Source organism: Dendrobates tinctorius, unplaced genomic scaffold (assembly GCF_039654945.1).
Source record: "Dendrobates tinctorius isolate UK_male_01 unplaced genomic scaffold, ASM3965494v1 ptg000090l, whole genome shotgun sequence".
In the NCBI taxonomy this organism is placed as follows: domain Eukaryota; kingdom Metazoa; phylum Chordata; class Amphibia; order Anura; family Dendrobatidae; genus Dendrobates; species Dendrobates tinctorius.
This window is the reverse complement of record NW_027361758.1, coordinates 10,387,535-10,531,713: the sequence shown is the minus strand read 5'-3', so window position 1 is coordinate 10,531,713 and position 144,179 is coordinate 10,387,535. Positions and strand designations below refer to the sequence as shown.

Genomic DNA, 144,179 nt, shown 5'->3' with positions numbered 1-144,179 from the left:
GAGTAAACCAGAAAAAAAGTTAGCTCCTCCCCTGCAGTATACACCCTCTCACTGGCTGAGATTTCTCCAGTTCTTGCTTAGTGTCTATAGGAGGTACTTGGGTCCACCATTTTTATTTTATTTTTGAATTTTATGTAAATTTTTATTTTTTAATTAACGGAGTGAAGGGGGCGACGGTTCCTTTCTACCGCCCGCAGTCCCCCGAACCAACAACAGGCAAGCACGCGGAGTATACCTCCCCGTACACTTTCCTGTAATGAACGTGGCTGATTCCTCTGACGATGGTTCCCTTACGGTCGGTACTCCACGGATACGAGGGCAAGCGCAACAGGACATAGCACAGGAGTGCATGGAGAAGGACTTGAGCAGCGCTTCTTCGGGTGCCCTGAATCAGCCCCAGAGCTCTCCATCCCCCTACCACAGGGTGGATCAATTGAGCAATATCCCTTTAAGACCTCCTCCAGCTCTGCTACATCGCCCGGAGGATGAGACACACATCTGCAGCTGGAAGTCTCTGGACAGCGACGACCTGCCTGAGCACAGAAGTGGAGGTATGGGGTCAGGAGAAGCGCTGACGGTGCACCCCCCCCCCCCCCCCCCTGCTCTCAACGCTCGGCTAGGCCAAAAATTTATACCCCGGCTTCTCCGGCCGGCAAATTGAATGGCGCCGCCCGCTCTAACGTTGCCGCCCCCTACTCTTGGCACCTCTCATTACTTACGGGACGCGCAATTCTAATCTCGGGGGCTATATCTTTTACTCCAGCTGCTGTTAACCCCTTCAGGAGCGCTATGCCGGATACTTGGTGACACCACAGGGCCACCACTTTCCTCCCGGGGGACACAACACAGGACCGTGGGTAAGCTGCATCTGCCCTCAGATTAAAGCTTAACCCCTTCCCGGCACATTCCCTGCATCTGCAGACAGACTTTGCCGTTAACCCTTTCAGGAGCGCTATGTCTTAATATAAGGAGGCTAAATGGGCTGCTAAGAAGCACACTGTGTTTTTTACTGTGTGTACCACTTGCAAGTCTGCCTTACCCAGTGCACAGACTAATCCGTTATGCATGGACTGCAACCCGGCCTGCGCCCCAACCTGCGCTCAAACGCCCCTCGCCACCGCTGCTGATGGGCCTCCTGCATTTAGTACCATTGAGTGGGCAAAAGTCTACTCAGGCTAAATACCCTTTTGATCCAGACCTAATGAAGGATTGGTTACAGTCCCCTCCGGTGGACCCTCCTGTATCGCGTCTTACTTCTAAAACGCTCCTATCCGTTTCTGAGGGTTCCTCAATCAGAAACCCCTCCGATCGTCAAATTGACTACCTTGCTCGTTCAGTTTTTTCCTACGCCTCATTGGGGGACACAGAGACAGTGGGTGTTATGCTGCTGGCCACTAGGAGGACACTAAGTAAACCAGACAAAAAGTGAGCTCCTCCCCTGCAGTATACACCCTCTCGCTGGCTGAGATTTCTCCAGTTCTTTGCTTAGTGTCTGTAGGAGGCACTTGGGTCTGGTTTCAGACCCCACCGTTTTTATTTTATTTTTGAATTTTTTTCCTCCCGGGGGACCCAGCACAGGACCGGGTAAGCTGCATCTGCCCTCAGACTAAAGCTTAACCTCTTCACGGCACATTCCTTGCAGCTGCAGACAGACTCTGCCGTTAACCCTTTCAGGAGCGCTATTCCTCAATCTAAAGAGGCTAAACGGGCTGTTAAAAAGCACACTGCGTTTTTTACCGTGTGTACCACTTGCAAGTCTGCCTTACCCAGTGCACAGACTAATCCGTTATGCACGGACTGCGACCCGCACGGCGCCCTGACCTGCGCTCCAATGTACCTCGCCGCCGCTGCTGACGGGCCTCCTGCGTTTAGTAACCCTGAGTAGCCTGCGTCTCTATCGAAGTCTCTGAACCAGGCAAAAAGCATCCTTACCTCCCAAGGAGTGCTCTGACGTCGGCCGGGAACCGTCCCCCAGCAGGGGCCATACTTGTCCAAGAGACGGTCAGCGCCTCAGCATCGGTGACTCCTGTCTCTCGCTCGCCCTCTCCTGAGGTTCACAGCGAGCACGGCTCTGAATTCGAATCTGACACGTCAGCCCCTAAGAATCCCCCAACTGATCAAGAGTCGCTTGATTCTCTTATAGAATCAGTCAACAGGATTCTGAGGTTGGATGAGGAAAATATTCCCTCTCCAGCACACCCTAGCTCATTTAAGAAAGCCTAGCGTGTGCGCACGTTATTTACCAGACATCCAGAAACATAGGGATCGGCCACATGAGCGGTTCACAGGGCAAAAGTCTACTCAGGCCAAATACCCTTTTCATCCAGACCTAATGTAGGATTGGTTACAGTCCCCTCCGGTGGACCCTCCTGTATCGCGTCTTGCTTCTAAAACTCTTCTATCTGTTTTTGTGGGTTCCTCAGTCAGAAACCTCTCCGATTGTCAAATTGACTCCCTTGCCCGTTCAGTTTTTGAAGCTTCGGGAGCAGCGTTTTTTCCATCTTTCGCTGCAATTTGGGTCACTAAGGCAACGGCCGCTTGGACAGAAGTTCTTATTACTTCCTTCCAAGGCACCAATCTTCCTCCGGAGGCAACCACTGTCGCCAGGCAGATAATTTACGCAACTGACCTTGTATTAGACGCTTCTTTTGATGCCGCCAATTGCGCAGCTCAAACTGCCGCTAATGCGATTTCCATTAGAAGAGCCCTATGGTTCCGCGGCTGGTGGGCGGATGCCACACCTAAAAGATCGTTGTCTTCTCTCCCATTTCAAATGGTTCGTTGTTTTGGAGAGAAACTGTACCAACTCATTTCTGATACTCAATAATAGGGGCTGTTCGGCCGATTCGCAACAGCCGACGAGTTTTCGATCTTCTCGCAACAATTCCGGTTGGTCCTCCTCTACCTTCTCTTCCGGATCAGGTCGGTCCCCGCGCGGAGACAGAGGCTCTCAGGTCTCATACAGACCTATCCGCTCTTGGAAACTCAGGCCTAGGGCTTCTGGATCTAGGGGAGCCAAATCTCATAGATCTACCCAATGACGACAAGTGGGTCAGGGAGCTGGTGTCCTCCAGATACAAGATAGAATTTTCTTCTCCCCCTCCAACTCGGTTTTTCCTTTCCTCTCCCCCCAAGAAAAAGACAAGAGCCTTCCTTCGGGCTGTTCAGGCTCTGCTAAGGGTCGGAGTCATCATTCCGGTCCCTCATCACGAAAGGTTCAGAGGATTATGTTCAAACCTTTTTGTGTTTCCAAAAAAGGACGGAACGATGTGACCCATTCTGGATCTCATACTGTTAAATCAGTTTGTCAGGGTACGGCGATTCCGAATGGAATCTCTCCAATCAGTTGTCTTTTCCATGGAAAAAGGAGAGTTCCTAGCATCCATCGACCTCAAGGACGCCTACCTTCACATTCCGATCTGCCCGTCCCACCAGCAGTTTCTGCGTTTTGCAATTCACAAGGAACACTGCCAGTTCGTTGTCTTGTCCTTCGGACTCGCCACCGCCTCCAGGGTCTTTACCAAGGTCTTGGCGGCTGTCATGGCCATTCTCCACTCTCGGGGATTGATGGTGTTACCGTATCCGGACGACCTGCTCATCAAGGGTCCGTCCCTTCCAGCCTGCGAGGAATCCATGGATAACTGTAAATACACTTTGTCTCCTGGGGTGGAAGATAAACTTTGAAAAGTCTTTCCCAAAACCGACTCAGCAGATTTCCCTTTTAGGGATGATCTTGGACACTTTTCGCGGGTTGGTTATTCTCCCTCCAGGAGAGACCCAAGCCTTACAACAGGCAGCGCGACTGTTTTCTCACTCCATTCGTTTCGGCATGAGAGTTCTAGGAAAGTTGGTGTCAGCGATGGAAGCAGTTCCATTTGCACAGTTCTACCTCTGTCCCTTACAATACGTGTTGCTGTTAGCTTAGGACAGGAACCCGTTCTCCTTGGACCGTCGGATCCCTCTGTCCCTGCGGGTCAGGCAATCCCTCAGGTGGTGGATACTGAGGTCCTCCCTGAATCTAGGGAGGTGTTTTCTCCCAGTAAGATGGTTGGTAGTAACTACCGACGCAAGTCTACTCGGCTGGGAAGCGGTCTTTCGTCGCCACACGGCACAAGGTCATTGGTCAACCCTAGAGTCAGTCTCCCCATCAACATTTTGGAGATGCAAGCGATCAAATTAGCTCTACGTCTCCTCGCAGGTCACATCAGGATCCAATCTGACAACGCCACGGCTGTAGCGTATATCAACCGCCAGGGAGGTACCCGGAGCATGATGGCCGTGCACGAAGCGAGTCACATCCTCCATTGGGCCGAGCGTAGAAAATTGTGCGGCAGATTTTCTCAGTCGCCAAGGCATTGCCTCGGGGAAGTGGTCTCTTCATCCGGAAGTCTTTCAACAGATTTGTCATCGTTGGGGGACTCCGGATGTGGATCTCATGGCCTCAAGACTAAACAACAAGGTTCCTCGGTTCATTGCCCGATTGCGTGATCCATGCGCCATCGGAGCGGGCGCCCTAGTTCTGCCATGGCACCGGGTCCGGCTCCCGTACATCTTCCCTCCTCTTCCCTTGCTTCCGAGGGTCATTAAGAAGATCAGAGCGGAGGGAGTACCAGTGATCCTTGTCGCGCCAGATTGGCCGCGCCGAGCATGGTATGCAGAACTAATACAACTAGTTGCCGACGTCCCCTGGCGACTTCCAAATTGCATGGATCTACACTCGCAGGGCCCGATTCACCACCAGAACGCCGGGGCCCTGTCTTTGACAGCGTGGCCGTTGAATCCTGGTTTTTAGCACAGGCTGGGTTCTCTCACGACGTGATTTCAACCATGAATAGTGCTAGGAAGCCTGTGTCCATGTGCATCTATCAACGCACCTGGACAACCTTCTTTTCTTGGTGCAAGGATCATAGTTTATCACCTCTGGTGTCTTTCCATTCTGGCCATATTTGAATTCCTTCAATCTGGTTTAAAATCAGGCCTCGTGCTTAGCTTGCTCAAGGGCCAAATTTCGGCCTTGTCCGTGCTTTTCCGACACAAAATTGCCACCTGGCTTCAGGTCAAGATGTTCATTCAGGGAGTTTCCCATATGGCGCCTCCTTATAGAAGGCCATTGGAATTATGGGACCTTAACCTGGTTCTCGGGGCCTTACAGGAGGCTCCTTTCGAACCGCCGCAGGACGTTTCACTGTCCGTCCTCTCTTGGAAGGTGGTCTTTCTAGTGGCAATTACGTCAATCAGACGAGTTTTGGAATTGGCAGCTCTTTCCTGCCGTTCTCCGTTCCTGAATTTTTCATCAGGAAAAGGTAGTTCTCAGGACGTCCCCGTCCTTCCTGCCCAATTTTGTCTTCTCTTTCCATCTCAATGAGGAAATTGTTTTGCCTTTCCTTTTGTCTGGCACCAGTCCATCGCATTGAGAAGGCCCTCCACACCCTGGATGTGGTTAGGGCGCTGAGACGGTACATCTCGCGGACGGCTCCCTTCCACAAGTCAGATGCCCTGTTCATGCTTCCAGGGGGGCATAGGAAGAGTCTCGCCGTGTCAAAGCAACGCTAGCCAGGTGGATTCCCCTGGCGATTCAGTAGTCGTACTGTGTCAGGAACGCGCCTGTCCCAGTGGGGATTTAGGCGCACTCTATCTGGTCAGTGGGCGCCTCTTCGGCCATTCGGCACCAGGCCTCGGCAGAACAGGTCTGCAAGGCTGCGACTTGGTCCAGTCTGCATACTTTTTTACAAAATATTACCAATTTCATTCTCCGGCCTGTCCGCAAGGCTGCGACTTGATCCAGCCTGCATACCTTTACAAACATTGCCTAATTCATTCTCAGGCCTCTGCGGATGCAGCCTGCAATCAGCAGTACCTCACTGTTGACTCAGTGGTACATGGAGTATTAGCAGATGTTGCTCCCCAACCAGGGACTGCTTTAGGACGTCCCTCTCTCTCTGTGTCCCCCAATGAGGCGTAGGAGAAATAGGGATTTTTGTGTACTCACCGTAAAATCCTTTTCTCCGAGCCAATCATTGGGGGACACAGCACCCACCCTGTTTAGCCTATTGGCTCACTGTAGCAGTCTTAGGCTTTGAATTAGTTATGGTTATTATTGACTGTTTATGCTCCTACTGCTTTTTTCACCGAACTGGAGAAATCTCAGCCAGCGAGAGGGTGTATACTGCAGGGGAGGAGCTAACTTTTTCCTGGTTTACTTAGTGTCCTCCTATTGGCCAGCAGCATAACACCCACTGTCTCTGTGTCCCCGAATGATTGGCTCGGAGAAAAGGATTTTACTGTGAGTACACAAAAATCCCTATTTTGAAGCTTCAGGAGCAGCGCTTTTTCCATCTTTCGCAGCAATTTGGGTCACTAAGGCCCAATCTTCCTCCGAAGGCAACCACTGTCGCCAGGCAGATAATTCACGCGGCGGACTTTGAAGTGGACGCTTCTTTAGATGCCGCCAATTGCGCTGCTCAAACTGCCGGTAGGATGCGATCTCCATTAGAAGAACCCTATGGCTCCGCGACTGGTGGGCGGATGCCACATCTAAAAGATCGTTGACTTCTCTCCCCTTTCAAACGGGTTGTCTTTTTGGAGAGAAACTGGACCAGCTCATTTCTGATACTACCGGGGGAAAAAGTAAATTCCTTCCTCAACAAAAGACTGTTCGGCCGTTTCGCAACCAACAGCCGACGCGTTTTCCATCTTTTCGCAACAAATCCGGTTGGTCCTTCTCTTCCGGATCATGTCGGTCCCCGCGCGGAGACAGAGGCTCCCAGGTCTCATACAGACCTAACCGCTCTTGGAAACCCAGGCCTAGGGCTTCTGGATCTAGTGGAGCCAGATCTCATAGATCGACCCAATGACTTGTTGCAGTATCCGACGGACACCGACAAAGTAGGCGGTCGCCTACTTTCCTTCAGTCACACCTGGCTCGCGGTCGTCCACGACAAGTGGGTCAGGGAGCTGGTGTCTTCGGGATACAAGATGGAATTTTCTTCTCCCTTCCAACTCGGTTTTTCCCTTCTTCTCCCCCCAAGAAAGAGACAAGAGCCTTCCTTCGGGCTGTTCAGGCTCTACTAAGGGACAGAGTCATCATTCCAGGCTCTCATCACGAAAGGTTCAGAGGATTTTATTCAAACCTTTTTGTGGTTCCAAAGAAGGACGGGACGATGCGACCCATTCTGGATCTCAAGCTGTTAAATCAGTTTGTCAGGGTACGGCAATTCCGAATGGAATCTCTCCGATCAGTTGTCGCTTCCATGGAAAAAGGAGAGTTCCTAGCATCCATCGACATCAAGGACGCTTACCTTCACATTCTGATCTGCCCGTCCCACCAGCAGTTCCTGCGTTTTGCAATTCACGAGGAACACTTCCAGTTTGTTGCCTTGCCCTTCGGACTCGCCACCACCCCCAGGGACTTTACCAAGGTCATGGCGGCTGTCATGGCCATTCTCCACTCTCGGGGAGTAGTGGTGTTACTGTATCTGGACGACCTGCTCATCAAGGGTCCGTCCCTTCCAGCCTGCGAGGAATCCGTGGATATAACAGTAAATACACTTTCTCACCTGGGGTGGAAGATAAACTTCGAAAAGTCTTTCCCGAAACAGAGTCAGCAGATTTCCTTTTTAGGAATTATCTTGGACACTGCCCGCAGGTTGGTCATTCTCTCTCCAGAAAAGACCCAAGCCTTACTACAGTCAGCGTGGGCTTTCCCGACCAGTTTCTCACTCCATTCGTTTCAGCATGAGAGTTCTCGGAAAGATGGTGGCTGCGATGGAAGCTGTTGCATTTGCACAGTTCCATCTCCGTTCCTTAGAACATGCGTTGCTGTTAGCTTGGGACCAGAACCCGTTCTCCCTGGACCGTCCGATCCTTCTGTCCCTGCGGGTCAGGCCAGCCCTCAGGTGGTGGTCTCTGAGGTCCTCCCTGAATCAAGGGAGGTCTTTTCTCCCAGTAAGATGGTTGGTAGTAACCACCGACGCAAGTCTTCTGGGCTGGGGTGCGGTCTTTCGTCACCACACAGCACAGGGTCGTTGGTTGACCCGAGAGTCATGTCTCCCCATCAACATTTTGGAGATACGAGCGATCAGATTAGCTCTACGGAGTTTCCACCATCTGCTCGCAGATCACCCCATCAGGATCCAACCTGACAACGCCACGGCTGTAGCGTATATCAACCTCCAGGGAGGTACCCGGAGCAGGATGGCCATGCACGAAGTGACTCACATCCTCCATTGAGCCGAGACCAACCATTCGCCCATCTCAGCAATCCACATCCCGGGCGTAGAAAATTGGGCGGCAGATTTTCTCAGTCGCCAAAGCATTGCCTCGGGAGAGTGGTCTCTTTATCCAGAAGTCTTTCAGCAGATTTGTCATCGTTGGGGGACTCCGGATGTGGATTTCATGGCCTCAAGACTAAGCAACAAGGTTCCTTGGTTCATTGCCCGATCCATGCGCCATTGGAGCGGACACCTTAGTTCTGCCATGGCACCAGTTCCAGCTCCCGTACATCTTCCCTCCTCTTCCCTTGCTTCCGAGAGTCATCAGAGCAGAGGGAGTACCAGTGATCCTAGTCGCGTCAGCTTGGCCGCGCCGAGCATGGTATGCAGAACTAATACAACTAGTTGCCGACGTCCCCTGGCGACGTCCAGATCGCATGGATCTACACTCTCAGGGCCCGATTTACCCCCAGAACTCCGGGGCCCTGTCTTTGACGGTGTGGCCGTTGAATCCTGGATTTTAGCACAGGCTGGGTTCTCTCACGGCGTGATTTCCACTATGATTAGTGCTAGGAAGCCTGTGTCCATGTGCATCTATCACCGCACCTGGAAAACCTTCTTTTTCGTGGTGCAAGGATCATGGTCGATCACCTCTGGTGTTCTCCATTCCTGCCATATTGGAATTCCTTCATGTTTGATTAAAATCAGGCCTCTCGCTTAGCTCGCTCAAGGGCCAAATTTCGGCCTTGTCAGTGCTTTTCCAACGCAAAATTGCCAACAAACTTCAGGTCAAGACATTCATTCAGGGAGTTTACCATGTGGCCGCCTCCTTATAGAAGGCCATTGGAATCATGGGACCTTAACCTGGTTCTTGGGGCCTTACAGGAAGCTCCTTTCGAACCGCTGCAGGACGTGTCACTGACCGTCCTCTCTTGGAAGTTGATCTTTCTAGTGGCATTTACATCAATCAGATGAGTTTCGGAATTGGCAGCCCTGTCCTGTCGTTCTCCGTTCCTGAATTTTCATCAGGAAAAGGTAGTTCTCAGGACGACCCCGTCCTTCCTGCCCAAGGTCGTCTCCTCTTTCCATCTCATCGAGGAATTTCTTTTGCCTTCCTTTTGTCCGGCGCCAGTCCATCGCATTGAAAAGGCCCTCCACACCCTGGATGTAGTTAGGGTGCTGAGACGGTACATCTCGCGGACGGCTCCCTTCCACAAGTCAGATGCCCTGTTCATGCTTCCAGAGGGGCATAGGAAGGGTCTAGCCGCATCAAAAGCAATGCTAGCCAGCTGGATTCGCTTGGCGATTCAGGAGTCCTACCATGTCAGGAACGTGCTTGTCCCAGCGGGGATTAAGGCGCACTCTACCCGGTCAATGGGCGCCTCTTCGGCCATTCGTCACCAGGCCTCGGCAGAACAGGTCTGCAAGGCTGTGACTTGGTCCAGTCTGCATACTTTTTACAAAACATTACCAAATTCATTCTCAGGCCTGTCCGCAAGGCTGCTACTTGATTCAGCCTGCATACCTTTACAAACCTTGCCTAATTCATTCTCAGGCCTCTGCGGATGCAGCTCTTGGCAGATGCAGCCTGCAATCGGCAGTACCTCAGTGTTGATTCAGTGGTACATGGGGTATTATCAGATGTATGCTCCCCACCCAGGGACTGCTTTAGGACGTCCCACTGTCTCTGTGTTCCCCAATGAGGCGTAGGAGAAATAGGGATTTTTGTGTACTCACCATAAAATCCTTTTCTCCGAGCCAATCATTGGGGGACACAGCACCCACCCTGTTTAGCCTATTTTTTTCTGGTTTACTTAGTGTCTTCGTAGTGGCCAGCAGCATAACACCCACTGCCTGTCCCCCCCCAATGATTGGCTCTGAGAAAAGGATTTTACAGTGAGTACTCAAAAATCCCTATATTCTACCAAGTTAAGGAGTCCATAGCCAACCATTGGTTGGTAAAAGATCCCCCGTCATTGGATGAAATATCCATCTGTTTGAAAAACCACAATACTGATGGAAAAGAAAGTATATATTAAAAGGGGAGCAATGGTGATAAGCAATGTGGCAACTGGATTCGATGCCCCAGGGTGGAATCTAAGAAGTTATCGAGGGATGTAGTTTTCAGTTTACTGATGCTTTAATATTAGCTCAATATGTGTTTTGCTGTGCACCAGATCGGGAAGTGGGGTTTGTTGGGACAGTGGGAGGGGTGGGGGGAGATGGTGAGTGGGTTATACTTGTTTTTGGGAAAATGGAAATGCTTGTGTGCATTAAATATATGCGAAATGTATAATGATCGTATATTCTCCAAATGTTTGTTGTTACTCTTGAATGGATAAGTTAATTAAAAAAAAATATGCATTTGTACGTGCGTTTTTTCCCCACGTTCATTTGAATGGGTGAAAAACACAGCAAAAACGCTGAAAGAAGTGATCTCCTGCGGATTTGAAAAAAATAGTTTGATGGTTGAATTCTGCAAGGTAAAAAAATAAGCACCGTGTGCATGAGATGTCAGATATCATTCACTTTGCTAGTACTGTAGAGTGCAGCGTTTTGATTCTTTTCATGGAAAAATGCAGCGTGTGAACCAGACCTAAAGATACATTAAAACGAAAGACCTGGGACGCAGGATACCTGTTTTGGAAAAGGATGTAGTTGTCCTATGATGTCATAAATATTTTTGATAGGAGTACTTTTTTAATGTTATGTAAGAGATGAAGGGGTCTTAAAGGGGTTCTGCAAGAATGTAATAAAATGTCCCTGTCAAGTAATTCAACTGGCAGTCCATCCTAATCATGTGTCAGGAAAATTTGCAGTTTGAAGAAACACAGCTCCCGGGACCTATCTCTCAACTGACAGAGGAGCTTTATTATATGCACACATACGTTCATGAGCCAAGGACAGGGGCTGTGACTGAGGCTGGAGACAAAACATTGTGCCCAGTCAGCAATGGAGAATTATTTCTTCTCATGTCACGGTCTTCTCAGCTCGTGGAGATATGTGTGCTTATGATACAGCTCCTCTTGTCAGCTAAGACACCGGTCGCTGGAGCATGTCCTGCACAGACTGCAGCCTGTCTTGACTTGTGACTAGGGCAGGTTGCCTTTTGAATTGTTTGAGAGGGGCTAATAAATATAGATCGTTTGTCCCAACTATTTTGCTTTTAATAGGTTTGCAAAACAGATGAAAAATTCAACTACCTTGTGAGTTTCTTACGTCAGCGCAAGCAGGAGAAACATCTTGTGTTTTTCAGGTAAGAACTAATTGTGGGTGAAGTCTTGACCAAGAGTCTGCTTTTTTGTTCTGCTATTACAATGCCATTGTCTGCTTTTATACGCAGTACCTGTGCCTGTGTGGAGTACTATGGGAAAGCATTAGAAACGTTTGTGAAAAATGTGGATGTAATGAGCATTCATGGAAAAATGAAACACAAGCGTAACAGGATTTTCACAGAATTTAGGAAGCTTGAAAGGTGAGAAAACTGTACAGACGGCATCTTGTTGGTTTATAGAGTGTTCACAAATGGAAGAAGGTCTTTATCAAAGACCATGCACTGCAACATCTGACATGACGTTTAAGATTACTCTGTCGCCTTATTGGGGGACACAGAACCGTGGTTGTTACGCTGCTGTCCACTAGGAGGCGACACTATGCATAATCTGAAAAAGATTAACTTTGGCTCCTCCTCTGCAGTATACACCCCTGGACGGCGTCAGCCTTCTCCAGTTTTTGCTTAGTGTCGTAAGGAGGCACACCTAAGATTTTTTTTCAACGGATTACAGATGAAGAAAAGTGGGTCTCCAGTGAGACTCCCGGCATGGCTCCCTCCTCGGTCCCCTATTAAGGGGTACCCGGTTGAGGTCGAGATGGCTCTTCCCCATGTCGCTCCTTCCCCAGTCCCTCGGGTACTGGTTCGAAGTCGAGGCCCCCCCCTCCTTCCCCAGTTCCTTGGGCTCTGGGTTGAGGTCGAGGGTAGGACGAAGCCCCATGACGGTGACAGCAGCACCCTCCCTAATCCCCCTCTGGGGGCATTAGGTCGAGACACCACAGGTAGGGCCTGTACCAGGCACCATTCGGCCACTTACATGTCCAGGGACCCCAGCCCAGCTGCGGGCTCCTGTTTGGACCGGGGGATGTGCAGGCAGGCCTGGCACTTGTCGGAGACAGGGCTCCCGGCACCCCTGTCTCTGCGGCAGCACCATCTGCATAGCGCCTCAAAGGGACCCCCCACAGGGCCCAGGTGGCGCTCATGTCTCCCCACCGCTAGCCTACCGTTCAATCCGGGGGGTCTGGTTGGAATCCGACCCTCCCCCGGACAACCGCGCCGTCCTGGAGCCCTTCTGGGCATGAGCTATCAAATTTAGGCCGCGGCTTCGGCCTAGCCGAAGTCGCCGCCTTATTCCCGCCCCCCGGATGACGAAAAATGACACTACAGTGTCATAGAAGGGGCGGATCGAGACAGGAGGGGTGCGCTTTTACATAGCTCCGCGCGCCCTTTTCAGCTCTCCGCCCCCTCCACCTCAGAATCCGGTGGCCGTCTTGCTGCACCTGAAGAAACTGAAGGCAGCACAGCAGTCTCTGGGGGGCACAAGACGTGGGATTTATCAGCAAAAGGACGTCCGGTATCAGGAACAGGCCGCTTACGACAGTTCGAGACGTAAGCGGACCCACAGGTCACGTTCATCTGCGTCCTCACATAGCACTAGTTCGTCCCCCTCCAGGGAGAGGCACAGTGGCTACAGGTCACCGAGACCGTCCCCTGATAGAGAGAGACAATGTGGATCTCCACAACGATCCCAGACCACAGAACAGCCCTAGTTCGCCCGCTAGGGAGCTCCTTAGCGATGCGCAAGACTCAGAGGGCATATGTGACTCCAACTCAGATAACGAAACAAGGAACGCTCTGCTCCCTTGTCCCCCTAGCAATACTGCGCTAGTTGAGTATATAATCTCTTCCATCCTTCGGGTGCTAGACTTTTCTGATCCAACCCCTGAAGTACCAGAACACAAGATTTCCTTTGAAAGTGTTCAGAAACCATCTGAGGTCTTTCCTGATCACCCGGAATTTCAAAAAATACTTTCTAAGCATTTTTCGCAGGCTGAGAAAAAATTCGCCAATCGCAAATACTTGAAAGCAAAGTACCCCTTCCCACAGAAGGACACTAAGGATTGGATAGATCCGCCTAAAGTGGATCCTCCAGTCTCTAGGCTGGCAGCACAAACGCTTCTCTCGCTGCCGGACAGCTCAACCCTCAAGGACGCAGCAGACAGACAGGTAGAACGCATGGCTCGTTCAATCTTTGAGGCGGCAGGTGCCTCTTTGGCTCCTGCATTTGCTTCAGCTTGGGCAGCCAAGGCCATTATGGCCTGGGCTGATCTAATACAACAGGGCCTCCAAGCTTCAAATCCTCAGCTGGCGGACCAGGCGGTGCAAATTGCAGTAGTGGCAGATTACATGGTCCATGTAGCGTTGGATTCTGCAAGAGGGGTAGCGGAAATAGCATCAAACGCCATCACAATCCGGCGTATTCTCTGGCTAAGAGAATGGAAGGCGGATGCGGCCTTAAAAAAGTCCCTAACAAATCTCCCGTACTTCAGGGGCCGTCCTTTCGGTGAAAAGCTGGATACAATGATATCCAATGCTACCGGGGGTAAAAGTACTTCCCTCCCTCAGCTAAAACCAAAACGCACGTTTAAAAGACGTAATCAATCTCGTTTCCGATCCTTTCGGAATTCTTCAGGCTAGTCCGTCTCGCTCCCGGCACAAAATCATAACAGTTACCCTCGCAGGGACAACACACGGGGGTGGCACAGAGGCCGGACAGAAACTGGCAGTCAAAGGCAAGCCAGGCAAAATCCAAGGGAGGGAAAGCTCAGACTTTTCATTCATCATTACTCATCCCCTCCGGAAAACACTTGTAGGCGGACGACTGCTACTCTTTCAGCAGGTCTGGCTGCCTATTACAGAAGACAGGTGGGTCAAGGAAATAGTGTCTTCAGGATACAAGATCGAGTTACTACCAGCCCACCGCACAGGTTTTTTGTCTCTGTCTCTCCAAAACCTCCACTCAAAGCTCGAGCCTTCCATCAAGCGGTTTCATCCCTCCTGCAAGCAGGAGTCATAATACCGGTTCCAGCAGACGAGCGCTTACGAGGGTTCTACTCCAACCTGTTCGTGGTGCCCAAAAAGGGAGGCAGCGTCCGACCAATACTAGACCTCAAGCAACTCGATAAGTATGTCCGAGTTCGTCACCTTCGCATGGAATCCCTCCGGTCAATCGTTGTGTCCATGGAGGAAGGAGAATATCTCGCCTCCATAGACATACAGGACGCATACCTGCATATACCGATTGCTCCGCCCATCAGAGATTTCTCAAACTTGCAATCAACCAAGACCATTACCAGTTTGTGGCCCTCCCGTTTGGTCTCGCCACGGCTCCCAGAACATTTACAAAGGACATGGCAGCTACCATGGACGTTCTGCACTCCAGAGGCATAGTAGTCGTTCAATACCTGGACGACCTTCTTATCAAGGCCCCCACCTTCAAGGACTGCGAGGTCAACGTCTCAATCACGATCGACACTCTGAGTCACCTTGGATGGTTAGTCAATTTACAGAAGTCCTCGACTACCCCGAGTCAGTCTCTGACCTTCCTGGGGATGCTATTCGACACCTCCAGGGGTCTGGTGATCCTCCCCAGGGACAAGGCACTGACCCTCCGTTTGGGAGTTCACACTCGCCTCCGCAGTTTTTCCCCGATCTCTCCGGTATGCCACGAGCGGACTGGGCAGGATGGCAGCGGCAATGGAAGCGGTACCATTTGCCCAGTTTCACCTCAGACCCCATCCTCAAGTCCTGGGACAGGAATCTGTTCTCCCTCAACAGAGAGTTCCTGTTATCAGCGAAAACCAGGAGGTCCCTGCACTGGTGGCTCCAGCCAACCTCGCTTGCAATGGGAAAATCTTTTCTCTCCGGTCACTGAAAGGTTTTGACCACCGGTGCAAGCCTTACGGGTTGGGGCGCGGTACACCTACATCACAGAGCGCAAGGCAAGTGGTCACCAATGGAAGTGACCATGCCCATCAACATCCTGGAAATTCGGGCCATCTTCCTGGCATTGAAAGCCTTCCATCACTTGCTAGCAGACTCTCATATCAGAGTGCAGTCGGACAATGCCACGGCGGTGGCATACGTGAACCATCAAGGCGGCACCCGCAGCATCCAGGCAATGAACGAAGTAACACGTATCCTACACTGGGCGGAGGATGCGAGGTCGGTACTCTCTGCGGTCCATATTCCGGGTGTGGACAACTGGGAAGCCGACTATCTCAGCCGTCAAGGAATGGACTCCGGGGAGTGGTCTCTCCATCCCGAAGTTTTCCATCAGATCTGCCATCGTTGGGGGATCCCGGACGTGGTTCTGATGGCATTCCATCTCAATGCCAAAGTTCCCAATTTCATGGCCAGGACGCGCGATCCGCAGTCGCTCGGAGCAGATGCCCTGGTTCAGGACTGGACCCAGTTCCAGCTTCTGTACATTTTCCACCCCTTCCCCTGATTTCCAGAGTCCTGAGGAAGATCAAACAAGAGGGTGTTCCCACCATCCTATTCGCTCCAGACTGGCCCAGGCGTACATGGTACGCCGACGTAGTGCAACTCACAGCAGACGCTCCCTGGCGTCTCCCCACACGTCACGACCTTCTGTCACAAGGCCCGTTCTTCCACCAGAAATCAGGGGCTCTCAATTTGACGGCGTGGCCATTGAGACCTGGTTTTTGAACCAAGCAGGTTTTTCATCGGACGTTGTTAAAACCATGATCAGGGCTCGAAAGCCAACTTCAGCCAAGATTTACTATCATACCTGGAAGGCTTTCTTCACATGGTGCGAATCTCGTGGGCACATCCCACTCCCCTATTCTCTTCCAAAGGTCCTCGGTTTCCGTCAGTCAGGCCTGGACGCCGGGCTATCCATGGGCTTGCTTAAGAGCCAAGTGTCAGCGCTTTCAGTGCTCTTTCAGAGGCATATTGCTAACAAGCCGCAAGTGAAGACTTTTCTCCAAGGGGTTTCTCGATTGGTTCCCCCCTACAAACATCCGTCGGAGACGTGGGACCTCAACCTGGTCTTGACAGCACTACAGGCACCTCCTTTTGAACCCCTAAAGGAGGTCTCACTCCGCTTTCTATCACAGAAAGTGTTTTTTTTCCTGGTGGCAATCACCTCGCTACGCAGGGTGTCCGAACTTTCAGCTCTTTCCTGCAGGCAACCCTTCCTGGTTTTTCATCAGGACAAGGTGGTTCTCCGTACAGTGCCATCCTTCCTTCCGAAGGTTGTGTCCACCTTCCACCTCAATGAGAAAATCTCACTACCATCTCTTTGCCTGGTTCCCGTTCATAGAGTGGAGAAGGCTCTGCATACGCTTGACCTTGTCAGGGCATTGCGTATTTACGTGTCTAGGACTGCTCCCTTCCGGAAGTCTGATTCACTTTTCCTTCTTCCAGAAGACGTTCGCAAGGGGCTACCGGCTTCCAAAGCCACCCTTGCTAGGTGGATCAAGTCCACCATTCAAGAAGCTTACCGCCTTAACAATTCTCCTCTTCCAGCCGGTATCACGGCTCACTCTACGCGGGCGGGAGGGGCCTCTTGGGCCATTCAGCATCAAGCCTCGGCACATCAAGTGTGTAAGGCAGCCACTTGGACTAGCCTGCACACATTTACAAAACACTACAGAGTGCATACCCAGTCCTCATCGTATGCGAGCCTGGGTAGACGGGTCCTGCAGACGGCAGTACCCCAAATTTAGGGAACTGTCAGTACAATATTCGTCCACTGCTTCCCACCCAGGGACTGCTTTGGGACGTCCCACGGTTCTGTGTCCCCCAATAAGGCGACAGAGTAAAGGAGATTTTTGTGTACTCACCGTAAAATCTCTTTCTCTTAGCCTTTAATTGGGGGACACAGCTCCCACCCTGTTGCCCTTGCGGGCTGTTGTTATGGTTGGGTTCTCATATTGTTTGAGCTGGGTTCTCATATTGTTTGAGCTCGTTTTTAGTAGCCTTCTTACAAGCATGGTTATGTTTCTGGTATATTCCTCCTAATGCTTTTGCACAAAACTGGAGAAGGCTGACGCCGTCCAGGGGTGTATACTGCAGAGGAGGAGCCAAAGTTAATCTTTTTCAGATTATGCATAGTGTCGCCTCCTAGTGGACAGCAGCATAACACCCACGGTTCTGTGTCCCCCAATTAAAGGCTAAGAGAAAGATTTTACGGTGACTACACAAAAATCTCCTTTTTGCAGCAGTTTGTTTGGCATTACCTAAACATTAAAGGGGTTATCAATCTTGGGGAACAGTTTATTTTTTCTTAAAAGCATTTTTTGGGGGCAAAAAATAATTTTTGCAATTGGGCTTTTTTTTTATCAAATATTTTTTTATTAAGACAGATAACCATACTGTCCAACAGATACAAAATATAGTGTAAAAAGTAGATTAATACATTTTCTTTTTTTAACATAACTAGCCTCTTAGCTCAATAACCCACCCCCTCCCTTCCCACCAATCCCATCCCAATAGCCTTTATACTTCAGCTAATACATCACCTCTTAGTAAACTGAAACATAGCTTTTCAGATGCATAACTTTATAAATATGAATTTCTCTCCCAAACAATCAAACTGGACCCAGCCTAGCCTGCAATAACTCCGCAGACGCCACACCTGGATAGTCCATCCATCTGCCCCAAACATTTTCAAACTTTGTATGTTGCCCTCTCTTAATATATATATATTCCTTTCCATGAGAACAATAAAATTAACTTTATTGACGAATTCTTTTTTGACTGGTGGTCTTTCAGCCAACCAATGCATCGTGATAATCTTCCGGGCAGTATACAACAATCTTGAAATAGCCAATTTCTCACATTCATCCACAGCAATATCATCCACACATCCCAAGAGGCAAGTCAGCGGGCTACGCACAATATTTACCCCCATGACTTCTTGAACAAGTTGAGCACCTTCACGCAAAAGGGCTGCAGGCGAGAACACGACCACATCATGTGCATAAGGTCTGCTCCTTCCTCAGAACACCTCGGACATTTTGTGTCTCTTCTCAGTCCTGCCTTCATCATCCATATCGGTGTCCTGTATACTCTATGCACCATATATGACTGCGCTCAAAGAGACCTTAGGAATATATTGTAATATGGACTCCCATTGAGATTCTGAAAAGGAACCCAAGTCTGCCATCCATTTTTCCTTCAACATTAATGGATGTCTCAGTAAAAAGGTGTCCATCAGGCCCCTATAATTAAAGTAATAAATCCTCTCGTACTTCTTTCAGGACCTATAAGATTCAACAAATAATCTGACTACCGGACCACCCGTGACACTTCATTCTGCTTATTCATGGCATGTCTCAACTGCAGATACTGGAAAAACATGTTTTGGCTTAAAGGAAACTCTTTCCTAAGCATTTCAAATGTCTTAAGAACACCACCATCAAACAGCTGAGACACGAACCAAATGCCGATACACCTCCACTGACCAAACCCCCGCAATCTCATGAGCTCTGCCATTCTAGGGTCCAACCAAATTGACACATAGCGTGTATATTCCGTAACACCCCTCCACTGTTTAAGCTTCTGCCACACTTTTCCCATCATAACTATGGTTGGAAATCTCCTTGGATTTAATCTGAATCTACCCGCTTCCAAGCTAGCTAACAATGGGCCCTTCCCCACTATATATTCAGTGATTATCCCCGCTGATGTACTTTAGCTATATTCTCCCCAGGGTTAGAGACCGCCAACCCCCCCTCATCCTTTGATCTCTGCAATTTTTCTAATTTGATGCGTGTCCAACCACACAATTGGGCTTTTTTGAAACTCATTATTAAAACTTTTTGAGTTTTTCCACGCACAGTCAACTTTGATGTGGTCTGTTGTCATAAATGAACTAAGAGGTGGCCTAAAAAAGACATAAACGATATACAAACTCTCCTGTAAGACTGTCAGAGTGAGCTCACTGATGAATTTTCAGATAACTCATTCTGTAGCCAGCAATGGACATTACAATACAGACTATAGAAGGCAAAGGAAGCAACATTTCTCCTTCGCCTCATTGGGGGACACAGGTAATGTGGGTGTATGCTACTGCCGCCTGAAGGCTGACACTAAGTGGAAAAAAAGAGGTTAGCTCCTCCTCCGCCATATACACCCTCGCCCCGATTGCGGGCAGAAACCAGTTTTTTGCTTAGTGTCTGTTGGAGGCACACATCTGTCTGTCTCAAGACTGATTTTTTTTTTTCTTTCTTTTTCCCCATGAAGATAAGACAGGGGCGACCGACCCTATTGAAAGGGTCTGATCTCCACAAACCAACAACGGGCGAGCACGTGCGAGTGTCCTTCCAAGTATCCTCTCCCACAACGGGGATTTTTTTCCGGATGTTCCTTTTTTACATGAAGATGAGATAGGGGCGATGGATCCTATTGAAAGGTTCCAATCTCCCCAAACCAACAACAGGCGAGCATGTGCAAGTGTCCCTCCACGTATCCTCTCCCGCACCGTAAGACATGATGCCGGACTTAGCCCTGTCCACCCTAGGGTATTGAAACCCTAGGCTGCACAGAGGCACAAGTGTAGTCCGTGCGGCCCCCACTGCCCCACCAATGCTAAGACTGCGGTGGGGCAAGGAGGCGGACGGTCCCTCTCCTCACCCCAGCAAGGGGTTAGATGGAGTTAGGGTGCCTGCACCGTCCTTTTTCCATATGCCCCCCCCTCCCCTCTACCTGAGCTGGACGGAGGAGGATGGCCGGGGAGGGCTCCTGCAGCGGCGCAGGGCTGGAGCCCTTAACTTCTCCCGGGCAACAGCAGAAATGGGCGTCTGGCAGCGGCGGATCTGGTCCTGGCCTTGGTACTGGGGTCCGGCGGTTCCACCCCCCCGCCCCCCCCCCCCGGGCGGATAGTAAAAATCGAGGCCGCGGCCGGGAGTCCCCGCCCCTGGCGTCGCATCACAGCGGCCCTGCCCCCCGTGGCCTGGGCGGATGCCAAAGAAATTTAGGCCCCGGCCGCACACGGAAGTACCGCCCCAGATCCCTTTTTTCTTCTGGGGGCCTGCCTTCAGTTGTGGCGCGCAGAATGAAGCGACGCCTCGCACACTGAGGACACAGGACTGGGGTAAGTGCTGCCCCCTAGCCCCACAGTGAGGCCCCGCTAAGAGAAGTGAAGAGCGCCCTCCCCGGCGGTTTTTTCAGCGCGGATGCCTGACAGGTACAGCATGTCAGGAAAACCTAAGACGCATACGTTTTTATACGCTGCATGCATCTCCTGTCGGTCCACTTTTCCGCAGGCGCAGACCAAGCGAGTATGCAAAGCCTGCGAGTCCGAATGCGCTCAGGAGCAGCCCTCCCCTGTGACTGAGCCCAGTGTACCAAGTCTCCCGGAATGGGCGTTATCACTGTCGCAATCTATGGCGTCACTTACAAGAGCAATCGAGCCCCTTCGGGCTCCAGATAGGGGCAGAGACAATGGCTCGCCTGTTTTAGAGGGGTCCTCTACCTCACAGGAGCCTCCGGCATGCAGGGGCCGCTCTTACTCCAGGCAGACCCGGGGGAAATGAACCCACATGGCGTCTCCCGGTCCATCCGGTGACTCGGCATCCATGAGCTCTACTTCTCGCTCTCCGTCACCAGCAGTTGATAGCGAACAAGGCTCGGACTACGACTCGGACGAACCTCTTGACCTAGATACGTCGGGTGGTCAGGAAACGGTTGACAGTCTCATAGAAGCCGTCAACCAGACTCTGGGGATTGAGGATGATTCCACTCTGGCTTTGGGCCATAAGGTGTAATTTAAGCGAGTCAAGCGTCCCCATAGAGTATTTTGCACTCACCCTGAATTTGAGGACATAGTTCAACGACACAGAGAATGGCCCAACAGGCGTTTCTCGGGCCAGAAGGCACTCGAGGCGAAGTATCCTTTTGCCCCGGATCTCCGTAAAAAGTGGATGGAATCCCCAACGGTGGATCCACCTGTGTCGCGCTTGGCTACAAAATCTCTACTATCTGTACCTAGTGGTTCTTCTATTAAGGATCCCACTGATCGTCTCATAGAGAACTTGGCTCGCTCAGTGTTTGAGGCATTGGGATCAGCACTCTCTCCCTCATTCGCAGCAACGTGGGTAGCCAAGGCCTTGATTTCTTGGTCAGAATCATTGAATAGAGCCTTGCAAGACATAGACCTACCAGCTGAAGTATCAGAAATCACAAATCAGATAGCCATGGCGGGGGACTACTTGATCAATGCATCTTTAGATGCGGCCAACTGCGCTGCACTTGCGGCCGCAAATGCAATCTCCATTAGGAGAGCGCTATGGTTAAGGACATGGCGGGCCGATTCAGCCTCAAAAAAGTCCTTGACAGCGCTACCATACCAGTGTGGCCGTCTGTTCGGAGAGAAGTTAGATTAGCTCATCTCCGACTCCACAGGAGGCAAGAACGGTTTTCTTCCTCAACAAAAGGTCAAACCGCCGTTTCGTCACCAGTTTCAGGCACGTTTTCTGGCCTTTCGCAACCCCGGGTGGACTATGGCGGCTAATTCCGCCGCTTCAGGGCGCCCCAACCAAAATAGGGACCGACAGGTCTCATATAGAGCCAACCCATTGGGGAGGATGCGTACTAACCAGTCCAGGTCGAGGAGATCCAGGTCCCAAAGATCATAAGCCAAATGACTCTGGGCATTTGTCAGGCGGCACCAGCAAGGTAAGTGGCTGCCTACTCCGGTTTCACCACGCCTGGCTCAATGTCGCATACGACACATGGGTGAGAGAGCTGGTGTCCACAGGGTACAAGATAGAATTTGTCAGGTACCCCCCAAGACTATTTTTTCTTTCCCGTCTTCACAAAGTGGATACCCGGGCAAAGGCTCTACTAGGAGCCATCGATTCACTCAGCCACAACGGAGTCATCATTCCAGTACCGGAAAACGAAAAGACTCAGGGCTTCTATTCCAATCTGCAGTCCCCAAAAAGGATGGGACTGTCAGGCCCGTTTTGGATCTAAAGCTCCTGAAAAAATTTATCAGGATCAGACATTTCCGGATGGAGTCTCTCCGTTCAGTCATATCGGCAATGGAGCAGGGAGAGTACTTGGCCTCTATTGATATCCAGGAGGCCTATCTACATATCCCCATTTTCCCTTCGCATCAAAGATTTCTATGCCTCGCCATCAACGGTCTACATTTTCAGTTTGCAGCGCTGCCCTTCGGGCTAGCCACTGCCCCCAGAGTGTTCACAAAGGTCATGGCAGTCCCCATGGCCATCCTGCACTCCCGGTGCATAGTCGTATTCCCCTACTTAGACGACCTCTTGGTCAAGGCCCCATCAATGCGGGCATGCGAGGAAAGTGTCAGCCTCACGCTAGATACTCTTGCCCGCTTAGGGTGGTTGGTCAATGTAAAGAAGTCATCCTTTGTTCTAGCTCAGAGAATTTCCTTTTTAGGGATGACCTTCAACACTTGCCGAGGGTTGGTAATTCTCCCTCGAGACAAGGCCCTAGCCCTCCGGCAGGGAGTGCGGGTACTGCGCCAACCAGTCCCTCACACCATCCGTTTCTGCATGAGGATTCTAGGAAAAATGGTGCAGCGATGGAAGCGATCCTGTTCGCCCAGTTCCATCTTCGCCCCCTGCAGCACGCCCTCTTGTCATCCTGGGACAAGAACCCGTTCACGCTCGATCATCTGTACCGGTTGTCCTCTCAGGTCAGACAGTCACTAGAGTGGTGGACAATCGGTTCCTCCCTTCTTCAGGGGTAACCCTTTCCCCCAGATGAGTGGCTGGTGGTCACAACCGAAGCCAGCCTCCTCGGCTCGGCTGGGGAGCGGTTTTTCCCACCACACGACCCAGGGATGATGGTCACCGGAGGAGGCACGTCTCCCGATCAACTTGTTGGAGATACGGGCGATCTGGCTGACTCTTCAATGGTTTCATCACCTTCTAGCAGGCCACCCCGTCAAGATTCAGTTGGACAACGCCACGGCGGTGGCTTACCTAAATCACTAAGGGGGCACCCGCAGCAGGGCAACCATGCGTGAGGTAGGGCATGTGCTTCGCTGGGCCAAGAGGAACTGCCCGGTGATATCGGCGGTCCACATCCCGGGGGTAGAGAACTGGGCGGCAGACTTCCTCAGCCAGCAGGGGCTTGCGTCCGGGGAATGGTCACTACACCCAGAGGTCTTTCAGCAGATTTGCCAACGGTGGGGAACACCGGATGTGGATCTGATGGCCTCCAGGGTGAACGCCAAGATGTCCGTATTTGTCGCTCGGTCCTGGGACCCGCAGGCAATCGCCGTGGATGCGCTGGTTCTGCCATGGAATCAGTTTCGCCTCCCATACCTATTTCCCCCGCTGCCACTACTTCCGAGGGTCATCAAGAAGATCAAGGCAGAATGGGTGCCAGTGATTCTGCTGGCCCCAGACTGGCCTCGTCGGGCGTGGTACGCAGATCTAGTGCAGCTACTCATCAACGTGCCATGGAGACTGCCAGAGCGCCCAGATCTACTTTCTCAAGGGCCAATCTGCCATCCGAACTCAGGGGCCCTGTGTTTGACGGCTTGGCCGTTGAATCTTGGATTCTGACGCAGGCGGGGTTTGGGCGCAAAGTGGTTGCTACGATGGTTAGCGCCTGGAAGCCTGCCTTAGCACGAATTTACCACCACACCTGGAAGATTTTCTTTGCATGGTGTCGAGCCAACAGTTGTTCTCCACTGAGATTCTCCATCCCTAATATCTTGGCTTTTCTCCAGTCTGGCCTAGACTCAGGCTTGGCCCCCAGTTCTCTCAGGAGACAGATATCGGCTTTATCCATCCTTTTTCAGCGCAAGATTGCTACCAACTTGTATGTAAAGACTTTCATCCAGGGGGTCTCCCACTTGGTACCGCCCTATAAGGCACCTATGGACACCTGGGACCTTAACCTGGTCCTAAGTGTTCTGCAGGAAGCTCCATTTGAGCCGCTACAGGATGTCTCTTTGTCATACATTCCTGGAAGGTGGTGTTCCTGGTAGCTATAACATCAATTAGGCGGGTCTCTGAGCTGGCAGCATTATCTTGCCGAGCCCTGTTTCTGACCTTTCACAAAGACAAGGTGGTTCTTAGACCAGCTCCTCCTTTTTTTGCCAAAAGTAGTTTCCTCGTTTCACATTAATGAGGATATTGTCTTGCCCTCTTTTTGTCCAGCACCGGTACACCGTGTGGAAAAGGCCCTGCATACGTTAGACCTGGTGAGAGCACTCAGGAGGTACGTGTCGCGGATGGCAACCTTTCATCAGTCAGACGCGCTGTTCGTGCTCCCTGAAGGTCGCAGGAAGGGACTCGCTGCCTCAAAATCGCCCATAGCCAGATGGATTCGTTTGGCTATTCAGGAGTCCTACCGCATCAGAGTCGCGCTGATTCCAGCAGGGATCAGAGCACACTTTACTCGGGCAGTGGGCGCCTCTTGGGCGCTTCGGCACAAGGCTTCGACGGAACAGGTTTGCAAGGCAGCAACCTGGTCCAGCCTGCACACGTTTACTAAACATTACAATATCCATACTCAGGCTTCAGCGGATGCGAGCCTGGGTAGAAGGATTCTCCAAGCAGCGGTGGTGCACCTTTAGATAGGAGGTGCATGTAGCTTGGATCGGTGAGTCAACTTCCCACCCGGGGACTGCTTTAGGACGTCCCACAGTACCTGTGTCCTCCAATGAGGTGAAGGAGAAGCATGGATTTTTGTGATAACTCACCGTAAAATCCTCATTGGGGGAGACAGCACCCACCCTGTTAGCCAAGTTGGCTTCTGTTTATTTAATTAATATGCTATCTGTATGAGATTAGGGTGGTTATTTTCTAGACATGTTGTTACCTGCATTAAGGTTGATGTCTGATTTTTGTTTGATCTCATACTGCTTTTGCACCAAACTGGTTTCAGCCCGCAATCGGGGCGAGGGTGTATACGGCGGAGGAGGAGCTATCCTCTTTTTTTTCACTTGGTGTCAGCCTTCAGGCGGCAGTAGCATACACCCACAATACCTGTGTCCCCCAATGAGCGTCTCAGAGAAAAGGATTTTACAGTGAGTTATCACAAAAATCCATGTTTGTAAAGAACTGCGATTGTAAAAATAAATTTCATGTTAAAAAGAAAGCAAACAAAAGAAAACTTTTTAAGAATGTGTCTCATTTGTTGCAGTGGAATTTTGGTGTGTACTGATGTAATGGCGAGAGGTATTGACATCCCAGAAGTAGACTGGGTTTTGCAGTATGACCCCCCCAGCAGTGCCAGGTGAGCAAGGTGTCAGAGTGAGGGCCATTTTTACAGTTGAAGACTTGTCACTTATATTTCTATTTTGAAGTATGAGATTTCTTCTTGTATTTTTTCTTACTGTTGCTGAATGTTTAAGTATAATTTTATGGAACAATATGATTCATCTGCCAGATGAATAAATGTGTTTAAATAGTGATTCATTATAGAAATTATTCCATTATGATATATAATGGACCTTCAATGCTTTGAAATTATATTGCATATTGTGAATTATATTGACATTTTCTATGCTTTTGAAAAGGTATTGGTCATAAGCATTATTTTACTCTTCGAGTTCTCTATTGTATTACCTTCTTTTCCCTCCCTCATCCCTTGTTTTTCCTTTTCTTTCCTGTGTTTGTTAATATTCATAAAAAATTCCCAATAAAGATTATTGGAAAATAAATAGCGATTCATGGGAATTGTTCCATGCATTGAAAGTCTACGACAGGGATGACTCCCAGATGGCCTCTTCTGTCATACTGTAGAACGGTTATCTGCTTTGGGCATCAGTGGGTAACACCCATATTATTTGCCATCCACTTTCCTGGGTGCACTCCTGTGTCTTATGTTATAGGTATTGGCATACTTCTCTGTGACTACATACTTTACAGGGTCTTTTTAGATTGTGTCTCTGATGTACATTTTTCCACTATAGTTCTGGACATTTTTTCTCTCCTTATGTTAGTTTCTTTTCTTTCAGTGCTTTTGTGCATCGATGTGGCCGTACTGCAAGAATTGGTAATCATGGCAATGCACTTGTATTTTTGCTTCCTATGGAAGAATCATATGTCAGTTTTCTCGCAATAAATCAAAAGGTGAATATTTTGGAATTTTTTTTTTTTTCACTCGCAGTAAATATACGTGTGTGTGTGTGTATACTTCCTCTTTTGACAATTATTAGAGTTGTAAAAAAAAAAACACCTAAACAACCCAAGAAAAAATAAAATTAACATGTGTCCTACAGCAGGTAAAGTAGTGGTTCATGTAAATAACACAGGATACTTGGGTAACACTATTTTGATGAAAAAGCATGAAAGCCATCTCACCATGATAAGTTGTACTCATCGGGACAGTCTTAACCTGTTTAGCATTAACACCTTACCATGTGTCATATGCGGTCAATGTGAATAAGGGCAGAGTGGGAGAGGGCCCTGACTTAGACACCCTTCCATGGAAAGCTATGCAGGTTAAATACGTAGCCCAGAAAGAAGGGCCAAGCCTCGTTTGTACAAAAGTACAAGAGTTTACAGCAAAATCAAAAACCCGAGCCGGACTATAAGCTGGTATACATTAGAGCACATTCACACTGTGGCCACTTTGAATGTATACCAGCTTATAGTCCGGCTCAAGTTTTTGATTTTGCTGTAATCTCTAGTACTTTTGTGCAAACAAGGCTTGGCCCCTCTTTCTGGGCTAAGTATTTAATCTGTATAGCTTCTCACGGTTGGGTATCTAAGTTGGGACCCTGTTCCACTCTGCTCTTATCCACATTGACGTCATATAACACATGGTATGGTTTTAAAGGGAATCTGTCACCTCAATTTGGCGCGGTATGTAAGTGAGTTGTGTCCGGTCCGATGGGCGGTGTTGTGGCTTCTTCCCTCCACCCCTCCTTGGCCGCTGTAAGCAATCTTGCTTGTAATTTCTGTAATTGGTGTCCAGATTATGCGCGTGCATTGCAACATCCTATCGCGCGTGTGCAGTATGCTTTGCCTAACTGTGGGCAAAGCCGAAAAGCAGTAGTGCGCATGCTCCGGTGAACTATGTCCAGGAAGTATTTCGCTGCCTTTCTGTGTTCTGGGACATAGTTCACCGGCGCATACGCACTAATGCTTTTTGGCTTTGGACAGGTTTGGACCGTCCCAATGGGTACACCTTGTCGTGGTGGGATAGCTTTTATGTTTTGATCAAAATAGCGTTAACTAAGTCCCCTATGTTGTTTACATGTACCATTTTTATTCATTTAATTGTTGTAAAGTATATGCTTTGCTTTTTTTCTTGGGTTTTGTCTGTGAAGTGACCACAGTGTGAACGTGCTCTTACACTTTGCATGTATAAAAGCTTATAAACCAGCTTGGTTATTTGGTTTAACCACTAGAGTTGTGTGGATCCCAAAACTGTGACTTTACATTTATTGCTAGAACAGAGAACTTTTGTCCCCAGTCCTTCCCTGGTTGCAAGACCATTCTGCACATTTAGGTGTCTTATCTTGTGGCTGTATACTGTCAGTCAGATACTCTTACTTTCAACAGTTACTAATTTTTGTAATTTTCTATTCATTAGTGCCCTTTACAAGAAATGGTTGACTTCAAATGCACAGTGGACCATCTGCCAAAACTGCGAACTATGGCAGAAAGAGATCGGGCGATGTTTGAAAAGGGCATGAAAGCCTTTGTGTCTTATGTACAGGCTTATGCCAAACATGAATGTAATTTAATTTTCAGAGTCAAAGGTAGGTATGCTCAGTATTCATTATCCCTAAGTAGTCATCTCAAGGCTTTTTTTAATCTTTATTGTAAAATGTTCTTGTGTAATATTGCACACTTCTGATAGTAATGAGAAATCAGTGCCCTAATAATCAGAGCAATTTCGACAGATTTCTGGAATAAATTAATAAATTGCTCTGAAAAGTCACAAAACTTTGCCACAACTTGGAGTTGCTCAAAAATGTAGGAACTTTTGGCTTTTTCACTCCATTCTCTCCCAGCTCCTCCAAAATGGTTAGAGCTAGAGCAGGACAGAGTATGAGGCCACAGTTTGGCTATTTCATGACAAGCTGCAGTGTTTTCTACACCAGATATCTTACTCCAGTCAGTGACTAGAGTAAGTTTTGTGACTAGGCACTTTCCACTTATCAGACACTCCTAATTTTTTAACAGATACGTGCCTCTTCGTGAGTCCGGGGAGTCCAACTCCCAGCACGTTCCCTCATCAAGACTCGCAAGGAAACCTTCAGTCTTGATGAATCAGGGCCTTTTTCTTTCTTTTCTTATTCTTTGTTTTATTTCATTAGATTTGGACTTCTCCACTCTTGCTCGTGGTTTTGCTCTGCTTAAAATGCCCCGGATGCCAGAATTGAGAGGAAAGGATTTTTCAGACTTTGTTTCCACTACCATCGATACAGACTCTATTCCTTACAAAGATAAAAACAGAGAAAAGCAAAGACAGAAGATGCTGCAGCAGAAAAAGCAGAAACCCGAGGGCGAATATAGAAAGAACTTTGGAAAAAATAAAGCCTGGTCAAAGCAGAAAGTTAAAAAAGAAAAGAAGAAAAAAAATGCTCTAAAAAGAAAACATGAGGAGGTAAAACTGTTCCAACTGTGAATAATGAAATGGTTTCATATATATGGATAGATGCATTTGCATGATTTTCTTTATACATTAAATGCTAATAATGCTGTAGAAATTGCTGCAGAGAACTGAATAGTAAAGTTGCTTATGTGTCTTTCAGGATTCTGACATAGATGATGAAGATGTGAATGAGCTCCTGCGTGACACCAGGCTGCTGAAAAAACTTAAAAGGGGTAAAATAACAAAGGAACAATTTGACAAACAGCTGACCATTGCTGGAAGATCTGAGGGTGGATCAGATGTATCAGACTGATCGTCATCTGGCTATTCCTTCTAAAAGAAAACCAGATCAATCAGAATGGCCTAAACAAGTACTTTTTATCTTTGGAGGAAAACTGGTTACTTGGGTAACCGATAAAAGTAAGAGGATCAGCTTCCCAGCCATACATGTATAGAGTGTGTCTGATACGCCTGTGAGAAGATCTTGTTTTTTATGCAAGGGGATTAAAGATTAGGCTATGTTCACACTTATTTTCATTCAGTTTCTCATTTAGAAAGAAACAGAATTAATAATAAAATCAGATTTGTTACATAACAAATGCAAACAAACAGAAGCAGAGGGACGCCATTGATTATTATGGGATTCATATCGGTTTTATTTCAGTTTCGCAAACGGTATAAAAATTTCTGCCTTCTAAAAACAGACGCAAAACAGTCCCCCTTGGTAATCAGCGGGGTCTCTGTTTCCATTTGCATCAGTTATGCACCAGATTTGCTTTTGACAATGTTTTGTTTTTAAGAACAGATAATAGAATTGTTGTGAAAAGCAGATCTGTGGCAAAACTGGTGCAGATGAAAGCAAAGACCCCACTGATTGATATGGGATCAGTTTATTATCTGTTTTTAGAACGAATAATGCAGACTTGTTTATTCAGTTTTAAAAACTGAAACAAAACAAAACTGAAGCAGAGGCACCCCCTGAATAATCAATGGGGCACCCCTGCTTCCATTTCCATCAGTTATATCCCACATCTGCTTTTGATACTGATTTTGTTGTTTGTTCCTAAAAACAGTAGAGAGAAACATAACGTTAAAATGTGAATGTAGCCGCAGGAGAAACCCACTAAAAGTGCATATGCTTTTACCTTTGGTGTTTCTGCACCTAATGCAATTCTGTGGGGAAAATCTGCACATAAAACATAGCATGCTCACAAGTGAAATTGACATATCGCAGATTTAAAACAATGCTGGTCAGTTTGCGCAGCTTTAAAAAAAACGAAAAAAAACCCCTCTACTTATATGGAAATATAAAACGTTGCGTTTTTCTCTTCAAAACTCTGCTGCGTTGTTAAACTCCTCATGAGAACTTAAAGGAAGTCTGTCACCAGGATTTCCCAATACAAACTAATGTCACCACTTTTATCTAGTCTATTACCACAGTCCATCAGTCTGCATATCCAAAAAAACTGGATTTTTGGCTACTCACTGTAAAATCTGTTTCTCGGAACCTTCATTGGGGGACACAGGATATCATGGGTGTATGCTGCTGCCACTAGGAGGCTGACCCTATGCACAAAAAAGTTAGCTCCTCCTCTGCAGTGTACATGCCACCGACTGGCACTAGGTTAATCAGTTAGTGAGAAAGAAAACAGACAACTCAAACTGTGACAATATAATACAGTAAACAGAGCTGTTCAACTTGGGAGGGTGCTGTGTCCCCCAATGAAGGCTCCGAGAAGCAGATTTTACAGTGAGTAGCCAAAAAATCCTGTTTTCTCTATCGCTTCATTGGGGGACACAGGAAACCATGGGACGTCCCAAAGCAGTACTCAAGGGGAGGGAAGAGCAGAAAACTCCATTCAGGTCCGAGAACTCACCGCTGCTGCTTGCAAGGTCTTTCTACCCATGCTGTCATTCGCCGAAGCATAGGTATGGACCCTGGAAAAATTTTGTGAACATGTTGAATAAGGACCAATTATCGCTCTGCAGAGCTTTGGGGGGCGGAGGTCCTATGAGTACCGCCAGGAGGCACATAGTGCCCAGGTAGAGTGTGCCTTAAACCCAGGAGAAGGCGCTCTGCTGTGACCCGGTAAGCCTCCGATTGCCGTGCGGATCCAGCGAGCAATTGTTGCCAGAGGTCCTCTATACACACGAGTCCATGTTCCGAAAAGGAAGGGGGGGCCGTCTTAACCGGATAGATGCACGTCACCCTGACCAGGCAACCTAATGCGAGAACGATACGGAGGATGAGTCTGAGTCGCCCGAAAAGGAAGGGAATCAAGAATGATGGGTAGAGCCATGATGAGAATGTTCGTGATGTACGGGAAGAGCACTGAACTTGTGATCTGCAGAATGTGCAAAATGCTTAGTTACTTACTGGTAACAGTGTTTTTCCGAGCCCATGACAGCGCCATGAGAGAGGGGAATCTGCCCTTCAGGGACAGGAAACCTATAGACATAAAAGGGTGGCACCTCTCTCCCGCATCATTTGGATTACAGAGCATGAGAGGACCTCCCAGGTTAGCAGCAATATTTACACATTATTTCGTACGTAACTTTCCACATGTGATTATGCTAAGGCAACAAGAAGTGCTCACCCACACGTGAAGGGAGGGAATATAACATTCCTGTCATGGGCTCCGAAAAGCACTGTTACCGGTAAGTAACTAAGCATTTATTCGGTCTCCCATCACGGCACCACAAGAGAATTGCAGAGAAGTAAGGAAATTAGGGAGGGAACACAGCCTGAAGCACCCTTCTCCCAAGTGTGAGATTGGTGGAGGCACCCATATCCAGTCTATAATGTTTGAAATACGTGGATGGAGAAGACCATGTAGCTTCCTTACATACAGTGCCTTGTGAAAGTATTTGTTCCCCTGGAACTTTTCAACCTTTTCCCACATATCATGCTTCAAACATAGAGATACCAAATGTAAATTTTTGGTGAAGAATCAACAACAAGTGGAACACAAATGTGAAGTTGAACGAAATTTATTGGTTATTTTAAATTTTTGTGGAAAGTCAAAAACTGAAAAGTGGGGCGTGCAATATTATATGGCCCCTTTAACTTAAAACTTTGTTGCACCACCTTTTGCTGCGATTACAGCTGCAAGTCGCTTGGGGTATGTCACTATCAGTTTTGTACATCGACAGACTGAAATTCTTGCCCATTCTTCCTTGGCAAACAGCTCGAGCTCAGTGAGGTTTGATGGAGATTGTGAACAGCAGTTTTCAGCTCTTTCCACAGATTCTCGATTGGATTCAGGTGTGGACTTTGACTTGGCCATTCTAACACCTGGATACGTTTATTTGTGAACCATTCCATTGTAGATTTTGCTTTATTTGAGATCATTGTCTTGTTGGAAGACAAATCTCCGTCCCAGTCTCAGGTCTTTTGCAGACTCCAACAGGTTTTCTTCAAGAATGGTCCTGTATTTGGCTCCATCTTCCCATAATTTTTAACCATCTTCCCAGTCCCTGCTGAAGAAGAGCAGCCTCAAACCATGATGCTGCCACCACCATGTTTGACAGTGGGGAGATGGTGTGTTCAGAGTGATGAGCTGTGTTGCCTTTACGCCAAACAAATCGTTTGGCATTGTTGCCAAAAAGTTCGATTTTGGTTTCATCTGACCAGAGCACCTTCTTCCACATATTTGGTGTGTCTCCCAGTGTCAATATGAGCGCTTGCACTTCTCCACAACAGTATCACGGACCTGCCTGTTGTGTTCCTTGGTCTTCATGATGCTCTCTGTGCTTCAAACAGAACCCTGACACTATCACAGAGCAGGGGCATTTATACGGAGACTTGATTAAGCACAGGTGGATTATATTTATCATCATTAGTCATTTAGGACAACATTGGATCATTCAGAGATCCAATATGAACTTCTGGAGTGAGTTTGCTGCACTGAAAGTAAAGGGGCCGAATAATATTGCATGCCCCACTCTTCAGTTTTTGACTTTCCACAAAAATTTAAAATAACCAATAAATTTTCTTCAACTTCACAATTGTGTTCCACTTGTTGTTGATTCTTCACCCAAAATTTACATTTGGTATCTTTATGTTTGAAGCTTGATATGTGGGAAAAGGTTGAAAAGATCCAGGGGGCCGAATACTTTTGCATGGCACTGTATCTCCTCCTTATATCCAGTTTAAGGAAGATAAAACAACTCTAAGACTGGATCCCTCATATCTACCAAAAGTAGCTTCTAAAGTTCCACAGACTGCAAGAGATAGTTCTACATTCCTTCTGTGCCAACCCCTGAAATCAAAAAGAGAGAAAGCTCCATTCACTAGATGTTAGGTGTCAACTTATTTATATTTCGATAACTGACCCTTGGAAGAAAGAGAATTCCCTATTTATTTCCATTCGGGGGGGGGGGGGGGGTTAGGATGGGGCTTAGAGTCTCCAAGAGCACCTTAGCTAGGTGGATTAGGGAAGCAATTTCTTTGGCCTATACAACAAGTTATGTTGTAGTTCCAGGGGGTCTGAAAGATCACTCGACATGAGCCGTGGCAACTTCCTGAGCTGAGAGATCGGAGGTATCGATTGAGGAGACTTATAAAGGTATTTGTTGCAATATGCATGAGTCGTGTGCTTATTTGCAGGTTGATGGGCCGAAGTAATAGACCAATTAAAAAAGGTGGTGGCTTGCCCTATCGGGGGGCGTGGCTATGTAGCTGAAGAGAGAGGACGCATGTAAGGAGAGCTCCCAAGAATCCTGCCTTTATCCTGCAGCTAGGACTTTATCACTGCAATATACCTGGCGGTACTTGGACCCCTGGATATCGGGACCCCCCTGGACTCCCGTGGGAAGGACGTAGAGCGGCTCTGGTGAGCTAACGGCCGGGGAGGCTTAGACGGGCGGCGGGGCCTGCACGAGGCGGCGGCCATCTTAGACGCGTGCTCTGGCAGTGAGAGCTGCGGCGTCTGCCCATACAGCTGCAGCGCCACCCGGGCAGTGAACATCCATCCTGAGGACTAGAGGGGAAGCGCGGTGAGAGCCCTGAAAGATTGGGCCCTGCGTTCTCCCCCCACTGATATACTCGCTATACCCGTTGGTGCCATTACTGTGGGAGCCTGTGGACTCCCTTCACTGCTGTTGTCTCTGTGGGTGCTGTGGATCCCCCTCCCCTCTCCTAGCCGCAAGAAATCCTATTGACTCGGCACTGGACGCTGTCCTCATAAGCTCACGTGGCTCCTCTGTGTGGTAATTATTCCTGGGCTGTAATCATCTAATAGCCCTGCTGTGATCATCATCTGACGTGGGAAATCACCGGAGCATATACCTCTAGTTATTTTGCTGTGCCACACTGCCATTGATCATGAATCGTTCTAGGGGACCAGGAGCAGCAGAAGAATTGAAAGAGTATGCCAGACTCGATACCTCTGAAAGTACACGATCTCTTAGAACCAATCCCTCTCAAGCTCAGCATAAAAATCGTCCATCTGGGGGAGGAGAAGAATCTGAGCAGGAAGAACTGACCCTCAAACAGGCGTCCGAACAGTTGATGCAGGCCATCTCATTGACTAGGACATCCCTGACTGAGAAAATAAGAGGACATATACACTGAGGTGGGACGGCTTCGACAGGATATGCAAACCATGAGGGTACGCATTACAGACGTGGAGACCAGAGTGTCCCAGGTAGAGGACACCATCGCGCCTATAGAGGCCAAGTTAACAAAAGCAGCAGGTTCTGTGAACGCCTGGAGGCAGAAAGCGGACGACCTGGAGAATAGAATGCGTCGGAATAATATTCGCGTCATTGGTCTGCCGGAACGCTCAGAAGGTCAATATCCTGATCAATTTATGGAAGGTTGGCTTAAGGCTTCTTTGGGAGATGAATTCTCTCCAATGTTTGCCGTTGAAAGGGCTCACAGGGTCCCTACAAAACCTCTTCCTTCGGGAGCCCCACCTAGACCTTTCCTGGCACATCTCCTCAACTGTAAAGACAGAGACACTATTCTGCGTCTTGCAAAAAGGCCCTATCAAGTTCAATAATGCCGTGATCTCGATTTTTCCCGGATTTTTCCATGGAACTTCAGAAACAGAGGGCACAATTTATCGAAGTAAAGAAGCGGCTCAGAGAGAGAAATGTTATATACTCAATGATCTATCCGGCCCGGCTCCAGGTTGTACACGGGGGCTCCTCTGTGTTTTTTACGGATCCAGCGGAGGCGACTGAGTGGCTGTGGTCTCATATGGGATCCCTTGCAAAGGAATCCTAATATACTTACTGCTAAACTAAATTCTTTTATTAATGCTCTAATGGGGGCTCTCCTTGCAGGTACCCAGTTTACCAACTATACCGAACAATGAGACCAGTGATGGTATCCCCTTGCTTGTGTTTTGCTAGGAGCGTGAAGACTTGGCTCCACTAATGTTTAGTTCCTGTTTTGTTTTCTTTTTTACAACAGTTTTGATTGTTACTTAAGTAAAAGTCGCAGCCAATGGCAATTTCAATCTCTATGTGGTGCCTCTAAATTCTGCTCGGGTAGTACTGTATGCCATATTCAACGGAGTAAATATGGGGTCTGAGATGATATGTATGACATGGAACGTGAGAGGTATAAACACCCCTCGGAAAAAGATCAAGGTTTTCTCGCAGATCAAACATTATCATCCTCACATTGTGGCCTTGGTGGAGACGCATCTGACCAGAGATACTGCACGGTGCGTGCAGAAACCTTGGGTACAATGGTCTGTCCATGCATTTCACACTAGTTATTCGAGAGGGGTTTCACTGCTGGTACATAGAGATGTTAGATGGGAAGCCAGGGAGACCCGGAGGGATCCTGAAGGTCGCTCTGCTTTTGTACATGCATTGATAAATACATGGAGATATGTAATCCTATGCGTTTATAACACCCCCCCCCCGGCAAGTACGTCCATTTTTCAAAAAGCAATGAGCTTTGCCCTAAATTATCCAGATGCGGACGTCATCTGTATGGGAGATTTCAATATGGTTATGAATGCCTACCTTGACAAATTGAGACTAGAGGCACGTCTGGGAGAGTGTCTTCGCTGAAAGTGACCAAACTGTCACTATTTATGGAGGGTAGCGGGTGGCAAGATTTATGGAGGATGCGTCCCCCTGAATCAAGGGAATATACCTGCCACTCATCCACTAAGCGATCTCTATCGCGCATAGACTATATATTCGGATCCAGCGGTCTGACGATGTGGGTAGATGTCGGTAGGGGGATTTCAGACCATAGTCCGGTCATTCTTAAACTTAAATATGGGCAACCAAATAATAGGATGTTCTGGAAGTTGAATCCTTTCTGGTTAAAGTTCATCGTGACGCCAGATAGAATGATTGATCAGTTGCATTGTTTCATCTCGTCCCACCCAGAACCTCAAGATATCAATTTATTTTGGGATGCCCTTAAGGCGTATCTGAGGGGTTGCTTATCCTCCACGATTTCTTATATTAAAAGGGTAACCTCAAGGGAGGATGAATGAGATGGAGCGGCGATTGAAAGATTCAGAGGCTGCATATATATCTAACCAAACTAGCGGTAACAGGACTGAGTGGTTGGCTGCTCAGAGGTTATATGCTCAGCATACGGACACTAATTCCAAGCGTAAACTATTCTTTACTCGCCAATCTTATTTTGAGCTGGGAAACCAGGCAAGCAAACTCTTAGCCTATTTGGTGCGCCAACATAACACCTCAAACACAGTACTGCAGATTCCTAAGCCAGCCGATTCATTGGTATCTTCAACCGAAGAAATTCTTGACTGTTTTTATGATTACTACAGGTCGTTATATGAATCTAAAAGTGACTTTGACAGCTTGGGGTGTTTAGACTATTTTTCAGATGTGACATTCCCTACATTAGACCCTGAACAACGGACCCTTATGGACGCTGAATTTACTGCGGAGGAGATAGAAAATGCCATAACGGACATGGCCTCCGGGATGGCCCCTGGGCCGGACGGATTCCCTATTGAATTGTACAGGAAATATCAGGATATATTAACGCCACTTTTGGTTAAAGTAATTCGGGGAATTTGGGAAGGGAAATGTATGCCTGAATCCTTTTACGAAGCCAATATCATAGTGCTTAAGAAGGAGGGGAAAGGACCCTTTGGAATGTGGATCCTACCACCCTATCTCGTTAGTAAATGTGGACTATAAAATTTTCACTAAGATTCTAGCTACCAGACTAAATTTGATTATATTGAGCCTTATACATCCTGATCAAACAGGCTTTATGCCTGGTAAGAGCACATGCATTAACATCAGACGGGTCCAGTCAATAGCCAAATATAGCTCCCTAATGCCAGATAACAAGTGGGCACTGGCATCGCTAGATGCTGCCAAAGCTTTTGACTCTCTTGAGTGGCCCTTCCTCTCCGCATGCTTACAAAGATATGGCTTCGGTGATAATTTATAAAATGCATCAAAATACTATATATGAAGCCCAAGGCCTGTATCATAGTGAATGGCTGTGTGTCTGAGTCTTTTCCATTACATAGGGGGACTCGTCAAGGGTGCCCCCTTTCCCCGGCCCTATTTGCCCTTGCGATTGAGGCACTGGCAATACGTATTAGGTCTTCCCCTGGCATTAGAGGTATAAATGTAGCGGGTCGGGTAGATACCATTGGTCTATATGCTGACTGTCATGTGCCCCGTCCTGAGTGACACGGCCAGCAGGCCAGTAACTAATACAATAGGACAAAGGAAATGGGGAAAACCTGGGTAACAATAACAATGGTGGCTGTTGTGAGTTCATTCTCACCAGTTGTGAGTTCCCCTTCTGGACTCCCTCTGGAGGTGACGGGAGGTGGTGCCGCTGGTTTGATCGGTGGAGATCTGCCACCTGAGAATGAAGATGACGATTGGATCTCAGGATTCTCAGATTGGATTTAAGACAGCCGACGCCCTATTCAGTTGCTGGTGATTCCTTCTGGCTTGTCAGCTCTTGGTTTTCAGCTCTGTTCCAGTCATCAAAAGCTAAGTTTTTCTGCTAATGTTCACACTTGATTTTGTTGGTCTATTCAGTTTTTTGTGTGGTCTGCCAGCCCCGGCTGGGGGCTGAGCTGAATTTCCACTCTTATTTATCAGTATTTTGCCAATTGGCTTTTTGTTCCTTACTAGTTCGGTCTCTTTTTGCTCTGTCTCAGAATATTTCAGAGTGCTGATATAGTGGGAGAAGTCTAGTGACTTCAGGGTTAATTTTGCTATCAGAAGTGTTGGACATTATTTTGTAGGGTTTTTTTGCAGGTTGCAGATAGTGTCTTTCCTTTCCTTTCCTGTCTAGTTAGTTTGGGCCCCATTGTTTGCTCAGCCTATTTTCCTGCCTGTGTTTGTGCCTTCATCTTGTTTCACCGTCAGTACATGTGTGGGGGCTAGCTATTCCTTTGGGTCTGCACTGGGGCAGTTAGTTTTCCCTTTTCTTGCTTTAGGCTTATGTAGTCCTCCGGCCGTGACGAGGCGTCTAGGTTCATCGTAGGCACGCTCCACGGCTACTGCTAGTTGTGTGGTAAGATCAGGGATCTGCAATCTGCATAGTTACCAACCACTCTGTTTTCTGTGGCTTAGCTTGTTTGCTTTTTCTCCTCGGTGACCCATTCATAACAGGTAGCCCTGCGATAGGGAATGGGGACATGGAGACCTCCTGCACTCCCCTGAGTCAGTGTCTCTACACTCCTAGCGTTCCCTAGGCCGGTTCCGCACCGGGCGCCGATCAGGAACCTCAAAACCCTGACTCGCCCTGCACCTAAACCCTCACTAGGGAATTGGTCGGTGCAGAAACTAATCCCACCACTGCACTAAACACACATAAGGAAAAGTGACAAAACAGGGGAACACCACTTAGCTTTGCTCTGTTGCTTACGTCCCAGCAACAGAGCCCACCACCTGCGTGCATCTTTTCCTCCACCGTGTCCGACATCTGGGTGCACTGTCCAGAAACGGACCTTCTCAGCATCATAGTGCAGCCTTGGAGCAAACAGAGTCCACACCTGCGTGCAGCTGTCCAGAAACAGAGTCCCGCAAATGAGTCCAGCTTTTCTGCCAAAAAGTCCAGCATGCTTGAGTCCAGCTCTCAGCAACAACGTCCAGCATTTTGAGTGCAGCTCTACACCTTAGCTGCCACTCCACTAATCCATGCACGAACTCCTTGCTGACACCATAGCTGCGACTCCACCACGCCATGCCAGCACTCCTTGCAGACACCATAGCTGACACTCCAGGGATCCCTCTGAGCTGACTGTGACTATCCTTTAGCTCCATCCTTCACCCAGGCTTGCTTGCAAATGAATACTTCATCATCAACAGTGATTAACACACCTGATACTCTCTTATAGAGCACTCACACCTATAACATAATTACGTGGACAAACTAAGGTAACCAGAGTGTAATGACCCTAATGGCCACCGGGGGGAAAAACTACAACCGAAATCACCAGTGCAATGACCCTAATGGCCACCGGGGGCAAAACCACCTCGCTCTGTTGCCCCTTTCCCATGCCCCAGCTAGAAGCTCTCTCCTCGCTGTCTATTGTATCTAGTTTTAAATATTTGGGTAGATACATATCTCAAAATAGTACGCTTGACTCACAACTCAATATTCACCCACTGCTGGAACTAGTTAAAGTGAAATTTACAACTTGGAGCAAACTCCCGCTGTCTGTGGCCGGACGTATTAACCTGATTAAAATGATATTAAATGATATTACTCCCCAGACTTAGCTACTCCCTTCAGCATAGTGCCGTAGTGGTACCCAAATCCTTCTTTGTAAATCTCAATTCCCAGATCACATCTTTTATCTGGGGGAAAACTAGGCCCAAACTTAAATTGACCACCCTGCAGAGACCAAAAAAGGGAGGTGGGGCGGCGTTACCAGATTTTTTCTTTAAATTTTTGGCTGGGCAAGCTAAAGCTTTAAATAAATGGATGCCGGGTGGTTGCCTCCCCAATTCTGAAAGCCACCTACTCCATGCTGCACGAACTGCCTGCCCACTAGGTTTCTTTGAGTTGGAGAGGACTAATGTCCCGCGTCTACTACCCTTGCTCCGACTGGCGCGATTAGTATGGAGATTAAGAAAGCGATTGGGTTTAAAGATTTGGTAGCTGAAATGCCCCTGTGGAATAATGATTATTTCCCGGAACTACTGAATCACCCATCCACTGATTTTTGGATGCAACATAATGTCTCCTCGATGGGAGACTTGTATGACCAGAGGACCTTGGTGTCTTTTGAGCAATTACAGGTTGCACATGATATTCCGAGATCCCAGTTTTTCCGTTATTTACAGCTGAGGTCGGCTCTTCAATCACACATAAGATGTAGGGGTGTGGACTGTACTCTCTCATCTCTGCCTCTGATAGGATTCCTTAATTCGCAGGGTCCCCAAGGTCCCATTTCCTCTTTATACACGTACATGCTGTCGGTGGGAACGGAATCTGCTATAAGCTCTATTAAAAGGAAATGGGAAAGACTCATGCCGGATACTCAGGGGGAGGAGATCCTGGAGTCTCCAATTGGAGTATCACCATCTATTAATAGAATGAAACAGTGGTGTATAATTAATCAATCATACTTAACTCCGACACGACTTTTCAGGATGGGTCGACTTCAATCATCAGAATGTCTGCGATGTCATTCACCAGATGTGGATTTTGTTCACATGATCTGGCAATGTCCCATTATTTTACATTAGTGGAAAGAGGTGACCTTGCTTTTGTCATCCTTGATGCAGGCCCCAGTTCCTCTTGAACCACTGGTCTGCTTGTTTGGGGTATGGGATGAGAATTGGGGTCATTATGACGGGATTTTTGTGCGTGAAACACTATTTATGGCACGGAAGGTGTTGGCACTACAGTGGATGGGGGGTTCATGTCCCTCCCTTAGAATGTGGATTGACCTGGTGAACTCGATTGTTCCATACGAACGTACACTATGTCAAAATAGGGGAAGCCCGGGCAAGTTTGAGAAGATCTGGGAGAGGTGGAATTCCTCTCACCTTACTTTGCAAAATTGAGACATCATATGTGAGATAATATGATATAAGATACTAGGCAGCACAGTAGTAGGTACCAGTTGATGTAGTTGTAGTTTAGGAATTTTCTTTATTATCTAAATGAACAATATGATAAAAGCTTGTGAAACTCAACTGATATGCATGCTTCACAATGTATAACCGGCTGTTCTTTCTGTACACTTGAAGGGCTATGTGTGTATTTTATTATCATAAGCCAATATGCATGTTATGGAACAGGCTGCCATGAGAAGTGGTGAGTTCTCCTTCAATGGAAGTCTTCAAACAGAGACTGGACAGACATCTGACTGGGATGATTTAGCGAATCCTGCTTTGAGCAGGGGGTTGGACCAGATGGCCCAGGAGGTCCCTTCCAACTCTACCATTCTATGATTCATTCTTTTTGTTCAATAAACGAATTTAAAAAAAAAAAAAAAAAAAGGTGGTGGCTTTAGTTTATATTGGGAAAACCTGGTGCCAAGTTCCCTTTTACCCTTCATGTATACCTTTTAGCTATACTGAAGTGGCATTCTATATTTATTTTATATAAAGCAAGCTGTATGGATTCGATTCTCTGTGCACCGTTTTATCACACAATTGTTTGACATTTTTAAGAAATTTTCAACTGAAGTTTTATATTTTTGAAATGGACATGTAAAGTGTTTTTAATAAAAATCTTCCATGATTTCTTGTCATTTGCAACAACCATTTAATCTCCAACTGCATAAGGGACCATTTACTCTGTCATGTATTTAAGTCAGTTATATGAATTAATTTACCCATGCGTTGTACTTACAAACTCATTCTCCAAGATGGGTGGAAATTCACTCATTAAACTGAACAGTATTAACTAAACGTGAGTTAATCAATTCCCAGGACCCTGGTCTAGCGGGCACATCACTGGTACATAGCCTACGAATCGCCTCCTTCCTACCTCTTGTGATTAGTAGGCCCAATGTGACGTCATGCACAATCCCTTCTTTGTTAGTTTTTACTGGTTGGATTCTACAGGTGCGTATGATTACGGTGATGCCAAACATGGTTTTGTTTTTCTTTGTTAATGGTTTTAAAAAAAATAAATAAATTGTTTGTCGCCATTTCTTAAGACCCCTAACTTTATTTTCTATGGATGGATCTGTGGGAGGGCTTATTTTTGACATGGTGGGATGTAGTTTTTTGTTTAATTTTTGAGAGCGTATGGTGACCCTAAATCCAGCAATTCTGGTATTTCGATGTTATTTTCTTTACAGTGTTTAATGTATGGGTTAATTTATATTCAATAAATTTGACTTTTACTGATGCAGTGATACCAAATACCGTATTTTTCGCTTTATAAGACGCTCTGGATTATAAGATGCACCATAAATTTTGAGGAGAAAAATAGGAAAAAACTTTTTTTAATAAAATGGTGGTGCCTCTTATAATCCAGGTGTCTTATTGCTTACCGGGGGTGGTGGCTGCGGTGAAGCGGGGTCCCAGGGTCGCTGCTGGAGGAGGCAGGAGTGGGGTGATACTGCAGGCCGCAGGAAGGGATGAGAGGGTGCTCTGATGTGCAGCGTGCTCGTGATGCTACCAGGGGGGCTTGTGCTGCTACCAGGGGGGCTTGTGCTTCTACCAGGGGGGCTTGTGCTGCTACCAGGGGGGCTTGTGCTGCTACCAGGGGGGCTCGTGCTGCTGCCAGGGGGGTCTGTGCAGCAGCCCGGGGCTCTGCCGACATTTACCGGGTGTAGGCCGCAGGGGTGTCCGGGTGTCTCCGGGTGCCCAGCCGTGTCTCCACGTGCCCAGCGGTGTCTCCGGTTCCCATCCCGGGGCACTGCCGACATTTTGCGACAGGCCAAAGCCCCGGGGCTCCCTCTCGGTTCCCTCCGTGTTGGCTGGCTCCGGCAATATGGCGGCCGCCGCCGGGGACGGCACCTGCGCTGATGGTGATCTCGGGACTGAGATCTCGAGGGATGAGATTTCAGCGCTGTCGCAAAATGTCGGCAGAGCCTCGGGATGGGAACCAGAGACACGGCTGGGCACCCGGAGACACCCACAGCGCCGACGGACAGCCGGACACCCCTGCGGCCTGCACCCGGTAATGTATATCCTCTTTGTAAGACGCACCCCCATTTTCCCCCCAAGTTTGGGGGAAAAAAAGTGCGTCTTACAAAGCGGAAAATACGGTATGCCTTTTTAATACATATTTTAACTACTTTGTCTCTCGATGGAGATTGTACTATATAATGCAATTTTTTTCTACATTATTCTGGTATATAGTAAAAATAACAATTGCCTTTTAAACATTAAGATGGTTGTGGTGACAGTGCCCTTCTGTAGGCTTCAGCCAACCATTGTAAACCATTGGCGCTTCACAATTGCGCCATGAGGTTGGAAGGGAAAGGGGGTGTGTATGGGTAATGGCACCATTTCAAGCCACATAAATGATAGTGCAGATCGCGACTGTCCAACCTGACATTTTTCTATCTGTACAGAGTCTGAAAACATAACCGCCCATAGTTATTTTACAGAGCTACATAATGAAATTGATATCTTATGGAAAGAATTTATTGTCACAGAAATCTCGTATTTACAACATGCCTTGTATTGTAGGGTTAACTTTAATATCCTGTTATAAATATAGTTTGATGAGTTCATCACTTATAGCTGATGGAGTCAAGACTCCCAGATCTGTAAATAGCAGTGTGATTAGGGAGGGTGATGTGTAGTCAATCCAGGGGTGCTCTTTCTTTAGGTCCTTCTTCTGCTGCTGCGTGTCTGCTTTGTACTGAAAGAAACAAAACCACGACTGTAACAACCTGTACATCCAAGCTGGATCTTCAATCACTTTGTCTTTTAAAGAAGTTGTCCACTACTTGGACAACTTCTCATACCACACGCTTGACCACAATAAAATAAAAAAAACTTATACTCACCTCCCGTACTGGTGCCATTCCCTTCTCCGCTGTGTCGGTACTCGCTATCCCCGGGGCTACAGTGCTGTTGGTGTGACATGTGACCACAGCGCCACTGTCCACGCCTCGGGTCGAATTGAACATAAAGAGGAAGTGAGCGATCAGCTGCAGCCTGGATTTCATGTTCGATTTGTCAGAAGGTGGGGACAATGACACTGGCGCTAACTGAGCACCGGGGTCACATGCCACAACAACAGCACGGGAACCCTGAGACCGCGAGTACCAACACCGCTGGAATGGTGTCAGCATGGGAGGGGAGTATAGGTTTTTTTTTTTAGTTTTATCGAGGTCAAACATTTAGATCAAGAAGGAGTTGACCAAGTAGTGGACAACCCCTTTAAAGGGAGTCTGTCACCCCATTTTAGCCCTATCAGCTGTCGGCACCGCCATCAGGGGCTTATCTACAGCATTCTGTAATGCTGTAGATAAGCCCCTGATGTAACCTGAAAGATTAGAAAAACAAGTTAGATTATACTCACCCAGGGGCGGTCCGGTGCCTCCCATCTTCATACGATGCCGTCCTCCTTCTTACTTCTGCGCAGGCGCACACCCCCTGCCCTCCGGTAAGTATAAACAAACTTGTTTTTCTTATCTTTCAGGTTACATTGGGGCTTATCTACAGCATTACAGAATGCTGTAGATAAGCCCCTGATGACAGTGCCTGCAGCTGATAGGGCTAAAATGGGGTGACAGATTCCCAAATCTTCTGCTATACGTGTTTAGTATGCTTTGTTTGGTCAACATTGATGTAAATAATTGAAAAATAGCTGAACCGGTTATTAGCAGTGTTACCACTACCTGACCGCATTATAAACATTGCTTGTTGATTTTTGGATTTATGTAAATGGTTATTATGATTATTTATCCCATTTATGGTATTTTTTGGAGGGACCAAGTGGGACTGAGTCGAGTCCTTCCAATGTTTAAGGAGGTCATTTTTGGTCATATATTATTTCTATCTATTTTAATATTAGTGTGTGTTTACATTGCTATTTTATGGTATAGCAATATTCATGTTGTTCCCCCTTTTAATTTTTTCAATTATTATTTATTTATTTTATTCTAATTTAAATTATCATTCATGGTCACTTTTATTATTGTATTAATTCATTATGCACTGCACTTTAGAACCAATACACTCTCATGATAATACTTTAGCCGTACACATTATTTCTTATTCAGCAATCTTCTCTATCATCGGGATGAGGGCATGCGCCGCTGACGTCTCTCCTGGCGTCCCACGTCTGGCACCAGATGTGAGTGCATGACTTCCGCCCGGCCATGGCCGGGTGGAACGCAATGCGTTCCATCACAGCCGGAGGTGGGAGGTCACTTACCCGGAAGTGACGTCGGGGTGGGATGCGCCGCTAAGTCCCGCTGAACATGCACGCACTGATTACTACACCGGGGTAATATCACATGATTTTCATATGATCCTATTGGATGGTGGGCACTTAAAAGGAGCATGATCCCCCAGTTAGGATACGCCCCTTTGAAGAAGAAATGCGCGTCGGGGGGGAGACATGGCAGCTTTTGACACATTAAACTTCATGCACCTTATGGTGGTTTATTATGAATTGCAGTATTCAAGGTTAAATCCGTAGGCAGTAAAACTCTATTGAATTGCACCATTGGCACTTTAATATTAGTTGCACATAGACACCTTGTTTAGTGGGTAGCCTCTCACTGCTTATCTCATTTTGAATGTAGAATGGCTTTGAACACCTGCTATTTATTGCATTATGATGATGTTGGCCTTAATATGTATGTGGTTGCCTCTACTGCTACCTTTAATGGATTTACTGGCTGCTAGTTATAATTATACATAAACCACTGAGCTATACAGTGACATTTTTTCCTGTGGTTCTGTGTCAGTCTTTGTCCGTTTTTTCTGGTTTGACGAATTACCATCCATTATTTTGACATGTATTTGTGTGTAAATTAATAAAATTATTTTTGATATTCTTCATACATTCCTTGTATTTTATAAAGGTATTATTGTTTCTAGTTGTATACGGAGTGTGACCCAGTTGTGAAGTTAAGGACTAATATGTATACTATTGCTACATATGTTTAAAATCCAGCCCCAAACTATACAGTCTACATTTACAGACTTTTGTGAAGTAATGGGTTACGAATAAAATATTCCAAAATGAGCTGAGACGTCCATAACATGTGAAAAAACTGCTGGATCTAATCTACACCTAAGGAACTTGGCATCTGTCGGACAGGTATCGATATTCACTGTTGCTGGATATTACAAAGTCCCATTGCTAAGCTGTTATTGGGCCCAAATGAACTTCAAGTTCTTCTTTGCTCCTCACTTGATGTGATGCCACGGGACTCTATACACCACTTCTGTCCATACAAGTCCATCAGCCTCCTCAATGTTTTGAAATGGAGGAACCTAATGGATGTGTAGTCACACACTCCTCCACCAGCAGACTTTATGAGGACAGGAGAGCTGCACTAAAAAGTACAGGAGGAGAACCTGGCATATCTATTTATTAGTAAGTGACACAAAATCATGTGTCCTAAACATGTCTTCAAGTAAACTGGCCAATCCCAATGAATTACAGTGCCTTGCACAAGTATTCGTCCCCCTGGAACTTTTCAACCTTTTCCCACATATCATGCTTCAAACAAAGATGCCAAATGTAAATTTTTGGTGAATAATCAACAACAAGTGGGACACAATTGTGAAGTTGAACAAAATTTATTGGTTATTTTAACTTTTTGTGGAAATTCAAAAACTGAAAAGTGGGGCGTGCAATATTATTCGGCCCCTTTAACTTAATACTTTGTTGTGCCACCTTTTGCTGCGATTACAGCTGCAAGTCGCTTGGGGTATGTCTCAGTTTTGTACATCAAGAGACTGAAATTTTTGCCCATTTTTCCTTGGCAAACAGCTCGAGCTCAGTGAGGTTTGATGGAGATCGTTTGTGAACAGCAGTTTTCAGCTCTTTCTACAGATTCTCGATTGGATTCAGGTCTGGACTTTGACTTGGCCATTCTAACACCTGGATATGTTTGTGAACGATTCCATTGTAGATTTTGTTTTATGTTTGGGATCATTGTCTTGTTGGAAGACAAATCTCAATCCCAGTCTCAGGTCTTTTGCAGACTCCAACAGGTTTTCTTCAAGAATGGTCCTGTATTTGGCTCCATCCATCTTCCCACAATTTTAACCATCTTCCCTGTCCCTGCTGAAGAAAAGCAGGCCCAAACCATGATGCTGCCACCACCATGTTTGACAGCGGGGATGGTGTGTTTAGGGTGATGAGCTGTGTTGCCTTTACGCCAAGAATATCGTTTGGCATTGACACTTTTTATGGATATCTTTGAGAAAAGGCTTTCTTCTTGCCACTCTTCATTAAGGCCAGATTTGTGCAGTGTATGACTGATTGTTGTCCTATGGACAGACCGTCCCACCTCAGCTGTAGATCTCCGCAGTTCATCCAGAGTGATCATGGGCCTCTTGGCTGCATCTCTGATCAGTCTCCTCCTTGTTTGAGATGAAAGTTTAGAGGGATGGCCGGGTCTTGGTAGATTTGCAGTGGTATGATACTCCTTCCATTTCAATATGATCGCTTGCACAGTGCTCCTTGGGATGTTTAAAGTTTTGGAAATCATTTTGTATCCAAATCCGGCTTTAAACTTCTCCACAACAGTATCACGGACCTGCCTGTTGTGTTCCTTGGTCTTCATGATGCTCTCTGTGCTTCAAACAGAACCCCGAGACTATCACAGAGCAGGTGCATTTATACGGAGACTTGATTACACACAGGTGGATTATATTTATCATCATTAGTCATTTAGGACAACATTGGATCATTCAGAGATCCACAGTGAACTTCTGGAGTGAGTTTGCTGCACTGATAGTAAAGGGGCCGAATAATATTGCACACGCCACTTTTCAGTTTTTGAATTTCCACAAAAATTTAAAATAACCAATAAATTTCGTTCAACTTCGCAATTGTGTTCCACTTATTGTTGATTTTTCACCAAAAATTTACATTTGGTATCTTTATGGTTTCAAGCATGATATGTAGGAAAAGGTTGAAAAGTTCCAGGGGGCCAAATACTTTCGCAAGGCACTGTATAACAAAATACATCCCTAGAAAGATACAGGAACACTGAACACTTCATATGATGGCAGCATTCTTCATGAGTCTTATCTGTGCTATCTTGACAGTCTCCTACAAAACATTATTCTTATAGTGCTCTCACCTTAAACTTGTCTGGTACATCTCTCTGATTCAGTGGGAAGAGACGCACAAACTTGAAACTTTCTGCCACCACATAGAATGGTTTATTCTGAGCTTTGGCACATACGGCCATCTGATTTGTGCCAATCTGCAGTAAAAATCCATCAAAAAATTATTATTATTATACAATAGGGTTTTCAGAACATCAAAAGCTATATTGCTGTTCAATAAGACTTTAAAATACTATTTCTTGTTTGGAAGCAGTGTAATTAATTGACATATAGGCTATGAGAACAGCAGATGTGCTACTATTAAAAAAAACAAAAAAAAAGGAAGAGCCCTGTATTCATGAAGGTAGGTGGAGACAGCTTGTCAGAGTCATCACCATGAGGAACTGTATGGGGAAAAAGGAACAGCAATGGTGCTGTAATGTGTTACTTAGTGGCCAGACAGTTGAGGATAATGTCACTGTTTATCTCTTCATTAGGGGACTCAGGAAACCAGAGGTGTATGCTGCTACCACTATGCAAAAAAACTAAAAATTAGCTCCTAGCAATGTACTCACCACCAACTGGCAGCACTAAGTTAATCAGTTTTAGCTTGGTGTCAATAAGAAGTGGACACGGGTCTTTCACTAGACCCAGATCTACCTTGGTTTTCGTCATTTTTCAGTAACGTTTTCCCTTTTGTATTTCAGAAGATTCTTATCTACCTCTGGAGGGAAACAGTGTGAACAGTTACACTGTAGAGACTGACTGGCGTGGACTGACACACCGCACCCTCATCTATTTATCTGGCAGGACCCTAGCCCCTAATACATAAAGAGTGTTCAGGTGATCCGAAGAATGGTCCTTTCTGCTTTCTCCTGCCTGCTCGTTCATCAGAGCCTTACGGCATCAGGATGTACAGAAGCGCCGCAAGCCAGTGAGGTTTGCACGTCTGTTCTTCATAGACATCTTCAGGGATGGAAAGGTAACCTTTTTCGCTATCAGAAGAATCCAGTGCAGCCCCTGGAGGCCCATAAGTGTGTGTGTGTTTGACTGGGCACAATTTTATTCCACAGCTTTATAGGCCTCTGAGACCCCCCCCCCCACTCACTGATTTAGGCGCTTAACCCTGCCCATTCTTGTCAAGCAGGCTTTTTTTTTTTTTTGCGCCCGGCACGCACACACCACTTCAGTGGTGCCTTTTTCTCACAGGTGGCCTGCCTCTTCCCCCTGCGGCGCCAATGTCCAGCATCCAGACTGGGACTGATTGCCCACTTTCCTTCCTGAGCCCTTAGCACCCTAGTCAGTTTGGGGTTCCTCAGCTCTCCTGTGGGTATGCTCTGTTCTGCAGACTGATACTATCCTCAGCAATTCTGACCCCTAGCCTCTGGCATTAGTTATCAAGTCTGCCTTCTTCTGTCATGTCTAATTCTAAAGGAGAGCCCCCAGCCCCTACTACCCTAGTCAAATACTTTGTCTGTCCTTCTTGTAAGTTAAAACTCCCTTCAGGTCAGTCGTCTTCCCTCTGTCAGGATTGTAGCAATCCCTCTGTCCTTACCACCCAGGAGTCCTCCACTGTTTCTGGAGAAAGTGGCCCCCTTATCCCAGAGTGGGAAAACTTTGTCTCAATCCATTGCAGATCTTACCAATGTTTCTCAAACCCTGGTATCTGTGCTGGATAGAATGCCTGTCCCTTCCCCCACTGGTCGGATCCCATGATCCACCCTTACCTCTTTACGTGGCTATCAGCAATAGCCGTAAGAGGGCTAGGCAGGAGAGTCACCCTAGATCCCCCTCTCGTTCCCTGTCACCCCCCCGGACCCTCTCGGCGGTCGGCTTCTCCCCAGTCATCCTCGCCAGTGGAACCAGACTAGGACTGAAGTTCCAAAGCCAATTCAGACCTAGACCCTTACTAGGCCTCTAACATAAGAAACATAGTCGAGAACCTCATTGTGGCAGTCAAACAGACCCTTAATATCAAGAATGCTCCTACAGAGCCGTCAATACAAACAGTGTTCTTCAGACGGATAAGAAGGAACTCCTACAGTTTTTGCCTCTTCCATAAGGAATTTGAGAGGGTCCTCTCCAGAGCAAGGGAAAATCCAACCAGACACTTAGAGAGGGAAGTGGATCGGTATCCTGTACCCCATGGCTTCAGATTTCACCGAAAATTGGACTGTTTATCCGGCTGTGGGCTCTTTGGTCTCCAAAGTATCCACCAACACGGTCCTCCCCCTTATGGACAGGGCATCACTCAAGGACCCCAATGACAAACTGATGGAGTCCTTTACCAAGCCAGCCTTTGAAGCCGCAGGTTCCACCCTATGCCCTGCCTTGGCCACCACATGGGTGTGAAAGTCTATATCTGCATGGGCAAAGCAACTCAGCCAGGGCATCCTTGCGGGAGCCGCGTCTGATGATTTAGTTGACTTAACAGACTAGACCTCACAAGTGGGAAAATACTTAGTGGCCGCCTGCATAGACGCCGCCTCTTGTGCAGCTCAAGTGTCCAGTAATATAGTGGCCATCCACAAGACCATCTGGCTAAGGCTTTGTACCCACGTATGCACAAAATTCCTGACTAAAAACCGGACTCCTTCCCCGGAAACGTGCATTTTTTTCAGCGCGTTTTTTTATGCGTTTTTTTTCCAGCGCATCCCCAGTCTCATAGAATATAGTTAGATATGCGGATTTTTCTGCGAAATTAATGAGCATGCTGCGTTTTTTACCTCGATGCTTTTTTTCGCGGAAAAAAAAACGCATCAATATGCGCAAACAGTGCAGAATTCATTAAAATGAATGGGATGCTTCTTGTAAGCGTTTTTGCCGGAAAAAATGTGAAAAAAAACGCTTACGTGTGCACACAGCCTAAAGTTATGGCAAACGGCCTTGTCTTTCAAGAAGTCTCTGACCAGTCTGCTCTTCCAGAGGTTACGACTGTTTGGAACCAGGCTGGACCAGATTATATTAGAGGCCAACAGAGGAAAAAGGAGAGGCCGCAAGCCTGACAGGAAAGGAGAAGGCCCCCCCTTCAAACCGGCACCCTCACAATGTGCAAGGCAGATCCTCCAGAAGCAGACCTAAGAGATTCTCCTCAACTGTCCATTCCACTGTCGCCCAGGGAGTTTCCCAAGGTGGGTGGCAGTCTCCTGTTCTTCAGGGACACTTGGCTCGCCTGTGTCGAGGATGCCTGGGTCAGAGAGCTGGTATCTTCAACATACAAAATAGAATTCATTTTGCAACCCCAAGATCGTTTTTTCAAATCCTGTCCACCAAGGGGACCCCTCGCTTTTTCCCGGGTTTTCTCGCAGCCGTAGCCTCTCTTCTCCGCATAGGTGTCATTGTTCCTGTCCCACCTCAGGAACATTTTTCAGGTTTCTATTCAAAACTTTGTAGTTCCAAAGAAGGATGAGTCTGTTCAACCCATCCTGGATCTCAAGTTGCTGAACAAGAAAGTCTTCCTACATCATTTCAGGATGTAATCCCTTTGTTCAGTAATAGCTTCTATGTAATCACAGGGGATTCTGTGTTAGGCATCGTGGATATTTATCTATCTCCCTTCCGGGGGAATCGATTCTCTCTTCATGATCCTGGAGGACCCTCAAAGAGGCCTTCTAGCGTCCAAGGCTACAATTGCTCACTGGAATCGGGCCACCATCTTGGAGGCATACCAGAACAGAGTGCCACCCAGTGGGGTTAAGGACCACTCTACCCAAGCAGTGGGGGCCTCCTCGACCGTTAGCCATCTGGCATCCGCTCTACAGCTTTGCAAACTGGTGACATGGTCTTCTACTTACACGTTCGCCAAGATCTACAGAGTCCATAACTACGTCTCGGCTGATGCCACCCTAAGTAGGAGAATCTTACAAGCGGCAGTGGTTAGTTCTCCGACCCGAATGGAGTTGTGCGTCTTTCCCTCTCTAGGGAAGTCCCATGGTTTCCTGTGTCCCCCAATGAAGCAATAGAAAAAACAGGATTTTTTGTTACTCACCATAAAATCTATTTCTCTGACCCTTCATTGGGAGACACAGCACCCACCCAAGCTTGATAGCAGCATTGTTTTTTTCTATTTTTAACGGTTTGGTTGTTTGTGTATTTCCTTCTCCTACTGCTTTTTCACTAACTGATTAACCTATTGCCAGTCGGTGGGGTGTACACTGCAGAAGAGGAGCTAATTTTTTGTGCATAGTGTCCTCCTCCTAGTAGCAGCAGCACCATACACCCATGGTTTCCTGTGTCCCCAATGATGGTTCCAAGAAACAGATTTTACGATGAGTAACCAAAACTCCTGTTTTTGTGTTTATGAAGAGAATGCAGCTGGTTGCAGGCAGTTTTTAACCTAATCCATTGTGTTAGAGCGAAAGTTTTTCTTGAGGCAATAATGTAACCCGGACAATGGTGATCCCATAAGCTAAACTGACCCTGAGTTATCACACTACAGCATATACTCCTACACACACACATATGTCCTTTAGAGCCCAGTAGGGGTGAAGGATATGATGGAGTAATAACTTATTATTTTCTCTACATGGGAACTGCTTGTCTTTGTAGTTGTACACTGGGAGTCTCCTGATACCCCTTTTTTGATCCCCCCCCCCCCCCCCCACCCCAGCAATATGGCCAAGCATACTTTTGGCCTTATAAAATATGGCAAGAGTTAGGCTGAGTTCACACGTGGCGTTTTTTCGCGGCGGTTTTTACCGTGCGATTTTGCCGCAAAAACGCGAAAAAGCATCACATGCATTCCTATGGGATTCCGCAAAGCTGTGCTAATGCTGCGCTTTTTACCACGAGCGGAATTGCTTCGCAGTAAAAAACGCAGCATGCTCATTAATTTCGCGGAATCGTGGCGATCCTGCACCCATAGGAATGCATTGTTCTGCTTACTTTCCACATTTGGCTGTGCACACCATGCGAAAAGTAAGCAGAACATTTGCGGATGGTACCCACGGTCCGGAGGAGAGGAGACTGTCCTCCGGGGCTTTGGGTACCATATCCCTGTAAAAAATAGAATTTAAAATAAAAAATATTGTGATTCTCACCTTCCGACGTCCCGCGCAGCCTTCCCGCCTCTCTCCACGCTCCCGGTCCCAGTAAGCCTTTGCGAGCGATGACGTCCGTTCTCGCGGGATCACAAAGTCTCGCAAATGACCGCGAGACGTCGCGATCCCGCGAGAACGGACGTCATCGCGGTAATTGTCTCAAAGGATTACTGGGACCGGGAGTGTGGAGAGAGGCGGGAAGGCTGCGCGGGATGTCGGAAGGTGAGAATAACAATTTTTTTTTTATTATTATTTACATTCTATCTTTAACTATTGATGCCGCATAGGCTGCCTCAATAGTAAAAGAGTTGGTCACACTCGTCAAACACTATGACGAGTGTGACCAACCTGTCAGTCAGTTATCCAAGCGATGCTACAGATCGCTTGGAAAACGCTAGCAATTCTGCAAGCTAATTACGCTTGCAAAATGCTAGTTTATCCACGGGAAAATCGCGGGAATTTAAAATGCGATTTTCCCACGGAATGGAATTCCGGGATTCTCGCGGTAATTTCAGCGAGAGTTCCGCTACGTGTGAACCCAGCCTTACTCTTTAAACAAATTGTAGTTTACCTTATTGATTATTCCTCCGCTCTCCACTACTCCTTCAGCTCCAACAATCACCAGATCTACTTTCTCCATGATATAACTGTCAAAGAAAAAACAAAAGTCTAGAGACGCTATAGACGTTCATTTTGTATATTCAACACATCACTAACTCACCCCACTGCGGCATCCAAGATCACGGTGACTGGAACATTAATGTTTTGTAGAGCTTCAGCCATATTCCTCCTATAGAAAAGAAATAAATGGTTGAAGGTAAGTAACACAGGCCTCTTGTAGCCATTATATTAATAAAATACTACTTTTCCATATCTGGACTAGAATAGGGCTTGCACTAATCCAATTTTTTTTTTTTTTACACAGATCAGAAAGAAAGATCCATTGGGAAAAAAAACTAAAGAGCAAATAGCCTTTTCTTTATCGCCTTATTGGGGGACACAGATGACCATGGGTGTATGCTGCTGCTGCTGCTAGGAGGCTGACACTATGCAAAACAAGAAACTTAGCTCCTCCCCGGCAGTATACACCCACCGACAGGCACCAAGCACCTCAGTTTGTGCTTAGTGTCTGTAGGAGGCGGACCGGGATCTCCCCAGATCCGCATTTAATCCTTTTCTTTTCAGGTTTTAGTTGGGGGCGGTCTATTATCAGAGAACGGCCCAAGGGCGTTGGAACGCCCAGGAGACTCTTCTGCCCATCAACCTTCTGGAGATCAGGGCAATCTTCCTCGCTCAACTTCGTTGGCAGCATCTTCTAGTAGGCAAGCCGGTCCGCATTCAGTCAGACAACGCCACGGCCGTGGCGTACATAAACCACCAGGGCGGTACTCGCAGCAGGCAGGTGATGTCGGAAGTGGCAAGGATACTTCGTTGGGCAGAGCGTCACGTGCCGGCGATTTCCGCCGTTCACATTCCAGGGGTGGAAAACTGGGCAGCCGACTTCTTGAGTCGCCAAGGGCTAGCGTCAGGCGAATGGTCCCTTCATCCCACAGTCTTCAGTCAGATATGCCAGCGCTGGGGCACCCCGGACGTCGATCTCATGGCCTCTCGGATGAACAACAAGGTTCCTCACTTTGTAGCCAGGTCCAGGGATCCATTAGCCGTCGGTTACGACGCTCTAGTAATCCCGTGGTCCCAGTTCCACCTACCTTACCTGTTTCCTCCGCTTGCCCTGATCCCAAGAGTGGTCAAAAAGATAAAGTCAGAGGGCATCCCGGTCATCTTAGTGGCTCCAGACTGGCCGAGACGCCCTTGGTACACGGAGCTGGTGAACATGCTCACGGACGTTCCCTGGAGGCTTCCAGACCGTCCAGATCTTCTCTCGCAAGGCCCCCTTTACCACCAGAGTTCTCAGTCTCTGAGTTTAACGGCATGGCCGTTGAGGCCGCGATTCTGAAGGAATCAGGGTTTTCCAACCGGGTCATTCAGACCTTGATTAAGGCTCGGAAGCCTGCTTCCTCCCGCATTTACCATAGGTACTGGAAGGCCTTTTTTCGTTGGTGTGACGAAAAAGATGTTTTTCCACTATCGTTCTCAATTCCTCCCTTTCTTGGTTTCCTCCAATCCGGCCTGGATGCGGGCCTATCCCTCAGTACTCTCAAAGGCCAGGTATCTGCCCTAGCAATCCTCTTCCAGACGGATCTAGCTTCCTTACCGCAAGTGAAGACTTTTCTCCAAGGAGTCGCCCATGTGGCTCCTCCTCATCGTTCTCCGATAGATCCATGGGATCTCAATCTTGTTCTTGGCGCTCTCCAGAAGGCGCCGTTTGAGCCGATTCAGGATATCCCTCTGTCTCTTCTTTCATGGAAGGTGGCTTTTCTAATCGCCATTACATCCATCAGGAGAGTTTCTGAGCTGGCGGCCTTATCCTGTCGTTCTCCTTACCTTATCCTCCACCAAGATAAGGTTGTTCTCTGGCCAGTTCCTTCTTTCCTTCCGAAAGTGGTATCCCCCTTTCACATTAACGAAGATATCGTCCTTCCATCATTTTGTCCTGCGCCTGCTCATCCTCTGGAAAAGTCGCTCCACAAACTGGATGTAGTGAGAGCCTTGCGTGTTTACCTTGCCAGGACCGCTTCCTTTCGCCAATCTGATTCCTTGCTGGTCATTTCTGAGGGTCGCCGGAAAGGTCTTCCGGCTTCCAAGTCCACAATTGCTCGTTGGATTCGGTCTACCATCCTGGAAGTCTACCGTCTTCAGGAGAAACGGCCCCCTCCGGGGGTGAAAGCCCACTCCACCCGAGCTGTAGGGGCTTCTTGGGCTGTGCAACACCAGGCTTCGGCCTTACAACTTTGCAGAGCCGCGACCTGGTCATCTTTGCACACCTTTGCGAGGTTCTACAGGGTTCATACCCAGGCCTCGTCTGATGCAGCTCTTGGTAGGAAGGTTCTGCAGGCGGCGGTGGCGCATCGACCGACCTAAGCCCTTCCTTATTTCGTTCCTTTATTGCTGTTCCCACCCTCGGGACTGCTTTGGAACGTCCCATGGTCATCTGTGTCCCCCAATAAGGCGATAAAAAAAGAGGGATTTTGGGTTCTTACCGTAAAATCTCTTTCTTGGAGCTTTCATTGGGGGACACGGCACCCTCCCTGTTTAAGTAGTACCGTGTTTGGTCTGAGAGTCCCTTGTTGAGTTGGTACATATGTTTATGGTTTTGGTTGCTTCTCCTACTGCTTTTTCACCAACTGAGGTGCTTGGTGCCTGTCGGTGGGTGTATACTGCCGGGGAGGAGCTAAGTTTCTTGTTTTGCATAGTGTCAGCCTCCTAGCAGCAGCAGCATACACCCATGGTCATCTGTGTCCCCCAATGAAGGCTCCAAGAAAGAGATTTTACGGTAAGAACCCAAAATCCCTCTTTCTCCTACGCCTCATTGGGGGACACAGACAGTGGGTGTTATGCTGATTGCCACTAGGAGGACACTAAGTAAACCCAGTAAAAAGATAACTCTTCCCCTGCAGTATACACCCTCTCGCTGGATGAGATTTCTCCAGTTCTTGCTTAGTGTCTGTAAGAGGCACTTGGGTCTGGTTTCAGACCCCACAGTTTTTATTTTATTTTTGAGTTTTCTGTAAATTTTTATTTTTTAATTAACGGAGTGAAGGGGGCGACGGTTCCTTTCTACGGCCCGCTCTCCCCCCGACCCAACAACAGGCAAGCACGCGGAGTATACCTCCCCGTACACTTTCCTGCGACAAACAGGGCCGATTCCTCTGGCGATGATTCCTTACGGTCGGTAATCCACGGATATGAGGGCAAGCACAACAGACGAACCAGTGAAGGATGGCACGATGCATGGAGAAGAGCGCTTCCGAATGCCCTGAATCATCCCCATAGCTCTCCATCCCCCTACCATAGGGAGGATTGATTGAGCATACCTCTTTAAGAACTCCTCCAGCTCTGATATATCAGCCCAGGAGGATGAGAAGACCTGTGTGGATGGCCCCAGACAGCGACGGCCGGCCTAAGCACTGGAGTGGAGGTATGCGGTTGGGTCCTGGTCCCCGGGAGAGGCGCTGACTTGGTCTCAGCGACGGTGCAGCGGCGCCCCCCCCCCCGCGCGCTTACCGCGGGAAGGCCGAAAACTTAGTCCCCAGCTTTTCCGGCCTACTAGGCCGCAATTTGAATAGCGCCGCCGCCCCCCCTCCTTGGCGCCTCCCGTTCCTTACGAGAGGCGCAATCCTAGTCTCGGGGGGCCATGACATTTACCTCAGCCTGCTCTGGAAAGGGGCTGTGAGGCGCGCACTCTGCCGGACACCAGGAGACAGCACAGGGCTCATCGCTATTCCTCCCGGGGACACAGCACAGGACCGGGGTAAGCTGCATCTGCCCTCAGAACAAAGCTTAGCCCCTTCCCAGCACATTCCCTGCAGCTGCAGACCAGACTCTGCCTTTAACCCTTTCAGGAGCGCTATGTCTCAATCTAAGGAGGCTAAACAGGCTGCTAAGAAGCACACTGCGTTTTTAACCGTGTGTACCACTTGCAAGACTGCCTTGCCCAGTGCGCAGACTAATCCATTATGCACGGACTGCGACCCGGCCTGTGCTCAAACGCCTCTCGCCGCCGCGGGGCTTCCTGCATTTAGTCCCCCTGAGAAGGCTGCGTCCCTGTCAATGACCCGGGCCATAGATTCCCTCCAGGAAGTCTCTTTAGTCAGAAAGCGTCTATACTGCCCGAGCAGGGCTCACCGTCCACCAGCAGGGGGCCGTACTCGCTCAAGGGATAGTCAGGCTTGAAAGCGGACCCATGATGCGTCCCCTAGTCATGCTTGCGCTTCCACACTGGCCAGTTCTGTCTCTCGCTCTCCCTCTCCTAATGTTCGCAGCGAGCACGACTCTGAATTCGAACCTGACACGACAGCCCCTCACAATCCTCCAACTGACCAAGAGTCACTTGATTCTCTTATGGAATCAGTCAACAGGATTCTGGAGTTGGAGGAGGAAAATATTTCCACTCCAGCACACGCTATCTCATTTAAGAGGACCAAATGTGTGCGCAGGTTATTTGCCAGCCATCCGGAGTTTAAGGACATTGTCCAGAAACATAGGGATCTGTTGTGAGTTCATTTTCCCCTTCACCGTTGATGTCTGATGAACTCCCTCTGCTGGTGAAGAGAGGTAGTGAAATTGATTGGGATGGGAAAAACCTGTCATCTGAACAGGCGGAGCGTGATTGGACACCCGGAATCACTGAGTGGATATAAGGCAGCTGATGCCCTGCAGGGTTGCTGGTGATCCTTTCTGCTCTGAGCTCTTGCAAACCAGTTCAGTACCTGTCTTCTGAAAGCTAAGTTTTTGCTCTCTTATTTTTCCATTAGATTGTGTCTGTTTATTTAGTGTTGTGTTCTGCCTGCCCTTGTTGGTACAGGCTGAGCTCCATTTTTGTCTCTGGTCAAGTTGATCTTTTGCTCAGTCTTTAGAATATACATGAGTGCTGATATAGTGATTTTGAAGTCTAGTGACTTCAGGGCGTTTTTTCTATCAGACGTGTTGGACATTATTTTGGCAGAATTTTTGCGGATTGCAGCCAGCATCTTTTCTGTCCTTTCCCATTTAGTTAGTTGTGCCCCATCGTTTGCTCAACCTGTCTTTCTGTCTGTTTGTGTTTTCATCTGCTTTTCACCGACAATACATGTTGGGGGCTGTCTATTGCTTTGGGGTCTGCTCTGGGGCAGTTTAGATTTCCCCTTTCTTTCTTTAGGCTTATTTAGTTCTCCGGCTGTGAACGAGGGGTCTAGGGCTCCGTAGGAACCCCCCCACGGCTACTGTTAGTTGTGTGAATAGGATCAGGGGTCTGCAATCCGATAGCTACCAACCTCCAGTATTCTGGACTTAGCTTGTATTTTTGTTTTTTCCTCCTTCAGTGACTCATTCATAACAGGGATCGGCCACATAAGCGGTTCACAGGGCAAAAGTCTACTGAGACTAAATAACCTTTTGCTCCAGACCTAATGAAGGATTGGTTAGTCTCCTTCGGTGGACCCTCCTGTATCGCGTTTTGCTTCTTAAACGCTCCTATCCGTTTGAGGGCTCCTCAGTCAGAAACCCCTCCAATCGTCAAATTGACTACCTTGCCCGCTCAGTTTTTGAAGCTTCAGGAGTGGCGCTTTTTCCATCTTTCGCGGCGACTTGGGCCACTAAGGCAATGGCCGCTTGGGCAGAAGTCTTAATTACTGCCTTCCAGGGTACCAATCTTCCTCCGGAGACAACCAGGGTCGCCAGGTAGATAATTCATGCAGTGGACTTTGTAGAGGACACTTCTTTAGATGTCGCCAATCGCGCTGCTCAAACTGCCGCTAATGCAATCTCCATTAGAAGAGCCCTATGGCTCCGCGACTGGCGGGCGGATGCCACATCTAAAAGATCGTTGACTTCTCTGCCCTATCCAACTGGTCGTCTTTTTGGAGAGAAACTGGACCAGCTCATTTCTGATTCTATCGGGGGAAAGAGTAAATTCCTTCCTCAACAAAAGGCTGTTCAGCCGTTTCGGAACCAACAGCCAACACGTTTTCGATCTTTTTGCAACAACTCCAGTTGGTCCTTCTCTTCCGGTTCAGGTCGGTCCCCGCGCGGAGACAGAGGATCCCAGGTCTCATACAGACCCAACAGCTCTTGGAAGCCCAGGCCTAGGGCATCTGGATCTAGGGGAGCCAGATCTCATAGGTCTTCTACGCAATGACTTGTTGCGGTATCCGGCGGCCACCGACAAAGTAGGAGGTCGTCTACTTTCCTTCAGTCACACCTGGCTCGCCGTCGTCCACGAGAAGTGGGTCAGGGAACTGGTGTCCTCCGGATACAAGATGGAATTTTCTTCCCCCTCCAAGAAAAAGACGAGCCTTCCTTCGGGCTGTTCAGGATCTGCAAAGGGAAGAAATTATCATTCCGGTCCCTCATCATGAAAGGTTCAGCAGTTTTGGTGGTTCCAAAGAAGGACGGGACGATGCGGCCTATACTGAATCCCAAACTGTTAAATCAGTTTGTCAAGGTACGGCGATTCCGAATGGAATCTCTCCGATAAGTTGTCGCTTCCATGGAAAAAGGAGAGTTCCTAGCATTCATCGACATCAAGGACGCTTACCTTCACATTCCGATCTGCCCGTCCCACCAGCAGTTCCTGCGTTTTGCAATTCACGAGGAACACTTCCAGTTCGTTGCCTTGACCTTCGGACTCGCCACCGTCCCCAGGGTCTTTACCAAGGTCATGGCGGCTGTCACGGCCATTCTCCACTCTCGGGAAGTGGTGGTGTTACCGTATCTGGACGACCTGCTCATCAAGGGTCCGTCCCTTCCAGCCTGTGAGGAATCCATGGATAACAGTAAATACACTTTCTCGCCTGGGGTGGAAGGTAAACTTCGAAAAATCTTTCCCAAAACTGACTCAGCGGATTTCCTTTTTAGGAAAGCTCTTGGACACCTCCCGCGGGTTGGTCATTCTCCCTCCAGAAAAGACCCAAGCCTTACAACAGGCAGTGCGGTCTCTTTCCCGGTTTCTCACTCCATTCGTTTCACCATGAGAGTTCTCGAAAAGATGGTGGTAGCAATGGAAGCAGTTCCTTTCGCACAGTTCCACCTCCATCCCTTATAACAAGCGTTGCTGTTAGCTTGGGACAAGAACCCGTTCTCCCTGGACCGTCGGTTCCTGCTGTCCCAACAAGCCCTTAAGTGGTGGACACTGAAGTCCTCCCTGAATCAAGGGAGGTCTTTTCTCCCAGTAAGATGGTTGGTAGTAACCACCGACGCAAGTCTTCTGGGCTTTGGTGCGGTCTTTCATCACCACCCGGCACAGGGTCATTGGTCAACTCGAGAGTCACGTCTCCCCATCAACATTTTGGAGATACGTGCGTTCAGATTAGCTCTACGGAGTTTCCACCATCTCCTTGCAGGTCACCTTATCAGGATCCAATCCGACAACGCTATGGCTGTAGCGTATATCAACCGCCAGGGAGGTGCTTGGACCAGGATGGCCATGCACGAAGTGAGTCACATCCTCCATTGGGCCGAGACCAACCATTTGCCCATCTCAGCAATCCACATCCCGGGCGTAGAGAATTGGGCGGCAGATTTTCTCAGTCTCCAGGGCCTTGCCTGAGTGGTCTCTTCATCTGGAAGTCTTTCAGCAGATTTGTCATCGTTGGGGGACTCCGGATGTGGATCTCATGGCCTCAAGACTAAACAACAAGGTTCCTCGATTCATTGCCCGATAGCGCGATCCATGCGCCATCGGAGCGGACGCCCTAGTTCTGTCTTGGCACCGATTCCCTTGCTTCCGAGGGTCATCAATAAGATCAGAACAGAGAGAGTACCAGTGATCCTAGTCGCGCCAGATTGGCCGCGCCGGGTATGGTACGCAGAACTAATACAACTGGTCGCCAATGTCCCCTGGCGACTTCCAGATCGCATGGATCTACTCTCTCAGGGCCTGATTTACCACCAGAACTCCAGGGCCCTGTCTTTGACGGCGTGGCGGTTGAATCCTGGATTTTAGCACAGGCTGGGTTCTCTCACAACGTGATTTCCACCATGATTAGTGCTAGGAAGCCTGTGTCCATGTGCATCTATCACCGCACCTGGAAAATCTTCTTTTCGTGGTGCAAGGATCATGGTCGAACCCCTCTGGTGTTTTCCATTCCGGCCATATTGGAATTCCTTCAATCCGGATTAAAGTCAGGCCTCGCGCTTAGCTCGCTCAAGGGCCAAATTTCTACCTTGCCAGTGCTATTCCAACGCAAAATTGCCACCAAACTTCAGGTCAAGACGTTCATTCAGGGAGTCTCCCATGTGGCGCCTCCTTATAGAAGGCCATTGGAATCATGGGACCTTAACCTGGTTCTCGGGGGCTTACAGGAGGCTCCTTTCGAACCGCTGCAGCAGGTGCCACTGACTGTTCTCTCTTGGAAGGTGGTCTTTCTAGTAGCAATTACGTCAGACGAGTTTCAGAATTGGCGGCCCTGTCCTGCCGTCCTCCGTTCCTGAATTTTCATCAGGACAAGGCAGCTCTCAGGACGTCCCCGTCCATCCTGCCCAAAGTCGTATCTTCTTTCCATCTCAATGAGGAAATTGTTTTGCCTTCCTTTCGTCCGGCACCAGTCCATCACATTGAGAAGTCCCTCCACACCTTGGATGTGGTTAGGGCTTTGAGACGGTACATCTCATGGATGGCTCCCTTCCGCAAGTCAGATGCCCTGTTCATACTTCCAGAGGGGCATAGGAAGGGCGTAGCCGCTTCAAAAGCAACACTAGCAAGGTGGATTCGATTGGCAATTCAGGAATCCTACCGTGTCAGGAACGCGCCTGTCCCAGCAGGGATTAAGGCGCACTCTACCCGCTCAGTGGGCGCCTCTTGGGCCATTCGGTACCAGGCCTCAGCAGAACAGGTTTGAAAGGCTGCAACTTGGTCCAGTCTGCATACTTTTAAAAAACATTACCAAATCCATTCTCAGGCCTCTGCGGATGCAGCTCTCGGCAGACGCATCCTGCAATCGGCAGTACCACAGTGTTGATTCAGTCGTACATGGGGTATTAGATGTATGCTCCCCACCCAGGGGCTGCATTAGGATGTCCCACTGTCTGTGTCCCCCAATGAGGCGTAAGAAAAGGGATTTTTGTGTACTCACCGTAAAATCCATTTCGAGCCAATCATTGGGGGACACAGCACCCACCCTGTTTAGCCTATTTGCTCACTGTAGCATTCTTAGGTTTTGACATAGTTATGGTTATTGTTGACTGTTTATGCTCCTACTGCTTTATTCACAGAACTGGAGAAATCTCATCCAGCGAGAGAATGTATACTGCAGGGGAGGGGCTAACTTTTTTTCTGGTTTGCTTAGTGTCCTCCTAGTGGCAAGCAGCATAACACCCACTGTCTGTGTCCCCCAATGATTGGCTCGGAGAAAAGGATTTTACGGTGAGTACACAAAAATCCCTATATTGACTGAGTACGTGTGCAGTCCCGTTTTAAAACAATGAGCACGCTAGAAAAGCCGCAATGTAAATAAGGCCTGTGAGAGAACATATTCCATTTTGTCTCTGTTAAGAATCTTGTTTCATTACTCTTGTTTCATGGTTGATCTTATTGATAAAACTGCTGAGCAGATGAGTTTCACATTTCTGTTCACATCCTAATTTTCAATTCCATGACTATGGTAATTGAAGCTAGGGAGAGATGTACATTTTTCAGCATGAGGTTTTCATTGTTTTGTGGCAGCATAACAGTGGCCTGAATAATAAAACAAAATCCTGCTTAGCACATCATGCTAACATTGCGCTGCTTGATTTCCCAAACACTTGCAATCATACTTTACTATTTAGAGTTCAAAAGGCAATAGAAGAGATTTGATCTCACTCCCAGGCATTAAAGGGAATCTGTCACCCTTTTTTTGGACTATCAGCTGCCGGCATTGACATCGGGGGCTTATCTACAGCATTCTGTAATGCTGTAGATAAGCCCCTGATGTAACCTGAAAGATAAGAAAAACACATTAGATTATACTCACCAGAGGGGGCGGTCCGGTTCGATGGGTGTTGCGGTCCGGTCCGGCGCCTCCTATCTTCATACAATGCCGTCTTCTTCCCTTCCTGTAGTGGCGCAGGCGCACTCCTCTGCCCTGTTGAGGGCAGAGCAGAGTCCTGCAGTGCGCAGGCTTCGGGAGAGGTCTGACGCCTGCGCTCTGCAGTATTCTGCTCTGCCCTCAACAGAGCAGGGAAGGGAAGAAGAGGACGGGAAGGGAAGAAGAGGACGGCATTGTATGAAGATGGGAGGCGCCGGACCGTCCCCTCCGGTGAGTATAATCTAATGCGTTTTTCTTATCTTTAAGGTTACATCGGGGGCTTATCTACAGCATTACAGAATGCTGTAGATAAGCCCCTGATGTCAATGCCGGCAGCTGATAGTCCAAAAAAAGGGTGACAGATTCCCTTTAATGGGACTCAAGCTACACAAATCACAGCATGAATCGGAGCTCAACTGCACCATTATGGCCCGGCATATTTTTCTCTGAAATATTCCCCATTGTTTAAGAGAAAATATAGCTAAAATAGCCGTCTTTTCCCAGCACTGCTCCAGGTAACTGACGGGCCCTCCCACTAAGTATACACATGGAAAAACCTGTTAATTACTTGTAGCAGTGCTGGGAGAAGTCAGGTGGGGGCAGCGCCGGACTAGTCTTGTCTTTTACTAAGGTCTGATCATCTAACTATATTTCTCTGAAATTCCGATGCGTTTCAGAGAAAAACATACTTGGCTTTGATTAAGCAGCCAGGCTGGTTCATGCTGCCTGTGTTTGGGGTTGCCAGACTAAGTAGAAAATTGTGCATTCACTATATGACTGCAGACTGCCGAATCATGACAGTGAGCAAACTGCAGTCCCAGTGAATGAAAAATTATCTCCTTAGACCGGAAAACTCCTTTAAAGAGAAACGCAATAATAAAAATGTAGCAGGTTCCCTATAGAAAAGATTTATGCTGATCTTCTAATCTTTCTAATACAATTCGCTTCCAACTCACATTTTGTATTGCTGTAAATCTCGGCAAGGTAAAGCACAAGTTCCACTTTGCTTACTCTGAATTGCCTAAATATGGGAGCAGGAAACCTCTGCAATTTGTATTCGGCATATGGAAGCTATTATTGCTCGTATAGAAATGTCAGCCACTGGTCATTGTAATTATGTAAAGTTTAGGATCATATTGCCACTTAGAGGACTGTGGCGCGCTCACCCTGATAAGTCTGGCTGGGATTCCGTCACATAGACACTAAAGCGTTTATTAGCAGCTGCAGCTTCTTCCAAAACCTTCATAACCACCCTGGAGTAAGCATGAGTTAAAATTTTCTGCAAAATGGATAGAAATTAAAGGTTAAATAATAGTCATACAGGAGGATTAATATTTCCACTAAGTGACCCTGTAGTACAATATACCATAACTTATCCAATTGTTTACTGACTACTTAGTATAGAGATGGGTGCTACAAGATTGCTGAAATCATTCATCATCAAGATCTGCTCCGACTCTTAAGGCCCTTTTACATTTAGCGATGCACCAGTGATCCGACCAGCGATCCCACCCGGTCAGGATCGCTGGTGCATCGCTAAATGATCGCTAGTGAGCTTTCATACAGAAAGACCTCACAGCGATTCAGCAGCGACGCAGCGCACGATACTTACCATTCACACACAGCGATCCAGACGTCCTCCCGCCCGCCTCCACGCGTCGCTGGACGTCACAGCAGGAAGTCTCAGCAGGAAGCGCCCGACGAGAAATGGAGCCGGACATTCTCGCGCGATCAGCGATGGACAGCGGGGGAGCCGGTCGCTGGTAAGTATCACACATAGCGATATCGCTAGCAATATCGCTATAACGTCACAAAACCAGTGACGTTTTAGCGATATTGCTAGCGATATCGCTTAGTGTAAAACCCCCTTTACACAAGGCATTATTCTGAAGGTAAACAGAGTTTGTGAATGGCTGTGAACATTTTTTCAAACAATCAGTGTTAGGCGTCGGGTTCCTGCCACTGCACAGCAGGAATGACTAGAAGCAATGGGATGAAACTGAATGGGAGGAGACACAGATTAGATATTAGAAAAAACTTTTTGACAGAGTGATCAATGAGTGGAACAGGCTGCCACGAGAAGTGGTGAGTTCTCCTTCAATGGAAGTCTTCAAACAGAGGCTGGACAGACATCTGACTGGGATGATTTAGCGAATCCTGCTTTGAGCAGGGGGTTGGACCAGATGGCCCAGGAGGTCCCTTCCAACTTTATGATTCTATGAATCCAGAGCCTTGCATCCAGCGGTCTCCCATTCTTCTTCGGCCGCAGTGGAGCCTGCTCAGCAGATTCGTCGGTCCCGGCGCTCTGCCCAGGCCAACTCCATGGGTTTGCTTGCTGCTGCCACCTCTGGCACAGCTATGACAATGCATGCTGCTCAGCAGCGAGATTCTCCAGGGACTAGGTCCTCATGTCGGGCCACTGGGCATGCCTGTGGAGTGATCTCCCATTGGAGATCGAGGGTCACGTGCTCAGGTCCTGCTCGTGTTCGGATTGGCCCATCCAAGAAGCCAGGAAGGTCCCGGACGCCTGTGGCTATAAAAGGTTTGCATGGCCGCTCGCCCAAGATAGACTGTATTTACAGACTATGTGGAGTAAGTGATGTATGCACGTATGAATGTCTCTGGTGAATGACTCATTAAGAAACCCCTACCCTTGGTATGCATGTGTTGTGCAGCCTAGCCTGCTAGCGCCCAGGCTTAGGTGTAGGTAGGACAGAGGTTGAGTCAGGCATCAGTCCTCACCAGGGACTCGGCACGCCTCAGTGCACGTGCTCCACTTCATAGCCAGCGTCTATAGCCGTGCTCGCGGCAGCCACGCCGCGCGCTCAGTGGGCCTAGAAGGACTCTAACCCCGTGTCCTTGGGGTAGAGTTCTGTGGCCGTACACTGTGCGCTCTTTTGGCCGGGCTCTGTGAGCTAAACAGGCTCTGGCATCAACCTTCAGCGGTTGTGCGGCTCTGTGCATTAACAGAGTTTGCATCTGTTCACATTGGGTGACGTAACCCACGTGTGACTGTTTTTACGCTGCTCTATTCTTCCGCCATTACTTAGCAGCAGTGTACCACCTCTGCACGGTGGACCCCGGGCTGCGAACGCACCATTATTTTATAATTTGGTGCTTTCCGCCAGCCCTAACAATCAGTGCATATTTTGTAAAATAAAAAGGGGTATTCAGCTTTTTAAAATTGATGGGTTACCCATAAAATAGGCCATCAATAGGAGGTCAATGGGGTCTGATTATCAGCACCCCTCCAATCCTGCGAGCAGTAGAGCCTACTCGAACAATTTATCTGTTGTGCACACATTCTGATGCTGGGGTGCACTACCCAAGAATAACTGTTTACTTTTGACCAGTTTTTCTTAACACATTTTCCATACTCACAGCGCCATCCTTTATAAACGGGCAGCAGAGTTTTGTAATCTTGTCCCTTGATAAGGAGATCCTTTTTAGAAAGAGTTCACCTCGTTCACTCATCCTTTCTTTGCATAGAGCGTAATTCTAAAAATTAAAAACATAAGTATTATAGACACATACTTGTGTACAATCCTTGGAGAGGATATGCTTGCAAGTTTAAAGGGAATCGGTTACCATGAAAATACAAACATGTTATAAAGCAGGGGAGTGGAGCAGATTTTGTATATACAGTCGGTACGGAAAGTATTCAGACCCCTTTAAATTTTTCACTCTTTCATTGCAGCCATTTGGTAAATTCAAAAAAGTTCATTTTTTTTCTCAATGTACACTCTGCACCCCATCTTGACAAAAAAAAAATGTAGAAATTTTTGCAAATGTCTTAAAGAAAAACTGAAATATCAAATGGTCATAATTATTCAGAACCCTTTGCTCAGACACTCATATTTAAGTCACATGCTGTCCATTTCCTTGTGATCCTCCTTGAGATGGTTCTACTCCTTCAATGGAGTCTAGCTATGTTTAATTAAACTGATAGGACTTAATTTGTAAAGGAACACACCTGTCTATATAAGACCTCACAGCTCACAGTGCATGTCAGAACAAATGAGAATCATGAGGTCAAAGGAACTGGCCAAGAAGCTCAGACGCAGAATTGTGGCAAGGCACAGATCTGGCCAAGGTTGCAAAATAATTTCTGCTGTACTCAAGGTTCCTAAGAGCACAGTGACCTGCATAATCCATAAATTGAAGAAGTTTGGGACCACCAGAAGTCTTCCTAGACCTGGCCGTCCAGAAAAACTGAGCAATTGTGGGAGAAGAGCCTTGGTGAAAGATGTAAAAGAAAAACCCAAAGATTGCTGCGGTTGAGCTCCACAGATGCAGTAGGAAGATGGGAGAAAGTTCTACAAAGTCAATTATCACTGCAGCCCTCCACTAGTCAGGCCTTTATGGCAGAGTGGCCCAAAGGATGCCTCTCCTCGGTGCAAGACATGAAAGCTTGCATAGAGTTTGCTAAAAAACACATGAAGGACTCCCAGACTATGAGAAATGAGATTCTCTGGTCTGATGAGAGGAAGAAAGAACTTTTTGGTGATAATTTTATGCGGTATGTGTGGAGAAAACCAGGCACTGCTCATCACCTGCCCAATACATTCCCAACAGTAAAACATGGTGGCAGCATCATGCTATGGGGGTGTTTTTCAGCTGTAGGGACAGGACGACTGGTTGCAATTGAAGGAAACATAAATGGCGGCCAAGTACAGAGATATCCTGGATCAAAACGTCTTCCAGAGTGCTCTAGACCTCAGACTTGGCCGAAGGTTCACCTTCCAACAAGACAATGACCCTAAGCACACAGCTAAAATAACACAGGAGTGGCTTCGGAACAACTCTGTGACCATTCTTGACTGGCCCACCCAGAGCCCTGACATAAACCCAATTAAGCATCTCTGGAGAGACCTGATAATGGCTGTTCACCATCCAACATGACGGAACTGGAGAGGATTTGCAAGGAAGAATGGCAGAGGATCCCCAACTCCAGGTGTGAAAAACTTGTTGCATCATTCCCAAGAAGACTCATGGCTGTAGTAGGTCAAAAGGGTGCTTCTACTCAATACTGAGCAAAGGATCTGAATACTTATGACTGTGATATTTCAGTTTCTTTTTTAATAAATTGGAAAAAAAAGTAGAAATTTTTCCAGTCAAGATGGGGTGCAGACTGTACATTGAGAAAAAAAATGAACCTTGAGTTTACCAAATGGCTGTAATGAAAGAGTGAAAAATGTAAAGGGGTCTGAATACTTTCCATACCCACTGTATAATTGTTTAACCGATTTTTATTCATTTAAACCTCTGCTCTGTCTCAGATTTTGGGTCCAGTGGCCAGTCCTATCTGTGATTGTATAAATGTGCTTACAGAGACAGCTGTCAAAGAAACCAGTCAGCCACTGATAGAACCCAAAATCCCAACAGCAAAGGTTTAAATGATGAACACATAGGTTATACTCCCAAAATTATGTATGTCTGCTCAGCTCCTCCTGCTCCATAACAGGATGCCTGCAGATTGGCCTGCATTATCATGGTGATAGCTTCCCTTTAATAATAAACTGAGATTCTGGGATTTAAAAAGCAGTCATACTGTGAGACTGCTGAACTGTGACAATGCACATGTACACTGTTAGAATTCCGCTTGTATTCATTATGCTAGTGGTCATCTGATCACATTTATGTGATTTGCATACTGGTGGTTACTTGCCAACTAGATTGAGAGAAGTGGATGAGATTAGCTGGCTTATGACTGCCAGATTGCATACGTTTGGTTGCGTAACTGCCAACACTCACTGAATACAGGAGCGTAATGACAATGTGTACACTGCACACTGTCACGATTTAGCAGTCAGCAGACTTTTCATCCTGAAAAACCCATTTGATGATAGAATACATTATTCCAATTAATGAATATACCTGTATATGTTAAGGGATATATACCGATAAGCACATTTTATAGTACCCAACAACTTCTACTTAAAATACTAACAATGATATACAAGGATGCCCGTAATCTGTCTCCCTCATACATCTCTGAGCTAATGTCCAAGTACCTCCTCACACAATCATCTTCCCTCTGTCCTTGTATGTTCCTCACACAAGTCTGCCAGATTTCTCGAAAGCACCCCCAATCCTCTGCCCCTCACTACCTCAGCAAATCAGATTGTTCACCATGACTGAAACTTTCAGATGCAACCTGAAAATCCCATCTCTTCAGAAAAGCCTACAATAACCCCGCTGTAAACTACTACCATTGAAGTGGTTCCAACCCTCTTAACCCATTCATGACCAAGCCTATTTTGACCTTAATGACCTGGCCATTTTTTGCAATTCTGACCAGTGTCCCTTTATGAGGTAATAACTCAGGAACGCTTCAACGGATCCTAGCGATTCTGAGACTGTTTTTTCGTGATATATTGGGCTTCATGTTAGTCGTAAATTTAGGTCGATAATTTTTGCGTTTATTTCTGAAAAAAATCAGAAATTTGGCGAAAATTTTGCAATTTTCAAATTTTTATTCTGTTAAACCAGAGAGTTATGTGACACAAAATAGTTACTAAATAACATTTCCCACATGTCTACTTTACATCAGCACAATTTTGGAAACAAAATATTTTTTTGGTAGGAAGTTATTTTTTAGGGAGCACCTCACATTTGAAGTCACTTTGAGGGGTCTATATGGCAGAAAATACCCAAAAGTGACACCATTCTAAAAACTGCACCCCTCAAGCTACTCAAAACTACATTCAAGAAGATTATTAACCCTTCAGGTGTTTCACAGGAACTAAAGCAACGTGGAAAGAAATGGACATTTTAATTTTTCCAACAAAAAAATGTTCTTTTAGCATCAATTTTTTCATTTTCACATGGGCAACAGGATAAAATGGATCCTAAAATTTGTTGGGCAATTTCTCCTGAGTACACCGATACCTCATATGTGGTCATAAACCATTGTTTGGGCGCACGGCAGAGCTCAGAAGGGAAGGAGCGCTATTTGACTTTTTGAATGGAAAAGATGCTGGAATATTTTTTTTTTTTTTTTTTTTTTAAACCAGTTATTTTTATTTAGGTTTCAAAATATTTTAAACAATAAACAGTGGATATCAATATACATGTAACAATTCACATATCTTGTAATAATACAATCAAAGCCACCCCCCCCCCTCCCCCAATACTCCTTATGCCGGGCATACTTGAGAGTCTTAGCAATCATATCACCGCCATCCAGGCGGACCATATTTTTTCGAAAGTTCCTTCACCATGCCTTCGCCTGTAAATGCTTTCCTCTAAATGCATTACCGTACGTGTCTGAGCAATAAATTCCCTCCTAGTGGGGGGTTCCGAATCCTTCCATTTTCGTGGTAATAGTTTGCGTGCCACATACAGCAACCTCGCTATTGCCACCTTGTAATGTTCTGAGACAGGTATCCCATCCACCTCCCCCAAAACACACAGCACTGAATTCCTGTCGAGCGTACATGCATAAGCTCTCTCAATTTTGTTGATAACGATCAGCCAGTATGCCACCAGCCGAGGACACAACCATAACATGTGTAACAGTCCGGCCTGGTCTGTGCCACATCTAGGGCAGCTAGAGTCTCCCCTCAAGCCCGCCTTGAATAGGACCAGCGGTGTTTTGTATGTTCTATGTATTACATATAATTGGGAGAGCCGTGCCTGCTCGCTTAGAGAGATCTTCGGGACATATTCAAGAATAGCCTCCCATTGTTCTGTTGTGAGGGTACCCACCTCCCTTTCCCATTTACTCTTTGCAGTGAGGTGATTGTCCCCCAGATAGGAGTGTAGTAGATCATGATATATGCTCGATATAACTCCCCTCGTCCCTCCCTTCATACACACAAAGTCCAGTACAATGTCGCCCTGAACCGTCATGGCTCCCAGTCTACACTGTGCCCTCCAAGCATGTCGAAGCATATAGTATTGAAACCCCCATACCGAAGGCAAATCAAATTCCTCTCTCAATGTCTCAAAGGTCTTCAGGTCCGTTCCACTCTGCAGCTGGCACACATATCTCACTCCTTTCGCCTTCCAATTGCCCATTTGACGCAGCTTATTAAGTTCCGGCAGATGCTCATTGTCCCACACCGGTGAGTACCTAGTCAGCTCATCCACCCCTCTGATCCTTTTAATGGTGTCCCATACCTTCTGAATCATGCCTATGGTAGGATATGGTGCTCCCAGTTTCTTAAAGGTACCATCCTCTAGACCCTGGATAAGTGGGCGTCTCCCCGTCACATGTACCAGCACCCGGTGAGCTGCTCCTCCACAATCGAGCTCTCTCCACCCCCTGACATGCTGGCCCTGTACTGCCAAGAGATGCTGGAATATTTAGCGGTTGCCATGTCGCGTTTGGAGAGCCCCTGTGTGCCTAAACATTGGAGCTCCCCCACAAGTGACCCCATTTTGGAAAATAGACCCCCCACGGAACTTATCTAGATGCATAATGATCACTTTGAACCCCCAGGTGCTTCACAAATTTTTTTTTTTACAGATCAAAGTACTTTTTTTTTTTCACAAAAATTTTCTTTTAGCCTCAGTTTTTTCATATTCACATGGGCAACAGGATAAAATGGATCCTAAAATTTGTTGGGCAATTTCTCCCGAGTAAACCGATACCTCATATGTGGTCATAAACCACTATTTGGGCATACGGCAGGGTCCGGAAGGGAAGGAGCACCATTTGACTTTTTGAATGGAAAATTAGCTCCAATCGTTATCGGACACCATGTCGCGTTTGGAGAGCCCCTGTGTGCCTAAACAGTGAAAACCCCCACAAGTGACACCATTTTGGAAACTAGACCCCTTATGGAACTTATCTAGATGTGTGGTGAGCACTTTTTCACAAAAGTTTATAACAGAGCAGTGAAAATAAAACAATTTTTTTTCCTCAAAAATGATTTTTTAGCACGCTATTTTTAATTTTCACAAGGCTAACAGGAGAAATTGGACCACAAAAGTTGTTGTCCAGTTTGTCCCTAACCCTAATCCCAACCCATAACCCTAACCACAAGCCTAACCCTAATTCCACCCTAACTCTAACCTTCTTTCCAACCCTAACCCTAATGGAAAAATAAAAATAATTTCTTTATTTTATTAGTTGTTCCTGCCTATGGGGGTGATAATCGGGGGCTTTTACTTTTCATTCTATTTGGATCACTGTGAGAGTTTATCACAGTGATCAAAATGAATGAAAGTAAATTGCAGCCGGCGGGCGCACTGCGCATGCGCCCGCCATTTTCCAATATGGCAGCGCCCATGGTCCGGGACCGCGGGACACTGGGAGCCATAGCGGCACTCGGTGAGTACAGGGGGGCGATCGGAAGGCGGGGGGAGCGGAGGGAGGGCGGATGCAGATGATGACAGCGGCGGCACATAGCCCCCGTTAACCGGTGGGGGGGGTCGGATCGGTGTCACCAGCCATGTCCGATGCTATAGCAGCGTCGGACATGGCTGGGTTGTAATTTTCATTGATGAAATATTACTATCGCTCTGATTGGCTGTTTCACTTTTAACAGTCAATCAGAGCGATCGTAGCCACGTGGGGGCGAAACCATGCCCCCCATGGTGAAGTACAAAGCCCCCTGTATCTGCGGGTCGGGTGACCTTTCCGTGACCTGGGTCACCCAACCCGCAGGGGGGCTTTGAAGTCATGACACAGGGTATGCGTCATTGATCGGAATGGCACCGACTTTCATGATGCATACGCTGTGTCACTGGTCGTGAAGGGGTTAAAGGGGCTTTCCCACCAACAAAGTTAATTCTAATCAACATTCTAATCAATAGATCTTGGAATAATAACTCCCACAATTGGATGTGTTGAAATAACATTTTTCCTGTGTTGAGATAATCTTATAAATGTTCCTGTGCTGTGTACTGTGTAATGGCTGTGTCTGACCGTACAGGGACATGGTCTGATCATACCACAGCTCCTGGGCAGGGGAGAAGACTAAAAAAAAAAAAAAAAAAAAAAAAAAAAAAAATAAAATAATAATATACAGACATTCAGGGGCGTATCCTACAATAGGGTGCATTGGTTCCAATCGCTCCCGGCCCTTGGAGCCTAGGGACCCCAAAAAGTTTATTTTGCCTGTATAAAAAGACCAATGTTATCAAAGACTTGCAATAATTGGGGGCCCTGTTGGAGCTTTTGTATTGGGCCCATGAGCTTAAAGTTACACCATTTCAGATATTACAGCACAGGATTGCATCTGATTCTTTCTTTGAGGTAAAACAGGTTAAAAACAGGCAGGGAAATATTTTACCCCACAGAAAGAATCAGCGCTGACCCAGTGTTTTAACCCCTTCACCCCCAAGGGTGGTTTGCACGTTCATGACCGGGCCAGTTTTTACAATTCTGACTACTGTACCTTTATGAAGTCATAACTCTGGAACGCTTCTATGGATCCCGGTGATTCTGACATTGTTTTCTCGTGACATATTGTACTTCATGTTAGTGGTAAAATTTCATTCAAATAACTTGCGTTTATTTGTGAAAAAAATGGAAATTTGGCAAAAATTTTGAAAATTTCGCAATTTTCCAACTTTGAATTTTTATGCCCTTAAATCACAGAGATACGGCACACAAAAAACTTGATAACTAACATTTCCCACATGTTTACTTTACATCAGCACAATTTTGGAACCAAAGTTTTTTTTTGTTAGGAAGTTATAAGGGTTAAAAGTTGACCAGCGATTTCTCATTTTTACAACACCATTTTATTTTTAGGACCACATCACATTTGAAGCCACTTTGAGGGGTCTATATGATAGAAAATACCCAAAAGTGACACCATTCTAAAAACTGCACCCCTCAAGCTACTCAAAACCACATTCAAGAAGTTTATTAACCCTTTAGGTGCGTCACAGGAATTTTTTTGAATATTTAAAAAAAAAATGAACATCTAACTTTTTTTCACAAAAAAAATACTTCAGGTTCAATTTTTTTTATTTTACCAAGGGTAACAGGAGAAACTGGACTGCAAAAGTTATTGTGCAATTTGTCCTGAGTACGCTGATACCTGATTTGTGGGGGGGGAACGACTGTTTCGGCGCATGGCAGAGCTCAGAATGGAAGGAGCGCCGTTTGACTTTTTCAATGCAAAATTGGCTGGAATTCAGATCGGACGCCATGTCACGTTTGGAGAGTCCCTGATGTACCTAAACAGTGGAAACCCCCTACAAGTGACCCCATTTTGGAAACTAGACCCCCCCAAGGAACTTATCTAGATATGTGGTGAGAACTTTGAACCCACAAGGGCTTTACAGAAGTTTATAACGTACAGCGGTACAATTAAAAAATCATATTTTTTCCACAAAAATGATCTTTTCACCCTCAATTCTTATTTTTCCAAGGGTAACAGCACCCTAAAAGTTATTGTGCAATTTGTCCTGAGTACGCTGATACCCCACATGTGGGGGTAAACCACTATTTGGGCGCATGGCAGAGCTCGGAAGGGAAGCAGCGCCATTTGACGTTTTTGGCTGGAATTGAGATCGGACATCATGTCGCGATTGGAAAACCCCTGATGTACCTAAACAGTGGAAACCCCCCACAAATGACACCATTTTGGAAACTAGACCCCCGAAGGAACTTATCTAGATGTGTGGTGAGAACTTTGAACCCCCCAGTGCTTCACAGAAGTTTATAACTCCCGGGCGTGAAAATAAAAAAATTCGTATTTTTTCCACAAACATGATCTTTTAGTCACCATTTTTTTTATTTTCCCAAGGGTAACAGGAGAAATTGGACCCCAAAAGTTGTTGTCCAATTTGTCCTGAGTATGCTGATACCCCATATGTGGGAGAAAACTACTGTATGGGAACACGTCGGGGATCGGAAGGGAAGTAGTGACGTTTTGGAATGCAGACATTGATGGAATGGTCTGCGGGTGTCTTGTTGCTTTTGGAGAGCCCCTAATGTGCCTAAACAGTGGAAACTCCCCACAAATGACCCCATTTTGAAAACTAGACCCCCTAAGGAACTTATCTAGATGTGAGGTGAGCACTTTGAACCCCCAAGGGCTTCACAGAAGTTTATAATGCCAAGGCATGAAAAACAGGATTTTTTGGGTTGCTTACCGTAAAATCTGTTTCTCGGAGCCTTCATTGGGGGACACAGAGACCATGGGTGTATGCTGCTGCCACTAGGAGGCTGACACTATGCAGAAAAAAAGGTTAGCTCCTCCTCCGCCGTATACACCCCACCGACCGGCAGGAAATTCCTCAGTTAGTGAGAAAGCAGTAGGAGAAGTAACGGAATAGATTGAAAACAGAACGAACAACTCAACTGTAACCAATCGACAAACATAAGAACAGGAGTTGTAGAACATGGGAGGGTGCTGTGTCCCCCAATGAAGGCTCCGAGAAACAGATTTTACGGTAAGCAACCCAAAAAATCCTGTTTTCTCGTTCGCCTTATTGGGGGACACAGAGACCATGGGACGTCCCAAAGCAGTCCCTGGGGTGGGAAATAAACTTCCATCAGGCCAGTGGACTCACCACCGCGGCCTGCAGAATCCTTCTACCTAGGCTGGCGTCCGCCGAAGCGTAGGTGTGGACCCTGTAGAATTTCACAAAGTGTGAACCGAAGACCACGTTGCAGCTTTGCAAAGCTGCAGCGCGGAAGCTCTGTGGCGCACCGCCCAGGAGGCACCCACCGCCCGGGTAGAGTGCGCTCTGATCCCTGAAGGAGCTGCACGATGCTTGACCCGGTATGCCTCCAAAATTGCCGATCTGATCCAGCGAGCAATAGTGGCCTTTGAGGCTGGGTGACCTTTCCTTGCACCGTATGGAATGATAAACAGAGAGTCTGACTTCCGCAAGGAAGATGTCCTGGCTAGATAGACTCTCAATGCCCTGACCAGGTCCAGCTTGTTCAAGGATCGCTCCCGAGGATGAGCTGGGCTCGGGCAGAAGGATGGCAGAACAATGTCCTCATTGAGGTGAAACGAAGATACCACCTTCGGAAGGAAAGAGGGCGGAGGCCGCAGAACTACCTTGTCCTGATGAAGTACCAAAAAGGGAGAGCGGCAAGAAAGGGCCGCTAATTCCGACACACGTCGGATGGAAGTAATGGCCACCAGAAAGGCCACCTTCCAAGAAAGGAGGGCAAGGGAAACATCCCTGAGAGGTTCAAAAGGAGGACCTTGCAGAACCCCAAGAACGAAATTAAGATCCCAAGGATCCACGGGCGCTCGGTACGGAGGAACCGTGTGAGCCACACCCTGAAGAAAGGTTTTGACCTGGGGCCGGGAGGCCAGCGTCTTCTGAAATAAAATGGACAGTGCCGAAACTTGACCCTTCAAGGAACTGAGAGCAAGCCCCGCATCCAGCCCTGTCTGAAGAAACGCCAGAACAGAAGGAAGCGAAAAAACCATGGCCGCGATGTCATTGGCCTCACACCAGGAGAAATAGGCTTTCCAAGTACGGTAATAGATCTTGGAAGAGGAAGGCTTTCTGGGGCGGATCATGGTATGAATCACTCGATCAGAGAATCCTGCCCGTTTCAAAACCTCAGTCTCAACAGCCACGCCGTTAAATTGAGCGACCGAGAATTGGGGTGGCAAATCGGGCCTTGCGACAGCAGATCTGCCCTGTCGGGAAGCTTCCAGGGGGCGTCCGCGAGAAGGTTGACAATGTCCGCGAACCAAGACCTTCTGGGCCAATGAGGACGACTGGAATCCCTTCTGCCTTGATCTTCTTCAACAGCTTGGGAAGAAGAGGCAGGGGAGGGAACAGGTAGGGGAGCTCGAACTGTGACCAAGGAACGGCCAGAGCGTCGGCGCCCACTGCCAGGGGGTCCCGAGACCTGAACACGAATTGTGGTACCTTCCTTTTGAGGCGAGACGCCATGAGGTCTACGTCCGGGGTTCCCCACCGACAGCAGAGCAGATGAAACACCTCCGGATGTAGGGACCATTCCCCTGCCGCGAGACCCTCGCGGCTTAGAAAATCGGCGGCCCAGTTGTCCACGCCGGGAATGTGAACCGCGGAAGTTGTTGGAACAAAAGGTCTCTGCCCATTGAAGAATTCTGGACACTTCCGCCAGGGCTGAGACACTCCGTGTCCCCCCTTGTCGGTTGATATACGCCACCGCTGTGGCATTGTCTGTTTGAATCCTGACAGGCAGGCCCTTGAGGCGCCGTTCCCAGTGGACGAGAGCCAGAAGGATCGCTCGTATCTCTAGGACATTGATCTGCAGAGCTGATTCCCGAGTCGACCATCGACCCTGAACAGTGTGATTGCGGAACACTGCACCCCAGCCGATGAGGCTGGCGTCCGTTGTGACAATCTGGGAAGAAAGGACCGCCCCGAGAGAATGAGGGGAGACGTCAACCACCAGTTGAGAGACCGCTTGATCCGGCATGAAAGACGAACCGGACGATCCAGAGACAGAGCCGACCTGTTCCACCTGGACAAAATGGCCTGCTGGAGGGGCCTGGCGTGAAACTGGGCAAAGGGAACTGCCTCTATTGCTGCCACCATCTTCCCCAGAATCCTCATGGCTGTCCTGAGAGATGAAAACCGTGCGATCTGTAGTGATCGGACGCCCTGCTGCAGGGAAAGAATCTTGTCTTGTGGGAGAAATACCCTTGACCGACGAGTGTCGAAAAGAAGGCCCAGAAACACAAGGAGTTGAGTAGGGATCAGACAGGACTTTTTCCGGTTGACGATCCACCCAAAACTGGACAGGGTGTCTAGAACGATCGCCACACTTAGGCGGGCCTGATGAAAGGAGGGAGCCTTGATCAGAATATCGTCGAGATACGGAAAAAGAACAAGACCTCTGATCCTCAACAAGGCCATCAACGCCGCCATAATCTTCGTGAAGACCCTGGGAGCGGTGGCGAGCCCAAAAGGGAGCGCGACGAACTGATAATGTTCATGGTGAATCGCAAACCACAGGAACTTCGGATGTCCGGGAAATATGGGCACGTGTAGATAGGCATCTTGGATGTCTATGGAACACATGAATTCCTGCTCCTCCATGGAGGCAATCACCGAGCGAACCGACTCCATCCGGAAGTGGCGGAGGCAAACTCTCTTGTTGAGAAACTTGAGATCCAAGATGGGTCGAACCGCCCCGTCCTTTTTCGGCACCACAAACAGGTTTGAATAAAACCCTGTGAATAGTTCCGATTCGGGAACGGGCACAATCACCCCGGAGCTGAGGAGAGAGGCGATGGCCGAACCGAACCCCGGGATCAAGGCAGGATCCCGTGGCGGACGGGATTGGAAGAAGCGATCCCGTGGAAGAGAAACGAACTCTATTTTGTATCCTGTCGATACAACCTCTCTGACCCAAGCGTCCTCTACTGAGGCGAACCAGACGTCGCTGAAGAAAAGAAGTCGACCTCCCAATTGGAAGGGACCCACGGAAGACCGATGATAGTCATGCGGACGTAGACCGTCCAGATCTAGATCTGGGTGGTCTTCCCTGGGAAGAGTGGGACCACCAGGACGGAGTGGGCCTGAAGGAGACCTTCTTTCTTTCCTGACGTGCTTGTGGCCTTTGCTGGTTGGAAGGGTTTTCCGCCGCATTGAAACGGCGGAAAGACCGAAAGGGACGGAACTGACGCCTTGGAGGAGGTCTGCGAGGCTTGGATTGGGGGAGAAGAGAACTCGTACCTCCGGTAGCGTCCTTAATAATCTGGTCCAATTGGGACCCAAAGAGACGCACTCCTTGAAAAGGCAGATTAGTCAGAGACTTTTTAGAGGACAAGTCCGCCTGCCAGGCCTTGAGCCAAATTGTACGTCGGATTGCCACGATGTTGCTTGACGCCTGAACCGCGCAAGATGCGGCATCCAAGGAAGCAGAAAGCAGATAATCCCCCGCATGGGAAATCTGATTGGCGAGATCGGCCAAATGCTCCGGTTGTGCCTTATCCAGAATGCCCTGCCGAAGGTCCTCTGCCCAAGCGGATATAGCCTTTGCTGCCCAAGATGAAGCAAAGACTGGACATACCGCCGCAGATGCCGCCTCGAAGGCAGACTTTGCTAGGGATTCTATGATTCTGTCATTAGAATCTTTTAGAGACGCTACACCCGACAGCGGAAGAACAGTATTATTAGAGAGTCTGGATACGGGAAGGTCCACTGAAGGAGAAGCGGCCCAGTTGTCCGTGAGCTCTTTAGCGAACGGATACAGCACGCCAAGACGCTTTCCTCTTTGAAAGCGTCTAGTCGGATCTTCCCTTTCCTTGGTAAAAATCTTCCCAAACTCGGAATGAAAGGGAAACACCCTGGAAGGTGTTTCCGCCCGTCTGAACGAAACCTCCTGATCTGAGGATTTCGCAGGGGCGTCAGTGATGTCGAAGGTATGGTGAATCGCGGCAATGAGGTTCTGCACCGTAACCTTCATGTTCGCATCCTGATCCGAATCCAGCTCTAAGACCCCTTCAGATTCCGAAAGCACTTCACCTGACTCGGGAGAGGAGGCCCGAGAGGGAGACTGCTGGGGAGTATGGGGTGAGGTAGGGCGAGGAGAGGACTCCGCCTGGAGATCCTGCCTGGGTCTCTTGCGACTGACACTGGCTGGCTCAGATGGGACGTCCTGGGACGTGCTAGGTCCCGCAGAAGCTCCCAAGGGCAACTTATCCAGAACGGCTACTAGGGACTGAGACACCTTGGTGAGGTCTGCCACCGACCGTGATAGGGAGGAGGCCCAACCCGACAAGGGGGGCTCACTCACCCCTGGGGCTATGGATGGCTCCTGAGCGGCGTCGGGCTGGATTGGATTGCTACAGTCCAGGCAGAGGGGAGAGGACTGACCTGAGGGAAGTTTGCGGTTGCACGAAGAACATGCGAAGAACTTGACTAGGGTGCAGGGGAGGGCCGAAGAGCGGGTACGATCAGCCTTAGGGATAGACATTGTGAAAAACCTGAGGTAGTGCCGGAAGGTTGGGGGACAGAGGGCGGAGAAGGGTCAGTCTGCCGTGCAGAGCTACTCACGGTCCGGTGTCCCCAAAAGCGATGCTGCTCGACCTGTCCGGGGATGCAGATCAGGGAGAAGTCCGGCTGGCCGTCCCAAAGAGGCAAAAAGCTGCTTGCAGAAACTGCTCAGGGGCTGGGGAGCCTCTCCAGCTGCGTCCGGCTGGCAGGCTGTGAAGATGGCGCCTGCCTGTGGAAAAGCGCGGGTCTCGGGGAAGGGCGGAGCTCCTCGCAGGGTTAATAATTGCTGCCCTCTAGCCATAATATGCTGGGCAGGAGAGGGAAAGGCGGGGGGAGGGCCTGGGGAGAGCGGGAGTGAAGCCCGCTTAGTAGAAAGGGGCGGGGGGCGTGGCCACAACGCTGCAGTAGGCCCGAACACAAGCCGGGGCCTAAATTAGTTGCGGCGGCCGCCTGTCAGCAGGGGGTCGGCGCGGAAGACGCGTCGCAACATCGGGCCGCGTCCCTGCCCAGAACTGCCCGACTCCAGCGCTACCCCTGCCGAGATGGAAAAAAAAGGGGGGGGAAGCGCAGAACGAGGCCCGTGAAGACCCGGGGCCTGCATGGATGCGGTGACCGTGGGGGGATGCGGGGCGTGCAGGGACCCTAACGTGGTCCCCCTGGCGACCGCTCCAAGAGAAAACGCCGGGGGAAGACTGACATACTCACCCAGGCAGGGGGCCTTACAATAAAGGTACCTGAAAATCCCACGCTGTCTGTCTCTATGAAATCCACGCCTCATCCAACCTTCAGGCTCTGGTAGGCGAGAGGGTGGGAGGCGGGGGGCAAGGACCGTCCGTGCGGCTGGCACCTACTTGTGCGAGGCTCCTGGTCCTGCTCCGGAGACCTATGAGGATACGGGGTGGCAGTACACGCCGTACTCATAGTCTCTTTGTGGGAGCACGGATGTGACTGTTCACTCCGTATCCCTCCGGAACCTGCAAAGAAACGACGCACACTGAGGTAGATATGGGTCTAATAAAAGACCCGTGTCCACCTCCTACTGACACTAAGCTAAACTGGGGAATTTCCTGCCGGACGGTGGGGTGTATACGGCGGAGGAGGAGCTAACTTTTTTTGTGCATAGTGTCAGCCTCCTAGTGGCAGCAGCATACACCCATGGTCTCTGTGTCCCCCAATAAGGCGAACGAGAAATAAAAAAATCGTATTTTTTCCACAAACATGATCAATTATTCCCCAATTTTTTTATTTTCCCAAGGGTAACAGGAGAAATTGAACCCCAAAAGTTGTTGTCCAATTTGTCCTGAGTAAGCTGACACCCCATATGTGGGAGAAAACTACTGTATGGACACACGTCAGGGCTCGGAAGGGAAGTAGTGACGTTTTGGAATGCAGACATTGATGGAATGGTCTGCGGGCGTCATGTTGCCTTTGGAGAGCCCCTAATGTACCTAAACAGTGGAAACACCCACAAATGACCCCATTTTGGAAACGAGAACCCCTAAGGAACTTATCTAGATGTGTGGTGAGCACTTTGAACCCCCAAGGGCTTCACAGAAGTTTATAATGCCCGGGCATGAAAATAAAAAAATCGTATTTTTTCCACAAACATGATCAATTAGTCCCCAATTTTTTCATTTTCCCAAGGGTAACAGTAGAAATTGGACCGCAAAAGTTGTTGTCCAATTTGTCCTGAGTACGCTGACACCCCATATGTGGGAGAAAACTACTGTATGGACACACGTCGGGGTTCGGAAGGGAAGCAGTGCCATTTTGGAATGCAGACTTTGATGGAATGGTCTGCGGGTGTCATGTGCGTTTGGAGAGCCCCTGATGTACCTAAACTATTGAAACTCCCAACAAGTGACCCCATTTTGGACACTAGACCCCCCCACGGAACTTATCTAGATGTGTGGTGAGCACTTTGAACCCCCAAGTGCTTCACAGAAGTTTATAACGCTCGGACGTGAAAATAAAAAAATCATTTTTTTTTCCACAAAAATGATATTTTTGCCCCCAATTTTTTATTTTCCTAAGGGTAACAGGAGAAATTGGACCCCAAAAATTGTTTTGCAATTTGTCCTGAGTATGCTGATACCCTATATGTGGGGGTAAAACACTGTTTGGGCGCATGGCAGAGCTTGGAAGGGAAGGAGCACCATATGACTTTTTCAACTCAGAATTGGCTGGAATTGAGATCAGACGCAATGTTGCATTTGGAGAGCCCCTGATGTGCCCAAACAGTGGAAACCCCCAATTCTAACTCCAACCCGAACCCCAACACACCCCTAACCCTAATCTCAGCCCTAACCCTAACCCAAATGGAAATAAATACATTTTTTTAATTTTATTATTTTTCCCTAACTAAGGGGGTGATAACGGGGGGTTTGATTTACTATTTATGGCGGTTTTTATTTTTGGCAGCTGTCGCACACTAAAAGACGCTTTTTATTGTAAAAATAGTTTTTGCATCACCACATATTGAGAGCTATAATTTTTCCGTATTTTGACCCACCGAGTCATGTGAGGTCTTATTTTTTGCGGGACGAGTTGACGTTTTTATTGGTACCATTTTCGGGCATGTGACATTTTTTGATCGCTTTTTATTCCGATTTTTGGGACGCAGAATGAACAAAAACCAGCGTTTCATGAATTTCTTTTGGGGGAGTGCGTTTACACCGTTCCGCGTGCGGTAAAATTGATAAAGCGGTTTTATTCTTCGGGTCGGTACGGTTACAGCGATACCTCATTTAGGTAGTTTTTTTTATGTTTTGTCGGTTTTATGCAATGAAAACTATTTTATATAAAAAATAATTATTTTTGCATCGCTTTATTCTGCGAGCTATAACTTTTTTATTTTTTCGCTGATGATGCTGTGTGGCGGCTCATTTTTTGCGGGACAAGATGACGTTTTCAGCGGTACCATGGATATTTATATGCGTCTTTTTGATCGCGCGTTATTACACTTTTTGTTTGGCGGTATGATAATAAATCATTATTTTTTGCTTCATTTTTTATTTTTATTTTTTAAGGGGTTCGCTAAAGGGGTTAACTAATGGGACAGTTTTATAGGGCGGGTCGTTACGGACGCGGTGATACCTAATGTGTACTTTTATTGTTTTGTTTTTTTTTATTTTCAAAAAATGAATTTATTGGGGAATTTTTTTTTTTTTTTACTAATTTATTTGGCGATTTTTTTAAAATTATTTTTACACTTTTTATTTTTTTTTTTACTTTATTACATAGTCCCAGGTGGGACATCACTGTCCTGTGACAGATCGCTGATCTGTCACATCACAGAACACTGTGACAGATCAGCAATCTGTCACAGGCAGTGCACAAGGCTTCCTCATGCCTGCGCTTTGCAGGCACTGAGGAAGCCAGCTTCCTCCAGGCCCCCGAAGGCCCCTGTCGCCATCTTGGATCCGGGGGCCTGGAGGAAAGGAGTCCCCCGCAGCAGCGCTGCACATTGCGCTGCTGTGGGGGGCTCAGGGAAGCACGGAGGGAGCCCCCTCCCTGCCGATGCTTCCCTTTAACTCCCGGTACACCGCGATCATGTTTGATCGCGGTGTGCAAGGGGTTAACGTGTCGGGGGCGGTCCGTGACCGCCCCTGACACATAGTGCCGGGTGTCAGCTGTGATAATCAGCTGACACCTGGCCGCGATCAGCGGCGCTCTCCACGTGGGCGCCGCTGATCGCACTAGACGTACTATCCCGTCCATGGGCATAGGGGCCCGGGTCCCATGGACGGGATAGTACGTCTGATGTCAGGAAGGGGTTAATATCTGTATACTCTATTTTGCTTCCTCCCCTGCCCAGGAGCTGTGGTATGATCAGACCATGTCCCTGTACGGTCAGACACAGCAGGGGCACATATATAAGATTATCTCAGCACAGGAACATTTTATTAACACATTAAATTGTGGAAGTTATAATTCCAAGATTTATTTAATAAAAGTACTTTGTTTATGGGGAAAAACACTTTAAGGAGAACCTGTCAGGTCCTCCATGCCCACCTACGTATGAGTAAATTCCCTGCCTAACCAGCCCTGTATAACGTTTTTCTGTTGAAATTAGGTTTTAAAAAAGCATTTATATTGTCCCCATGTACTCTGCTAATTAGGGCTGTAACTAGTTGATGGGGTGCTAGTTTTCCCAGACTAGCCAGCCCTATTCCCGTGTTCTCACACCCCTATGGGCATCATAACAATTTACAGGAGCTGTCGTGATTGCCGCACATTTTGGCAGCGTCACTCCGCCTCAGAAGCTGAGTGTATGATTCTCAGGCTTCAAAGGTGCAGTGCGCATGATCAGAAGTTCAGAAGATGGCTTCCGGCCATGTGCAGTGCAACTCTGAAGCTGGGAAGAGTACACCTGGCTACTGAGGTGTAGGGATGCTCCCGAAATGTGTGGTGCAAGATTAGAATAGGAAACGGGGACATTATAAATGCTTTTTTAAACCTCATTTTTTACAGATTAACATTATACAGGGCTGGATAGACTTGGCACTCAATTCTAGCTGAGAAAAAAAATTGCAGATGAGCATTGAATAACATTAGTCAGAGTGCACTTTGATTTCTGATCAGATTTATACGCAGAGGAACACTTACAGAATGCTCCAGCTCAGAAGTGAGTGTAATGAACCTCAGGAAGAGCTCCCCTCCAGAGGAGACGGCAACAGAGGAGTCCACTTTTGACATGGTTTCAATTGCATCTTTTAGACTTCCAATCAGACCTTGTATAGTTTCACCTAGAACACAAATCTCACAGTTAGAAACTGCTAACTAGTAACAACAAGGTGGAGATATTTAGGCTGAGAAGAAAAGAAAATAAAATAATAATAATAATAATATTCGCAAAAGAATACTTTATAGTTTCAAATGAACGAGGTTGAGGTGCAATACCAAACATACCTCATATGAGAAAATGGCGCCCTTTCACACACAAAAAAAAAAATAATTTTTCAATCTTTACCCATAAAGTAACTTGACAACCAGAGTGATTGCAATGGAACATTCTGGGTGTATGAATCCCAATGTACGAGTACACTAGTATTAGTGTTTCAGAACTATATTCTCTATAGTTCTGACTGTACAATCTATGTAAAAGGCTTTTTACGACCAGTCAGTCAACAGGAACCATTGAGTCCTTGTGCTCATTTGTCCAAACGCTATTCCTCCCAGCTCTCCTAAATGAAATATGTAGATGCTTGGCATGTGGTTTCAATGGTGGAGGGAGGGGAAAGAGTATAAACAGCTGTCAAATTCCTCTGCTCTAACAATGGATAGGGCATGTTGAAATTTAACATGCCCGCTACTTCTTTTCATCCAACTTCTATCAATTTTCTGAGAGTCACATGAAACACACTACATAGTTAGGTGTGTACTTCTTCACCCTGTGTGATGCTGACCAAACATAAGCAGGCAGCAACACAGCAGAAAAAGAACACGTCCCCACCATAGCTTAGAGCAGGTTTCTCATAATGTGAGATGTAATGATACAGCTCGCACTTTTCTGATGAGGCCAATGTGGGGGAAGGGGCAGCACGGCTGAGTTTAGAAGGGGTTGTCAGAGTAGTGGACCACCCTTTCCTCATCATTTTCATGCTGAACTATACACATTACAAACCCTTCTATGAGCTCTTTTCCTCATAGTACTGTCAGCTGTGCTATACTGCCACTCCTCCCACACTGCCTGTCCAAAGCTGTGTCAGTAATCACACCTAGGTCTGTTGCGCAAAACATATGTGTAACTTATCTCTGTACAGGCAGTGCGGGAGGAAGGGCGGTACAGTAGCGCAGACAGTGCTAGGAGAGTAGGAGAAATGATAGAAGGCTTTGTAATGCAACACTAATGTGTCCATTTCAGCATGAAACGTTTGTAATGTGATTCAATTTTGTGTCCAGTTTAAGATGAAAAATCTGGTGAATGGTTCTGTTTAAAGGGTAGTCCACTAATCGGGCAACACCTTCCTAAATATTATATTCCTCAGTATAAAATAACGAAGGATGCTCGCCTCCCGCTTCGGCGCTGTTCCAGCAATGTTCACGTTCGGTTTCCCAGGGCTCACCTGACATTGTTATGCTATGTTAGAACTGCAGCCCATTAGCGGCTACTGATTATCTTCGCGGGTCTTAATAAGGTCGTGCATGGCCTGCAATACCTGGTGCGAGAGGCGCCAGTGTCTATCTTTATTTTAGACAGGGGAATGTAGTACGTAAGAAAAGGGTTGTCCAAATAGTCAGCAGACACTTTAATGGGGTATCCTGGGTCAGAAGCCTGAACAGATCACATCTAAGAGGAGTTAAATGAAGCATCAGTCAAACATGCATCCTATCCATTCAAACTGTCTGGCGATTGCCCTGAGCAGTTGCACCCTTCACGATCCAGCACGTCATCACCTATCAAATAGATACGTAGGACAATTGCTTAGGTCTGGAATCTCTTCTCTATGATGCAGTCGTCCATATTACATCCACAACCCCCGGTTCTGGCTCACTTACACTGACCTGTACATGGATCACCGTAGGGATCTAGTGATCTGCTCCTTGTTCCACGGCACTGCGGTGCTTAAGGTATTGCAGCCATATTACAACCATACTTGTGACAGTTGTGAAGTGGTTCCAGTAGTAGCTGGACCTACCTTTGTCTTTCTTCAGAAACTCCAGTAAAGTTTTAATGGCCGCAACAGCGGTGGCCACATTTGGATCCTCCTTCAGTTGCCGCTTAAAATATTCAATCACATCTGCAAAGAGAAGAATAAGAAGTGAAATATGCTCAATACCGAGCAGCGCTAGGAATCGCGCACACATTCAGGGGTACCGGTTAGTTTTGGCGTCGTCCTGATGTGTTATTACATTAATTTAGCAATGGATCAAAGTAAAACACAATAAATAAAGCCCGGGCATCTGCTTTCAGCCTTCTCATAGGCTTGTATAGTACAGTGTGGCGCCCCCTGTAGGAAAGCGCCAGCAGTCACATACACGTCCCGTATAATGGCTTGCTGGCTTTGTAAGCCTGAATGTGAACAGCGGGGCGCTTTCCCATACAAATCAATAGGAACATTTACCGTTAGCGCTTTTATGATCACACCTGCTCCAAAGCCAGCGGGATAAAAAAAAACACCCTGCAGTGTGAACAGGTACAAGCGAAGAAGGGCTTTTCTCCCACCCACAGGGGTCTTGGATGCCCCTTGTAGTCAGGGGTTCCCCAGACTGGTGCCAGCAGGATGCCCACATCGTCCTGGTCACCAGAGCTGTGCCATATGCCTGCCACCATGCACTGCACAGAGGGAAGGCGGCCATGGCTGTCACCAGCTCCTCACCGCACCTGTGTCCTTACCGTTTTCGTTCATGGCCGTTATTCTATAGTCCCCGCAGAACAGCGGAAAGCTGCAGAGCTCGGGCTGGCGAAGACTTTACGTCACGCGGCGGTGAGGGGGTTAACAGCCGCATGGCCTCCTGCACTCTACGTCATCAGAGTGGGCCGGAAGTGCTCTATTTCCAGTGTGCGGCAGCGGACGTTTATTATGGCTTCAGGTGAGTGGACGCAGGTGCTGGAGGCAAGGACGGGACACGGTGCCCGGAGGCGCCATTGTGTCTGCAGTGACAGCCCCCTCGTGATACCGGCTGCCCACATCTGAGGCGGTGCAGCAAAGAGTGGGGTCGCTTTACGTCCTGTGAGTTACGTGTTCTGGAAAGTGGGTCACATGTAGGATCTGTACGTGTCTGCCATGATTTACACGCGCTTGCACCACTGATAACTGTACTGATGTAATAATGTTTTGGAACAAAGCTGCTTTTAAAATGAAATATAAAAAAATAATAAATTTGCAAATTGTTTTGAATTGAAATAGGCTACTGGCTTATGTATGGAGCTCAGTGTGTGTCCATGGCCTCAGGCAGGAAGCAAAGCTCGTGCGTAGGCTGAGCCCCTAATGGGAATCGCTTCTTTTTTAATGTATTTATTTTTTATCAAACCTGATCTGTCATCTGACTGTAGCAGAACGTAACATGGGGAACCAGACTGCTCACAAAAAATCTCAAAAACATGATACTGTTTGGCTGTTGCCCCTCACAGTGATGATCGACATTGGGCTGTAAGGCGTCTGCAACAGATGGCTGGGGGGAGCGCATCTCTACCAGGAACGGTTACAGGAGCTGTCTATAAATATCTGAAGGGCTGTCACAGTGTAGAAGGATCATCTTTATTCTCATTTGCACCTGGAAACACGAGAAGCAATGGGAAGAAACTGAATGGGCGGAGACACAGATTAGATATTAGAAAACACTTTTTGACAGTGAAGGTGATCAATGAGTGGAACAGGCTGCCACGAGAGGTGGTGAGTTCTCCTTCAATGGAAGTCTTCAAACAGGCTGGACAGACATCTGTCTGGGATGGTTTAGTGAATCCTGCATTGAGCAGGGGGTTGGACACAATGACCCTTGAGGTTCCTTCCAACTCTACCATTCTATGATCTCTCATGGATATACTTTGTGTCTGATGTATTATTTGATCACTCTTGTTAACTACATAATGCAGTTTTTGAGCAATTAGGATAGTGGACCTGTTATAAAACTATACTGCCATTATACAACAAAATAATCTGATGACAGATCCAATTTATTAAACAATGATAATGGATTCTGCGCATTTATACGGCACTGTACCCAATGTCAAAGTCCATTGCTTTTCACAATCGTTTTTTTTTCCTATTACTGACATTAGTGATTGAAAAATTGACGCAAAATATAACAATGTCAATTTACCATCAGTTTTTCTGTAAGTTTTATTTCATTGCAGAGCAACAAAAAATATCTAGCTGTGATCCGGACCTGTGCCTATCTTCAGTTTCAAACCAATGAAGATAATTTTTAAATGGTGTTGTCTACGGCTTTTATATTGATGGCCCATTATCCGCATAGATTATTAATTGATGGAGGACCAGTACCCAGCACCCATAGCAATCAGGTGGTGGTCAGATGTAAACAGTGTACAGACTGGTTTACTAAGGGTATGTGCACACGGTGCAGATTCTGCTGCGGATTCGCAGCAGAACTGCATGTGATGTACAGTAGCTTTATATGCTATGTAAAACAAAATCCGCTGCGCACATGCTGCGTTTTTTTTCCACGCAGATTTGCTGCCTATCGAAAAATGCAGCATGTCACTTCTTTTGTGCGGTTTTGCTGCAGTTTTCCACCTGCTCCATTCTAGAAATCCGCAGGTGGAAAACCGCACAAAAAATGCACTAAATCCGCAGGAAAAATGCAGGTCATCTGACCTGCAGATTTAGTAAAATCTGCGCGAGAAATTCCACAGCAGATTCTGCACTGTGTGCACATTGCCTTAAGCTCCATCACACAGTTTAGTGGCCACTGCTGGGTACTACAGATCAGGAGTAGATCTCAACTCCACTACCTGGCAGTGGCACAAGCTGTGTGACGGAGCTTTGCTGTCCAACTCTGTAGACTGTTTACATCTGGCTGCCATCGCAGCTGATAACGGCTGATCATTGTAGGTGCTATGTAGAGAACACCCTCCAATTTTATATTGATGTTCTGTCCTGCACATAGTGGACAATCCCTTTAAGCATTTGAGAGGGCTTGTTTCTATGTATGGTGTACAAAAATACAGAATGTTGTAGAATTTTTTTTTATTGATAACTGCTTTTTTTTTTTTCTTTCTCATAGATGATGATGTTAATCTCTTGGTAATCGTAGTTGATGTGAACCCTATCTGGTGGGGACAGCAGGCTCTCAATCAATCAGTGGTATGTAGTTCTGAATCTGTGATATATCCCCGACTCTACATTTCTATCTATATATTACAGTTGTGATCACGGTTTCCTACTGTCTTATAGGTCACACTTCCAAAATGCATTGATGCAGTTATGGTGATGGGAAATTCTCACTTATTTATGGGCCGCAATAACAAACTTGCTGTAATTGCCAGCCATTTACAGGAGAGGTACTGTTATCAATGATCACATACTATAAGCTGCTGTCATTTGTTTCTGTGCAGTAATGAATATATATGGTGTTTGCTTTTTAGTCGCCTTCTTTTTCCAGGCAAGCAGTGGAGATGTGGAGACTTGACTGGGGAATCTGCTATTCTGGAATCGAATGCATCCGGCAGCAAGGATGGCAAATATGAATTACTGACGGCTGCCAATGATCTGATTGCTGATGAGATTAAAGACCTCATGACAAAATGTAAGGATGTGTAGACGGGGAGTATCTATATCATATCACAGCTGTGTCTTTCAGAGATTGTCTGTAGACTGTCATAAAATATAGCAATGTTTCTATACTTGTAGGCACAGCTTGATAATGCAATGGTTAACCCGGATTTATTTATCATTTGATGCTTTCCTGTTTCATTTTAGCTGGGGAAATTAAAAGACAGCGGACCGACACTGTTCTGGCGGGATCTCTAGCAAAAGCTTTATGCTGTATCCTTATTTTATTACACCTGCAGTAGTGGAAAAATGCTTTCAAAATTTTATATTTTTTTACATGAAGTAAAGAACTATTTAAGGCAAAATACACCTTAAAAATGGAAGTTAAAAAAAAGGACAAAGATACGTATTAATTGAACGTAATGTGGACTAAAGAAGCTGTTCTCAGTGAGCAGCATATTTCCATATGCTCCATTAGGATGATATACAGGAATGAGGGGAGAGGTGTCTGTTCCCTGTAAGGTGAGGTGCTGTTATTGGTGACCAATGCTCTTTTGCAAAACAGGGTAACTTGATAGCAGCCTAATCTAATGTCAGTTATGGCTCTGTTCATCCTTTAGAAGAGTAAATTCTACTATGCAATGCACAATATACACAGGTTGCTATAGGATAACCCTTTAATACTTTTTGATTGTCTTATACCTTCACTGAGTCACAGTTGTTTATAAAAGTATTAAACCATTTGGATTCACAACAGTGACGCTACACTTTAAGAGTATTTAAAATCTGTGACTTGGTTCACTGTTTTTTATTTTAAGCAATCTGTATTGAGTTTCCCTATACACATGTACAGATGGTCCAACCGAGCGTGCCGTGTTTTCAATGGGAAGTAAGCTGGTGGCAGCTTATCTCCTGGGAGAACAAAATCTTATCTGTTGAAGGAGATTCCTGATCTGCTCATACACATCAGCCAGGTTTACTGAAATCAGCAGGTTTGGCTGACTTTTTCTTAATGTGTATGGAAGTGAAAGCACCTTACACTTCCATACACAATACATTCAGGCACTCTTTCGGTGACCTCATGAGGGCTTATTTTGAACACCCGACAAACCGGGATTCGGACTTATGCGCCGACTATGCCATAGACTGTAATGATGCTGACAGAGTGCTCGTTCGCTCTGCTAGCACCATTATAGTCTATATCCTCTTTGGCGCATACGTCCGGATAATCCTGGATAATTGTAATGATAACAGACTTTTATATACTTAACTATTTGAGTACTTTGTGGAGCGGGTAAATTGCAATCCATTTTCTAGTCACATAAGTAATATACACTGCCGATATTTTTACAGAATTTACCAGGAAGACCTCCACATAGACTAATACACAAATCAGTGGACTAAGATATCGTACTACTCAGTATGTAGAATTAAAAGGGTTGCCCAAACAGGTATTGATGACTTATCTAAAGGATAGGCCATGACTTGACTAACACCATTTTAATGGAGAAAAAGATATATATTAAGAGAGGTGCTGTTAAGAAATTTGGGGAAAATGGATCAAATGTGCCTGGGTTGCTTCAGAGGCTCTCACTGGAGATGTGATATTTGATACATTTATGTTAGAGTAGGATATAGAAGGCCATAGGAATTATATAATCTGAAGAATGAATGTATTAGTGAATATTTCAGAAACAAACACATAGGAAAAGAAGACATACCAGACAAGAGGAGGGGGGGTGTTTTGGGGGAAGAGTTTAATTGGTTTACAATAAAATGTTAAGGTTATACCATGTTATAATACAGGTATGATTATAGCAATGTCTTGAAAATGGATGGATTTACAGTGTTACATAATACATGAATGTAATATGTATTGCTGGGAAATTCTGATTGTCACAATAAAAATGGCTTTTATTTAAAAAAAAAAAAAAAAAAAAAAAAAGATAATCAATATCAGATCAGTGGAGGTCCGACACCAAGCATTCCTACCATTCAGCTGTTATTTGCCCTGGCCAAATATTAACGCTTTGAACGGAGCTTCCAAGTGCAGTCCCATGCAACGTGGGACCGCTGCTGCCGGTTATTGCAGCATGGATTTTATTTAAAAAAAAAAAAAAAAAAGCTGTTCTGCAGAACCTGGCGGTGGCCGCTACACTTGGCATGGAGCTGCACCTGTCTGGTCCATTCAACATGTTTACATAAAGCCAACTCCAGAACAACAGCCAGGTGGTGAACCCCCACCAATATACTATTTAAAGGGAATCTGTCACCTCAATTTGGCGTGGTATGTAAATGAGTTGTGTCCGGTCCGATGGGCGGTGTTGTGGCTCTTTACCTCTACCCCTCCTTGGCCGCTGTACGCAATCTTTCTTGGAATTTCCGTAGTTGGTGTCCAGATTACGCACTTGCACATTGCAATAACCTATCGAGCATGCGCAGTATGCTTTGCCCAACTGTGGGCAAAGCCGAAAAGCATTAGTGCGCATGCACCTATTCTGTGGATATCTCATTGATGTCTGTGCCTTGACACCCTCTTTAATTAAGTCCACCATTTCTCACCAGTATCTCTCTCAGTTCGATCATCATTCAAGCATATAAAGCACATTGTCATGTTGTTTCTTGTATCCATGACACAGTGGAGAATCCCGTAGGGTTCTATGTGCTCTGAGTCACAAATGGCAGATGTGCTAGGTGATGTGCGTCACCGAGGGTAAGCTTCAGGAGCATAGCATTTGTAGACTAGCAGTACTTGCATCATCCGCCTTCTCTAGTGCCATTCCTCTAAGGCAGGGGTTTCCAACCTGTAGCTCGGGAGCCACATGTGGCTCGCGGCCCCATGAGTTGTGGCTCGCGACTGTCTGCCAGCTTGGTGCATTATATCCAGGTATAGCAAACATGTATGAAGAGCACATCTCAAAATGGTGAATTTTGTGAGTAGCCCTGCACAGAAGTGCAGCTCTGGATGCACATATACTGGTCTTAGGGGTTTAGAGATGTTTTTGAGTTCTCGAAGTTGGATGTGACAGTGTGTTGGGAGTTCTTGATGGGAGAGAACTGAATGGGGGTATTGTGGGAACCCCTGGATCTCGGTGTACTGCTTGGAGTGATTTCTGTGGAAAAGCTTTGGTTATCATTATAAGTGTAATGGAGGCTTTGGTTGACACTACTTTGAAGGAGATGGGAGCCGGATGTGGCTCACGCCCCTCTCTCAGTGCTGAATGTGGCTCGCAAACCTCTGTCTAAGGCCTGTTTCATACTTACGTTATTCCTGTTGAGAGAGAGAGACAACCACAATGAGCGAGAGAGACACAAACACAATGAGACACAATTCCTGGCATGCGCTGTGTAGAAATACGGATCCGGCAACCAAAAAAAGGTTGCAGTGTCCGTCCTGCCATGTCAGCGGACGCTAAAATTTTGGCGGATCCGTACAAAAACTGATCCAACGGATAACCATCCGTCAAGATCCGCTGTTAATGCAAGTCAATGGGGAAAAAACGGATCCGCCAACAAAAATGGCAGATCCGTGTATTGTTTTTCCAAAACGGCGGATTTTGACTGATGGTGAAAGACAGATGTGTGAAAGAGGCCTAAGCTGAATGTGGCTCTCAAGGTCAGAAAGGTTGGGGACCACTGCTCTAAGGCCACATTCACACATTCAATATTTTACCTCAGTATTTGTAAGCCAAAACCAGGAGTGGGTGATAAATCCTGAAGTGGTGACGAGTTTCTATTAAACTTTTCCTCTGTTCCTCTCTGGGTTTGGCTTACAAATACTGAGGTAAAGATGCTATGGATAATTTTTAATGTACATTACTGACTGCACCGGCTGTGAGAATAACTAATTGTTGTGATATTATTTCCTTATCATAAATGTCTTAGATATTAACAGGATAAGCAAAGAAAGTAAAGGTATTACATTCATTCCAGTATCATTTGTAGTGATTCATACTAGTTGTCTCTGTATTAATAATATTTCTATCTGATTTTATCTGTTACTATACAGCTGGAGAGGACGTGAAATCCAGGATACTAGTGAGTATGTAGGGGCTGGGGCACATTTCCATCATACAGGTTTATGTAAACGACCATTCTGACGCTCCATGCAATCTGTCATTCTGTAGGTGATTAAGGCGGCAGAAGATAGTGCTCTACAGTACATGAACTTCATGAACGTCATATTTGCAGCTCAAAAACAGGTATTTGTCTGGGTTCAGCTCTCTTGTTTAGAAAGACTTAATTCAATCCTGTATTTTTTTTTTTTTATTTTTTTTTAAGCCGACCATACAAGTATTTGGCAGATCACTATCACAATGTGTGTGGTTTTGATGGGTAAGAAGGGCCCCAGTGGTGGCTAAATGAATCTGGCACTGCTTATCTTAGGGGAAAAATACTGACTCAAACTGGTTGGATTCCAGCCTTTCTGATCATTGGTCAGACACTATGGATAGCTGATTATATGTGGAAACAGAAAAGGCTCTAGAAAGTAATGGGGTTTGCCATATGCTTTATCGGTGCTAATCAAAAATCCAATATTGGTATTTTTAAATAGTCGGGCTGGAAATCTCCCCAAGAAATCCATAAATCTTACTTTTTCCTGCCCTTCAAATGAAGCCAACTTCCTATTTTTTCTATTTCTCAGAACATTCTCATTGATGCTTGTGTACTGGACACAGATTCTGGACTTCTACAACAGGTATGGTATTAGCCCTAATTCTGAATGCTCCAGTGTGGTATTAACATTTACCTTGCACGTAGGTGTCTAGTTACAAATGTAGGACCTCTTCTATGTTATTTTTTTTGTAATAAACAGCCCCTTTAACAATTTAACACAGAGCATCTTAATTATAAATAAATACATTTATTTCTATAGTGTCAACATATTTATCTGGGTGCCACAAAGTTTACTTTTTGTCTTTTGCCTCCATGAGCTTCAGGAGCAATAATTTGAAGGAGACACTGTCATTCCAAATATACCCTCTGCAGACCTCATGGGGTTAATACATTTGTTATATAGCAAATGCTTGAATATGATGATAAACACTTGTTCATAATAAACTGAATGTGTAGATGTGCAATCTAAAATCAGGAAACACACTTTCTCGTTCGCCTTATTGGGGGACACAGAGACCATGGGTGTACGCTGCAGCCACTAGGAGGCTGACACTATGCACAAAAAAAGGGTTAGCTCCTCCTCCCCAGTGTACACCCCACCGACCGGCAGGAAATTCCTCAGTTTAGCTTAGTGTCAGTAGGAGGTGGACACGGGTCTTTCATTAGACCCATATCTACCTCGATGTGCGTCGTTCCTTTTCAGGTTTCCGGAGGGATACAGTGTGAATGGTCACTACTGTACTCCCACAAGAGACTATGAGTACGGCGTGTACTGCCACCCCGTATCCTCATAGCTCTCAGTGGCGGGACCACAGCTTAGCACGGGTGCGTGCCAGCGATCAGGAGAGTCCTCGCCCCCCGCCCCCCACCCACTCGCCTACCAGAGCCTGTCGGTCGGATGAGGCGCGGATACCACAAAGACGCAGACAGCGTGGGATATATCAGGTACCTTTATTGCAAACGGAGGTGAGTATGCAGTCCAAGACGCAGCCCCCTGGCGGTCCAGAGTATTTACGAAGATCATGGCAGCGTTGAGAATCAAAGGTCTCGTTCTTTTTCCGTACCTCGACGACATTCTGATTGAAGCTCCATTCACTGGCAGATTGTGACAACGGATGCCAGCCTCCTCGGCCGGGGGCAGTGTTCCGCAGTCACACTGTTCAGGGTCGATGGTCGATTCAGGAGTCAGCTCTGCCGATCAACGTCCTCGAGATACGAGCGATTTATCTGTCTCTTGTTCACTGGGAGAGGCTTCTCAAGGGCCTGCCTATCCGGATTCAGACAGACAATACCACAGCGGTGGCATATGTCAACCGCCAGGGGGGACACGGCGTGTCTCAGCCCTGGCAGAAGTGTCCAAGATTCTTCATTGGGCAGAGCTTTCAGTCCCGGCAATATCCGCGGTGCACATTCCTGGCGTGGACAACTGGGCCGCCGAATTTCTCAGCCGCGAGGGTCTAGTGGCGGGAGAGTGGTCCCTACGTCCGGAGGTATTTCTTCAGCTATGCCGCCGTTGGGGAACCCCGGACGTAGACCTGCTATATTCTCGCCTCAACAGGAAAGTTTGTATCCAGGGCTCGAGATCCTCTCGCAGTGGGCGCCAGCGCTCTGGCCATTCTTTGGTCGCAGTTCAAGCTCCCCTACCTATTCCCTCCTCTGCCTCTTCTTCCCAGGCTGTTGAAGAAAATCAAGGCGGAAGGAATTCCAGTCACTCATCGCCCCGAATTGGCCCAGAAGGGCTTGGTTCACGGACATCGTCAACCTTCTCGCGGACGCCCCCTGGAAGCTTCCAGACAGGGCAGATCTGCTGTCTCAAGGTCCGATTTGCCACTCCAATTCTCGGCCACTCAATTTAACGGCGTGGCTGTTGAAACCGAGGTTTTGAAACGATCAGGCTTTTCGGATCCAGTTATTCATACTATGATCCGGGCCAGAAAGCCATCGTCTTCCAAAGTTTATTACCGTACCTGGAAGGCCTATTTCACTTGGTGCGAGTCCACCGACATTCTGCCCATACATTTTTCGCTCCCTTCTGTCCTGGCGTTTCTTCAGGCAGGGCGTGATGCAGGCCTTGCCCTCAGCTCTTTAAAAGGTCAAGTTTCGGCGCTGTCCATTTTATTTCAGAAGACGTTGGCCTCCCGTCCTCAGGTCAAAACCTTCCTTCAAGGAGTGGCTCATACGGCTCCTCCGTACCGAGCGCCCGTAGATCCTTGGGATCTTAATCTGGTTCTTGAGGCTCTGCAAGGTCCTCCCTTTGAACCTCTCAGGGAACTTTCCCCTATCCCTCCTTTCATGGAAAGTAGCCTTCCTAGTGGCCATCGCCTCCATCCGGCGCGTGTCGGAATTGGCGGCCCTCTCTTGCCGCTCTCCTTTCTTGGTACTCCTCTAGGACAAGGTAGTTCTGCGGCCTCCGCCCGCTTTCCTTCTTAAAGTGCTGTCCACTTTCCACCTGAATGAGGATACTGTTCTCCCGTCCTTTTGTCCGGGTCCAGCTCGTCCTCGGGACCGCTCCTTGAACAAGCTGGACTTGGTCAGGGCGATGAAGGTCTACCTAGCTAGGACGACTTCTTTGCGGAAGACAGACTCTCTCTTCATCCTTCCAGATGGGGTGCAGAGAGGTCAGCCGGCCTCCAAAGCTACTATTGCTCGCTGGATCAGATCGGCAATTTTGGAGGCCTACCGGGTCATACATCGATTGACCCCTCCGGGAATTAGAGCTCACTCTACCCGCGCAGTGGGTACCTCCTGGACGGTGCGCCACAGAGCTTCCGCGCTGCAGCTTGTAAAGCTGCAACCTGGTCATCGGTTCACACATTTGTGAAATTCTACAAGGTCCACACCTACGCTTCGGTGGATGCCAGCCTAGGTGGTGAGTCCGCAGGCCTGATGGAAGTTTGCTTTCCCGCCCCAGGGACTGCTTTGGGACGTCCCATGGTCTCTGTGTCCCCCAATAAGGCGAACGAGAAAACAGGATTTTTGGGTTGCTTACCGTAAAATCTGTTTCTCGGAGCCTTCATTGGGGGACACAGCACCCTCCCATGTTCTGCAACTCCTGTTCTTATGTTTGTTGGTTATTTACAGTTGAGTTGTCCTGTTTTTCAATCTATTCTGTTACTTCTCCTACTGCTTTCTCACTAACTGAGGAATTTCCTGCCGGTCGGTGGGGTGTACACTGCGGAGGAGGAGCTAACCCTTTTTTTGTGCATAGTGTCAGCCTCCTAGTGGCAGCAGCGTACACCCATGGTCTCTGTGTCCCCCAATGAAGGCTCCAAGAAACAGATTTTACGGTAAGCAACCCAAAAATCCTGTTTTTTAAAAGTTTTATTGTAAATTATGTGAAAGTAGAAATATGTTTCGTAGCAATCATTTTTCTTGGTCCGTAGCGCTCTTCCATTAGATTGTGTCTGCTACTGCAGTACTCCATAGTTAAGCTGCTAAAATGTATTTTATAAACTAGTGGACTTTAAAAACCTATATCCATCTCTGTGCATTTTAGCTTTTTCCAGCGTTGCGTAAGTTTTATGGTCACTGGATGATTGCTTACAGAATGTAAATGGACTGGAGGATGTTATGCATGCAGTGACTGGCACAGGTTCGAGGCATTGGTGTCATGTATAGCTTATTATACAATGATGTGTTGCAGTACTTTGATCTTTAACAATTTCAGCGCTTTTAACCCCTTCCTGATGTGATTTTTCGTTTTTGCACTTTCTATTTTTTTCCTTTCCCGCACCACATGAGAGAGGGGATCCGTTTATCAAGGCCAGGAACCAACTGAATTAAAGGGCGGAACCTCTCCCCTGCATCAGTTGGTTTTCATGTCCTTGAGGAAACCTGTATCTGAAGTATCAGGTTGGAAAGTAATGGAATCGCTTACCCATGCCCGGTGTGGCCACCTGGAAGAACTGCTCCTTGCTTGTAGTGCCTCCGCAGGTCCAGTGGGGGCTTGGCGGATGCAAGTAGCTATGTAGTCTTGGGTCTGCGCATGTGCTGGGAATGGCACTCCCTGGTCACGAGCACGCCACTTAATTTGAACCCGAAAGTGGTAACCTCACTTCATGGGGTCCGGAGGAGGCGTCTAAGGGGGAAGGGATGCTGAGGCCAGTTCATCGTTTAAAATGGGGTCTGACCACTAAAGAGCAAGTTTGCTTCGGCTCTCCTTTCCACAGTGATTATGGAGTAGGAGCAGCAGCAGCAAGACTCTAGTGTCAGAGTGGGCGCAGCAGTGGCAGTCACGAGTGACAGAAGAAGCGGCAGCAAGGCCAGCCAGGGATGCCGAGTGGATCATGGATCTACCACCTCCCAAGGGAGAACAATTATCTGATTTTCTTTTATCCAGCCTCCGAATCCAGTACCCTTACTAAACAACTGAGCAATGAGTCTTTGTAAGTTCACCATGGTAATTAAGGCCTTTCTCATGTTTAATTACTAGGAAATGTCAAAGAAATGTAGCGAAAAGCTTAAAAATGAGTGTGCGCTGTGCAGGATACGTTACCCAGCCCATGGCAGAAGAAGCTCTGCTCAACATGTATCCAGAAAACAATTTGTGAGGAATCCCCAAAGTTCACCATGGATTTAAAATCAGTTATTAGGGCAGAAGTGAAATATTCCCTTAAGGCTCTAATCCATAAAGAAAGCAATAAGAAGGTGAAAAAGAAAACCAGAATGTTATCTGATTCGGATGAATCAGTGAAGTCAGAAGATGAAAGTGGATCTAATTCTTCTTCCTCTTCATCCTCTGATGGCGGTACATGGGGTAGACAGTGCTTCCCTGTAGAAAACACAGACAGATTGGTCAAGGCTGTAAGGGGTACTATGGGCATCGTAATGCAGTCAAAATTATATTTGAGGGGTTAGAGCATAAGAAGAGGCATACATTTCCAATAAATGAGAAAATTCAAGATTTCATTAAAAAAAAACAGAAAAGAAAGGTTTGCGACCCTCATCTTCAAAGAGAAGGTGGACAAGCCTGTGGGATAAAGTTCCAAAGTTAGATGTAGCCATATCATACAGAAAATCTACATTGCCCTTTGAAGATATGGGTATCCTGAAAGACCCTCTGGATAGGGTCAGTAGCGTGACGTTAGCGCTTTGCAGTCTCTTTGGGCCTTGCTGCGCTCTTTGGAAGCAGCTTTTACAATGTAAGTCTGTGGAGAGTCAGAACAAGGCTGTACAGGCTTACCATATTTTTCGGACCATAAGACACACCGGATTATAAGACACCCAGGTTTTAGAGGTGGAAAATGGGGGGGGGGGAATAGTTGAAGCAAAAAAGTGGTAAAATATGTAATAACTTAAATAACATACTATTATATGTGGTGTTATTATACAGTACAGACCAAAAGTTTGAACACGCCTCATTCAAAGAGTTTTATTTATTTTCATGACTATGAAAATTGTAGATTCACTCTGAAGGCATCAAAACTATGAATTAACACATGTGGAATTATTTAATTAACAAAAAAGTGTTAAACAACTGAAAATATGTCTTATATTCTAGGTTCTTCAAAGTAGCCACCTTTTGCTTTGATTACTGCTTTCCACACTCTTGGCATTCTCTTGATGAGCTTCAAGAGGTAGTCACCGGAAATGGTCTTCCTACAGTCTTGAAGGAATTCCCAGAGATGCTTGGCACTTGTTGGCCCTTTTACCTTCACTCTGTGGTCTAGCTCACCCCAAACCATCTCGATTGGGTTCAGGTCTGGTGACTGTGGAGGCCAGGTCATCTGGCGTAGCACCCCATCACTCTCCTCCTTGGTCAAATAGCCCTTACACAGCCTGGAGGTGTGTTTGGGGTCATTGTGCTGTTGAAAAATAAGTGATGGTCCAACTAAACGCAAGCCGGATGGAATAGCATGCCGTTGCAAAATGCTGTGGTAGCCATGCTGGTTCAGTATGCCTTCAATTTTGAATAAATCCCCAACAGTGTCACCAGCAAAGCACCCCCACACCATCACACCTCCTCCTCCATGCTTCACGGTGGGAACCAGGCATGTAGAGTCCATCCGTTCACCTTTTCTGCATCGCACAAAGACACGGTGGTTGGAACCAAAGATCTCAAATTTGGACTCATCAGACCAAAGCACAGATTTCCATTGGTCTAATGTCCATTCCTTGTGTTCTTTAGCCCAAACAAGTCTCTTCTGCTTGTTGCTTGTCCTTAGCAGTGGTTTCCTAGCAGCTATTTTACCATGAAGGCCTGCTGCACAAAGTCTCCTCTTAAGGCTAAGTGCACACGTTGCAGAAAATTTCTGCTCAAAAACCTGAATCCCTTCCCAGAAACTGCACCTATTTTTCAGCGGTTTTGATGCGTTTTTTCCGCAGCGGTTTCAAACCGCATGGAAGAAGCCAAAACCGCTGAAAAATCCGCAAAATTAATTAGCATGCTGCGGTTTTTACCGCGATGCGTTTTTTTCGCGGTAAAAACGCATCAATGTGCACAAAAAGTGCAAAATGCATAGAAATGACTGGGAAGCTTATTGTTAGCGGTTTTATAGCTGTTTTATAGTGAAAACCGCTAAAAAAAACGCTGTGTGTCAACACAGCCTAACAGTTGTTGTAGAGATGTGTCTGCTGCTAGAACTCTGTGTGGCATTGACCTGGTCTCTAATCTGAGCTGCTGGTAACCTGCAATTTCTGAGGCTGGTGACTCGGATGAACTTATCCTCCGCAGCAGAGGTGACTCTTGGTCTTCCTTTCCTGGGGTGGTCCTCATGTGAGCCAGTTTCTTTGTAGCGCTTGATGGTTTTTGCCACTGTACTTGGGGACTCTTTCAAAGTTTTCCCAATTTTTCGGACTGACTGACCTGCATTTCTTAATGTAATGATGGCCACTCGTTTTTGTTTACTTAGCTGCTTTTTTCTCGCCATAATACAAATTCTAACAGTCTATTCAGTAGGACTATCAGCTGTGTATCCACCAGACTTCTGCACAACACAACTGATGGTCCCAACCCCATTTATAAGGCAAGAAATCCCACTTATTAAACCTGACAGGGCACACCTGTGAAGTGAAAACCATTTCCAGTGACTACCTCTTGAAGCTCATCAAGAGAATGCCAAGAGTGTGCAAAGCAGTAATCAAAGCAAAAGGTGGCTACTCTGAAGAACCTAGAATATAAGACACATTTTCAGTGGTTTCACACATTTTTGTTATATAATTCCACATGTGTTAATTCATAGTATTGATGCCTTCAGAGTGAATCTACAATTTTCATAGTCATGAAAATAAAGAAAACTCTTTGAATGAGAAGGTGTGTCCAAACTTTTGGTCTGTACGGTATATAATAGTACGTTGATATGTTGGAAGCTACGGGTAGAAGATTGTGCTGCGGGACCAGTGTGGTGTCTGTAAAGTACTATATGAAGACGCTGGAGGGTGAGTATAAGAATGGGAGCACAGGGCTTATATTTAAAGCACCACTCCAGCACTTAAAAACATCACTGGATTGCTGCTTTAAGATCCCATGGGAGAACTATTAACTCCCAGCATGTCCTGCAGATTCTACGGCATGCTGGGAGTTATAGTTCACCACAGGAGTGGCAGAGTGCTTTTTATGTGTTGTAATTACTAACCTTTTAATTAATTCTTACTTGTACAGGCAGTGCAGGTCGCGCAGCCAGTCATGCTGTGGTGAGGTAAAGAAGGGCTGGAGCATCACATGACAGCACAGAGCCCTCCCTCTTATTACCTCACCACAGGTCCTGTAAGAGGAAGCTGCATTATTTCTAGTGCAGTGTCTGCAGGACCTGTGATGACATCATGAAGAGGGAGGGCCTGTGCTGTCATGTGATGCTCCAGCCTGCCCTCTTCATCACCCTCACCAGAGGTCCTATACGGGAGCACTCAGCAGGAGCCCGCACTGTGCTGTCAGGTATGCAGTGATCCCTCCTGTGGCACCCTGCTCCTGCCCCCTCCTCTACCAAACACACATCTCCCCAGCGGCTGCAGGAATCCGGCGCTGGGGAAACCATGTGGGTTCACTGTTTAAGTGAAGGAATATTCATTTGCTGCTCCTCGCCCACTGCTCGGCGCTGATAGGTGGGCGGGGAAGCGGCTAATGAATAATCCTTCACTTTAAGCAGCGGGACCACGTGGTTTCCCCAGCGCCGTATTCATGCAGCGGCAGCATTTTCCTGCCTCCTGCAAGTGCGATCCCACTCCGCCGCTGCCCCCTTCCCACTTTACATTTGGACCATAAGAAACACCCCACACTTTCCTCCCAAATTTGGTGGAAAAAAGTGCGTCTTATGGTCCAAAAAATAAGTAAATTGTTAGATACTTCCGGTTCACACAGAGCATAGACTGAGCTGGAGAGTCTAAAGTGTGGTGATGTCACTGAGAAGAGGAGCAGGAGGCTGCTGGTAGGTGAGTTTATTAACACACTCATACTACATTACATGCACATATACACAGACTTATTAACAAATCTTTGACAGAGTGCTTCAGTGTACACTTTGATAGACTGGATGTGAAGACACAGCATTGTATCTTAATTAACCAGATGACTATTTTTAGCAAGCCAGGAAGAATAGGCTGTTTTCTATATGTTGACTTTTGAATTTAAGCATTTCTTTCTGGCTGGTCGAGAAAACTGACTTTTGTTTGTGTAAGCCTGTAATATTGACTTGTAAGCTGATATTTCATATAACATAGTGTGCTCTTATCCTTAGTGACTAGTGAAGTTTACTGATATGCTAATTATGCATTTTGTAGGTCATATAGTTTGTTGATGTCGAAAAAAGGAGGAAAAACTATGGAAATAGATTAAATAATCAAGTAATTTTACTTGATCTCATCTCCATTCTTACCCTTTATGTCCATGCTGAATGAAGGACACTTGTTAACCCCTTCACGACCAGTGACACAGCTTATGCGTCATGAAAGTCAGTGCCATTCTGACCAATGACACATATGCTGTGTCATGACTTCAAAGATCCCCTGCGGGTCGGGTGACCGGGGTCAATGAAAGGTCACCTGACCTGCAGATACAGGGGGCTTTGTACTTCACCCCAGGGGGGGTGGCTTCGCCCCCCGTGGCTACGATCGCTCTGATTGGCTGTTTCACTTTTAACAGCCAATCGGAGCAATAGTAATATTTCATCAATGAAAATTGATGAAATATTACAATCCAGCCATGGCCGATGCTGCAGTAGAATCGGACATGGCTGGAGACCCAGATCCGACCGCCCCACACACACCAACTCACAGGGCCGATCGGCTCCCGATACCGACTGACGGCGCCAATGTGCCGCCGCCGTCATCGTCAGCTCTTCGACCCCTCACCCCCCCCGTACCTCCGATGTCCTGCTCTGGCTCCCGGTGTCCCGCTTCATGGGCGCCGCATTCTTGGAAAATGGCAAGCGCATGCGCAGTGCCCCCGCCTGAATCTGCAAACGCTGCAGATTCTCATTCATTCATTTTGATCACTATGATATTCTTTCACAGTGATCAAAATGAAAAAAATAGTAAATAACCCCCCCTCCCCCTTTATCACCCCCATATGCAGGCACATATAACAAAATAAAGAAATTATTTTTATTTTTCCATTAGGGTTAGAATTAGGGTTAGGGTTGGAATTAGGGTTAGGGGTGGGTTGCGATTACGGTTAGGCTTGTGGCTTGAGTTAGAGTTGGGGTTAGGGTTGTGGTTAGGGTTATGATTAGGGTTGGGGTTAGGTTTGGAGTTAGAATTGAGAGGTTTCCACTGTTTAGGCACATCACGGGGTCTCCAAACGCGACATGGCGCCACCATTTATTCCAGCCAATTTTGCGTTCAAAAAGTCAAACAGTGCTCCCACCATTCCAAGCCCCGACGTGTGCCCAAACAGTGGTTTACCCCCACATATGGTTTTATGGTTTATCAGTGTACTCAGTAAAAATTGCACAACAAGTTTGGGGGTCTAATTTCTCCTGTTATCCTTGGGAAAATAAAAAATTGGGGGCTAAAAAATTATTTTTGTGTTTAAAAAAAAAAAAAAATTTTTAATTTTCATGGCTCCTCATTATAAACTTCTGTGAAGCACTTGGGGGTTCAAAGTGCTCACCACACATCTAGATAAATTCCTTGGGGGGGTCTAGTTTCCAAAATGGGGCCGCTTGGGGGTTTCCACTGTTTAGGAACATCAGGGGCTCTGCAAACGTAACATGACGCCCACAGACCATTCCATCAAGTTGGCATTTCAAAACGTCACTACTTCCCTTCCGAGCCCCAACGTGTGCCCAAACAGTGGTCCCCCCCCCCCCCCCCCCACATATGGGGTACCAGCGTACTCGGGGTTAACTGGACAACAATTTTTGGGTTCCAATTTCTCCTGTTACCATTGTGAAAATAAAAAATAGAGGGCTAAAAATCATTTTTTGAGGAAAAAAATATATTTTTATTGTCACGACTATTGTAACGTTATAAACTTCTGTGAAGTTCCTGGGGGTTCAAAGTGCTCACTATGCATCTGCAGTCATGGCCAAAAGTTTTGAGAATGACACAAATATTAATTTTTACAAAGTCTACTGCTTCATTTTTTTCTAATGGCAATTTGCATATACTCCAGAATGTTATAAAGAGTGATCAGCTTAACAGCAATTACTTGCAAAGTCAATATTTGCATAGAAAATGAACTTTATCCCCCAAAACACATTTCAACATCATTGCAGCCCTGCCTTAAAAGGACCAGCTAACATCGTTTCAGTGATTGCTCCATTAACACAGGTGTGGGTGTTGATGAGGACAGGGCTGAAGATCAATCTGTCATGATTAAGTAAGAATGACACCACTGGACACTTTAAAAGGAGGCTGGTGCTTGGCATCATTGTTTCTCTTCTGTTAACCATGGTTATCTCTAAAGAAACACGTGCAGTCATCATTGCACTGCACAAAAATGGCCTAACAGGGAAGAGTATCGCAGCTAGAAAGATTGCACCTCAGTCAACAATCTATCGCATCATCAAGAACTTGAAGGAGAGAGGTTCCCTTCAGGGCTGTGGAGTCGGAGTTAGTTTTGGTTGGAGTCGGTAGAAATGTACCGACTCCAGCTTTAAAAAAAAATGTATTAATATTTCATAATTGAACTTTCATTTGAATTTTATAAATGTTACTCAAATGTATATGTTCTATCAAACTATGAACAACAGTGATAAGCAGTTCTGCTGGAGATGGACATTTCTTTCTTCTTGTGTGTCACTGTTCTCCACTGCCCTTATTTAATCTTATACTTGGTTAACCTCATGCTGCCCCAACCCCCCTACTTACAATGTATGAAACTGAAAGTGAAAATGTGTTGCAAATTCTTAGTAGTAAAGCTCCTCCTCTAGACTAGATCATACTAGGTGTGCGTCTTCCAAGCATCTCACAGCTGCCTGCTACTCAGAAGAGGAAGACTGTAAGAAGTATTATCCTTTCAACAAACTTTGCATCAGTTAACTGTGAGTACATGAGGAATAATAACAGTATTACTGACCACTATATCAGTTGTACGACCTGGCAATAATTTTGTACAATTGTTTTTAGGAAAAACAATTGTCATTTGGATTGTGAATGCAGAATTAAAAACCTGAGAATGTCAAAGAAGCATCACATTAAATCAGCTGTATTTGAACATTTCACCATCACTCAAGATAGAAAACATTATGTCTGTCAGTGTATGACATGATCCAGATGAAAACAAATGCTGTGAAGCCAAGATGAGTGCATATTCAGGCAAAGATAAAAATGCTCCTACCAGAGCTTCTAATCTAAAGAGACATTTAGAGCGCTTTCATCCAGAAGTACTGAAAGCAGTGGATGAGAGAGACTGCATCCAAACCAATGAACCAGTGCCCAGCTCTTCCAGCCAAACAAATGACAGAGAACTTTGCAGCCATCAGTTGCAAGATATTTTGTCAGTGACAAAGTTACTGTGACAATGACAGTAGATACATTTAAAAAACAGATCATAGAGCTTGTTGTAAAGGATAGTGTGCCTATTTCATTATTTTCACGACCAGCTTTTATGTGTCTGAATGGGGAAATGGCCCGCAAGCTTGGTGTTTCTCTGGAGAGAGAGAGAGTATTAGAAAATTAGTAATCGAAGAAGCTTTTAAACAAAAGGAGAAGAACTTAAAAAAACTCTCAAGGGACGCTTTCTGTTTCTTAAAATGGATGCCTGCACACGTCACAGAGTGAACTATTTTGCCATCAATGTCCGATTTGTTTGTGACAAAAATGAAATAGTTACCAAGACATTGGCAGTAAAAGACACCAAAGCTCATCACACCAGTGAGTTTCTCCAGGTCTTGGTGGAAAAGGTTCTGCAAGACTATGAACTTAAAAAAGAGCAAGTTCTTTCTGTCGTAACTGACAATTCTTCAAATATGATAAGTACTATTAAGCTAATGAATGAGAGTAATGATGGTGACCAGCAGCTAGAAGAACATTCTGGGTCCACAGACACAGAAATGTTTGAAATAGAGGAACACAGTATTGTAACTGAGGAGCAAACTGAAGTTGCTTCAGATGAACAGCAACATGATAGTTTAGATGATCTTGTTGAATCTGTCAATATGTTCTTTCATTCATCACATGCGCTGAGTTGTGCATACGCTACAGCTGACTATAAGAGACAGTCTGCAAGAAGGACATGCTGCTGCACTGATTGGCAAGGTGAGAAAATTGGCTACTGTTGCCAGAACCCCTAAAGTTGACTCAATTTTGAAGAGACGTGCTGGAAAAGGGGCAATTATTGATCAAGCCACACGATGGGGCAGTACTTAATGATTCAGCGCTTGGTTGAACCGAAAACCTTTCTTGTAGACATGGCTAACCCTCAACTGACGCTAAATGAAAGTCAGTGGAATCAGGTGACTGAGCTGGAAAAAATGCTAGAGCACCCATTTACAGTGACTAAAAAATTACAAGCAGAGGACTTAACTCCAGGTATTTTCTTAAAGGAGTGGAAGAACCTGATGTTTCGCCTGTCCCAAAGAGGAGGGTTAATTGCAAGTGGCATTGCTACATCAATGAAACGGAGAGAGGAGCTACTATTACAAAATAACATTCTTTTGGCAGCTGTTTATGTAGACCCAATGCATCGGATTCTTCTAGATGATCAACAGCTAAGTAAAGGAAAAGAAGCTCTGTTTGAAATAGCAGTAAGGATGAAAGGGTTGCAGAACAGTCAGGAGGAACAAGAAGAATTTGGTCGTCCTGCCACATCTTCACCCTCATCATCAACTGATGAAGAATTTAATTTCAAAAAATATTTGGATCACAAGGACCGTGCAAAGCGTTCCCGCATAGAAGAAGGGTCATCCCCATCAAGGAACACAGCCAGTACATTTCAGCAGAATTTTTCATGTGCACTAAAAGAAATTGAGAAATTTGACCGTTCATCAAAAATAACAGTGCAACAAGCAATTCCTCTGTATCCTGACATTGTCAGAGATGTTGCCCGAGTGGTTACTGCTTTGCCACCAACACAAGTTAGTGTAGAGAGGTTGTTCTCTGCTCTCAAAATAATTAGATCAGATTTGAGGGCATCCATGAAGGAGGATCTGACAGAGGCAATACTTTTTCTGAGGACAAATTTATAGATTTCTTCTTATTAACTGCATAAAAGTGTTTATTGCATATTTACTTACAGTTTAGAAAAGTTTATAAAAGTTATTTGCTATATTCTAATTGTATTCTAATGTAGTTTTTGCTCTAAGTGGTCTGATTACTTATATGATGGTGAGAAACTGAATAAGCACGATGTTTAATATTTTACAACAGTAAATTTGTTATGAATTGGCCATTTATGAAGGAGTCGGAGCCGGAGTCGGAGCCTGATAAAATCCAGGAGTCGGAGTCGCAACTGTGGCTTACCGACTCCACAGCCCTGGTTCCCTTGTTGCCAAAAAGGCTCCAGGGCGCCCAAGAAAGACCAGCAAGCGCCAGGACCGTCTCTTAAAAGTGTTTCAGCTGCGGGATCGGGCTACCAGCAGTGCAGAGCTTGCTCAGGAATGGCAGCAGGCAGGTGTGAGTGCATCTGCACGCGCTGTGAGGCGGAGACTCTTGGAGCAAGGCCTGGTCTCAAGGAGGGCAGCAAAGAAGCCACTTCTCTCCAGGAAAAACATCATGGACAGACTGATATTCTGCAAGAGGTACAGGGAGTGGACTGCTGAGGACTGGGGTAAAGTCATTTTCTCTGATGAATCCCCTTTTCGATTGTTTGGGACATCTGGAAAACGGCTTATTCGGAGAAGACCAGGTGAGCGCTACCACCAGTCTTGTCTCATGCCAAATGTCAAGCATCCTGAAACCATTCATGTGTGGGGTTGCTTCTCAGCCAAGGGAATGGGCTCTCTCTCAGTCTTGACTAAAAACACAGCCATGAATAAAGAATGGTACCAGAATGTCCTCCAAGAGCAACTTCTCCCAACCGTCCAAGAGCAGTTTGGCGATCAACAATGCCTTTTTCAACATGATGGAGCACCTTGCCATAAAGCAAAGGTGATAACTAAATGGCTCAGGGAACAAAACATAGAGATTTTGGGACCATGGCCTGGAAACTCCCCAGATCTTAATCCCATTGAGAACTTGTGGTCAATCATCAAGAGACGGGTGGACAAACAAAAACCTTCAAATTCAGACAAAATAAAAGCATTGATTTTGCAAGAATGGACTGCTATCAGTCAGGATTTGATCCAGAAGTTGATTGAGAGCATGCCAGGGAGAATTGCTGAGGTCCTGAAGAAGGGTCAACACTGCAAATATTGACTTGCTGCATTAACTCATTCTAACTGTCAATATGACCTTTTGCTACTCATAATATGATTGCAATTATATTTCTGTATGTGATAAAAACATCTGACAAACACACATAAAAACCAGAGGCCAGCAGATCATGTGAAAATATAATATTTGTGTCATTCTCAAAACTTTTGGCCATGACTGTAGATAAGTTCCTTAGGGGGTCTAGTTTCCAAAATGGGGTCATTTGTGGGGGAGCTCCAAAGTTTAGGCACACAGGGGCTCTCCAAACACGACATGGTGTTCGCTAACGATTGGAGCTAATTTTCCATTCAAAAAGTCAAATAGCGCTCCTTCCCTTCTGAGCCCTGCCGTGCACCCAAACAGTGATTTATGACCACATATGGGGTACCAGCGTACTCAGGACAAACTGGACAACAACTTTTGGGGTCCAATTTATCCTGTTACCCTTGGGAAAATAAAAAATAGCGGGCAAAAAAATGAAAAAAAATGATTATTTATTTTCGCTGCGCTATAAATTTCTGCGAAGCACTTGGGGGTTCAAGTGCTCACCACACATCTAGATAAGTTCCCTTGGGTGGTCTAGTTTCTAAAATGGAGTCACTTCACTTGTGGGGGAGCTCCAATGTTTAGGCACACAGGGGCTCTCCAAACGCGACATGGTGTCCGCTAACAATTGGAGCTAATTTTCCATTCAAAAAGTAAAATGGCGCGCCTTCCCTTCCGAGCCCTGCCGTGCGCCCAAACAGTGGTTTATGACCACATATGAGGTATCTGTGTACTCAGGAGAAATTGCCCAACAAAATTTATGATCCATTTTATCCTGTTGCCCATGTGAAAATGAAAAAACTGAGGCTAAAAGAATTTTTTTGTGAAAAAAAAGTTGTTTTTTTCGGATCAATTTGTGAAGCACCTGGGGGTTCAAAGTGCTCACTATGCACCTAGATAAGTTCCTTGAAGGGTCTAGTTGTGAAAATGAAAAAATTGATGCTAAAAGAAATTTTTGTTGGAAAAATTAAAATGTCCATTTTTTCCTTCCACGTTGCTTTAGTTCCTGTGAAGCACCTGAAGGGTTAATAAACTTCTTGAATGTAGTTTTGAGTACCTTGAGGGGTGCAGTTTTTAGAATGGTGTCACTTTTGGGTATTTTCTGCCATATAGAGACCCCTCAAAATGACTTCAAATGTGAGGTGGTCCCTAAAAAAAAAAAAAAAAAAAAAAAAATTGGTTTTGTAAATTTTGTTGTAAAAGTGAGAAATCGCTGGTCAACTTTTAACCCTTATAACTTACTAACAAAAAAAAATGTTTCCAAAATTGTGTTGAAGTAAAGTAGACATGTGGGTAAATGTTATTTATTAACTATTTTGTGTCACATAACTCTCTGGTTTAACAGAATAAAAATTCAAAATTTGAAAATTGCGAAATTTTCCCCAAATTTCTGATTTTTTTCACAAATAAGCGCAAAAATTATCGACCTAAATTTACCACTAACATGAAGCCACAATATGTAAAAAAAAAAAAACAGTCTCAGAATTGCTAGGATGCATTGAAGCGTTCCAGAGTTATTACCTCATAAAGGGACACTGGTCAGAAATGCAAAAAAATGGCCTGGTCATTAAGGTCAAAATAGGCTTGGTCATGAAGGGGTTAAGTATAAAAATAGGTTGCATGCCTCTGTATAGACAGAGAGAGACAGACAGATTCTACTAAGACATCCAAACATCGCTAAACCATGGATACATTTGGAGAAAGCCAGGATTGGGACCCGCCGGTCTCTTGGCTCCATGGAGATGTTCAGAGAAACCAGGTTATGACCCTCAGGTCATCTGGCCTTGTACCTCAATGGACTGTCATCTTCCTAAGCTTGTTGTTGCCTCCTCTCTGTGTGCGTGCCACAGGTGGGGTAGTTGACCCTGGAAGATGAAGCCAGGTTGTGACCCTCCAGTCAACTGGGTCTGTATCCGAATGGACTGTCATCTTCCTATGCTTGTTGTTGCTTCCTCTCTGTGTGCGTGTGACACAGGTGATGTAGTCGACACTGAAAGATCTGAAGTTACAGCTGCCATTATCCCGGCGAGTCAGTGGAAGGGTGAGACTGTAATGAACAACATCTTGGGTATTTGGCTGGGCCTGTTCTACGTGTTATCTGCCTGTTTTGTGGTTCAATAAAGTATTGCCACACTGTTGTCATGGTTAGGACATGGTTAATGTCCTGTTCTCACAGGGTTAACTTTTGCCGGCCTCTCTTTGGATCTGGGAGGGGTATTTATACTCACTCCAAACTAGCATTCTCTGTCAGTTATACTGCTGTTTTGGTGTGTCTGACCCCTGGTGTGCGTGTATTCTGCGTTGTTTTGCTTCCCGTGTATGACCCGGCTTGTTCCTTCACTCTGTACTGTCTCTCGTTTTTGTACTATTGTCTTTTCTGGTTCTGACGTCCTGGCTTGGCTATCGCTACTCCGTTACAGTTTACCCCTTTTGTACCGTCTAATGCCCATTCTGGTTTTCTGATCTATTGCTACGTCCTGACTATCCATTCTGTCTAATCCTTTGGTACTGTATTGCTATCTCGTGCTTTGACCTCGGCTTGATCTGGTTTCTGTCTCTGTCTATGCCCACTGGTAACATTTGTCCTGTAGTTACCTTTCTAGGAGTTTCCCTGCAGCTCCTAACTCTGTGGAGCTTAGGCCACGCCCCCAGCAGTCACGTGCTTCAGGTCCTGGAGCATGCATTGTCACCACTGCTGCCCGCTCCGCAGGTATCTTTGTGCACAGTCTTTGTACTCAGGACACGCGCACTGGCTCAGTGAGCAAGTGCAGTGCGGTGTTCCTGACAACTGTTTTACCCTCACCCTGTGTTGTCTGATTAGCGTTATGCCCACGTTAAAAGGGAGAGCAGGCGTTTTGCGGGACGATCCCTGGCCAATACGGTTTCCGTTAGCGGACCTGGGTGCCCGCCGACCCCCGTATCTCCACATTGTATTTTTACAAATGTGGAAATTCCACAGATGTTTGTTTACTTTTTATTCCTTTCTTTTTATTGGGGAAAAGAACATTTTTTTTCAATCACCTTTGAGACCTTGAACCTGCGATCATCTATTTGCTTGTACTATGTATAGCAGTACCATAATATTGCCATATACAGTTGTGGCCAAAAGTATTGACACCCCTGCAATTCTGTCAGATAATACTCAGTTTTAATTTGTCTTAAATGAAAAAACACAAAAAGAATTGTCCTAAAGCCAAATTGGATATAATTCCACACCAAACATAAAAAAGAGGGTGGACAAAAGTATTAGCACTGTTCGACAAATCATGTGATGCTTCTCTAATTTGTGTAATTAACAGCACCTGTTACCTAACAGGTGTTGGCAATAACTAAATCACACTTGCAGCCAGTTGACATGGATTAAAGTTGACTCAACCTGTGTCCTTGTGTGTACCACATTGAGCATGGAGAAAAGAAAGAAGACCAAAGAACTGTCTGAGGACTTGAGAAACCAAATTGTGAGGAAGCATGAGCAATCTCAAGGCTACAAGTCCATCTCCAAAGACCTGAATGTTCCTGTGTCTACCGTGCGCAGTGTCATCAAGAAGTTTAAAGCCCATGGCACTGTGGCTAACCTCCCTAGATGTGGACGGAAAAGAAAAATTGACAAGAGATTTCAACGCAAGATTGTGCGGATGTTGGATAAAGAACCTCGACTAACATCCAAACAAGTTCAAGCTGCCCTGCAGTCCGAGGGTACAACAGTGTCAACCCGTACTATCCGTCGGCGTCTGAATGAAAAGGGACTGTATGGTAGGAGACCCAGGAAGACCCCACTTCTTACCCCGAGCCAAAAAAAAAGCCAGGCTGGAGTTTGCCAAAACTTGCCTAAAACGTTTTGGAAGAATGTTCTCTGGTCAGATGAGACAAAAGTAGAGCTTTTTTGGCAAAGGCATCAACAGAGTTTACAGGAGAAAAAAAAAAGGCATTCAAAGAAAAGAACACTGTCCCTACAGTCAAACATGGCGGAGGTTCCCTGATGTTTTGGGGTTGCTTTGCTGCCTCTGGCACTGGACTGCTTGACCGTGTGCATGGCATTATGAAGTCTGAAGACTACCAACAAATTTTGCAGCATAATGTAGGGCCCAGTGTCAGAAAGCTGGGTCTCCCTCAGAGGTCACGGGTCTTCCAGCAGGACAATGACCCAAAACACACTTCAAAAAGCACTAGAAAATGGTTTGAGAGAAAGCACTGGAGACTTCTAAGGTGGCCAGCAATGAGTCGAGACCTGAATCCCATAGAACACCTGTGGAGAGATCTAAAAATGGCAGTTTGGAGAAGGCACCCTTCAAATATCAGGGACCTGGAGCAGTTTGCCAAAGAAGAATGGTCTAAAATTCCAGCAGAGCATTGTAAGAAGCTCATTGATGGTTACCGGAAGCGGTTGGTCGCAGTTATTTTGGCTAAAGGTTGTGCAACCAAGTATTAGGCTGAGGGTGCTAATACTTTTGTCCGACCCATTTTTGGAGTTTTGTGTGAAATGATCAATGTTTTGCTTTTTGCTTCATTCTCTTTTGTGTTTTTTCATTTAAGACAAATTAAATGAAGATAATACCAAAGAAATTGTGTTTGCAATCATTTTCAGGAAGAAACTGAGTATTATCTGACAGAATTGCAGGGATGTCAATACTTTTGGCCACAACTGTATAATAAAAATCTTGGTCTTTTAGAAACACCAGGCACAAGCTCAACTTCTGAGCCTGCTTGAAAGAGATGGACCTGACATGATGTAATAGTATGTCATGTGTTGTGAATCGGTTAAAGGGACAAGAAAGGACCCAACTTGGCTTAACCCTAAAACAGACAAATGTCTCTGACACGAAAAAGCACATTCAGACAACTTTTTTATTTTTGGGCATAAGCCATCATGGTTTGGAGAGTACGTTTGTGACTTCATGATGTTTAGCATCGTCATTCGCCTTGGTGCTCCTGATTGATAAAATTGTTCATTCATATTCCGCATGCTGTCAACCAGATTCCATTTTTGACCAAGCTATCACCCCATTATGAGCGCATTGTCTGGCATTTACCATAACTGTTTGTGAGGCAACATAAAAATCACCAAAATAATATACTTTACTGGTGTTCTACAGCTATTAGTTTATATAAAGAAGTCATCAAAGGGTTTATACAAAAGTTTAGAAATTGTCTGCTATCCATAGCATAAGGGATAACATCCTGAACCCTGGGGGTTTAACCCCCTCCAATCCAGAGAATGGGGCTCTCAAGCAGTGCGCACGGCCGTGCCATTCATTTTCTATGGCGCTGCCAGATAAAACAAAATACAATGCCTAGCTACCTCCAGCACTCCTCTAGAGAATGAAGGGAACAGAAGCTGCCCTGTCTCGACCTCCACCCCATTCAATAGGGGGCCAGGCAAAGTCCCACTCACTGGATCGATAAGCGGCTCAGTGAGCAGAAAGTTATTCCCTACCATAGAGGATAACTTGAAAACGTGGTACTCGCTTTGAGTTTTGTATTTATTGCCTTTATATTTACAGTGATGGAGGGTTTTAGAAAATGTCATCTAGGCGTCTTGTGAAGGACAACTAGATGAAGGAAGCATCGCTTGTGTACATGGAAGTTCTTTTTGTGCTTGCAGGCCTGTGACATAACAGGTGGTCTATATCTGAAGATCCCACAAGTGAACTCTCTGCTGCAGTATTTATTGGTAAGGTACTCCACACACCCCCAGTGATAGTGCTGTGATCGCACTAATGCATTAATATATATATATATATATATATATATATATATAATTTTTTTTTTTTTTTTTTTAAAGCTATTCTTAAGTCAAACACACAACATTAATGGAGTTGTCCAGTTCTTTTATATTGATGGCCCATCTTTAGGATAGGTCATCAGTATCTGATCGGTGGAGGTGCGACACCCAGTACCCCACTGATCAGCCATTCCTAGTGCTGGTGACATCCTTATGTGCCGAATTGTGGAGCTATTCAGTACAGCTTTGTCAACAAAATGTTGGTCAGGTACTGCACATCTGCCCTCTATTCGAATCAATAGGGGGCAGTACTGGCCGCGGACACTGTGCAGTTGGAAAAACTTTGCTGTATAACTCCACAACTCAGCACGGATGCCACCAGCACCAAGAATAGCTGATTGGTGGGGTACAGGGTGTCACCCCCCCACCAATGCACACAGATACTGATGAATCCCCGACAACCCGCTTTATAGAAACAATCCACATGTGAACCATAAGACATCGTCACCGTTGTCCTCAAGGGGCTCACAATCTAAGTTCCCTCCCAGTATGTCAGCCCATCTTCCAACTCTTCATGCTTCCTGGAACAGGCAGGGACCTGGGCAGTGCTGGAAGAAGAACCACAGAGGTCATGGCTGAACAGTACTCATTGCAAGATGATGTAAATGTAGTCAAGATGAATGGTTTAGTGACCTCTCTAGATTCATCATTTAGAGCAGAAGGTTAAATCTAGCTACATGGAGGGAATGAGCTCTCCTACACCGCAGGAGTCATGGACAAGCAGTATTCATTGCAAGATGGTGGAAATGGAGTGAAGATGATGAATGCAGCGACTTCTCTAGCTGCAGCATTCAGGACTAATATAGCTTATCATTCCAATAATCAAAGCTTGGGAAAGCATTTAAAATGCAGTCCATTTCTTTTAAAGGGGTTGCACACTTCGTAGATATGTTTACCTATTCTTAGGACAAGTCGTCATTATCATTTCTTTGGTGGTCCAACATCCACCACCAGGCATCTTGGGCAACAGCCGTATGTAAACAGTATACAAAGCCAAAATCACACCGCTCCGTACACTGTACTGGCCGTCCTAAGGTGCTGTAGCTCAGTAACTATTGAAGTATATGACAGCTGCAGTACCCAAGAATGACCACTACACAGAGTATGGCGCCATGCTGTTTTGTGTATTTAAACTGTTTACATCCAGTTGCTGCTGCAGCTGCAAAAAGATGATCAGTGGGGTGCAGGGTGTCAGACCGGTACCAATCTGATATCAGTGATCTGTCCTAAGGTTAGGCCATCAATATCTAAGTAGTACTCAGCCCTTTCTTTATTTGTTCAAGTAATATATATATATATACTCTTTCATCACATACTGAGGCCTGTTTTGATTGGAGACTGAAGCCCCACTATATCCCTCACTTTATTTTGGTTGTCATCTCTATTCTTTGTTCATTAGTGGGTTTTCCTCCCTGATCCGGATCAGCGGTCGCAGCTAAACCTTCCCCCTCCTGTTCACGTGGATTACAGGGCAGCATGTTTCTGCCATCGGAATCTGATAGAAATTGGTTATGTTTGTTCTGTCTGCCTATCCAGTAAGTACTAACCAGCTGTAACGTTTCCCTTTGATCAAATACATTGTGGTATATCTAAAGTAGGGTTTTATGGTGCAGAAATTCTCTTTGCCTCTCAGGCCCCCACACTAGACATAACTTATACACCTTTTATCTTAAAGGGGTTGTGCCACCATATAACATAAAGGTAATGCTACATACATAAAGGAAAGAAACCCTTTTATACCTTTTAAAAATGATGTCCCATTCAAATATATGTACCTTTGATGTGTCATACAGCACTGTAGGGTTTGGACCAGGGCTAGGATTACAAAGAGGGGTAGGGAAAGGGTTTAGGCCCTCATACACATGAGATTAATGGCTACCAATACTAGCGGGATTGGCTGCCAGTCTAATGTGTATGGGCACTGAGAGTGCTGATTTTTTTAACAATGTTCATTAGGTGGAATTATTTTTACTTGTTCTTCAGGTGATTGGTGGCCGACTTAGAGGTTGATAGTCAGGAAATAATGTTCCTAGGAATTCTTGTTCCAGATTCGGATTGTCTAAATGTGCTCTTAAGGGGGAAGGGGGGCAAAATACTTCATGTCCCAAGCGCCTGCGTGCCATGCTATGCCATTGTGTACAGGAATTTTTAATCCCTTCCCATCACGACCAATTTTCTTTTTTTCCTCCCCTTCCTAGAGCTATTTCTTTCTCTGGCCACGTATTTTGCAGGACCAGTTGTACTTTTGATTGACAATATTAATTTTACCAGATAGTGTACTGGAAAGCAGAAAAAAAATTCAAAGTTCACTACTTTAGCATTGATGACCAATCCTTAGGCTAGGACGTCAATGTCTGATCGGTTGGGGTCTGACACCCGGCAATCGGCTGTTTTTGGTGATGTCGGAAATGCTCACTTGCAGAGCTGGCCATCTTCTGACAGTGGCCGCTGCTGGGTACTACACATCCGCATCCTATTCAAATCAATAGGAGGCGGATGCACAGTACCCTCCCACAACCAATATCTGAAGATGGCCAGCTCTGCAAGTGAGCATTTATGACCGCCGCTGTCACCAAAAACAGCTGATTGCCGGGTGTCAGACCCCAACCGATCAGACATTGATGTCCTATCCTAAGGATAGGTCATCAATGCTGAAGTAGTGGACAACCTCACTTACTCCAGTCTCGTACTGTTTTATATTCACTGTATTTTTTTTCTTGTCTCTTTTTTTTCTTCAGTATTCTGTAATTTCAGTCCCATCTGCACAACCTGCGAGTAAGTAGTGTGAATGATGCTCATATCTAGCACACATTGGCTTTAAAATAGGACGGATCGGGGTGCCAATAATAAACACTTATGACTGCCATTCAGCAACAACTGAGCACAATAACTTCTAGATCTAAAACCCAACCTAAACCTTGAGTTACAAAATCACAAGTACCCATGATGAGCTAATATTCCAGAATTATGTCCGCCACAGAGCCCTTATAATACAATGCACTTTTCTTTTCCATGGTGTCGCACTGATCTCTTTCCTACTGTGGGAAAACCATCTGGTCCTGCACCAATCTCTCCAATTAGTTAATCACTAGAGAAATGTGTCATGTAGGAGCAGTCTGTAATGGTATGCACAATGTCCATAATCATTAGTCATTTTGGGATCATGGGAGCACTCGATCTGGCAGAATTTAACATTTTACAGGTTTTCGAATGACCATAGTGTACGGTATATTTTATTATTTTAAACTCTTACAAAACGACATTAATTCCACTGCACTTTACAGACATTTTCGTCACTTTCCCCAATGGGGCTCACAATCTCTAAATTCCCTATCAGTATGTCTTTGGAATGTGGGAGGAAACCCACACAAAATTTGGGGGAACATATGAATTCCTTGCCGATGTTGTTACTCATTTATACAGTATAGCGCCATTAATTCCACAGCGCTTTACAGACATTATTGACACTGTCCCCGATGGGGCTCACAATCTAAATTCCCTATAAGTATGTCTTTGGAATGTGGGAGGAAACCCACACAGACACAGGGAGAACATACAAACTTCTTGCAGATGTTGGTTATCTCTAAGTTAGCAGTTCATTCACACAAATTACCATATTTGTGGTCTTAATATTCCTAAAAATGAAAGCACATATGACAATATCATATATATATGTCATGTCGACTGCTTAGATACATTAAACAGGGAGCAAGATCCTTTTCTGGACATCTTCAGAAGTGGCGTATAGTTTAACGAGACACAGAGGAAGAAAAAGCACAGTTGGCAAAGCTACGTCAAGTATTCTTACACATCTCCAGTTTATTGACCATTATTATTAAGACCCTTTTAAATAACATATCATAGTCTGCGATATCGGGAGGTACAAAAAGTATATGAAAGTTACTTTGTGAAATTGGAGAATTAGCGATGGTACAACACTGGAAATTATAAGGCTAAGTTCGTATAAAGCATATAAAAAAATTGTCCAATTTTCATCCTGAAAACAGATGATTTTTCTTCTGTCTTGGCATCTGTTTTCATACATCAGCAGTTACGTTTACAAGACCAAATGCAGTTTCCTCTGTTAAAGAATTGCAATGTAAAAATCTGTTGCTCTACGGTAGATCCATTAGGGATCCAATTTATTTGCGCACCCATAGACTTGAATAGGTGATTCTCATCTGAAATACAGAAAAAACTAGTGCATGCTGCAATTTTTTTTTCACGCCTGACATTCGGCCTATGAAAAGGAAAATGCTCACCTGACCAGCCCTATTGAATAACATCGGTGTGAGTGCTGTCCTTTCTTCTTTTCACAGTACTCTGAATGAAATTATGGCCGTGCGATCGTATCCCAACTCTGTAAATTTGCCTTCTCTACGTCTTGTCCTGAATGTCCACATTGTCTTACAGTGACTTTCAGATGATTTGAGCTAAAGAAATTTTCACTATTTATTTGCTCAAAATTCTTTTAACCTAGAATGTCCTTTCTTAGAATTATTATATACACTCACATTCGTGTTTTGCATTCAGTTTAAAAAAAAAAACTACTAATGTGTCTGTCTCTTTACAGAACTGCCTTCAAGATCTCATTGCCTCCGGTGATGAAGGCAAAGAAGAAGAAATTAAAACCTTTGTTTTAAGGAGGAGGATTGGTTGCTTTGCAAATTACAACAAGACGTAAATGAACTTCTCAGACCTTCTTTAATTATTAACACTAGATCATATTTTAACCACACAGTATCAAACAGGAAAGCCATAATTCACTCGTCACAAAGAAAGCGACATGGCAACAAAGGAGTTGTGGCAGGAGGTGCTCAAATTCGGCAGATACCTGCACAAGTCATAAGAACTCTCTTACGGATAATTCCAAGAGTTTATAAATCATACACAGTATTGTGTTTTATATCAACAAGAACATTGCTCTTTGCAATATTTTTATTTGCTTCCGTTATTTATACACGCACAATTTTTGTAAAAAAAAAAAAAAAAATGAAAAAATAAAAAATGTGGACAATTTTATGTGTTATATGTGCATATCATACGTATGTAAAGAATTTTACTGAATAAGAAAAGAACAATATGAAACCGTCAAGTTTATCTTAAGAAGCACTCCAATCAAAGTTTTTATCCTCTTGATTTATTGCAATCATCATATTATATAGCACTGTGTACTTACAATTTGAGACGAGGACAGCTTACGCTGAGTTGACTTTTTCTTTAGAGTGGACCCTCGGGGTCGTGGCACCCACCCACCTAGGGTGAGCTGACCTTGTGAGGACCCACCTCCTATACAGGGAGTGTCAGGGGCAAGACCAAGGGGGTGAGCCACCACGACTGCTGGCACCAGACGGCCGGCTCAGGTAGACACTAGGTACGAGTGTCTGACGACAAGGACGTGCAGGAAACAAAACAAGACGTAAGTTCAAGGTATCTTCATTAAGACAAGTTCAGGATAACATTCAGTGCAAAACGTGATAACAAGCAAACACGGCAAGGTGCGTACGTGGCACACCAAGGTCCATGGAATAGTACGTGCTAGAAGGCAAGCCTGGTTACCGGCAAGAACATGATGGCATCGAACTCCGGACAGCTGGCAGGGATCATGGCGTCAGGCTGTAGACTTCATGCTTACGATCTCTGGCAGTGATGGCAGGTTCCGGGATTCCAGCAGGCAAACCAGGGTACAGGCAATGAGGCACGACAGATCTCCAGACATTGTGCGTGTTAGGGAGCACGCCGAGGTCCAAGGCAAGATTCCAGGCAGGGTGCATGCTAGGGGCACACCAGGGTCCAGTGCAAGGCAAGGTGCGTGTGTAGGGACACGCCAGGTTCAATGTGCAATGTACGGTGTGTGTGTAGGGGACACGCCAGGGATCAAAGTTCAACATACAAGACAGGATGCGTGTGTAGAGACACGCCAAGGCACAAGGCAGAGTCCTGCGCGTGCAGAGGGGCACGCCAGGGTCGGTGTTAAAAGCAGAGTCCTGCGCGTGCAGAATACAGACTGGGACCTGTGCGTGCGAGAGGGCACGACAGGGTACATGGCAAGACCTGCGCATACTTTTACAGAAGCACGGGGAGGTATGCCACCGGGCAGGCGAGGACCTGCGCGTGCTAAAAGAAGCACGGAGAGCACAGTGCAGAGACAGCGTAGGTGCAAGGAAGCGCAGACAGCACGGCAGGGGCACTGGCTAGCTGGACGCGCTGCAGCACAAACAGGCGGGTAAGACTCCAGCGAACCCGACTGGGGCATAACAGGCGACAGCTGTCACTGACCGACGAGCACGGCTGAGGCACAAGCAGGAGGCTAGGAAGGCTAGGCGCATGCAAAGGGCACACGGAGAAACAAGGCAAGGCTAGACAGAGTACGGAACATGGAGCAGAACATAGGCAGAAACACAGAGCCAGGTCAGAGCGAGAACAGAGCTAGCAGCGGAGCGTAGGCCGAAGCCCAGAGCCGGGTCAAGGGAGAACCTTGAGACTAGCGTGGAAATATGCAAGAGAGCACCAGAGGTAAGAGAGGAGGAATGGTGCGTGTGCCAGGAGGCACTACAGAGCACCATACCTCCTCTCTTACCTCTGGTGCTCTCTTGCACATTTCCACGCTAGTCTCAAGGTTCTCCCTTGACTCGGCTCTGAGCTTCGGCCTACGCTCCGCTGCTAGCTCTGTTCGCGCTCTGACCTGGCTCTGTGTTTCTGCCTATGTTCCGCTCCATTTTCCATACTCTGTCTAGCCTTGCCTTGTTTCTCCGTGTACCCTTTGCATGCGCCTGGCCTTCCTAGCCTCCTGCTTGTGCCTCAGCCGTGCTCGTCGGTCAGTGACAGCTGTGTCGCCTGCTATGCCCCAGTCGGGTTCGCTGGAGTCTTACCCGCCTGTTTGTGCTGCAGCCCGTCCAGCTAGCCAGTGCCCCAGCCGTGCTCTGTGCTTCCTTGCACCTACGCTGTCTCTGTACTGTGCTCTCCGTGCTTAGCACACGCAGGGTCTCGCCTGCCCCGTGGCATACCTCCCCGTGCTTCTGTAAAAGTACGCGCAGGTCTTGCCATGTACCCTGTCGTGCCCTCTCGCACGCACAGGCCTTATTCTGTACTCTGTCCCTGTCGTGGTAACACCGACCCCGGCGTGCCCCTCTGCACGCGCAGGACTCTGCCTTGAACCTGACCCTGGCGTGTCCCTCTGCACGTGCAGGACTCTGCCTTGTACCCGGACCCTGGCGTGCTCCTCTGCACGCGCAGGACTCTGCCTTGAACTATGACCTTGGCGTGCCCTCTGCACGCGCAGGACTCTGTCTTGTACCTTGGCGTGTCTCTACACATGCATCCTGTCTTGTATGTTGAACTTTGATCCCTGGCGTGTCCCCTACCCACACACCGTACCTTGCACGTTGAACCTGGCGTGTCCCTACACACGCACCTTGCCCTGGACCCTGGGGTGCCCCTAGCACGCACCCTGCCTGGAAACTTGCCTTGGACCTCGGCGTGTTCCCTAACACGCACCATGTCTGGAGATCTGTCGTGCCTGTACCCTGGTTTGCCTGCTGGATTCCCGGAACCTGCCATCACTGCCAGAGATCGTAAGTATGAAGTCTACAGCCTGACGCCATGATCCCTGCCAGCTGTCCGGAGTCCGATGCCATCGTGTCCTTGCCGGTAACCAGGCTTGCCTTCTAGCACGTACTATTCCATGGACCTTGGCGTGCCACGCACGCACCTTGCCGTGTTTGCTTGTTATCACGTTTCGTACTGAATGTTATCCTGAACTTGTCTTAATGAAGATACCTTGAACTTACGTCTTGTCTTGTTTCCTGCACGTCCATGTCATCAGACACTCGTACCTAGTGTCTACCTGAGCCGGCCGTCTGGTACCAGCAGTCGTGGTGCCTCACCCCCTTGGTCTTGCCCCTGACACTCCCTGTATAGGGGGTGGGTCCTCACAAGGTCAGCTCGCCCTAGGTGGGTGGGTGCCACGACCCAGAGGGTCCACTCTAAAGAAAAAGTCGACTCAGCGTAAGCTGACCTCGTCTCAGAATACTCAGGCATAACAGACATGGCGGGCATGACACAATTGCTCATTTTGCCTTTCTACCCAGCTAATTCTCTTTTCCATTAGGTCTATTACATCACGTGATGAAAAACTGACTAGCTGAATCCATCTAAGCTCTATGTAGAAATAGAAAGTCTTTTTTCCCATCATGAGTCACTGCAAAAGTTCCTGGCATGGGGGCAGAGTGAGCAGCTGGGTCAGGAGATGAAGAGGGGAATGATAAATGCAGGTAAAAGAGATTTCCTGTTTCTACATAGAGCAGAGAAAAGAGAAGAATTAGCTGGGTAGAATGGCAAAATGAGCAATTGTAAGTACACATTGCTATATAATATGATGAGAAATATGTTAAGAGAATATTAACTTTCATGGGAGGAGTGCTTCTTTAACCCCTTCCTGACATCAGACATACTATCCCGTCCATGGGACCCGGGCCCCTATGCCCATGGATGGGATAGTATGTCTAGCGCGATCAGCGGCGCCCACGTGGTGAGCGCCGCTGATCGCGGCCGGGTGTCAGCTGATTATCACAGCTGACACCCGGCACTATGTGTCAGGGGCGGTCACGGACCGCCCCCGACACGTTAACCCCTTGCACACCGCGATCAAACATGATCGCGGTGTAGCGGGAGTTAAAGGGACGCATCGGCAGGGAGGGGGCTCCCTCTGTGCTTCCCTGAGCCCCCCACGGCAGCGCAATGTGCAGCGCAATGTGCAGCGCTGCTGCGGGGGACTCCTTTCCTCCAGACCCCCGGATCCAAGATGGCGACGGGGGCCTGGAGGAAACTGGCTTCCTCAGTGCCTGCAAAGCGCATGCATGAGGAAGCCTTGTGCACTGCCTGTGACAGATTGCTGATCTGTCACAGTGATCTGTGATGTGACAGATCAGCGATCTGTCACAGGACAGTGATGTCCCACCTGGGACTATGTAATAAAGTAAAAAAAAAATTAAAAAAAAGTGTAAAAATAATTTTAAAAAAATCGCCAAATAAATTAGTAAAAAAAAAAAAAAAATATTCCCCAATAAATTCATTTTTTGAAAATAAAAAAAACCCAAAACAATAAAAGTACACATATTAGGTATCGCCGCGTCCGTAACGACCCGCCCTATAAAACTGTCCCATTAGTTAACCCCTTTAGCGAACCCCTAAAAAATTAAAAATAAAAAACGAAGCAAAAAATAATGATTTATTATCATACCGCCAAACAAAAAGTGTAATAACGCGCGATCAAAAAGACGCATATAAATATCCATGGTACCGCTGAAAACGTCATCTTGTCCCGCAAAAAACGAGCCGCCACACAGCATCATCAGCGAAAAAATTAAAAAGTTATAGCTCGCAGAATAAAGCGATGCAAAAGTAATTATTTTTTATATAAAATAGTTTTCATTGCATAAAAGCGCCAAAACATAAAAAAACGACCTAAATGAGGTATCGCTGTAACCGTACTGACCCGAAGAATAAAACCGCTTTATCAATTTTACCGCACGCGGAACGGTGTAAACGCACTCCCCCAAAAGAAATTCATGAAACGCTGGTTTTTGTTCATTCTGCGTCCCAAAAATCGGAATAAAAAGCGATCAAAAAATGTCACATGCCCGAAAATGGTACCAATAAAAACGTCAACTCGTCCCGCAAAAAATAAGACCTCACATGACTCGGTGGGTCAAAATACAGAAAAATTATAGCTCTCAATATGTGGTGATGCAAAAACTATTTTTACAATAAAAAGCGTCTTTTAGCATGCGACAGCTGCCAAAAATAAAAACCGCCATAAATAGTAAATCAAACCCCCCCGTTATCACCCCCTTAGTTAGGGAAAAATAATAAAATTAAAAAAATGTATTTCCATTTTTCCATTAGGGTTAGGGCTTGGGTTAGGGCTGAGATTAGGGTTAGGGGTGTGTTGGGGTTCGGGTTGGAGTTAGAATTGGGGGTTTCCACTGTTTGGGCACATCAGGGGCTCTCCAAATGCAACATTGCGTCTGATCTCAATTCCAGCCAATTCTGAGTTGAAAAAGTCCTATGGTGCTTCTTCCCTTCCAAGCTCTGCCATGCGCCCAAACAGTGTTTTACCCCCACATGTAGGGTATCAGCCTACTCAGGACAAATTGCAAAACAATTTTTGGGGTCCAATTTCTCCTGTTACCCTTAGGAAAATAAAAAATTGGGGGCAAAAATATCATTTTTGTGGAAAAAAATGATTTTTTTATTTTCACGTCCGAGCGTTATAAACTTCTGTGAAGCACTTGGGGGTTCAAAGTGCTCACCACACATCTAGATAGGTTCCGTGGGGGGGTCTAGTGTCCAAAATGGGGTCACTTGTTGGGAGTTTCAATAGTTTAGGTACATCAGGGGCTCTCCAAACGCACATGACACCCGCAGACCATTCCATCAAAGTCTGCATTCCAAAACGTCACTACTTCCCTTCCGAGACCCGACGTGTGCCCATACAGTAGGTTTCTCCCACATATGGGGTGTTATCGTACTCGGGACAAATTGGACAACAACTTTTGGGGTTCAATTTCTCCTGTTACCCTTGGGAAAATAAAAAAATTGGGGACTAATTGATCATGTTTGTGGAAAAAATACAATTTTTTTATTTTCATGCCCTGGCATTATAAACTTCTGTGAAGCCCTTGGGGGTTCAAAGTGCTCACCTCACATCTAGATAAGTTCCTTAGGGGGTCTAGTTTTCAAAATGGGGTCATTTGTGGGGAGTTTCCACTGTTTAGGTACATTAGGGGCTCTCCAAAGGCAACATGACACCCGCAGACCATTCCATCAATGTCTGCATTCCAAAACGTCACTACTTCCCTTCCGATCCCCGACGTGTGCCCATACAGTAGTTTTCTCCCACATATGGGGTATCAGCATACTCAGGACAAATTGGAGAACAACTTTTGGGGTCCAATTTCTCCTGTTACCCTTGGGAAAATAAAAAAATGGTGACTAAAAGATCATGTTTGTGGAAAAAATACGAATTTTTTATTTTCACGCCCGGGCGATATAAACTTCTGTGAAGCCCTTGGGGGTTCAAAGTGCTCACCACACATCTAGATAAGTTCCTTGGGGGGTCTAGTTTCCAAAATGGTGTCATTTGTGGGGGGTTTCCACTGTTTAGGTACATCAGGGGTTTTCCAATCGCGACATGGTGTCCGATCTCAATTCCAGCCAAAAACGTCAAATGGCGCTGCTTCCCTTCCGAGCTCTGCCATGCGCCCAAATAGTGGTTTACCCCCACATGTGGGGTATCAGCGTACTCAGGACAAATTGCACAATAACTTTTAGGGTGCTGTTACCCTTGGAAAAATAAGAATTGAGGGTGAAAAGATCATTTTTGTGGAAAAAATATGATTATTTAATTGTACGGCTTTATGTTATAAACTTCTGTGAAGCCCTTGTGGGTTCAAAGTTCTCACCACACATCTAGATAAGTTCCTTAGGGGGTCTAGTTTCCAAAATGGTGTCATTTGTGGGGGGTTTCCACTGTTTAGGTACATCAGGGGTTTTCCAATCGCAACATGGTGTCCGATCTCAATTCCAGCCAAAAACGTCAAATGGCGCTGCTTCCCTTCCGAGCTCTGCCATGCGCCCAAATAGTGGTTTACCCCCACATGTGGGGTATCAGCATACTCAGGACAAATTGCACAATAACTTTTAGGGTCCTGTTACCCTTGGGAAAATAAAAATTGGGGTGAAAAGATCATTTTTGTGGAAAAAATATGATTTTTTAATTGTACCGCTGTACGTTATAAACTTCTGTAAAGCCCTTGTGGGTTCAAAGTTCTCACCACATATCTAGATAAGTTCCTTGGGGGGTCTAGTTTCCAAAATGGGGTCAATTGTAGGGGGTTTCCACTGTTTAGGTACATCAGGGACTCTCCAAACGTGACATGGCGTCCGATCTGAATTCCAGCCAATTTTGCATTGAAAAAGTCAAACGGCGCTCCTTCCATTCTGAGCTCTGCCATGCGCCGAAACAGTCGTTTCCCCCCACAAATCAGGTATCAGCGTACTCAGGACAAATTGCACATTAACTTTTGCAGTCCAATTTCTCCTGTTACCCTTGGTAAAATAAAAAAATTGAACCTGAAGTATTTTTTTTGTGAAAAAAAGTTAGATGTTCATTTTTTTTTTAAATATTCAAAAAAATTCCTGTGACGCACCTAAAGGGTTAATAAACTTCTTGAATGTGGTTTTGAGCACCTTAAGGGGTGCAGTTTTTAGAATGGTGTTACTTTTGGGTATTTTCTATCATATAGACCCCTCAAAGTGGCTTCAAATGTGATGTGGTCCTAAAAATAAAATGGTGTTGTAAAAATGAGAAATCGCTGGTCAACTTTTAACCCTTATAACTTCCTAACAAAAAAAAATTTTGGTTCCAAAATTGTGCTGATGTAAAGTAAACATGTGGGAAATGTTAGTTATCAAGTTTTTTGTGTGCCGTATCTCTGTGATTTAAAGGCATAAAAATTCAAAGTTGGAAAATTGCGAAATTTTCAAAATTTTTGCCACATTTCCGTTTTTTTCACAAATAAACGCAAGTTATTTGAATGAAATTTTACCACTAACATGAAGTACAATATGTCACGAGAAAACATTGTCAGAATCACCGGGATCCATAGAAGCGTTCCAGAGTTATGACCTCATAAAGGTACAGTGGTCAGAATTGTAAAAATTGGCCCGGTCATGAACGTGCAAACCACCCTTGGAGGTGAAGGGGTTAAAAAGGACCTTTCACAAAATTTTGGGTCCGTAATGTTTTTTTTAATTATTTTTTCTGTTCTGTTATGGAGATTAGAGTAAATTTATTTATCGTTTAACATTTTGGTTTATTTCAGACAAGATCATGGGTGTACACTCTCCACCCTCTGATGCTGCCCAATCATAACAATGCCTGTGAAAAGCATATACCCACAGTTCTGACGTAAATAAAGCGGACAGAGTGGTGTGGTCAGAACTACATCAACACAGTCATCTGACACTTTGTTTCACATGACCATGCAGAACAAGCCTCCACTAGAAGCGTCACTAACCGAAACGCCGTTAACAGAGCTTCCTGTCAGTGACTGGCTGCCGGCAGAGATGTGCACAGCATCAAAGCTATGAGAAATGAACAGCAGCTGGCGACTCAGGATGTCAGCAGGGTTGCCCACTTTACTTTTTTTATTTTTTCTGGACAACTCATCAAAAAAATCTGACAATTCTTTGTGTACACTGTGCATAGTCAGAAAGCTGCCAATCAGTGGTGGGCATGGGGTTATAAAGAGCTCAGGAGTATGGAGGACTACATGGCAGCAGGTTTACTTGTGCTTTAGTGATAATCTCCTGCTTATAAAACACTGATTTTATTGAAACCGCAACAAGCAGCCCAGTAAATGATGAATCTCTGGAATCAGGTTATCTGCCCTTACATCATACTGCTCTCAGATTTGCTGGAAAAAAAACCTGCTGACAGATTCCCAACTATTTGACACCTAGCCATGGGGAGCTATATAAACGTAATGTCTAGCTCAAAGAAAAGAGAGGCCATGCACTTACTTGCTCAGAGTGCAGAAACCTAAAGCAAAATAGGAAATTAACTGGAAGTTGGTATGCATGCAATGTGTAGGCGTATATTCACACTGGCCACTAAAGGGGTCTCGGTCCTTTTCTACCCTTAATGATATTTACATAATTTGACATATGAAAGCATACCAAGGTCACAAAATGGAACAGTATAGCATGCTTAATGAAGCAGCGAGATACTCCACATAAATTATAAGACATAAGAGAAAGGGTAGGAGCTTATATCCCTCAAATAAGTTGTACACATGTGTGAGAAAAAATCCGTAAACAAAAATTGAAAAGCACCTTAATGCAAAATATCACAAATTTTTATTCAAAAAGATACTAACAATACACAGCAATATTACATCACACATATAATAGAAAATAGATAGTAAAAGACCAGTGGATAATGATGACACCATGGTGCAACAATACAGGCACAGAAAGGTTAAATGCTGAGGGCAATGATGTCTCCAGTATTGCTGAATGTCCCATAAGTTCATAAGGGGGTGAAGAGGGCAAAGTAATGAGAAGAAAAAGTCTCCCCGACATATAAATTACATCCCAGATCGACCAGTTCAAAAATACATATGTGGTCAAAACATACCACCATTTAATGTCAATCAGAATGCCAGCCCAGATCACCACCACTATGAGGTAAACAATTAGCCCCGTTATAAGGCAGTAAGTTGAGATGTAAGTATAATAAAACAAAACGTCTTACCCATGTGTGCAAAAAGTGCCCGCAAGTTGCGCCAAGGCCCCGACGCACGTTTCGCTAACCAGCTTCCTCGGGGGGGGGCAGGGATTTGACATATGGTAAGGTTTTAATACAAGATGTTAGAACCATCCTGAGTAGGGTCATCTTGATGTGGTGGGATGTCTTTTATATTTTTTATCAAAACAATGCTATTTACCGTATTTTACGCATTATAAAATGCACATTTTTCCCCCAAATTTGGAGGGGAAATGGGGGTGCGTCTTATAATGCGTATACCTTACTGGTACCATTGCTGCAGGCTGGGATGAGGGTGTCGCCGGTGCTGCTGCAGGGGTCTCCGGTGCTGCGGGGGCTTTGCCGATATTTTGTGAAAGGCCAGAACCCCCCATAGTTCCGTGGTTTCCTGTGCAGTGGACTCTGGGAAAACGGCCGGAGGGGGGCGGCGCATGCACAGATGGAGATCTCAGCATCCCGAGATCTTGATGCCAAGATCTCCATCTGCACATGCGCCGCCCCCTCGGCGGCCATTTTCCTGGAGTCCACTGCACAGGAAACTGCGAGAGGCTCTAGCCTTTCACAAAATGTCGGCAGAGCCCTCCCGCAGCACCGGAGACACATGCAAAGGCGCACTGCACATCGGACACCCCCTCATCCTGGCCTGCGGCATCACCCTACTCCTGCCTCCTCCAGCAACGACCCTGGAATCCCGCTTCACCGCAGCCACCACCCCCCTTTAAGCAATAAGATGCATGGAGTATAAGAAGCACCACCATTTTATTAAAAAAAAAAAATTCCTATTTTTCTCCTCAAAATTTGGGGTGCTTCTTATAATCCGAAAAATATTTATTTACTGCAGGATGTTTTCTCATTTTGATTTTATCTTAGGTTTTGTCTGTTTAATGGCCAGTGTGAACATGCGCCTACAAGTTGCATGCATACCTACTTATATTCCAGTTCATTGCTTTCATTTTTTTCTTATCAGTGTATGTATAATAACACTAGTGAGTAACAATGAGAACATTACAATATTATATGACTACATTTTCTCTTGTAGTGTTTTCTTTACCCACTGTGAGATAAAAACATATTGTATTTCCTTCAGCTCCTTATTTAACCCTATAAGCTGCCCGGTTAATGGTTTTTCCAATGTTTTCTGAATGAAGGGCAGAATAACAGCTTCTTATAAGTTTAGGCGTCTTTCCATGTTGATCCTTTCCAGATGGTAGGAGAGTGACAAAGAAATACTGGGAATCCTGAAGAAAACAAGATATTAGTTAAGTTAAGCAATGAACATATTAATATTGACTGCCAAAGTTTGTAGGGGGGGAATGGCATGGTATTTACTCCGTATATTGTAATAATAGACAAGCAGAATGAATATCGTAGAGAACGACGGCTAAATTAAATAAGTTATTTGACAGATAGTATTAGCTTTAGGCTGCATTCACACGTCGCTTTTTTTTGCGTTTGCGCAGTGGTTTTTAACGCGCGATTTTGCCGCAAAAACGCAAAAAAAACAGCATCCCATGCAATCCTATGGGATTCCGCAATGCTGTGCTAATGCTGCGGATTTTCCCGCGGCGGAATCGCATCACAGAAAAATAAGCAGCATGCTCATTATTTTGTGGAATCGCGGCGATTCCGCCCACATAGGAATGCATTGTTCTGCTTACTTTCCGCATGTGGCTGTGCCAACCATGCGAAAAGTAAGCAGAACATTTGCAGATGGTACCCGTGGACCGGAGGAGAGGAAACTGTCCTCCAGTCTGTGGGTACCATATCCCTGTAAAAAATAGAATTAAAATAAAAAATCAGGTTACATTCACCTTCTGGCGTCCCGCGCAGCCTTCCGATGCTCCCGCCAACTCCCGTTCCCAGTAATGCCTTGTGGCAAGGACCTGTGATGATATAGCGGTCTCAGACCGCTACAGTATCGCGACACCGCGACGTCATCAAAGGTCTCGCAAGGTATTACTGGGAACGGGAGCATCGCTGAGGCCTGGGGACGCTGCGCGGGATGTCGGAAGGTGAAAATAACACGATTTATTTTTTTTATTTTTAACATTCTATCTTTTACTACTGATGCTGCATAGGCAGCCTCAATAGTAAAAAGTTGGTCACACTAGTCAAACACTATGATTGACGAGTGTGACCAACCTGTCAATCAGTTCTCCATGCGATGCTACAGATCGCTTGGAAAACGCTAGTTTTCTGCAAACTAATTACGCTTGCAAATCGCTAGTTTTTCCGCAGGAATTTAAAATGCAGTTTTCCCGCAGAATAGAATTCCCGTGGTAACTTCCGCGGGAGTTTCGCAACATGTGCACTTACCCTAAATGTCAAACAGTAAGGCTATGTGCACACGTTGCTGATTTTTCTGCCGATCCTCAGCAGATTTGGCCCTGTGGATCCGCAGCAGTTTTCCATGCGATGTACAGTACCATGTAAACCTATGGAAAACCAAATCCGCTGTGCACATGCTGCAGAAAATTCCGCGCAGATTTATTGTGGTTTTGCATCCACAGCATGTCAATTCTTTGTGCGGAATCCGCAGCGTTTTTACACCTCTTCCAGTATAGGCATCCAACAGGTGTAAAAACGCAGGCGAAATCCGCACAAAATCTGTAGGAAATCTGCACTAAATCCGCAGGTAAAACGTAGGTCATTTTACCTGCGGATTTATCAAAATCTGCGCGGAAAAATCCGCAGCACAATCCGCATCATGTGCACATACCATTATGTCTGTATGGAATCCTGTGGTGTGTGTTGGTTAAAAATATCCATATAATATGCAATAATATAATATTAAATAACCCACTGATTCCAAAGAGCTGTGTGCTATGGAGTGAAAACATTTTCCTCGCAAAGAGGGTCAACAGCAGTTGGAGTTTGCAATACAAGTTGCTATATACAGTACGTACACCAAAGCCGCTACCGAACTATATTATGTGATAACGTCACTTACTTTCATGTGACCCTTGCCGCTGCACCATTCTGTGCTACCAGACGACATGGATCCTGATTGTTGTCTTCTGGATCTGGATGCTGCCAATGTAGACTCAAAACTTTGAATGCTGGATTTGACAGATGACAGATCTGAAAAGGTATTTGTAGATAAACTCCTGGTTTCTCTCTCTCTTCCCAAGGTGGAGAGACGGCTGGCTCTTGGGGCCAACCTCCTCCTCATCTGGAGAGTAAACTGCTTCTTCTCTTCATTCAGTTGAGCCATTCTGCTCAGCTGGCAGTGATCTATCTTTTTCAGTGACTGTAAAATATGAAAAGATCAGGTTCAATCATCATTAATACCATGTTACGAGGATATGTCTTGCATGTTTTTCATTCAAATAACATCAACTCAATCATCCCAAGAACAAACATAAAAAAGATCTCTTGTAACATTATAATACAGGTGTATATGGGCCGTCCATAGAAAAAAATGGAATTTGGGCCCCAATCTTTGCAGGACGAGATGGCATTTTTAGCTATACCATTTTTTTTTCTATACACTTACTCTGTCGCCTCATTGGGGGACACAGAACCATGGGTGTTATGCTGCTGTCCACTAGAAGGCGACACTATGCATAATCTGAAAAAGATTAACTATGGCTCCTCCTCTGCAGTATACACCCCTGGACGGCATCAGCCTTCTCCAGTTTTTGCTTAGTGTCGCATGGAGGCACACCTTTTTTTCTTCCGTTTTTTCCATTTTTCGTTCGGAAATACAGATGAAGAAAAGAGGGTCTCCAGCGAAACTCCCGGCATGGCTCCTTCCTTGGCCCCCTTTTTAGGGGTGCCCAGTTGAAGTGGAGACGGCTATTCCCCAGGTTGCTCCTTCCCCAGTCCCTCGGGTACTGGTCCGAAGTTGAGACCCCCCTCCTTCCCCAACCCCTTTGGGGTCTGGGTTGAGGTTGAGGCGAGGATGAAGACCCCCTGACGGTGACAGACGCACCCTCCCTAATCCCCGCAGGGGGCATTAGGTGGAGACGCCTCAGGTAGGGTCGAAGAATAGGCAGCACTCTGCAGCATCCAGGGACCCCAGACCAGCTGTGGGATCCTGTTGAGGCCAGGGGAGGGTGCAGGCAGACATGGCACAGCAGAGACAGGGCTTTCTGCGCCCCTGTCTCTGCAGCAGCAGTGGCTCCATGGCGCTTCAGGGACCCCCCAAACAGGAACCGCTACCCCTGCTGCCCCCACCGCTAGCCAGTCGCCCATTCCGGGGAGGTCTGGTACAAATCCGACCCCCTCCCGGACTACCGCGCCGCTCTGGAGCCCTCCTGGGCATCAGGCCTCTACTTGAGACCGCGGCTTCAGCCTAGCTGAAGCCGCCGCCTTTTCCCCGCCCCCCGGCCCGCCCCCGGATGACTAAAATGACATTCTAGAGTGTCATAGAAGGGGCGGATCGAGGCAGAAAGGGTGCGTTTCTACATAGCCCAGCGCGCCCTTTTCAGCTCTCCGCCCCCTCCTTCCTCTCCTCAGCATCCCGGTGGCCATTTTTTTTTTTTGGCTGCAGACATCCTGATAACGGACGCCTCCAGCAGAGGAGAATCACAGCAGTCTCCGGGGGGCACAGAACTGGGATCTGTCGGCGCTGGACCTAGGGGCACACTGGTGGGGTAAGCTCACAGCTGGGATCTCTTTACTCAGCTGTGAATCCATTCTACCTATAAGGCTCTCTGTGGGTTCCCTCTGCGTAGCCACCCCTGTAGGATCCCTGATATCCAGCCTCTGTGCACTATGCCGGGCTCAAGAAAGAGAACCAGGCAGGAATGTTTCTATGCATTCTGCACAGCCTGCAAAGCCACGCTCCCCAGTTGCAGCACGTATCCGCACTGCCGGGATTGCATCCAGAACTCTGGGTGAGAACCCCAGGGAGTCCCTACCAACGCTTCAGTGTCAGATACCACGCCGGAATGGGCTACTCAGATGTCGCAGTCTATGACACAGTCCATAGATAACTTAACCGCCACATTGCTGCAAGCTCTGCAGGGTCGGGTCCCGGCTATGAACGTTACCCAGCAAACGGACAGCTTGTCTCAGGAACATGCTGCTTCAGACTCTCACAGACGTAAGTGGACACACAGGTCATGATCACCTGAGTCATCCTATAGCACAAGGTCACCCCCCCCCCAGGGAGAGACACCGTCATTCCAGGTCTCCTAGGCAGTCCCCTGTCAGAGACAGCCAATGCAGTTCACCACAGAGATCCCCCACCACAGAAGACCCCCGCCCCAGGTCGCCCACCAGGGATCACCTTAACGATACACAGGATTCGGAAGGCATCTGTGACTCCGACTCAGACAACGAAACGGAGAGGTCCGTGGTACCTTCCCCCCCTAGCAATACAGCGCTAGTTGAGGACATAATCTCTGCCATCCATCGAGTGCTGGAAATTTCAGAGCCAGTCCCGGAAGCCCCAGAACATAAGATTTGTTTCGAAAGTGTTCAGAAACCACCTAAGGTCTTCCTTAATCACCATGAGTTTCAGGAGATACTTACTAAACAGTTTTCGCAGCCTGAGAAAAAATTTGCCAATCGCAAATATTTGGAAGCGAAGTACCCCTTCTCACAGAAAAACACCAAACAGTGGACAGATACACCCGAAGTGGACCCCCCGGTATCTAGACTAGCAGCGCAGACCTTACTCTCTCTCTGCCAGACAGCTCAACCCTCAGGGACGCAGCAGACCGGCAAGTAGAACGCATGGCTCGTTCCATTTTCGAAGCAGCAGGGGCCTCCCTGGCCCCTGCGTTCGCTTCAGTTTGGGCGGCCAAGGCCATCCTGGCTTGGGCCAAAAAACTACAGGAGGGTCTTCAAGTTCCAAATGCCGGGCTCTCGGACCAAGCGGTCCAGATAGCAGTGGTAGCAGACTACATGCTTCATGCAGCCCTAGACTCAGCAAGAGGTCTAGCGGGGATAGCGGCAAACGCCATTACGATTCGGTGTATCCTCTGGCTGCGAGAATGGAAAGCGGATGCGGCCACAAAGAAGTCCCTCACGCATCTTCCGTACCTTACTGGAAGGCTTTTCGGCGAAAAGTTGGACACAATGATAGCCAATGCCACTGGGGGTAAGAATACCTCTCTCCCTCAACTAAAACCGAAACGCACGTTCAAACGAAGAAACCAGACACGATTCCGATCCTTTCGGAATTCCTCGGGCTGGTCCGTCTCGCGCCCAGCGCAAAACCGTAACCACTCTCCACGCAGGGACAAACCAAGATAGGCGCAAAGACCGTACAGGACTTGGCAGTCGAAAACAGGCCAAGCGAAACCCAAGGGAGGAAAACCTCAGAACTTTGCTTCATCATGACTCACGAACTCCGGAAGACACCCCACCAGTAGGCGGGCGACTTTTACTCTTTCAGCAAGTCTGGCTGCCTATTACAGAAGACAGGTGGGTCATGGAAATAGTGTCTTCCGGATACAAGATAGAGTTCACTTCCACTCCACCGAATCGGTTCTTCATCTCTATCCCTCCAACACCATCAGACAAGGCTCGTGCCTTCCACCAAGCGGTCTCCTCTCTCCTTCAAGCAGGAGTCGTAGTGCCGGTTCCCGCGAACGAAAGATTCCGAGGGTTCTACTCCAATCTGTTCGTAGTTCCCAAGAAAGGAGGCAGCGTTCGGCCCATACTAGACCTAAAACAGCTCAACAAATACGTACGGGTCCGTCATTTCCGCATGGAGTCCCTCCGGTCCATCATTGCATCCATGGAGCAGGGAGAATACCTTGCTTCCATAGACATACAAGATGCATATCTGCACATACCAATTGCTCCCACCCATCAAAGGTTTCTCAGGTTCGCGGTCAACCAAAACCACTACCAGTTTGTCGCCCTTCCGTTCGGACTCGCCACGGCTCCAAGAACGTTTACCAAAGTCATGGCAGCCACCATGGACGTTCTGCACTCAAGAGGCATTCTATTCATCCCGTACCTGGACGACCTCCTCATCAAGTCTTCCACCTTCAAGGACTGCGAGGTCTGTGTCTCAATCACAATAGACACACTGAGTCATCTGGGATGGTTAGTCAACCTACAGAAATCGTCGACTACCCAAAGTCAGACTCTTCCTGGGAATGTTATTCGACACCTCCAGGGGCCTGGTGCTCCTTCCCAAGGACAAGACACTGGCCATCCGTCTGGGAGTTCGTACACTCCTCCGCAGTCCTCCCCGATCTCTCCGGTTTGCCATGAGAGTCCTCGGCAGGATGGCAGCAGCAATAGAGGCAGTGCCATTTTTGCCCAGTTTCACCTTAGGCCTCTTCAACTAACCATACTCAGATCTTGGGACAGGAATCCCTTCTCCCTCGACAGGGAGTTCCGATTGACATCGTCAACCAGGAGGTCCTTGCATTGGTGGCTCAAGCCAACCTCGCTTGCACGGGGAAAACACTTACTCTCAGGTCAATGGAAGATCATGACTACCGATGCAAGCCTGACAGGCTGGGGGGCGGTGCACCTACATCACAGGGCACAAGGCAAGTGGTCACCAAGGGAAGCAACCTTGCCCATCAATGTCCTGGAAATCCGGGCCATCTTCCTGGCACTGAGAGCCTTTCATCACCTGCTTGCAGCCTCGCACATACGGATACAGTCGGACAATGCCACGGCTGTGGCATATGTGAATCACCAAGGCGGGACCCGCAGCGCCCAGGCGATGAGATAAGTGGCACATATCCTACACTGGGCGGAAGACACGAGGTCGGTACTCTCTGCGGTCCACATTCCGGGTGTAGAAAACTGGGAAGCCGACTTCCTCAGCAGGCAAGGAATGGACTCGGGGGAGTGGTCTCTCCATCCCGAGATTTTTTACCAGATCTGTCAACGCTGGGGAACCCCGGATGTGGACCTAATAGCATCCCATCTCAATGCCAAGGTCTCCAATTTCATGGCCAGGACACACGACCCACGGTCACTGGGAGCGGATGCCCTGGTCCAGGACTGGTCCCAGTTCCAACTCCTGTACATTTTTCCACCCCTCCCCCTGATCTCCATGGTCGTGAGGAAGATCAAACAAGAGGGAGTTCCAACCTTCCTCATCGCGCCAGATTGGCCCAGACGTACATGGTACGCCGACATCGTTCAACTTACAGCAGACACCCCCTGGCGTCTACCCGACCGTCACGACCTTCTGTCTCAAGGTCCGTTCTACCATCAGAATTCAGGGGCTCTCAGTTTGACGGCATGGCCCTTGAGACCTGGATTCTAACCCAGGCAGGGTTTTCACCAGACGTCATTGCAACCATGATCAGGGCAAGGAAGCCAGCCTCCGCCAAGATTTATTATCGTACCTGGAGAGCTTTCTTTTCCTGGTGCGAATCTCATGGACAAGTCCCACTCCCTTATTCCCTCCCGAAGGTCCTAGGTTTTCTTCAATCGGGCCTAGACGCCAAGCTATCCCTAGGCTCGCTTAAGAGTCAGGTGTCAGCGCTTTCAGTCCTTTTTCAAAGGCGCATTGCTACCAAACCTCAAGTAAGGACTTTCCTCCAGGGAGTTTCCCGATTGGTTCCTCCCTACAAACGTCCGCTGGAAAGTGGGACCTCAATCTGGTCCTGACAGCATTGCAGGCACCACCCTTCGAACCCCTTAAAGAAGTTCCACTCTGCATTCTGTCACAGAAAGTGGTTTTTCTAGTGGCAATCACCTCGTTACGCAGAGTGTCGGAATTGTCAGCACTTTCCTGCAGACGGCCTTTCCTAGCCTTTCACCAGGACAAGGTGGTTCTCCGTACAGTACCATCCTTCCTTCCGAAGGTTGTGTCCAACTTCCACCTCAATGAGGAAATTTCACTGCCATCCCTTTGCCCGGTTCCGGTTCATAGAGTGGAGAAGGCTCTGCATACGCTTGACCTCATCAGAGCATTGCGGATTTACGTGTCCAGGACTGCTCCCTTCCGTAAGTCTGATTCCCTCTTCATTCTTCCAGAAGGCGGTCGCAAGGGACTGCCGGCTTCCAAGGCTACCCTTGCCAGGTGGATCATGTCCACCATACATGAGGCCTACTGACTTAACAGTTCCCCTCTTCCGCCCGGTATCACGGCACACTCTACACGGGCAGTAGGGGCCTCCTGGGCCATTCGGCACCAGGCTTCGGCACAACAAGTGTGTAAGGCAGCCACTTGGACTAGCCTACACACGTTTATGAAACACTACAGTGTTCATACCCAGTCCTCAGCGGATGCGAGCCTGGGTAGACGGGTTTTGTAGCGGCAGTGCCCCAAGTTTAGGGACCTGCTAGCACAATATTCGCCAATTGCTTCCCACCCAGGGACTGCTTTGGGACGTCCCATGGTTCTGTGTCCCCCAATGAGGCGACAGAGTAAAGGAGATTTTTGTGTACTCACCGTAAAATCTCTTTCTCTTAGCCTCTAATTGGGGGACACAGCTCCCACCCTGTTGCCCTTACGGGCCGTTGTTACGGTTGAATTCTCATATTGTTCTTTGAGCTCGTACATAGTAGCCTTCTTACAGGCATGGTTATGTTGTTATTGTTCCGTTCCTCCTAATGCTTTTGCACAAAACTGGAGAAGGCTGACACTGTCCAGGGGTGTATACTGCAGAGGAGGAGCCATAGTTAATCTTTTTTAGATTATGCATAGTGTCGCCTCCTAGTGGACAGCAGCATAACACCCATAGTTCTGTGTCCCCCAATTAGAGGCTAAGAGAAAGAGATTTTACGGTGAGTACACAAAAATCTCCTTTTATTCACCCATCTTTCCCACGTAAGGTTTTAATTGTGACCTATATCTAGTTTCCTTTTCCCTCCCTGTTCACATGAGACTGGCACATAAAAAGGTAAGACATTTAGTGTCCATGGACTATCCATATTAAAATGTCCCCTTGACGTGGTTGGATGGCTTTTGCAAACATTAAATAACGGATCACCTCATCATCCCTTTCCCCTGCAATTTCCAGGTCTGTCCTCTTAAGACTCGTATTTAAAAGTGGGACGAGTGTCATTCAATTTTTATCACGTAGCATCCGAAAAACATCCAATCTACATACGAATGCAATCCGATTGCAATGCGATTGTATCATGAGCTTTTAGATAGAGTAATTCTGTGATTTACACATAGTTTTCAATATTATATAGATTTCTTGTATATATGTGTGTATATATATATAAAATAAAAAAAATATAGATATGTTAGTGAGATATATGAATGCTTTGCATGTGTAGCTTACTGTACATGTATTTTACTAATAAATTTTTTTCTGAAAAAAATGGGGTGGGGTCCCCCAAAATTTTATTAACAGCAGATGTTTATAACCTGGGTAAGGGGGTAATACCCATGGAGCTTCCCTGGCTATTAATATCAGCTCACAGCACTATACTAACAATTTCTAAGTCCTCTTTTTGTGTCGGTGAGCTCTGTTTTGATGTTTAGTGATAGGACTCGCAAACGTGGCGACCCTTGACATGTGTTGCGAGCTTCCATATTTTGGCCATAATATCAACTAATACCTGTCTGTCTGCCTAGCCTTTGCTGGTTATTAATTATAGGGGGCTCTATATCATTTTTTTGGGGGGGTTCCCCAGTTTAATAACCCGTAAAGGCTAATTATACAGCTGTAAGATGATATTAATAGCCTGGAAAGCTCCATGGATATTACCCCTTTCTTTGGCTATAAACATCAGACCCCCAGCTGTCTGCTTTTCCTCTGCTGGATATGAAAATTTAGTTGGAGCCCATGCAATTTTTTTCCATAAAATTATTTATTTAGTAGTAAAATACATGTATAGTAAGCTACACAAGCAATGTACTAATTATATATGTGACTGACATCTTTATATCTACCTATTCTATGTATATATACTGTATATGTATATCCTATTTTGTCAGGTCACACTGTGATTTTACTGTGCGCAGCTGATGAAGGATATGACCTCAGATAGCCATCATATGGTGGGGCTTTTCTCAAATCTCACTGTATTACCCAAATAAAGAGCCCCTGCATACACTTGCCAACTCCATTTATTTGAAAGAGCGAACCTGCCAGAGGGAATAAAGTTAATTTCCTCCAGGCAGCGGGGCTCTCACTGCAGGCAAAGAGTCAGAATGCTGTTAACCTGCAGATTAACCCCATATTTGAAGGTTAATAGCCTTAAAGTTTTCCTTTAATAGCATTATATTACACAACAGCACTGCACATGGATCTCTCTGCATCTGCATTGGCTGCTTCTATCATATGTAGTGTGTACTAGAGGTGACGCATATTTGCAGCCCTTATCGATCAGCTTAATGTGTTTATATTTTTTTGTAAAAAAAAAAAACAGGAAGATATCCATTAGATGTTATATGGAAACGATAACAAGAGGCAAATGTATTTTGTGTACAGCACCTGTGGATACAGCTCCTGTGTATTATAGCACCTGTGTATACAGCTCCTGTGTATTATAGCACCTGTGTATTCAGCTCCTGTGTATACAGCACCTGTGTATACAGCTCCTGTGTATTATAGCACCTGTGTATACAGCTCCTGTGTATTATAGCACCTGTGTATACAGCTCCTGTGTATTATAGCACCTGTGTATACAGCTCCTGTGTATTATAGCACCTGTGTATTCAGCTCCTGTGTATACAGCACCTGTGTATACAGCTCTTGTGTATTATAGCACCTGTGTATACAGCTCCTGTGTATTATAGCACCTGTGTATACAGCTCCTGTGTATTATAGCACCTGTGTATTCAGCTCCTGTGTATACAGCACCTGTGTATTATAGCACCTGTGTATACAGCTCCTGTGTATACAGCACCTGTGTATTATAGCACCTGTGTATTCAGCTCCTGTGTATACAGCACCAGTGTATACAGCTCCTGTGTATTATAGCACCTGTGTATACAGCTCCTGTGTATTATAGCACCTGTGTATACAGCACCTATGTATTATACAGTCATATGTTAAAGTTTGGGCACCCCTATTAATATTAACCTTTTTTTCTTTATAACAATTTTGGTTTTTGCAACAGCTATTTCAGTTTCATATATCTAATAACTGATGGACTCAGTTATATTTCTGGATTCAAATGAGGTTTATTGTACTAACAGAAAATGTGCAATCTGCATTTAAACAAAATTTGACCGGTGCAAAAGTATGGGCACCCTTATCATTTTCTTGATTTGAACACTCCTAACTACTTTTTACTGACTTCCTGAAGCACTAAATTGGTTTTGTAACCTCATTGAGCTTTGAACTTCATAGCCAGTTGTATCAAATCATGAGAAAAGGTATTTAAGGTGGCCACTTGCAAGTAGTCCTCCTATTTGATTCTCCTATGAAGAGTGGCATCATGGGCTCCTCAAAACAACTCTCAAATGATCTGAAAACAAAGATTATTCAACATAGCTTTTCAGGGGAAGGATACAAAAAGTTGTCTCAGAGATTTAACCTGTCAGTTTCCACTGTGAGGAACATAGTAAGGAAATGGAAGAACACAGGTACAGTTCTTGTTAAGCCCAGAAGTGGCAGGCCAAGAAAAATATCAGAAAGGCAGAGAAGAAGAATGGTGAGAACAGTCAAGGACAATCCACAGACCACCTCCAAAGACCTGCAGCATCATCTTGCTGCAGATGGTGTCACTGTGCATCGGTCAACAATACAGCGCACTTTGCACAAGGAGAAGCTGTATGGGAGAGTGATGCGAAAGAAGCCGTTTCTGCAAGCATGCCACAAACAGATGCCTGAGGTATGCAAAAGCACATTTGAACAAGCCAGTTACATTTTGGAAGAAGGTCCTGTGGACTGATGAAACAAAGATTGAGTTGTTTGGTCATACAAAAAGGCGTTATGCATGGAGGCTAAAAAACACAGCATTCCAAGAAAAACACTTGCTACCCACAGTAAAATTTGGTGGAGGTTCCATCATGCTTTGGGGCTGTGTGGCCAATGCCGGCACCGGGAATCTTGTTAAAGTTGAGGGTCGCATGGATTCAACTCAGTATCAGCAGATTCTTGACAATAATGTGCAAGAATCAGTGACGAAGTTGAAGTTACGCAGGGGATGGATATTTCAGCAAGACAATGATCCAAAACACCGCTCCAAATCTACTCAGGCATTCATGCAGAGGAACAATTACAATGTTCTGGAATGGCCATCCCAGTCCCCAGACCTGAATATCATTGAACATCTGTGGGATGATTTGAAGCGGGCTGTCCATGCTCGGCGACCATCAAACTTAACTGAACTGGAATTGTTTTGTAAACAGGAATGGTCACAAATACCTTCATCCAGGAACTCATTAATAGCTACAGGAAGCGACTAGAGGCTGTTATTTTTGCAAAAGGAGGATCTACGAAATATTAATGTCACTTTTATGTTGAGGTGTGTATTCAGCTCCTGTGTATACAGCACCTGTGTATACAGCTCCTGTGTATACAGCACCTGTGTATACAGCTCCTGTGTATTATAGCACCTGTGTATACAGCTCCTCTAAATTAGAGGTGTCAAAGCATTTACTACTTCTATCAGAAGTAAACAGGAAGACCCCCAGGATACATGAAACTAGTTTTGTTGTCTGACTGTTCACAACAAATAGTCAAATTGCAGCTAAAGATCTGGTCTTTGTTGTATTCTTAGAAATACTGTACCTTATTGATGATTTTTGACAGACTGTTTCTTTAATCCATAGAGCTTAATAATAATAATAGTCTCTTTATTTTTATATAGCGCTAACATATTCCGCAGCGCTTTACAGTTTGCACACATTATCAGCACTGCCTCCATTGGTGCTCACAATCTAAATTCCCTATCAGTATGTCTTTTTGGAATGTGGGAGGAAACCCACGCAAACACGGGGAGAACATACAAACTCCTTGCAGATGTTATCCTTGGTCGGATTTGAACCCAGGACCCCAGCGCTGCAGTGCTAACCACTGAGCCACCGTACTGCCCCATAAAGATCTCTATATAATGTATCTTACACATGCTCCTGGGGTATCACTGGGTGCACAAAACATGCAAATTTATAGACGCATATACTGTAGTTGAAATAATGGGCAGTCTGAA

The 144,179-nt window shown here is 46.4% G+C and overlaps 3 protein-coding genes across 6 annotated transcripts in view; 2 read left to right on the top strand and 1 right to left on the bottom strand.

Annotated features, from left to right (window-relative positions):
* Window positions 1-29,370, top strand: part of DDX55 (DEAD-box helicase 55) — a 47,259-nt gene extending 17,889 nt beyond the window's left edge. The window contains exons 8-14 of the mRNA XM_073586104.1: window positions 11,384-11,466; window positions 11,554-11,685; window positions 25,432-25,524; window positions 26,249-26,363; window positions 27,832-28,000; window positions 28,562-28,851; window positions 29,000-29,370. Coding sequence (XP_073442205.1) covers window positions 11,384-11,466; window positions 11,554-11,685; window positions 25,432-25,524; window positions 26,249-26,363; window positions 27,832-28,000; window positions 28,562-28,851; window positions 29,000-29,152 — 1,035 coding nt within the window. The 3' untranslated portion in view covers window positions 29,153-29,370. The remainder of the gene's footprint in view (window positions 1-11,383; window positions 11,467-11,553; window positions 11,686-25,431; window positions 25,525-26,248; window positions 26,364-27,831; window positions 28,001-28,561; window positions 28,852-28,999) is intronic.
* Window positions 29,371-43,367: 13,997 nt separating this feature from the next.
* On the bottom strand, window positions 43,368-87,982 carry EIF2B1 (eukaryotic translation initiation factor 2B subunit alpha). Of its 2 annotated transcripts, none has more exons than XM_073586103.1 (9): window positions 87,843-87,982; window positions 87,145-87,246; window positions 85,112-85,251; window positions 67,013-67,129; window positions 64,798-64,910; window positions 53,749-53,817; window positions 53,599-53,674; window positions 48,021-48,146; window positions 43,368-43,603 (listed from the first exon to the last, which is right to left on the bottom strand). In XM_073586103.1, exons 1-9 carry the CDS (start codon window positions 87,853-87,855, stop codon window positions 43,448-43,450), a joined length of 912 nt encoding a protein of 303 aa, XP_073442204.1. In that variant the 5' UTR covers window positions 87,856-87,982; the 3' UTR covers window positions 43,368-43,447. The 2 variants fall into 2 exon arrangements, with proteins under 2 accessions (XP_073442204.1, XP_073442203.1); XM_073586102.1 differs by having other exon boundaries at window positions 87,831-87,939.
* GTF2H3 (general transcription factor IIH subunit 3) lies at window positions 87,907-120,877 on the top strand. Of its 3 annotated transcripts, none has more exons than XM_073586099.1 (13): window positions 87,907-88,039; window positions 90,194-90,273; window positions 90,364-90,470; window positions 90,555-90,715; window positions 90,889-90,954; window positions 94,567-94,596; window positions 94,691-94,719; window positions 94,809-94,883; window positions 95,327-95,380; window positions 115,676-115,744; window positions 117,255-117,390; window positions 118,594-118,630; window positions 120,429-120,877. In XM_073586099.1, the coding sequence occupies exons 1-13, from the start codon at window positions 88,030-88,032 to the stop codon at window positions 120,496-120,498; spliced, it is 924 nt and encodes a 307-aa protein (XP_073442200.1). In that variant the 5' UTR covers window positions 87,907-88,029; the 3' UTR covers window positions 120,499-120,877. The 3 variants fall into 3 exon arrangements, with proteins under 3 accessions (XP_073442200.1, XP_073442201.1, XP_073442202.1); XM_073586100.1 differs by lacking the exon at window positions 87,907-88,039 and adding an exon at window positions 88,041-88,179; XM_073586101.1 differs by lacking the exon at window positions 87,907-88,039 and adding an exon at window positions 88,070-88,220.
* Window positions 120,878-144,179: the final 23,302 nt, after the last annotated feature.

What these genes read in the sequence shown, in the direction of transcription:
- GTF2H3 (XM_073586099.1), top strand. An exon ending in TCTAGCAAAAGCTTTATGCT is followed by an intron (nt 90,955 to 94,566) that starts GTATCCTTATTT and finishes TAAATGTCTTAG; the next exon opens with ATATTAACAGGATAAGCAAA. An exon ending in TTGTTCTGTCTGCCTATCCA is followed by an intron (nt 117,391 to 118,593) that starts GTAAGTACTAAC and finishes TTTTTTCTTCAG; the next exon opens with TATTCTGTAATTTCAGTCCC.
- EIF2B1 (XM_073586102.1), bottom strand. Translation starts at nt 87,855, where the DNA reads ATGAACGAAAACGGTAAGGACACAG. An exon ending in CTTCTGAGCTGGAGCATTCT is followed by an intron (nt 67,130 to 85,111) that starts GTAAGTGTTCCT and finishes TTTAATTTTTAG; the next exon opens with AATTACGCTCTATGCAAAGA. An exon ending in TCCCAGCCAGACTTATCAGG is followed by an intron (nt 53,818 to 64,797) that starts GTGAGCGCGCCA and finishes TCTTTTCTATAG; the next exon opens with GAGGAATATGGCTGAAGCTC.